Source organism: Panulirus ornatus, chromosome 4 (genome assembly GCF_036320965.1).
Source record: "Panulirus ornatus isolate Po-2019 chromosome 4, ASM3632096v1, whole genome shotgun sequence".
In the NCBI taxonomy this organism is placed as follows: domain Eukaryota; kingdom Metazoa; phylum Arthropoda; class Malacostraca; order Decapoda; family Palinuridae; genus Panulirus; species Panulirus ornatus.
Window position 1 is genome coordinate 61,960,720 of NC_092227.1, and position 144,179 is coordinate 62,104,898.

Here is a 144,179-nt window from a genome sequence, read left to right on the forward strand (position 1 = left end):
CGAGGTATGTTCCGTGAAAGCCCTAATCTGGACTCATTCCCTTTACAGGATGTGGTCCAAGAGTCCAGGTCAGAATCGGGTAGCCTGCCCGTCCATCTGATGTCGGCCCCCGGGCTGACATGGGTGGCGCCGCGTTTGTGTCGGTGGTAGGCGGGATCTGGTCGTGACCCCGATATCAACATGGTGGGTACCAGTTCCCGAAGGTGGGTTGGACATCTCGATGGGTTAAGTCTGCCACTCCCGTCCATCTGGCCGCTGTGGACGGTGTGTCCGCGGCATGAGATCGAACCACTTTTGTAAGCTTAATTATTGATGATCTCTTCCTACTTCTTACTGTGCTGTCCACATTCTGATCTGTTACCTTCCTCTTGTTGATGTACAAGTTTCCTGTTAAAAACTCATTTCACTAACTTTACATAGCCTAGAATCTCAGTATTTTGCCATCCCTCACCGTACTACTAATAATTGACAATTCTAAAAAAAAGAAAAAGGTAGCTGATGTAGCAGTGTTGGACCAGGGAGTAAACAGAATTGTGACCTTGCTTTGCATGTCGTGGTCACATGAGATATGAGAGTAACATCCCAAATTACAGTTCGAGGATGTTAGAGATGCTAACATTGAAATGGATGTTGGTAGACAAATCAAAGGTTCTTCAGTGGGCTGGCACTACTTTGTTCTTAGATAACATTCCTCGGAGTCACCTGCAGACAGCTAAACTGAGAGTAGTGGTGAGTAGATGGTGTGTGGAACTTGAACAACTTGATTCTACTCTCAAGTATAAGACTGGGCAGGAAAACAATAAGCAGATGAGCTCTCTGGGATCTGTTAGGTGGAGGAGGAGGATAGCGATGAAGAGTACATGGTCATGTGGGTAGAACAGGAGTGTAGAGTGTGATCTGACCATTGGGCTCTGGACACACAAGGAACTGCAAAAGAGACAGGTAGAGGCAAGTGAGATGGTGACTGTGGGGAGGCTTCTAGAAAGAGAGCTTGATGAGGATGAGGTGAGAAGGTGGTCAGAGGATGATGACTTCTGGAGGTTACACTGAGTGCGCCTACAATTATGGGTCAACGAGGGCATACTTTGGTATAGAAAGGGTGCAGGCGTGAATTTGGGGTGGAATTGGCTAGTGTTGCTATCGAGATAACAGGTTCTGTTGCTGCAGGCTTCCACAATCGGTTCAGTCATCAGAGATCATATATTAGGGCTTGTGCAGAGTAGAGGTTACTAGCCACACCACTGGACTGGGGTTCGGTTCTCATGGTGTAGCAGTAAATAGTCTACATCAAATACCATGTGTATATTACATTATTGAGATATATACACATTACTATAGTACCTTCTGAGTCAATTAAAATGTCCTCTTTCCTAGTCCAGTGTGAGAAGCAGCATTTCCATCTCGTAAGGATAAGTGAGGCATCATGAGATCCATGAATCATAGGATGGTTATGGAGATACTGCTTTAAGCTTATCATGGAGGGGGCTTAGGCTATATGGCTGCCACATATAGGGTTTGACTCTTCAAGTGTAGTGGTAAATAGTCTACATCAAATAGCATGTACATTACATTTTTGAGATATACACATTACTGTAATGCCTTGGGAGTTGATTAAAAAGCCTTCTTTCCATGTCCAGAGTGTGGGTGGCAATATTTTCATCTTGTAAGGATGTGTGAGGCATCATGAGATCCATGAATTATAGAATGGGTACAGAGGAGATATTGTTATAAGCCCATTGTGGAGTGGGGGTTTGGCTTCCTGGCTGCCACATAGCTGGACTAGGGTTAGACTCTTTGTGTGTACTAGTGAAATGTTTACATCATATGTGTTTGTGTTTACCCCTGGAGTCCTTTCTGTTCTTACGTATCTAAAATTCCATCTCCTCAAAGCTACACCATGAGTTCAAAGTAACCTTTGGTGAGGCTGTACCACAGGGATAAAAATCTCCGCAAAGAACTTTTCTCTCCATACGAATCCACATTTCCCTGCTAGTGGAAGTAGCATAACCCAGGGCAGCAGGAACCTTTAGAAAGGTCCTGGTAAACACCAGGACTTTCACAGAAATTGGGTCTGGGATAATCATAAATAAATGATTAGGTGTTACCAGACTCTTCCTGCTTGAAGTGACAATGTGAAAGAAAAGACACCTTTGGCGGGCTGTATCATTGAGACTACAGTCTTGTCAAAGAATTTTTCACTCCAAAGGAGTCAACATTTCCCTGCAACTGGAAGTAGCACAGCCTTGGGCTGCATTAGCCTTTAGAAAGGACCTGGGTCTTAGGGTAATTATAAAAAAAATTAATATATTTGCATATTATATAGAGGTGATTTATAGACTTGAAATTAAAAATATGAACAATTACAAGTGGTGGTACTTACAGAGACTGAATGATAGAGTCAGGATGAGAATTTGCAGATTTTACAACATAGAAGTATAAACAAGACATGAAATTTACATTTATATTCTGGCACATGCAGTCTTAATTATTACACTTAATTTCCCATGTATATATTTAATCAGGAATATAACCTTTTTTACTGTTTCATTCTTAATGGTTTCATTTTTCCTTCACTTTTGAAGATTTTGCCCAAGTGTTGTAACTTGCTGAAGGTGATGTCTGTTTTGTTACTGATGGTAAGGTGAGGAGTGACAGCTCAGGCCATTGCTTCAGGGGTCCCAAGCTGCATGAATAGATAAAACATTAAATAATGAAACTAATCCTTTCATAAATCAACCGGTGAGCAAGGGTTACGACAACACCCTGCTCTCTTTGGGAATAATAGGCAAATTCCAAAAATCAACCTTTGGATAATTCCACCATGTGTCCCAGATAAAAATAACTGAAGTTTAAAGATCAGATGGGGAAACTAAACCAAATACTGTCAGAGCTGTTATGGCGGTGCTTGCCAAAGAGATGAAATCGTTCCAAAGGATGTAAGATAGCAAAAACAAAAGATAAGGCAAAGGAGGAAGGGAACTGGTCTTCATAGAGACAAATTAAAGTTTCAAGAAATAATGGTGTATGGCCCATTAAAACAATAGATAATGGGAAAACTGACAGTTGGAAAATCTTACATAAAAGTTTTGGCAGTTTACAGTACTCTAAAGAGATTAAATTAATTAGAACAATTGATCAACAAGACTAATGAAAGCCCATCGAGAAAGGTACAGGAGGCAGCAAAACATCATACAGTATTTCTCAGTGATCGTAATGTTCTAATAATGGAGAATTTTGATTTTAGAAAGAAAATAGAAGGAACACTTAGATTTACTGGTATGTAAAAATGCAAATTCTTAGACTGTGTACAAGAAAATTACCTGTATCAGCATGTCATTGAGCACACTAGAGTCAGATGGGATGGTACATCCTCTATACTGGATCTTTTCTTTATGTATAACAAGATGGAAGTAGAAAATATTAGATATGAAATCCCACTTGGAAAAGTAATCATATAATGCATGAATTTGAGCATGTGGTTAAATGATGTTAAATAAAAGAAAATCAGAGAAAACTACAGCCAGAGATGAGATACAACTGTAGTAACTATAAAGAGCTAAGTAATTTCAGTAGAAACACATGTCAGGAAATGCAATTCTACTGCCAGAATATAAATCATTGATATGGAAGTTTTTTATAAATTGTATTAAGGGGTTACTGAATAAAAACTTAAAGTATTTTTTTTTTTTTTTCCTCTGAAAGAATATTTTGTATTATTGACAAACCTGAACTGATAAAATAATATTCAACTGTCAGTCCTGGATTGCCCTTCATGTATGGTTTAGTGAAAACCCATGAACAGGGTCATCGCCTGTGCCATGTAATTAGCTTGGTTGATGTACTTAGCTACAAAAATTTCAAATATCTAAGTAAATTGTTAGCTCTCTTAGCTGGTACCATTTCAAAATCTCATGTGAAAAAACACTGAGATCTTGTTAATCCATCTGAAAGACCACAGCAGTAATCCTTGTTCACTTATTAGTTTTGATGTTCTCTTTTCATGAAACCTCCAGTACATGATTTGTTGATTTACATTAAGGGGGAGCTGTATAAATTACATTTATAGAATACAGATGCTCCACAACTGTGCGACTTATGACCATCCTTACATATGATTGGAAAAAATGTAACTTTGAAAATTACACTTTGAAAATTACACTTGTTCGTATGTCTGTCAGTGCTAACGGCTGCACGCATACAATAGTGAATGTCAGACGATCCTGGCATTGTGCACATCAGCATCTTTGTCAGTACTCGCTCTCAGTTACCATTCAGTGAGCATGAATTTTCATTTTTTTTTTTTTTTTTTTTTTTTTTTTTTTTTTTTATACTTTGTCGCTGTCTCCCGCGTTTGCGAGGTAGCGCAAGGAAATAGACGAAAGAAATGGCCCAACCCCCCCCCCCCCCCATACACATGTACATACACACGTCCACACACGCAAATATACATACCTACACAGCTTTCCATGGTTTACCCCAGACGCTTCACATGCCTTGATTCAATCCACTGACAGCACGTCAAACCCTGTATACCACATCGCTCCAATTCACTCTATTCCTTGCCCTCCTTTCACCCTCCTGCATGTTCAGGCCCCGATCACACAAAATCTTTTTCACTCCATCTTTCCACCTCCAATTTGGTCTCCCTCTTCTCCTCGTTCCCTCCACCTCCGACACATATATCCTCTTGGTCAATCTTTCCTCACTCATTCTCTCCATGTGCCCAAACCATTTCAAAACACCCTCTTCTGCTCTCTCAACCACGCTCTTTTTATTTCCACACATCTCTCTTACCCTTACGTTACTTACTCGATCAAACCACCTCACACCACACATTGTCCTCAAACATCTCATTTCCAGCACATCCATCCTCCTGCGCACAACTCTATCCATAGCCCACGCCTCGCAACCATACAACATTGTTGGAACCACTATTCCTTCAAACATACCCATTTTTGCTTTCCGAGATAATGTTCTCGACTTCCACACATTTTTCAAGGCTCCCAAAATTTTCGCCCCCTCCCCCACCCTATGATCCACTTCCGCTTCCATGGTTCCATCCGCTGACAGATCCACTCCCAGATATCTAAAACACTTCACTTCCTCCAGTTTTTCTCCATTCAAACTCACCTCCCAATTGACTTGACCCTCAACCCTACTGTACCTAATAACCTTGCTCTTATTCACATTTACTCTTAACTTTCTTCTTCCACACACTTTACCAAACTCAGTCACCAGCTTCTGCAGTTTCTCACATGAATTTTCATGCTGGTTAATATAAAATGAGATAATCACGATAGAAATTGAGTAGGATAAAAGAATGCTGTACAGGTATACAAATTCTGTATGCCAAGCTGACATATGTCTGACTTATGTCCATTTTGAGATACGACCAGTTGGTTGGAACAGAACTTGGACATATGTTGGGAGCATTTGTAATGTATTATGGACAATGTCTTCAAAGTTAATGGAAATTTTACAAACAGATATTTGGATGTGTAATTGGTAATTCCCTCTCATGTTATTTCAAATTCATTTATGATATCCTTTGTAACTAGGTTTGTTTCCCAAATCTGTACCTTCAGTTTACCATGATGATACTTACCATGATGATATTATGTGTGTGGCCTCCCAGTGAAGATTGTAGAAAATTTTGAGAAACTTCACAACTTGGTTCCCTCTATAACTTTCAAAAGGGAAGAGTATGTCAGTAGTTCATTAGCTTTTTTTAGACACTTTGATGATTAGATAACTTGGGGGGGGGGGGGGGGGGGGGGGGGGGGGTTTCATGGCACCCTACTCAAGTTGATGCATTATTTCATCATTTCTTGAACCATCACGACTTTGTTAAGATTTCTACTTTTATGGGTATGTTTCTTAGGGCCTGAAGAATTTGCAGTCCTGAATTTTTAATGAAGAAATGATTGTATTTATGATATTCAAGAAGACTTGGTTATCCTGCGAAGGTATTGACAAATATGGACTAACGTGGTGTAGTGTTATTGTTCCTGACCATAATGCATTCATGGGCTCCCTAAGGTCAAGGACATAGGTTCAGATCCTAGTTGTGGCAGTCAGTAAACAATCAACCCAGCTGTTCATCCACCCCTAGGGGTTTTTGACAAAATATATGTATGCTTTGCATTCTATGGTGTACTCCAGATGCTTCACATGACATGGGGCCTGGTTGTGGGTGGGGAACTGTGGTTTCAGTGCATTACACATAACAGCATGAGAACAGATATGAGTGGATGTGGCCTTTCTTCTTCTGTTCCTGGTACTACTTCACAAACACAAGAAACTATATGATCAAATATGGGGAAAAAATATATATACATGGCATTAATGAGATGGCCTTGATTATGGCTTCATTTGCCTATGCCATCTCAGCTAACATGAGAAAAAAAAGACATCCAAAGAACAAGGAAGACCTACTATTGTAATGAGAAGGAAGACATTCAAAAACAAAATAATTTTTGTTCTACCCTATCCCAAGTAATTTTCATCTTTTAAAACTATTTTGAAGCAAATTGATTTCAGTGTAGTTTTCAAACAAGAAAACACCATACAGAATGTAATCTGTAATCTTAAGATTTATATTGGCCAAATGGGTAAATCATTAAAGATGATTCAGCAGCATAGATATTCTGTAAGGACTGCTTTGGTATCAAATACAATATTCAAACACATGCAAAGTTATTCATATCCTGTTAATCGGGGGAGTCAAAAATTGTTAACCTTTGTTTGAAACTTACAGAAAGGCTTATAATTATGTCCTTTATGACCAAAGTTAACAGTATCAGAAACATGAATGAAGGAATGTATGAATAAGATAATATTTTAATGAAATCTCTGATTAAATATAGGTAAATTAAGAAAGCATTAGGTGACCTGACATCTTTTGCTAAGTAATGGGATGGGTCACATTACTGTTCTGATCAACCTTTCCATTCTTGTAGATCACCTGTTCCTTGCTTCCTTCCTGATTTGTATATATTCTCTTGTTAATACTGACATTGTACCCTTGAAAATGGCTTGAAATGCAGTCAAAACCTTAGAGCTTCTGTGTTTATTTTTCTAACGAGTTTACTCACATTGACAAGCATAAGGAGCATAATTACCATTGGCCTGAAAAATTTTCCGTTTTTCTATGATTGTGTGTATGTTTTTTATATTATTTACAAAATTTGAAATTACAGAATGGAATTTTTATTACTGATCAGTATGAAGAGGCCCCCAAAGAAAATTGCATCAGTTATATTTCTGAACCTACCCACATTTACTTCTCTTATGGATGTGTTTCTCCATAGTTCTTCCATGAGCTCAAGATGATATTTTTTTCTTTTATACTTGTTCACCATTTCCTGTATTAGTAATGTAGTGCCAGGAACAGATGAATAACAGGCCTTATTTGTTCACATCCATTCTCTGGCTGTCATGTTTAATAGCAGTTATTTACACAATGGTTGTAGAAAGAGGTCTAAGCAGTGATCCATCCTATTTTATTCATAATTTTGGAGGATCTTCAGCTAATGAAGTTTACTTAATAGGTACAAGTAAGGAGAAGGAGTAAAGTATAATGGGTCTTCAAGTAGTACATGGATTAGATGTTCAGTAAGAGAATGCCAAATCTTATGAGGTTAAATGAGGATTGAGAGTAGAAGCTTCCCAGGTTCAAATCTAATGAAGGTGTGTTGCCAACTTGAGTTAATCAAGATCTTTTCCTTCTCTTATCTTTCTCCTTTTAACGAGACCAAGTTTGTAAGAGAATGAGTGGATAACACTGTGAAGTGAACAGGTGCAGTAAGTCACTGTGTGAAAAAGCAGTTTACGAAAAGGATATGAATGTTTTATTTCTAGTGTAACCAGAAGGCAACACCCTGGCACTTGGACATTTAAGTTGCCCTCAGGCTGTAGGTTGATTTACTCCAGTCATCTTCAATAACTGCTATTAGTAAAATTTTAGGGGATAATTTAAGACCTCTAGCATTGCCTAAACCAGAAATGAATAGTATGGGTTTAGTTACATGAATACACCAAAACCAGTTGTTCAAAACAGCATTAGTGAATAGAAAACATGAGATGAGAGGGGAAAAAAAGGCTAGCTATGAAAACATGAAAATACCACATACCAAATATTATTTAGGGATGCTATGGGAAATTGTGAAGGAGCAAGATCAGAGGATAACATAGCTAGAGTTAATATTTATTTATTTATTCATTATACTTTGTCGCTGTCTCCCGCATTAGCGAGGTAGCGCAAGGAAACACAAAAGAATGGCCCAACCCACCCACATGCACATGTATATACATACGCATCCACACAAGCACATATACATACCTACACATCTCAACGTATACATATACATACACACAGACATATACATATATACACATGTACATAATTCATACTGTCTGCCCTTATTCATTCCTGTCGCCACCCCGCCACACATGAAATAACAGCCCCCTCCCCTCGAATGTGCACGAGGTAGCACTAGGAAAAGACAGCAAAGGCCACCTTCATTCATACTCAGTCTCTAGTTGTCAATGCACCGAAACAACAGCTCCCTAGAGTTAATAAAACTGATTAAGCTTTTCAAGAACCATGAAGGTTGTCACAATATTAGAGAGGAATGAAAACAAATTTTAAAAGAGGGGTTCAAGGAGATACCAAATCAAAAGAAAGAAGATAAAGCCAATATAAATAAGGCAAAGTCTAATGTTTTTTTCTAGATCGAATAAAGGCTGTGCAATGAGAGGAAAATTTATTGACAATATTGGTCAAGAAATTGCAAAGATTATTACCAGGAGGCTTTGAAATATAGGAAAGGACAAAAACACACAAACAGGCCAATGAACGTAGAGGACATAGAAAATAACAAGAAAATTCGGAAGTAAGATGAAATAAGATGTCTTTATTGTCAAATTGCATACATGATACAACATGAAATTCATTATGGTAAGAAGCTCAATTCATGGTTAAAATGTATAAGAATTATAAAATATCACATAAAAGTACCTCATGAAATACCACATAGGGAATCATCTATTGCACTCAGAAGCTATATCACAGAGGAGTTATGGCATCTTTAGATGTTTAAACAGAAGAATGCTTTTTGGTACAAATGATTTTCTGAATCAATCAGTGTGCTGTATAGGCAGAGACAGTCTTCTTCCTAACCTTGAAAATACATAGTATTGGTGTAGAGGATGGGTTGCATCTTGCATGATCTTCACCTGCTTCATTTCACATTCCTGATACAGCATATCTAGTGTTTTAGGGTTTGCACCCAATTTCCTAGCTTTCTTAACAACTTTGTCAAGTTAATTTTTATCTTTACTTACTAGCTTGCCATACCAGGTGGTGATTGAAAAACATATAATTGATTCTATGATTGACTTATTAAAAAGATGAATTATTGTGTTTTCTATATGTAGACGTTTAAGATATGTACAAAGTGCAATCTTTGTTTACGTTTCTGATACACCATATCAATATTTGCACCGACTTTTAACTGGTCACCTATGATAAAGCCTAGATACTTGTACTAACTCACTCTTACTCTTTCCACATTTTCATCTTCAGTTGTAATTAAGTCTGGTACATGTTTTTTGTCGTAAAATCTATTATCATGTCCTTAGTTTTCTTTTCATTCAAGTGCAAATAATTTGTTTTACACCACTCAACAAAGCAACTAACTTGTGCCATATAATCATTACAATTATCATTTAAAAATTTTCTTATGATTACTGTATCATCAGCATATTTTAAAATAGTGCAGATGCTAAAAACACCTCTACAGTCAACAGTATACCAACTGAATAAAGTGGGTGACATGATGCATCTGTGGGGTGCACCTGTTTAAGATTCTTGCTTGTGTTATGTCTGTCTAAATGCTTGCTAATCTCATTCATAAAGGTCAAACTTACATCCTGCACACTCCTGTTTTTACAATATGCAAACCGCAGTGGATCTCTGAAGTCATCTTGCTATTACACAAATAGTTTCTCATTATGTCTTCAAGACATTTCGTATTTGATGTTAATAGGTCTAAAATCATTAAACACTTATGGAAATAAGATTTTGGCAATTGGCTTTATTTCTGACAATTTCCACATGTCAGAACACAGGCCTAGGGTGAAACAAACAGAGATACATCGGAAATTGAGTGAGGAGGTTGAAAAAGTAATAAGCATGGTTAGAGACAGAGCAGTGAAAGAAATATATGGGGTAGTTGATGGAAAATTTATAAAAGTAAAGAGAATACAGGACCAGTGCTTGCAGACCAAAAGAGCGATTACTGAGAAAGTTTTAGACACAGAGGTTGACACTACCACACTGAAGATCTAGCTGAAAAGTGGGTCGCACCAAAATTAGAAATATTAGTAAAGCAAGAGGTTGCTAGACTTAAATTAATGAATATTTTTGGAATGGAAGGTCATACAAGATAAGGAGGAAATGTGTATTAAAATATGTGCTGGAGGGTATGGGACTGCTAGGACTGCCAGAAGTGACTTCATTGACAAAGGAAAGAAGAATAAGTTATAACAAAGACTTTATGGGGTGACCACTTATGGTTACATTTGACTTGGAATCATCAACTCAGGAAGTATTTATAAAAGCAAAGAATCTTACAGGCATGGTGGAATTCAGTTGGATATTTATCAAGCATGACAAATCAAAGGAAGAGAGGAAGATAAGCAAAGACAAAATACTGGAGATGCCACACATGGCAAGAGGATGGAGCAGCTCTGCTAGACTGCAGAGAAGGCAGGAGCATTAGGAGATGGTGATGTCAGACTGAAAATAATGGATTCAGATGTTGATGGGTTAATAGTTAGTGGTAAAGAAATGGAATTTAAGCATTGTATATGGGACAGTGCACCTGATAAAACTGGAGTCATGGAAGATAAGCCTACCAAAGAGATAAACTCTCACCTTTTCTGTCCAGAGGGGTACATGACAGCAAGAAGGGAAAGAGAAGGTAAAGGGGGGAGAGGATTAGCCTTCTTAATAAAAGAAAATACGAAGTTGCAAGAAATAGTGGAGGACAATCCTTCAGACAATACATAATGGGAATAGTAACTATAGTGAAGAAGAACATAGTGTTGTTATTAGTATGTAATCCTCTACAGAACTGCAATGACCTGGAACAAAAACACAATGATAACAATGAGGGAACAACCATGATGGTAATGAAGCAGTGAAGCACTAACTTCTTAGAGATGGTAAACTACTGATAATGGGGGATTTCAATTATAAAAGCCTGACTGGTGGAAAATTTGGATTTTCATGGTGCTAGGGAGTCATGCTGACACAAGTTTTTAGAGTGTATACAGGAAAATTTCCTTTATCAGCATGTCACAGAGAATACTATGATGAGAGGATTTGATACACCATCATTACTAGACCTTATCCTCACCCATACAATGATGGATATTGAGAACATTATGTACATTACACCTATTGGAAGAAGTGATCATGTAATAATGCTCAAGTCTAATTATGTGGTGATAAGAGGCCTTTAAAAGTGTATAAGTAAGACAGGATATAAAAAGGAGATATAATTGTAGTAACTACACAAACCTCATTATTAACCATCTAAATAACATTTTTTTTTTTTTTTTTTTTTTATATACTTTGTCGCTGTCTCCCGCGTTTGCGAGGTAGCGCAAGGAAACAGACGAAAGAAATGGCCCAACCCCCCCCCCCATACACATGTACATACACACGTCCACACACGCAAATATACATACCTACACAGCTTTCCATGGTTTACCCCAGACGCTTCACATGCCCCGACTCAATCCACTGACAGCACGTCAACCCCTGTATACCACATCGCTCCAATTCACTCTATTCCTTGCCCTCCTTTCACCCTCCTGCATGTTCAGACCCCGATCACACAAAATCTTTTTCACTCCATCTTTCCACCTCCAATTTGGTCTCCCTCTTCTCCTCGTTCCCTCCACCTCCGACACATATATCCTCTTGGTCAATCTTTCCTCACTCATTCTCTCCATGTGCCCAAACCATTTCAAAACACCCTCTTCTGCTCTCTCAACCACGCTCTTTTTATTTCCACACATCTCTCTTACCCTTACGTTACTTACTCGATCAAACCACCTCACACCACACATTGTCCTCAAACATCTCATTTCCAGCACATCCATCCTCCTGCGCACATCTCTATCCATAGCCCACGCCTCGCAACCATACAACATTGTTGGAACCACTATTCCTTCAAACATACCCATTTTTGCTTTCCGAGATAATGTTCTCGACTTCCACACATTTTTCAAGGCTCCCAAAATTTTCGCCCCCTCCCCCACCCTATGATCCACTTCCGCTTCCATGGTTCCATCCGCTGACAGATCCACTCCCAGATATCTAAAACACTTTACTTCCTCCAGTTTTTCTCCATTCAAACTCACCTCCCAATTGACTTGACCCTCAACCCTACTGTACCTAATAACCTTGCTCTTATTCACATTTACTCTTAACTTTCTTCTTCCACACACTTTACCAAACTCAGTCACCAGCTTCTGCAGTTTCTCACATGAATCAGCCACCAGCGCTGTATCAACAGCGAACATTCTACTTTATCCATTACAAACTGAAAAACAGCTGGAGCTCCTAAAACTCATCCTGCAATCCTAGATGGGTATTTATAGTCAAAAGCTGTCTTTTGAACAACAGCTGGTTGGTATACCAGAGAAAGGTCTTGTTTGTAAACTTTTACCCTCCATTTAACTTGCTAAACAATTCATCAGTCTTATCATGGTAGGGTTCGAAATTTCTACATCTTCTCTGAATTAGCTTATGATCACAAATTTTGATATCATCATTAGCCTTCCTAACGTGTATAAGCACCCCAGCATTTACAAGTCTGTTTAACTCTTCTCTTGTGGAATCTCTGTAACAGCATAGGGTACAGGTTTAAGTCTGAAAAACCTAAGACGCTGATTTCCTCCTTAATTCTAACATCATTGTTAACACCTTTGACATTACCTAATTATCATTTGGCTTAACTTCCTTCTCAACTCAAGTTTAGCTTTAACACCTTTGACAGTGCCTAATTCTATTCTAAGTAACACTTCATACTGCTAAGAATTTCAATTATTTCCTAAAACAAAAAAAAAGTGAATATCTTTTCACCTGGTCTGCATTTCTGACAACCATTTACAACCAAAAAATGCAGGTTCATTACCTTCCACCACAAACAGAGGCAAGCCTTGCTTTTCCTGGCCATTTTGGCACACATTTACATAATATTTATCAACCACTCCTACTAGGCATGTGCTGGAGCCAGTTCAGTCTGGTTCACTCAAAACCTTTTGTTAAGCTCTGTTGATTTTTAAAAGATGTTTAGTAGTCAACAAAAAATGATGTTGAAATGGTGTAGAAAAAATACCATATTTTTCGTACCATTAAGAAGTAATTATATATTTTTTTTATGTAAGTAGGAGGGATGGCCAGAGAGCGTTATTGGATTACGTGTTGATTGATAGGCGCGCAAAAGAGAGACTTTTGGATTTAATGTGCTGAGAGGTGCAACTGGAGGGATGTCTGATCATTATCTTGTTGAGGCGAAGGTGAAGATTTGTAGAGGTTTTCAGAAAAGAAGAGAGAATGTTGGGGTGAAGAGAGTGGTGAGAGTAAGTGAACTTGGGAAGGAGACTTGTGTGAGGAAGTACCAGGAGAGACAGCACAGAATGGAAAAAGGTGAGAACAAAGGAGTTAAGGGGATTGGGGGAGGAATGGGATGTATTTAGGGAAGCAGTGATGGCTTGCGCAAGGGATGCTTGTGGCATGAGAAGCGTGGGAGGTGGGCAGATTAAAAAGGGTAGTGAGTGGTGGAATGAAGAAGAAAATTATTAGTGAAAGAGAAGAGAGAGGCATTTGGACGATTTTTGCAGGGAAGAAATGCAAATGACTGGGAGATGTATAAAAGAAAGAGGCAGGAGGTCAAGAGAAAGGTGCAAGAGGCGAAAAAGAGGGCAAATGAGAGTTGGGGTGAGAGAGTATCATTAGATTTTAGGGAGAATAAAAACATGTTTTGGAAGGAGGTAAATAAAGTGCGTAAGACAAGGGAACAAATGGGAACATCAGTGAAGGGGGCTAATGGGGAGGTGATTTCAAGTAGTGGTGATGTGAGGTGATGGAGTGAGTATTTTGAAGGTTTGTTGAATGTGTTTGATAATAGAGTGGCAGATATAGGGTGTTTTGGTTGAGGTGGTGTGCAAAGTGAGAGGTTTAGGGAGAATGATTTGGTAAACAGAGAAGAGGTAGTAAAAGCTTTGCAGAAGATGAAAGCCGGCAAGGCAGCAGGTTTGGATGGTATTGCAGTGGAATTTATTACAAAAGGGGATGACTGTATTGTTGACTGGTTGGTGAGGATATTTAGTGCGTGTGACTCGTGGTGGGGTGCCTGAGGACTGGTGGAATGCTTGCATAGTGCCATTGTACAAAAGCAAAGGGGATAAGAGTGAGTGTTCAAATTACAGAGGTATAAGTTTGTTGAGTATTCCTGGTAAATCATATGGGAGGGTATTGGTTGAGAGGGTGAAGGCATGCACATCATCAGATTGGGGAAGAGCAGTGTGGTTTCAGAAGCGGTTGAGGATGTGTGGATCAGGTATTTGCTTTGAAAAATGTATGTGAGAAATACTTAGAAAAGCAAATGGATTTGTATGTTGCATTTCTGGATCTGGAGAAGGCATATGATAGAGTTGATAGAGATGCTCTGTGGAAGGTATTAGGAATATGTAGTGTGGGAGGTAAGTTGTTAGAAGCAGTGAAAAGTTTTTATCGAGGATGTAAGGCATATGTACGTGTAGGAAGAGAGGAAAGTGATTGGTTCTCAGTGAATGTTGGTTTGTGGCAGGGGTGCATGGTGTCTCTGTGGTTGTTTAATTTGTTTATGGATGGGGTTGTTAGGGAGGTGAATACTAGAGTTTTGTAGAGAGGGGCAAGTATGCAGTCTGTTGTGGATGAGAGAGCTTGGGAAGTGAGTCAGTTGTTGTTTGCTGATGATACAGCGCTGGTGGCAGATTCGGGTAAGAAACTGCAGAAGTTGGTGACTGATTTTGATAAAGTGTGTGAAAGAAGAAAGCTGAGAGTAAATGTGAATAAGAGCAAGGTTATTAGGTACAGTAGGGTTGAGGGACAAGTCAATTGTGAGTTAAGTTTGAATGGAGAAAGGCTGGAGGAAGTGAAGTGTTTTAGATATCTGGGAGTGGATTCGGCAGCGGATGGAACCATTGAAGCGGAAGTGAATCGTAGGGTGGGGGAGAGGGCAAAATTTCTGGTAGCGTTGAAAAATGTGTGGAAGTCGAGAAAGTTATCTCAGAAAGCAAAAATGGGTATGTTTGAAGGAATAGTGGTTCAACAATGTTGTATGTTGCGAGGCATGGGCTATAAATAGAGTTGTGCAGAGGAGGATGGATGTGCTGGAAATGAGAAGTTTGAGGACAATATGTGGTGTGAGGTGGTTTGATTAAGTAATGAAAGGGTAAGAGAGATGTGTGGTAATAAAAAGAGTGTGGTTGAGAGAGCAGAAGAGGGTGTTTTGAAATGGTTTTGTCACATGGAAAGAGTGAGTGAGGAAAGATTGACAAAGAGGATATATGTGTCAGAGGTGGAGGGAACGAGGAGAAGTGGGAGATCAAATTGGAGATGGAAAGATGGAGTGAAAAAGATTTTGAGTGATCGTCAACCCCGGTATACCACATCGATCCAATTCACTCTATTCCTTGCCCTCCTTTCACCCTCCTGCATGTTCAGGCCCCGATCACACAAAATCTTTTTCACTCCATCTTTCCACCTCCAATTTGGTCTCCCACTTCTCCTCGTTCCCTCCACCTCCGACACATATATCCTCTTGGTCAATCTTTCCTCACTCATTCTCTCCATGTGCCCAAACCATTTCAAAACACCCTCTTCTGCTCTCTCAACCACGCTCTTTTTATTTCCACACATCTCTCTTACCCTTACATTACTTACTCGATGAAACCACCTCACACCACACAATGTCCTCAAACATCTCATTTCCAGTACATCCACCCTCCTGCGCACAACTCTATCCATAGCCCACGCCTTGCAACCATACAACATTGTTGGAACCACTATTCCTTCAAACATACCCATTTTTGCTTTCCGAGATAATGTTCTCGACTTCCACACATTCTTCAAGGCTCCCACGATTTTCGCCCCCTCCCCCACCCTATGATTCACTTCCGCTTCCATGGTTCCATCCGCTGCCAGATCCACTCCCAGATATCTAAAACACTTTACTTCCTCCAGTTTTTCTCCATTCAAACTTACCTCCCAATTGACTTGACCCTCAACCTTACTGTACCTAATAACCTTGCTCTTATTCACATTTACTCTTAACTTTCTTTTTTCACACACTTTACCAAACTCAGTCACCAGCTTCTGCAGTTTCTCACATGAATCAGCCACCAGCGCTGTATCATCAGCGAACAACAACTGACTCACTTCCCAAGCTCTCTCATCCCCAACAGACTTCATACTTGCCCCTCTTTCCAAAACTCTTGCATTCACCTCCCTAACAACCCCATCCATAAACAAATTAAACAACCATGGAGATATCACACACCCCTGCCGCAAACCTACATTCACTGAGAAGCAATCACTTTCCTCTCTTCCTACACGTACACATGCCTTACATCCTCGATAAAAACTTTTCACCGCTTCTAACAACTTGCCTCCCACACCATATATTCTTAATACCTTCCACAGAGCATCTCTATCAACTCTATCATATGTCTTTTCCAGATCCGAAAATGCTACATACAAATCCATTTGCTTTTCTAAGTATTTCTCACATACATTCTTCAAAGCAAACACCTGATCCACACATCCTCTACCACTTCTGAAACCACACTGCTCTTCCCCAATCTGATGCTCTGAACATGCCTTCACCCTCTCAATCAATACCCTCCCATATAATTTACCAGGAATACTCAACAAACTTATACCTCTGTAATTTGAGCACTCACTCTTATCCCCTCTGCCTTTGTACAATGGCACTATGCACGCATTCCGCCAATCCTCAGGCACCTCACCATGAGTCATACATACATTAAATAACCTTACCAACCAGTCAACAATACATTCACCCCCTTTTTTATAATAAATTCCACTGCAATACCATCCAAACCTGCTGCCTTGCCGGCTTTCTTCTTCCGTAAAGCTTTTACTACCTCTTCTCTGTTTACCAAATCATTTTCCCTAACCCTCTCACTTTGCACACCACCTCGACCAAAACACCCTATATCTGCCACTCTATCATCAAACACATTCAACAATTGAATTATGTACATGTGTATATATGTATATGTCTGTGTCTGTGTACATATATATGTATACCTTGAGATGTATAGGTATGTATATGTGTGTGTATGGATGTGTATGTATACAAATGTGTATGTGGGTGGGTTGGGCCATTCTTTTGTCTGTTTCCTTGCACTACCTCGCTAACACGGGATACAGTGACAAAGTATAATGAAAAAAAATGATATTTTATTATACTTTGTTGCTGTCTCCTATGTTAGCGAGGTAACATAGCGCTACCTCGCTAACATAGGAGACAGCAACAAAGTATAATAAAATATCATTTTATTTTTATTATACTTTGTCGCTGTCTCCTGTGTTAGCGAGGTAGCGCAAGGAAACAGACAAAAGAATGACCCAACCCACCCACATACATATGCATATACATACATGTCCACACATGCACATATACATACCTATACATTTCAACGTATACATATATGTACATACAGACATATACATATGTACACATGTATATAATTCATACTTGTTGCCTTTGTTCATTCCCGTTGCCCTCCCCCAGGCCGCATGCGCACGAGGTAGTGCTAGGAAAAGACAACAAAGGCTACTTTTGTTCACACTCAGTCTCTAGCTGTCATGTATAATGCACCAAAACCACAGCTCCCTTTCTACATCCAGGCCCAAAAAACTTTCCATGGTTTACCCCAGACGCTTCACATGTCCTGGTTCAATCCATTGACAGCACATCGACCCCGGTATACCACATCGTTCCAATTCACTCTATTCCTTGCACACCTTTCACCCTCATGTATGTTCAGGCCCCGATCACTCAAAATCCTTTTCACTTCTGCCTTTCACCTCCAATTTGATCTCCTACTTCTCCTCGGTCCCGCCATCTTTGACATATATATCCCCTTTGTCAATCTTTCCTCATTCATTCTCTCCATGTGACCAAACATTTCAAAATACCCTCTTCTGCTCTCTCAACCACACTCTCTTTATTACCAAACATCTCTCTTACCCTTTCATTACTTACTTGATCAAACCACCTCACACCACATATTGTCCTCAAAAATCTCATTTCCAACACTTCCACCCTCCTCCGAACAACCCTATCTATAGCACATGCCTTGCAACCTTATAGCATTGTTGGAACCACTATTCCTTCATACATACCCATTTTTGCCATCCGAGATAATGTTTTCACCTTCCACTTATTCTTCAACGCTCCCAGAACCTTCTCCCCCTCCCCCACCCTGTGACTCATGTCCACTTCCATGGTTCCATCTGCTGCCATATCCACTCCTAGATATCTAAAACACTTCACTTCCTCCAATTTTTCTCCACTCAAGCTTACCTCCCATTTGACATGTCCCTCAACCTTCCTGTACCTCATAACCTTGCTCTTATTCACATTTACCCCCAGCTTTCTTCTTTCACACACTTTACCAAAGTGTTTATTTTGTTCTACAATAACCATACAATTAGAAAGAACCATTGAAATATGGCTTTTATATTTCTTCCAAAGAGTTTTTACTGGAAACTTCTGCTGTACATACCAAAACAGTTTGCTTGTGAAGTCTGCTTCTTTCAATACCAGCATCTGCCATACTTGTGTGACTGTAACTGATCTATCAAACAAATCTTTGACTCATATCATTAGCAGCCAGTTGAAACTGGACAACTGCATGGATATCATTAGCAGCCAATTGAAACTGGACAACTGCATGGAGGTTATTAGCTGTTTCATATAAAACAAAAGAGAATCACCAGCATGCTTGAAATATGCTGGATTTTGAAATTTACAGCTGGCAAGTTGAGAAAATATTGCTATTGTCAGGTTGAAACACTAAAACTGTCTTCTGGGGCTCTGCCCATACCCTGCTGAGAGAGCTGCTGCTCATCTAAGACCCCCAAGCTTAATGGCTCTTGCTGTTGTTGTTCATATATATCATTTGCTAGAAAATACTGATATGACTGTTCCACATAATAATCCCTGTCTTTGTCTTCCATAAAACTGGCAACAGTCCAATATAGTGAAGCTGCCATCATAGGGAACCAGTGGTTGCCTGCCTGTCCCTTAATAATACTCCATGGATTACTATAGTTAAATAACTATCTCTTCCACGATCCCAGCCCTGTTGCCATTTGTTATGTCATTAGGGGTTATCTTGATAATAAAAGAGCAAGCAGAACCACAATCTTTTTGTGGTCAGGCAGTAAACAAAGCTACTGGAAGGGACTTAACACATAGGACTCACCAGTAACATATATAAAGGTACTGGTATGTTAAAACATAAGTATCTATTAAATGTTCATATCTAATAAGTTACTTGCTAAGTTTCTTGCTGATCTGTACAATTAATCTGTACAATTCTCATGAGGTGGAGCTCTGATGAGAGGTTCAGGAAAAGTATTGACTCCTAAGTTCCTCTTACACAGATTTCTGCAGTTGATTTCCTGCTAGATAATATTCACATTAAGGTTTGCTTTTGCTTTGTACAGTTTTCATTGCTTTGCATTTACTCATGTTGAATTTCATTAACACTATATCATATCAGTGATGAAGTTCATACAGTTTCCCTTTTAAGTTTGTGCAATCATCCTTTACTTTCCTCTTGATCTTAGCTGCGTCTGTAAACATATGCAAACATGGGTCTTGTCGTTCTAGCACATCATTTACTTAAACCCATTTTGAGAAACCTCACCTAATATGGCTCCTTTGATCCCTTCTGATAAGGTAATATTCTATTCATCTACAAAATTTTCCCCTGATTTCTTTCTGAAGACCCATATTTTTTCTCATCTTCTTGTCTGGAATAGTGTCAAATGAAAGCTTTATAGTGGTGAAGGAGCAGACTATCTAATAAATCTTCCCTTTTTTTTTCATCTAAAACAGACTTCATTCTTTCAGAGAAGTCTGAAAAATCTGTTGTGCATGACATCATTTCCCTAGCTCCATGTTGTCTCCTTAGTTTCTTCTTTGCTAGCAATTCTATGTCTGCTCCCTTATTGTTTTTTCTTGTATTTTACAGACCACATTCAATTGAGATTAGTCTTTAGTTCGGTGCAGTCTTCCATGACATTTACCCTTATCCTCTACCTTGCTTTCCATTTCTTTTGATGAATAGAGTAAACCAAGTAATGACACTGACAATGCTGACAATAAGTTTAAAATGTTTGGTGGTATATAAAGTTCAAGAGATGGGTCTCCACAGGTACAGACCTCCTTACCCATGCTATACAAACATGTAATTATGCAATGTAGTGCAGAGGTTTGCATTGTGACCCACCTTCCTAACATCCAGACTTTTAGTCTAGAACAGGTTGGATATTTTTCTTTCAGCCAACCTAGCTTTCATCTTCCCCCTTGGGGCTGTTTGATGAATAGATTCCTGATTTCAGTTAGGTTGTGAATCTAAGCTAGTACACATAACGTTTAAACACTGTACATATATATACATACAATAAAGAATTTATATATAACTCCCTGAAACAAAGAAATATCAATCATATACACCTCATCTGTGTGTGTATTTGAGTGACAGTATTGAAAAATACAAGGGGACTCACCTTGAAGGCAAAGGAGCGAACAACAATTATGAAGTAAATATTCAAGAGAATTCCAATGATGTCATCCACAACGTAAGAAATAGGTGAGCCGAGCACGAATAACACTATCACACTGATGGTGGCGAGGACTGTGAGGATGGTGACAATCCACACCCAAGCAAGCACCTGCCCACGACTCTCCTGCAAGGCACGCAACATTGTGTATTCTGTACAAGAAGTTATAGGGACGAATACCAACTTCAATGGTAACTAGAAAAGGATGATGATACTTTAAACTTTCCGGTAAACTTTTTTCTGTGCACTTTTGTACACAGCCTAGGAAAGAGGTTTCCAGTCTTTTTGAGCCACTACTTAAAACTCTTTCCTCCAGTATGTATACTATCTGAAACCTAAAGTCACATTATTTCATAGAAAATATTTTGAACTTAAATATTACATTTATAGTATCATAAATATGCATAAAATATACTCTCCAATTTTTGTAAGAATAAAAGCAATTCACAATCTTTTTCACTAAAGATTGGAACTTTTGTGTCCTAAACAATAATTATTCTGTTGCACACCTGTGTTACCAGTCTGCTTGATGTGAATAGGTTACATACTTGCTCCAGTAAATTATGTAAATTTAACAGTACCACTTGAGTCAGATTGCCTATCTCATCAAATTAAAGAGGGTATCCAACTGCTCAACCTAGCTAGATATCTAATTAACTAGCATACATATCCCTGGGAATAGGAGTGAAAGAATACTTCCCACATATTCCCTACGTGTCATAGAAGGGGTGGGAGCGGGGCACTGGCTGGAAAACCCCCTCCTTCTATTTAGATTTCTAAAAGGGGAAACAGAAGAAGGAGTCATGCGGGGAGTGCTCATCCTCCGTGAAGGCTCAGATTGCGGTGACTAAATGTGTGTGGATGTAACCAAGATGAGAAAAAAGGAGAGATAGGTAGTATGTTTGAGGAAAGGAACCTGGATGTTTTGGCTATGAGTGAAATGAAGCTTAAGAGTAAAGGGAAAGAGTGATTTAGGAATGTCTTGGGGGTAAAGTCAGGGGTTAGTGAGAGGACAAGAGCAAAGGAAGGAGAAGCACTCCTCCTGAAGCAGGAGTTGTGGGAATATGTGATGGAGTGTAAGAGAGTAAACTCTAGATTGATATGGGTAAAACTGAAAGTGGATGGAGAGAGATGGGAGATTATTGGTGACTATGCACCTGGTCATGAGAAGAAAGATCATGAGAGGCAAGTGCTTTGGGAGCAGCTGAGTGAGTGTGTTAGCAGCTTTGATGCACGAGACCGGTTATAGTGATGGGTGATTTGAATGCAAAGGTGAGTAATGTTGAGGGTATAATTGGTGTACATGGGGTGTTGATTGTTTTAAATGGAAATGGTGAAGAGCTTGTGGATTTGTGTGCTGAAAAAGGAATGATGATTGGGAATAATTGGTTTAAAAAGAGAGACACACAAGTATACGTATGTGAGTAGGAGAGATGGCCAGAGGGCGTTATTGGATTACATGTTAATTGATAGGCATGTAAAAGAGAGGCTTTTGGATGTTAACGTGCTGAGAGGGACAGCTGGAGGGATGTCTGATCATAATCTTGTGGAGGTGAAGGTGAAGATTTGTAGAGGTTTTCGGAAAAGAAGAGAGAATGTTGGGGAGAGAGTAAGTGAGCTTAGAAAGGAGACTTGTGTGAGGAAGTACCAGGAGAGATTGAGTGCAAAATGGCAAAAGGTGAGAGCAAATGACGTAAGGGAGTAGGGGAGGAATGGGATGTATTTAGGGAAGCAGTGATGGCTTGCGGAAAAGATACATGTGGCATGAGAAAGGTGAGAGGTGGGCAGATTAGAAAGGGTAGTGAAGGGTGGGATGAAGAATTATGATTATTAGTGAAAGATTTTTGCAGGAAGTAACACAAATGACTGGGAGATGCATAAAAGAAAGTGGCAGGAGGTCAAGAGAAAGGTGCGAGAGGTGAAAAAGAGGGCAAATGAGAGTCGGGGTGAGAGAGTATCATTAAATGTTAGGGAGAACAAAAAGATGTTTTGGAAGGAGGTAAATAAAATGCATAAGACAAGAGAACAAATGGGAACATCGGTGAAGGGGGCAAATGGGGAGCTAACAACAAGTAGTGATGAAGTGAGAATTAGATGGAGTGAATGTTTTGAAGGTTTGTTGAATGTGTTTGATGATAGAGTGGCACATAAAGGGTGTTTTGGTAGGGGTGGTATGCAAAGTGAGAGGGTCAGGGAGAATGGTTTGGTGAACTGAGAAGAGGTAGAGAAAGCTTTGCGGAAGATGAAAGCCGGCAAGGTGGTGGGTTTGGATGGTATTGCGGTGGAATTTATCAAAAAAAGGGATGACTTTGTTGTTGATTGGTTGCTAAGGATATTTAATTTATGTATGGATCATGGTGAAGTGCCTGAGGATTGGTGGAATGCAAACATAGTGCCATTGTACAAAGGCAAAGGGGGTAAAGTTAAGTGTTCAAATTACAGGGGCATAAGTTTGTTGAGTATTCCTGAAAAATTATATGGGAGGGTATTGATTGAGGGGGTAAAGGCATGTAAAGAACATCAAATTGGGGAAGAGCAGTGTGGTTTCAGAAGTGGATCAGGTGTTTGCTTTGAAGAATATATGTGAGAAATACTTAGAAAAACAGATGGATTTGTATGTAGCATTTATGGATCTGGAGAAGGCATATGATAGGGTAGATAAAGATGCTTTGTGGAAAGTTTTAAGAGTAGATGGTGTGGGAGGTAAGTTGCTTGATGCAGTTAAAAGTTTTTACCAAGGATGTAAGGTATGTGTATGAGTAGGAAGAGAGGAGAGTGATTGGTTCCCAGTGAATGTCGGTCTGCGGCAGGGGTGCATGATGTCTCCATGGTTGTTTGATTTGTTTATGGATGGGGTGGTTAGGGAGGTGAATGCAAGAGTTTTGGAGAGAGGAGAAGTTTGCAGTCTGTTGTGGATGAGAGGGCTTGGGAAGTGAGTCAGCTGTTGTTCACTGATGATGCAGCGCTGGTGGCTGATTCGCGCGAGAAACTGCAGTTGGTGACTGAGTTTGGTAAAGTATGTGCAAGAAGAAAGTTGAGAGTAAATGTGAATAAGAGCAAGATTATTAGGTTCAGTAGGGTTGAGGGACAAATAAATTGGGAGGTAAGTTTGAATGAAGAAAAACCAGGGGAAGTGAAGTGTTTTAGATATCTGGGAGTGGACTTAGCAGCGGATGGAACCATGGAAGTGGAAGTAAGTCATAGGGTGGGGGAGGGAACGAAGGTTCTGGGAGCATTGAAGAATATGTGGAAGGCAAGAACATTATCTCGGAGAGCAAAAAATGGGTATGTTTGAAGGAATAGTGGTTCCAACAATGTTATATGGTTGCAAGGCATGGGCTATAGATAGGGTTGTGTGGAGGAGGGTAGATGTGTTGGAAATGAAATTTTTCAGGACAGTATGTGGTGTGAGGTGGTTTGATCGAGTAAGTAATGAAAGGGTAAGAGAGATGTGTGGTAATAAAAAGAGTGTGGTTGAGAGAGCAGAAGAGGGTGTGTTGAAATGGTTTGGTCACATGGAGAGAATTAGTGAGGAAAGATTGACAAAGAGGATATGTGTCAGAGGTGGATGGAAGAAGGAGAAACGGGAGACCAGATTGGAGATGGAAGCATAGCTTGTTTAAATTATCAAAAAAATATCATGATAAAGCCAAAACTTTTATTATTATTTCTTAAAATTCATAATTGAAATGAATGAATAACTCCATTTGTAAAGTCTTTGGTCATTAAAGACTGGAAATCCCATTAAGTGTATAAAGTGTGCATATGTATATCAGGAGCCTTTGTCTTAGCTTTCATTTGATATTCTCATATGCAAGTACATATGTGTCAGGATAAAGAACAACTGGACACAATGATTTTGATACAGCACCTAAATTACTTCCATCTTTTTATTACGCCTTGAGCCATCGTAATGTTGATGTTACCACTGCCATGCTGACAACCACATCATTTTTATGTTAGCATTCTCTGAGTAATGATGTATTGTTTGCCACTTGTGTAATTGTAGATTTGTGCCCATATGTACCTGTCACAGATATGCCTCAATGTCCAGCAAGTACTGTTAATACAAATGAACATGCCAAGAGGGTAATGAAGACCTTTAACTTGAAGGAAAAGTTTAGAATATGGGATGAACTTAAGCATGGGTCTAGCACTCCAGTAGTTACTACTCTTTTGGGTTAATTATAGCAACATCAGCATCATCAGGCTGAAAAGCCAGTCTGTCTGCAAAGCCTTTTCTCATCCAACTATTTTGATGACAATAATGCATCTCAAGATGCAATGACAACAAAGCCCTAAAATATGCTAAAATCAGCCAAAAGTAGCCAAAATTTACCAGAATAGCACAGTGTATGCCATCTAAGCTTTGTTCAGATAAGGTGGTAGAACAATGTTTAATACATATACATAGAAAAAATTTAGCTAAAGAAAAACTGATTTCCTTTGCCTTAGTGCATGCATCTGAGCGATCTCCCAAGCACTGATAAATGTCTTAGATAGTGAAATGATAAAGCTAAAGAACTATTATCTTTTAAGAAATAAAAAAAAATCATGAGGGAACACATCACCTTGTTCCACATATCTTCTGAGAATTCTATGTAATTTCATGATCAGGCTCATTCTTATTATTACTATAATCATCTGTTGAAGCCTGTTCCCTTTGGGAACTCCCATCAATGGATGGCCATGGGAAAAGAATCTCTACTTATCCCTGTCCTTACGTGCCTCGCTCGCATGCACCATTCCATGCATTCTTCTGTTTCTTTCCCTCCAGTATTCCTCTACCCTATTTGTCCATGTCACATGTGGTCTTCCACACAACCAACCCCTTTAATTGTACTGTCATAAACTCTCCTTGTAAACTCCAAGTCTTGCATTCTTTCCACATACCCAAAGAGTATTACATTTCACCCATTCTTCCACTCCACAATTCATCCCCTTGGTGTTCCTTGCCATACCACATCTCTCATACACCCTTTCATTTCTTTCTTCATTCCATCTAGTCATGCCACATGCTCTTCTCAAATAGCTCATTTCCACAGCTTGGATTGTTGACCTCTGTACCTCATTCCATGTCCATGTTTTGGCTGCATAGGTCAAGGTTGGTAGGAATATGCTGTTCTTTCATCCACTCTTCTCTTCCATACTTACACTTCTACCCTTCAATATTCTATTAAGGAACCCAATGACTCTCGACCAAATACAAAATGCTGTATATAAATTTTTTCTTTGGCTATGAATCCTTTCTTTTTTACACCAGACATTTTCCTCCAACTCATTTGAACAAAACATAGGCTACTTGGATGGCATTGCACATTTTGGCTGATTTTGGTATATATTAAGGTTTTGTATCACACCCCAAACTTCCAACAACTGCAAAGTCTGGGTCAGGTGAGTCAGTTCAAGAATAGGGGGGCAGATATGGTAGCTTTCTAATATTTCCTGTATGTACTATGTTGCACATTATTCTCATTATTTAAAGGATGTTTAGGATATTATTTGGTCAGTATTGTTTATCATTTCCATTGTATATATATCCCTGGGGATAGGTGAGAAAGAATACTTCCCACGCATTCCTCAAGCATCGTAGAAGGTGACTAAAGGGGACGGGAGCTGGGGGCTAAAAACCCTCCCCTCCTTGTATTTTAACTTTCTAAAAGGGGAAACAGAAGAAGGAGTCACGCTGGGAAGTGCTCATCCTCCTCGAAGGCTCAGGTTGGGGTGTCTAAATGTGTGTGAATGTAACCAAGATGAGAACAAAGGAGAGATAGGTAGTATGTTTGAGGAAAGGAACCAGGATGTTTTGGCTTTGAGTGAAACGAAGCTCAAGGGTAAAAGGGAAGAGTGGTTTGGGAATATCTTGGGAGTAAAATCAGGTGTTAATGAGAGGACAAGAGCAAGGGAGGGAGTAGCACTACTGAAACAGGCTTGGTGGAAGTATGTGTTAGAGTGTAAGAAAGTAAACTCTAGATTGATATGGGTAAAACTGAAAGTGGATGGAGAGAGATGGGTGAATATTGGTGCATATGCACCTGGGCACGAGAAGAAAGATCATGAGAGGCAAGTGTTTTGGGAGCAGCTGAGTGAGTGTGTTAGTAGTTTTGATGCACGAGACAGGGTTATAGTGATGGGTGATTTGAATGCAAAGGTGAGTAATGTGGCAGTTGAGGGAGTAATTGGTACACACGGGGTGTTCAGTGTTGTAAATGGAAATGGTGAAGAGCTTGTAGCTTTATGTGCTGGAAAAGGACTGGTGATGGGGAATACCTGTTTTAAAAAGAGATATATACATAAGTATACGTATGTAAATAGGAGAGATGGCCAGAGAGCGTTATTGGATTACGTGTTAATTCATAGGTGCGCGAAATAGAGACTTTTGGATGTTGATGTGCTGAGAGGTGCAACTGGAGGGATGTCTGATCATTATCTTGTGGAGGTGAAGGTGAAGATTTGTAGAGGTTTTCAGAAAAGAAGAGGGAATGTTGGGGTGAAGAGAGTGGTGAGAGTAAGTGAGCTTGGGAAGGTGACTTGTGAGAGGAAGTACCAGGAGAGACTGAGTACAGAATGGAAAAAGGTGAGAACAAAGGACGTAAGGGGAGTGGGGGAGGAATGGGATGTATTTAGGGAAGCAGTGATGGCTTGCGCAAAAGATGCTTGTGGCATGAGAAGCGTGGGAGATGGGCAGATTAGACAGGGTAGTGAGTGGTGGGATGAAGAAGTAAGATCAATAGTGAAAGAGAAGAGAGAGGCATTTAGACAATTTTTGCAGGGAAATAATGCAAATGACAGAGTGATGTATAAAAGAAAGAGGCAGGAGGTCAAGAGAAAGGTGCAAGAGGCAAAATAGAGGGCAAATGAGAGTTGGGGTGAGAGAGTATCATTAAGTTTTAGGGAGGATAAAAAGATGTTTTGGAAGGAGGTAAATAAAGTGTGTAAGACAAGGGAACAAATGGGAACATCAATGAAGGGGGCTAATGGGGAGGTGATAACAAGTAATGGTGATGCGAGGTGATGGAGTGAGTATTTTGAAGGTTTGTTGAATGTGTTTGATAATAGAGTGGCAGGTATAGGGTGTTTTGGTTGAGGTGGTGTGCAAAGTGAGAGGGTTAGGAAAAATGATTAGGTAAACAGAGAAGAGGAAGTAAAAGCTTTGCAGAAGATGAAAGCCGGCAAGGCAGCGGGTTTGGATGGTATTGCAGTGGAATTTATTAAAAAAAGGGGGTGACTATTGTTGACTGGTTGGTAACGATATTCAATGTATGTATGACTCAAGGTGAGGTACCTGAGGACTGGCGGAATGCTTGCATAGTGCCATTGTGCAAAGGCAAAGGGGATAAGAGTGAGTGATCAAATTACAGAGGTATAAGTTTGTTGAGTATTCCTGGGAAATTATATGGGAGGGCATTGACTGAGAGGGTGAAGGCATGTACAGAGCATCAGATTGGGGAAGAGCAGTGTGGTTTCAGAAGTGGTAGAGGATGTGTGGATCAGGTGTTTGCTTTGAAAAATGTATGTGAGAAATACTTAGAAAAGCAAATGGATTTGTATGTAGCATTCATGGATCTTGAGAAGGCATATGACAGAATTGATAGAGATGCTCTGTGGAAGGTATTAAGAATATGTAGTATGGGAGGTAACTTGTTAGAAGCAATGAAAAGTTTTTATTGAGGATGTAAGGCATGTGTACGTGTAGGAAGAGATGAAAGTGATTGGTTCTCAGTAAATGTTGGTTTGTGGTAGGGGTGTGTGATGTCTCCATGGTTGTTTAATATGTTTATGGATGGGGTTGTTAGGGAGGTGAATGCAAGAGTTTTGGAAAGAGGAGCAAGTATGCAGTCTGTTGTGGATGAGAGAGCTTGGGAAGTGAGTCAGTTGTTGTTCGCTGATGATACAGAGCTGGTGGCTGATTCATGTGAGAAGCTACAGAAGTTAGTGACTGAGTCTGGTAAAGTGTGCGAAAGAAGAAAGCTGAGGGTAAATGTGTATAAGAGCATGGTTATTAGGTACAGTGGGGTTGAGGGACAAGTCAATTGGGAAGTAAGTTTGAATGGAGAAAGGCTGGAGGGAATAAGTGTTTCAGATACCTGGGAGTATATTTGGCAGCGGATGGGACCATGGAAGTGGAAGTGAATCGTAGGGTGGGGGAGGGGGCGAAAATTCTGGGAGCGTTGAAAAATGTGTGGAAGACGAGAACGTTATCTTGGAAAGCAAAAATGGGTATGTTTGAAGGAATAGTGGTTCCAACAATGTTATATGGTTGTGAGGCATGGGCTAGAGAGAGAGTTATGAGGTGGAGAGTGGATGTGCTGGAAATGAGATGTTTGAGGACAATATGTGGTGTGAGGTGGTTTGATCGAGTAAGTAATGAAAGGGTAAGAGAGATGCTTGGTAATAAAAAGAGTGTGGTTGAAAGAGCAGAAGAGGGTGTTTTGAAATAGTTTGGTCTCATGGAGAGAATGAGTGAGGATAGATTGACAAAGAGGATATATATGTCAGAGGTGGAGGGAATAAGGAGAAGTGGGAGACCAAATTGGAGGTGGAAAGATGGAGTGAAAAAGATTTTGAGTGATCGGGGCCTGAACATGCAGGAGGGTGAAAGGCGTGCAAGGAATAGAGTGAATTGGAACGATGTGGTATACCGGGGTCGACGTGCTGTCAATGGATTGAACCAGGGTATGTGAAGCATCTGGGGTAAACCATGGAGAGTTCTGTGGGGCCTGGATGTGGAAAGGGAGCTGTGGTTTCGGTGCCTTATTACATGAGAACTAGAGACTGAGTGTGAACGAATGTGGCCTTTGTTGTCTTTTTCTAGTGCTACCTCGCACACATGAAGGGGGAGGGGATTTTCATTTCATGTGTGGCGGGGTGGCGACGGGAATGAATAAGGGCAGACTATGAATTATGTACATGTGTATATATGTATATGTGTGTGTGTATATATGTATACGTTGAGATGTATAGGTATGTATATGTGCGTGTGTGGAAGTGTATGTATATACATGTGTATGTGGGTGGGTTGGGCCATTCTTTCATCTGTTTCCTTGCACTACCTCGCTAATGTGGGAGACAGCGACAAAGTATATGAAATAAATATGTACAATTTTGAAAATTACTTTGTGTAGTTTTGGCTTTTGGCCCCAAATGCCCTTTGATATGATAAAAATTATTATTTGTATATTTTATACATATCTTTGTAGGTTCTTAACTAACTCACACACTAAAGATTAGTTACATAAGAGTATATTATTTAAAAAACTACTGGAAAAGAAATATGGGCAGTGCCACTGTGTACAGTTTAGAACGTTTCCGGTTGACAATGCTAGATGTTATCTTATGGTTTAAGATATATTTTACTTCGTGAATGTGATGTGGTAAACTGTAAGTTTTGATATGTTTATTTTCTACACAATTCTTTTCAGTCTGTTCCTACCTAGTGCATGAACTAATGTTTATCTATTTGTCCAGAAAAGAAAAGAAAAACCTTACAATTGCTTATGTTCAGAACTTTTGTCTTTCATTCAATGAGTGATTTAGCAAAATATATACAGGAGTATGCAAAAAACAGCAGACCATTGGATCCCTTTGAGGTTGTTTTAGATAGTGGAAGGTATCAGAAATTCAAGGATTAACTGGAAGGCATACAGATAATTCAGAGACAAAAACCTGCAAATTGCCAGGGTAACTAAGAAGGCCTGAATGATGTTAGTCGCAGACTTGAAGAGAAATATTTATGAAGTCTCCCTTAAACATATCCTATAGTACTGCTTTCAACCACTCTAACTGGCAGATCATTCCATATGTTTACAATCCAGTTGAAGAGAAAGTACTTTGCTTCTCTCCTGGTAAAAATTTTGGCCACAAGTTTGTATCTTGTTGGATCAAGATTATGAAAGCCTTAGATAATTGTATCAGATTACCATTAACCTCTTTTCTAAGCTAAATAGATTCAAGTCATTTTGCTAGTACTCGCAGGATTCGTTTCTCAGTTCTAGAATCATTTTGGTAGCATGATACTGCACTCTCTCCAGTCTGTCTGCATCTCTTTTCAAGTAGGATGACCATAACTGAACACAATATTCATGATGGGGATGCACAAACGAATTGTACGTAAGGATGATTTCCTTAGACTTAAATTCAAAAACCTTACCTATGAATCTTGGAATCTCGTTCACTCTTTTCAATGCTTCTATGTACTTTTTTTTTTATTTTTCTACACAGTTCTTTAGTCAGGTCATTACTAATTCATGCACTAAAATATGGTATAGATTAAGAAAATTATGAAAATATTTACTCAAGGTACATTTGTAATTTAGTTTGGTGAGGCAAGTCAATGATCATATTTCAGTTGAAAAAAATTCATAATTTCTGTGGTAATTATATAGTAGATTGTATTTTAAGATTTTCTTTTTCATTCATGTCTCAACAGTAAGTTCTTACCTAATTTATGAATTAACAATTATCTACATATTCAGAAAGATTATAAAAAACTTACTTAGCCTATATACCAAATTCATAAAGAAATGAGGGTGTGACCTGTCCATTATTTTCTGCATGTATCATATATTACTTTCATTGCTTAGATAAGATTTTAAGTATTTTTTGGTGCATTATATCCATTACCTGCCAGATTTTTGAGGATTAATTTTCTTCCATGGTCTCTAACCTCTCATGGAAATGGATGTCATGATATTGAACAAAATGACCGAATGTGAACTTTCCTGCTACCTATCCAGTACTAAATCCTGACTTATTTGTATGACAGTGAATAGAGTATATATCTATGGAACTGTAATCTTATTTTCAGATAAAATTCATCCCAAATAGTTTAATGATGTTACAGGAGGTAATGTATATAAAGAAATATAGAATTAAAGTATGAACTCGAAAATTCTTGTGGCATGTATTATTGGATACAAATAATTGCATTATCACTGATGATATGATGAATGTCTCACACGAATGTACCGCATCCACATGTCAAAATGCCTGTTCAGCTGTATGAAATCCATTTTCATGACTTAAAACGTTGCATCAGCATGTGACCGTATTATTTATCACTGTTTAACTGATTCTCCCCTATCCCTGTATGTCATAGAAAGCAAATAAAAGGGGTGGGAGCAGAGGCTGGAAACCTTACTCTTTTTGTATTTCAGATTTTAAAGTTGGGAACAGAAGGTGCCAAACAAGGAGTGCTCGTCCTCCTTAAAGCCTCAGGCTGGGATGTTTGGATGTAACCATATTGAGAAGGGAGAGACAGGTATGTTTGAGGAAAGGAACCTGTATGTTCTAGCTCTGAGTGAAACAAAGCTCAAGTGTAAGGGGGAAGAATGGTTTGTGAATGCCTTATGGGTAAATTCTGATGTAAGAGTCAGGGCAAGAGCTAAGAAAGGGGCAGCACTTTTGCTGAAGGAATTGTGGGAATTTGTAAAAGACAGTAAGGAAATTATGTCCAGACTGATGTGGGTAAAAATGGAAGTGGATTATGAGAGGAAGGTGATTATTAGTGCTTATGCACCTGGCCGTGAGAAGGAGCAGGGACAGCTCACTTAGTGTGTCAGCAGTTTTGATGTAAGGGATTAATGATCGGTGATAGGAATGCAAAAGTGGGTAATGTGGCAGCTGAGGGTATAATTAAAGGTTTTACAGTATTCAGTGATGTAAATGGAAATGGTGAACTGCTTGTGGAGTCCGATAATTGGGAATACTGTCCCTTGTTTAAAAAGAGGGACATACATAAGAATATGTGGAGTAGGAAAGATTGTAAGTGGGCATTATTGGTTTGCATACTACCTGATAGGCATGCTAGAGAGAAATTCATGGATATGAATGTGCTTGGAAGGGCATCTGTTGGCAAACCTGGTTATTACTTGATGGAGGCAAGGGTGAAGATTTGTAGAAGCTTTTGTTGGCAAAAGTAAGGAAGCTTCAGAAAGATGCTTGTATCGAGAGATGCCAGGAGAGTGTAAAATGGCTGAAGGTAAGATGAGTTGAAGTAAGGGGAGTGGGTGAACAATGTGAAGTGTTTAGGAAAGCAGTGTTGTTACATGTGTGGCATGCAGAAAGTGAGAGGTGGGCAAGTGAGAAAGAGTAGTGAGTGGTGGGATGATGAAGCCTAGTTGCTAGTGAAAGGGAGGTGTATGAGTGTTCCTTACAGGGAAGGAGTGAGAGTGATAGGAGACATACAAGAGAAAGCAGCAGGAGTGAAGAAGGAAATGCAGGAGCTGATAAAGAAGCATATGAGAGTTGGGGTGAATGAATATCAATAAACTCAGGGAGAATTGGAAAATGTTTTGGAAAGAGATTACTTTTGTGAGAACAAGAAATCAAATGGGAACATCAGTGAAGGGTGTAAGAGGATGTTGGAAGAGATTTGATAAAGTTGGAGAAGGGATTGCTCCCTGGAGGAAAGGCATTTTACGAGTTTCAGTGTTGCAGAGGTGAAGGCATTGTGAGTGACTCTGGCATGGCAGCTAGCTCTGAAATTCAATTTGCCAACTCCTTTTTGTCATTGTTATGGAGGGTGGTGTCAAGTATTGTTTGTGTGAGGATGTGTTGGGGGACAGTGTCAAATACTCTGATGATGTCTCTTGCCACCAGTACTGTATGGGAGGGGTGTTTGTGGTTGGTTGACTCTATCTAGGATATGTTGTGTGAGGTTTGTGTGTACAGTAGTAGGGTGGTAGAGTGTTTATTAATCAGTCTATAACTACCTGAGGATCAATTTCAATGAAAGAGTCTTACTGTTACCCAGGACCTCTTTTTCAGTCATTCAGCAAGTTTGGTTGAAATATTGTAAATAAAAAGTCTGTTATTTTTTGGTATCTACGGCAGCAGAGCCATATATGGTACAGCCAAAACTGCAGCATAAAAATAGGAAAGTATAAGAACCTGTGTACTGCGGTGTTGACTTGAGTTTATTGTAAAATGTTGAAAAGTCATTGCCATTGAACTTATGCTTAGGTTCAGTTTTTTTTTACCGTACTCATGATTCTTGTAATGATGGTTAGTTTTATTTGCATTCTTGGCATATGAAAACCATAATTTCTGATCATGACTTATAAAGTATGCTACAGAAACATGCCTTAAAAATTCACTGGAGAAAAAAAAAGAGGTAACTCAAGGTGAGATAACACCAGCCAGGACCATAGCTTACCTTCCTGACACCATTGATGAGGATGGAGCTGATGATGAGACGAAGACATCCTATCACGAGCTCAGGCCACACAACAATAGCACCTGAAATACCATTTCATACAATACACTAAAGCCAAAATTTGATTACGTCAGTTGGATAACTACTTTGGGACTACATTCTACACATTATTAAGATTCATATTTATGTAAAAGTTGGAGCACCTATCCGTTAATAGTGTCTTGGAATAAGATTATTATTCAATATGTGCATCAATAAAATACACATTATAAACTAATAAGTCAAAGAGTATATCATTATGGTTATTATCATTATTATCATTATTATTACTATTATTGCTTTTATCATCATTCTTTCTTTCATACTTATTTGCTGTTTCCCACGTGGGTGAGGTAGCATCAAGAACAGATATAAAAATGGCCTCATTTGCTCACATCCTTTCTTTTTATAATAATTTTTATTATTATTATTGTTTTCAAACATATTTGCTGTTTCCTGTGTTAGCAAGATAACATTAAGAACAGAGGACTGAGACTTACAGGGGATATCCTCACTTGGCCCCCTTCTCTGTTGTCTTTTCTGGAATATTAAAATGGGAGGGGAGGATTTCCAGTCCCCTGCTCCCTCCCCTTTTAGTTGCCTTATATGACACACAGGGAAAAATGTGGGAAGTATTTATTATTATTATTGTTGTCTGCAATTATTATCATTATTATGATTATTATTTTTTTTTTTTTTTTTTTTTTTTTTTTTTTTGCTTTGTCGCTGTCTCCCATGTTTGCGAGGTAGCACAAGGAAACAGATGAAAGAAATGGCCCAACCCACCCCCATACACATGTATATACATACGTCCACACACGCAAATATACATACCTACACAGCTTTCCATGGTTTACCCCAGACGCTTCACATGCCCTGATTCAATCCACTGACAGCACGTCAACCCCGGTATACCACATCGATCCAATTCACTCTATTCCTTGCCCTCCTTTCACCCCCCTGCATGCTCAGGCCCCGATCACACAAAATCTTTTTCACTCCATCTTTCCGCCTCCAATTTGGTCTCCCACTTCTCCTCGTTCCCTCACCTCTGACACATATATCCTCTTGGTCAATCTTTCCTCACTCATTCTCTCCATATGCCCAAACCATTTCAAAACACCCTCTTCTGCTCTCTCAACCACGCTCTTTTTATTTCCACGCATCTCACTTACCCGTACATTACTTACTCGATCAAACCACTTCACACGACACACTGTCCTCAGACATCTCATTTCCAGCACATCCACCCTCCTGCACACAACTCTATCCATAGCCCACGCCTCGCAACCATACAACATTGTTGGAACCACTATTCCTTCAAACATACCCATTTTTGCTTTCCGAGATAATGTTCTCGACTTCCACACATTCTTCAAGGCTCCCAGGATTTTCGCCCCCTCCCCCACCCTATGATTCACTTCCGCTTCCATGGTTCCATCCGCTGCCAGATCCACTCCCAGATATCTAAAACACTTTACTTCCTCCACTTTTTCTCCATTCAAACTTACCTCCCAATTGACTTGACCCTCAACCCTACTGTACCTAATAACCTTGCTCTTATTCACATTTACTCTTAACTTTCTTCTTTCACACACTTTACCAAACTCAGTCACCAGCTTCTGCAGTTTCTCACATGAATCAGCCACCAGCGCTGTATCATCAGCGAACAACAACTGACTCACTTCCCAAGCTCTCTCATTCACAACAGACTTCATACTTGCCCCTCTTTCCAAAACTCTTGCATTCACCTCCCTAACAACCCCATCCATAAACAAATTAAACAACCATGGAGACATCACACACCCCTGCCGCAGACCTACATTCACTGAGAACCAATCACTTTCCTCTCTTCCTACACGTACACGTGCCTTACATCCTCGATAAAAACTTTTCACTGCTTCTAACAACTTGCCTCCCACACCATATATTCTTAATACCTTCCACAGAGCATCTCTATCAACTCTATCATATGCCTTCTCCAGATCCATATATGCTACATACAAATCCATTTGCTTTTCTAAGTATTTCTCACATACATTCTTCAAAGCAAACACCTGATCCACACATCCTCAACCACTTCTGAAACCACACTGCTCTTCCCCAATCTGATGCTCTGTACATGCCTTCACCCTCTCAATCAATACCCTCCCATATAATTTACCAGGAATACTCAACAAACTTATACCTCTGTAATTTGAGCACTCACTCTTATCCCCTTTGCCTTTGTACAGTGGCACTATGCACGCATTCCGCCAATCCTCAGGCACCTCACCATGAGTCATACATACATTAAATAACCTTCCCAACCAGTCAACAATACAGTCACCCCCTTTTTTAATAAATTCCACTGCAATACCATCCAAACCTGCTGCCTTGCTGGCTTTCATCTTCCACAAAGCTTTTACTACCTCTTCTCTGTTTACCAAATCATTTCCCCTAGCCCTCTCACTTTGCACACCACCTCGACCAAAACACCCTATATCTGCCACTCTATCAAACACATTCAACAAACCTTCAAAATACTCACTCCATCTCCTTCTCACATCACCATTACTTGTTATCACCTCCCCATTTGCGCCCTTCACTAAAGTTCCCATTTGCTCCCTTGTCTTACGCACTTTATTTACCTCCTTCCAGAACATCTTTTTATTCTCCCTAAAATTTAATGATGCTCTCTCACCCCAACTCTCATTTGCCCTCTTTTTCACCTCTTGCACCTTTCTCTTGACCTCCTGTCTCTTTCTTTTATACATCTCCCACTCAATTGCATTTTTTTTTTATTATTATTATTATTATTATTATTATTATTATTATTATTATTATTATTATTGTTGTTGTTGTTGTTGTTGTTGTTGTCAACATTTATTATTATTATCATTATCATGCAGGGGGAGGGGGTTGTCACATCATGTGTGGCGGGGTGGCGATGAGAATGAATAAGGGCAGACAGTATGAATTAGGTACACGTGTTTGTATGTATATGTCTGTGTGTGTATATATATGTATACGTTTAGATGTATAGGTATGTATATGTGCATGTGTGGACTGTGTATGTATATACATGTGTATGTGGGTGGGTTGGGCCATTATTTCATCTGTTTCCTTGCACTACCTCGCTAATGTGGGAGACAGCGACAAAGTCTAGTAAATGAAATAAATATGTACAGTTTTCAAAATTACTCTGTGTAGTTTTGGCTTTTGGCCCCAAGTGCCTTCTCATATGGTAGAAATTATTATTTATATATTTTATACATATCTTTGTAGGTTCTTAACTAACTCACACACTAAAGATTAGTTACATAAGAGTATATTATCAAAAAAACTACTGGAAAAGAAATATGGGCAATGCCACAGTGTACAGTTTAGATCATTTCCGGTTGACGATGCTAGATGTTATGGTTTAAGATATATTTTACTTCGTGAATGTGATGTGGTAAACTGTAAGTTTTGATATGTTTATTTTCTACACAATTCTCTTCAGTTTGTTCCTACTTAGTGCATGAACTAATGTTTATCTGCATGTCCAGAAAAGAAAAGAAAAACCTTACAATTGCTTATGTTCAAAACTTTTGTCTTTCATTCAATGAGTGATTTAGCAAAATATATACAGGAGTATGCAAGTAACAGCAGACCATTGGATCCCTTTGAGGTTGTTTTAGATAGTGGAAGATATCAGAAATTCAAGGATTAACTGGAAGGCATACAGATAATTCAGAGACAAAAACCTGCAAATTGCCAGGGTAACTAAGAAGGCCTGAATAATGTTAGTCACAGACTTGAAGAGAAATATCTATGAAGTCTGCCCTTAGACATATCCTATAGTACTGCTTTCAACCATTCTAACTGGCAGATCATTCCATATGTTTACAAACCAGTTGAAGAAAAAGTACTTTGCTTCTCTCCTGGTAAAAATTTTGGCCACAAGTTTGTATCTTGTTGGATCAAGATTATGAAAGCCTTTGATAATTGTATCAGATTACCTTTAACTTCTTTTCTAAGCTAAATAGATTCAAGTCATTTTGCTAGTACTCACAGGATTCGTTTCTCAGTTTTAGAATCATTTTGGTAGCATGGTACTGCACTCTCTCCAGTCTGTCTGCATCTCTTTTCAAGTAGGATGACCATAACTGAACACAATATTCATGATGGGGATGCACCAACAAATTGTACGTATGGATGATTTCCTTAGACTTGAATTCGAAAACCTTACCTATGAATCCTGGAATCTTGTGCATCCTTTTCAATGCTTCTATGTACTTTTTTTTTTATTTTTCTACACAGTTCTTTAGTCAGGTCATTACTAATTCATGCACTAAAATATGGTATAGATTAAGAAAATTATGAAAATACTTACTCAAGGTACATTTGTAATTTAGTTTGGCGAGGCAAGTCAATGATCATATTTCAGTTGAAAAAAATTCATAATTTCTGTGGTGATTATATGGTAGATTGTATTTTAAGATTTTCTTTTTCACTCATGTCTCAACAGTAAGTTCTTACCTAATTTATGAATTAACCATTATCTACATATTCAGAAAGATTATAAAAAACTTACTTAGCCTATATACCAAATTCATGAAGAAATGAGGGTGTGACCTGTCCATTATTTTCTTTATGTATTATATATTACTTTCATTGCTTAGATAAGATTTTAAGTATTTTTTGGTGTATTATATCCATTACCTGCCAGATTTTTGAGGATTAATTTTCTTCCATGGTCTCTAACCTCTCATGGAAATGGATGTCATGATATTGAACAAAATGACCGAATGTGAACTTTCCTGCTACCTATCCAGTACTAAATCCTGACTTATTTGTATGACAGTGGCGATGAGAATGAACAAGGGCAGACAGTATGAATTATGTACATGTGTTTGTATGTATATGTCTGTGTGTGTATATATATGTATACGTTGAGATGTATGGGTATGTATATGTGCATGTGTGGATGTGTATGTATATACATGTGTATGTGGGTGGGTTGGGCCATTCTTTCATCTGTTTCCTTGCACTACCTCACTAACACAGGAGGCTGCGACAAAGTATGATAGATAAATAAATAAATATTATCAATATTATTATTATTATTTATTATTATCCCTGGGAATAGGGGAGAAAGAATACTTCCCACACGTGTGGAGTGCTCATCCTCCTCGAAGGCTCAGATTGGGGTGTCTAAATGTGTGTGGATGTAACCAAGTTGAGAAAAAAGGAGAGATATGTAAGGCACGTGTACATGTAGGAAGAGAGGAAAGTGACTGGTTCTCAGTGAATGTAGGTTTGCGGCAGGGGTGTGTGATGTCTCCATGGTTGTTTAATTTGTTTATGGATGGGGTTGTTAGGGAGGTAAATGCAAGAGTTTTGGAAAGAGGGGCAAGTATGAAGTCTGTTGGGGATGAGAGAGCTTGGGAAGTGAGTCAGTTGTTGTTCGCTGATGATACAGCGCTGGTGGCTGATTCATGTGAGAAACTGCAGAAGCTGGTGACTGAGTTTGGTAAAGTGTGTGGAAGAAGAAAGTTAAGAGTAAATGTGAATAAGAGCAAGGTTATTAGGTACAGTAGGGTTGAGGGTCAAGTCAATTGGGAGGTGAGTTTGAATGGAGAAAAACTGGAGGAAGTGAAGTGTTTTAGATATCTGGGAGTGGATCTGGCAGCGGATGGAACCATGGAAGCGGAAGTGGATCATAGGGTGGGGGAGGGGGCGAAAATTCTGGGGGCCTTGAAGAATGTGTGGAAGTCGAGAACATTATCTCGGAAAGCAAAAATGGGTATGTTTGAAGGAATAGTGGTTCCAACAATGTTGTATGGTTGCGAGGCGTGGGCTATGGATAGAGTTGTGCGCAGGAGGATGGATGTGCTGGAAATGAGATGTTTGAGGACAATGTGTGGTGTGAGGTGGTTTGATCGAGTAAGTAACGTAAGGGTAAGAGAGATGTGTGGAAATAAAAAGAGCGTGGTTGAGAGAGCAGAAGAGGGTGTTTTGAAGTGGTTTGGGCACATGGAGAGAATGAGTGAGGAAAGATTGACCAAGAGGATATATGTGTCGGAGGTGGAGGGAACGAGGAGAAGAGGGAGACCAAATTGGAGGTTGAAAGATGGAGTGAAAAAGATTTTGTGTGATCGGGGCCTGAACATGCAGGAGGGTGAAAGGAGGGCAAGGAATAGAGTGAGTTGGAGCGATGTGGCATACCGGGGTTGACGTGCTGTCAGTGGATTGAATCAAGGCATGTGAAGCGTCTGGGGTAAACCATGGAAAGCTGTGTAGGTATGTATATTTGCGTGTGTGGACGTATGTATATACATGTGTATGGGGGGGGGTTGGGCCATTTCTTTCATCTGTTTCCTTGCGCTACCTCGCAAACGCGGGAGACAGCGACGAAGTATAATAAATAAATAAATAGGTAGTATGGTTGAGGAAAGGAACCTGGATGTTTTGGCTCTGAGTGAAATGAAGCTCAAGGGTAAAAGGGAAGAGTGGTTTGGGAATGTCTTGGGAGTAAAGTCAGGGGTTAGTGAGAAGACAAGAGCACGGGAAGGAGTAGCACTACTTCTGGAACAGGAGTTGTGGGATTATGTGATAGAGTGTAAGAAAGTAAACTCTAGATTGATATGGGTAAAACTGAAAGTGGATGGAGAGATTTGGGTGATTATTGGTGCATATGCACCTGGGCATGAGAAGAAAGATCATGAGAGGCAAGTGTTTTGGGAGCAGCTAAGTGAGAGTGTTAGTAGTTTTGATGCACGAGACCGGGTTATAGTGATGGAAGATTTGAATGCAAAGGTGAGTAATGTGGCAGTTGAGGGAATAATTGGTGTACATGGGGTGTACAGTGTTGTACATGGAAATGGTGAAGAGCTTGTAGATTTATGTGCTGAGAAAGGACTAGTGATTGGGAATACCTGGTTTAAAAAGAGAGATATACATAAGTATAAGTATGTAAGTAGGAGAGATGGCCAGAGAGCATTATTGGATTACATGTTAATTGATAGGCGTGCAAAAGAGAGACTTTTGGATGTTAATGTGCTGAGAGATGCAGCTGGAGGGATGTCTGATCATTATCTTGTGGAGGTGAAGGTGAAGATTTGCAGAGGTTTTCTGAAAAGAAGAGAGAATGTTGGGGTGAAGAGAGTGGTGAGAGTAAATGAGCTGGGGAAAGAGACTTGTGTGAAGAAGTACCAGGAGAGACTGAGTACAGAATGGAAAAAGGTGAGAACAAAGGACGTAAGGGGAGTGGGGGATGTATTTAGGGAAGCAGTGATGGCTTGTGCAAAAGATGCTTGTGGCATGAGAAGTGTGGGAGGTGGGCAGATTAGAAAGGGTAGTGAGTGGTGGGATGAAGATTATTAATGAAAGGGAAGAGAGAAGCATTTGGACGATTTTTGCAGGAAAATAATGCAAATGACTGGGAGATGTATAAAAGAAAGAGGCAGGAGGTCAAGAGAAAGGTGCAAGAGGCAAAAAAAGAGGGCAAATGAGAGTTGGGATGAGAGTTTATCATTAAATTTCAGGGAGAATAAAAAGATGTTTTGGAAGGAGGTAAATAAAGTGCGTAAGACAGGGGAACAAATGGGAACATCAGTGAAGGGGGCTAATGGGGAGGTGATAACAAGTAGTGGTGATGTGAAAAGGTGATGGAGTGAGTATTTTGAAGGTTTGTTGAATGTGTTTGATAATAGAGGGGCAGATATAGGGTGTTTTGGTTGAGGTGGTGTGCAAAGTGAGAGGGTTAGGGAGAATGATTTGGTAAACAGAGAAGAGGTAGTAAAAGCTTTGTGGAAGATGAAAGCCAGCAAGGCAGCAGGTTTGGATGGTATTGCAGTGGAATTTATTAAAAAAGGGGGTGACTGTATTGTTGACTGGTTGGTAATGTTATTTAATGTATGTATAGCTCATGGTGAGGTGCCTGAGGATTGGCGGAATGCTTGCATAGTGCCATTGTACAAAGGCAAAGGGGATAAGAGTGAGTGCTCAAATTACAGAAGTATAGGTTTGTTGAGTATTCCTGGGAAATCATATAGAAAGGTATTGATTGAGAAGGTGAAGGCATGTACAGAGCATCAGACTTGTGAAGAGCAGTGTGGTTTCAGAGGTAGTAGAGGATGTGTGGATCAGGTATTTGCTTTGAAAAATGTATGTGAGAAATACTTAGAAAAGCAAATGGATTTGTATGTAGCATTTATGGATCTTGAGAAGGCATATGATAGAGTTGATAGAGATGCTCTGTGGAAGGTATTAAGAATATATGGTGTGGGAGGTAAGTTGTTAGAAGCAGTGAAAAGTTTTTATCGAGGATGTAAGGCATGTGTACGTGTAGGAAGAGAGGAGAGTGATTGGTTCTCAGTGACTGTTTTTTGCGGCAGGGCTGCATGATGTCTCCATGGTTGTTTAATTTGTTTATGGATGGGGTTGTTAGGTAGGTGAATGCAAGAGTTTTGTAGAGAGGGGCAAGTATGCAGTCTGTTGTGGATGCGAGAGCTTGGGAAGTGAGTCAGTTGTTGTTCGTTGATGATACAATGCTGGTGGCTGATTTGAGTGAGAAACTGCAGAAGTTGGTGACCGAGTTTGGTAAAGTGTGTGAAAGAAGAAAGCTGAGAGTAAATGTGAATAAGAGCAAGGTTATTAGGTACAGTAGGGTTGAGGGACAAGTCAACTGGGAGGTAAGTTTGAATGGAGAAAGTCTGGAGGAAGTGAAGTCTTTTAGATATCTGGGAGTTGATTTAGCAGCGGATGGAACCATGGAAGCGGAAGTGAATCATGGGTTGGGGAGGGGGCGAAAGTTCTGGTAGCGTTGAAAAATGTGTGGAAGTCGAGAACGTTATCTTGGAAAGCAAAAATGGGTATGTTTGAAGGAATAGGGGTTCTAACAATGTTATATGGTTGCGAGGCATGGGCTATAGATAGAGTTGTGAGGAGGGTGGATGTGCTGGAAATGAGATGTTTGAGGACAATATGTGGTGTGAGGTGGTTTGATCGAGTAAGTAATGAAAGGGTAAGAGAGATGTGTGGTAGTAAAAATAGTGTGGTTGAGAGAGCAGAAGAGAGTGTTTTGAAATAGTTTGGTCTCATGGAGAGAATGAGTGAGGAAAGATTGACCAAGAGGATATATGTGTCAGAGGTGGAGGGAATGAGGAGAAGTGGGAGACCAAATTGGAGGTGGAAAGATGGACTAAAAAAGATTTTGAATGATCAGGGCCTGAACATGCAGGAGGGTGAAAGGCGTGTAAGGAATAGAGTGAACTGGAATGATGTGGTATACTGAGGTCAACGTGCTGTCAATGGATTGAACCATGGCATGTGAAGGGTCTGGGGTAAACCATGGAAAGTTTTGTGGGGCCTGGATGTGGAAAGGGAGCTGTGGTTTCGGTGCATTATACATGACAGCTAGAGACTGAGTGTGAACGAATGTGGCCTTTGTTGTCTTTTCCTAGCGCTACCTCGCACACATGCGGGAGGAAGGGGTTTCCATTTCATGTGTGGCGGGGTGGCGACGGGAATGAATAAGGGCAGACAGTATGATTTATGTACATGAGTGTATATGTCTGTGTGTGTATTTATATATGTATACGTTGAGATGTATAGGTATGTGTATGTACGTGTGTGGACGTGTATGTATATACATGTGTATGTGGGTGGGGTGGGCCGTTCTTTCGCCTGTTTCCTTGTGCTACCTCGCTAACGCGGGAGACAGTGACAAAGTATAATAAAAAAATTTATTATTTATTTATTATACTTTGTCGCTGTCTCCCGCGTTTGCGAGGTAGCGCAAGGAAACAGACGAAAGAAATGGCCCAACCCCCCCCATACACATGTATATACATACGTCCACACACACAAATATACATACCTACACAGCCTTCCACGGTTTACCCCAGACGCTTCACATGCCCTGCTTCAATCCACTGACAGCACGTCAACCCCGGTATACCACATCGCTCCAACTCACTCTATTCCTTGCCCTCCTTTCACCCTCCTGCATGTTCAGGCCCCGATCACACAAAATCTTTTTCACTCCATCTTTCCACCTCCAATTTGGTCTCCCTCTTCTCCTTGTTCCCCCCACCTCCGACACATATATCCTCTTGGTCAATCTTCCTCACTCATTCTCTCCATGTGCCCAAACCCCTTCAAACACCCTCTTCTGCTCTCTCAACCACGCTCTTTTATTTCCACACATCTCTCTTACCCTTACGTTACTCACTCGATCAAACCACCTCACACCACACATTGTCCTCAAACATCTCATTTCCAGCACATCTTTTTTAAAAATTTTTTTTTTTTTTTTTTTTTTTAAAAAAAAATTTTTTTATATTTTTTTTAAAAAAAAAAAAAATTTTTTTTTAAAAAATTTTTTTTTTTTAAAAAAAGGGGTTTTTTTTTAAAATTTTAAAAAAAAATTTTTTTTTTTTTAAAATTTAATTTTTTTAATTTAAAAAAAATTTTTTTTTAAATTTTTTTTTTTTAATTTTTTAAAAATTTTTATTTTTTATTTTTTTAAAAAAAAAAATTTTTAAAATTTTTTAATTTTTTTTTTTAAAAATTTTTTTAAAAAATTTTTTTTTTTTTTTTTTAAAAAATTTTTTTTTAAAAAATTTTTTTTTTTTTTTTAAAATTGTTTTTTTAATTTTAAAAACCCAAGGGAAAAGTTTTGTGGGGCCTGGATGGGAAAGGGAGCTGTGGTTTGGGTTGCATTATACATGACAGCTAGAGCTGAGTGGGGAACGAAATGTGGCCTTTTTTTGTTTTTTCCCTAGCGCAAACCTCGCACACATGCGGGGGGAAAGGGGGTTTTCCCTTTCATGTGGGGCGGGGGGGGCGAGGGAATGAATAAGGGCAGACGTATGTTTATGTACATGAGGGGTATATGTCTGTGGGTGGTTTTTTTAATATTGTATACGTTGAGATGTTTTAGGAATGTTTTTTTGTACGGGGGGACGTGTATGTATATAAAAGTGAAAGGGGGTGGGGGGGGGCCGTTTTTTCCCGCCTTTTTCCCTTGGCTACCTCGCTAACGGGGGAGACAGTGACAAAGTATAATAAAAAACCCTCATATCCTCTTGGTCAATCTTTCCTCACTCATTCTCTCCATGTGCCCAAACCACTTCAAAACACCCTCTTCTGCTCTCTCAACCACGCTCTTTTTATTTCCACACATCTCTCTTACCCTTACGTTACTCACTCGATCAAACCACCTCACACCACACATTGTCCTCAAACATCTCATTTCCAGCACATCCATCCTCCTGCGCACAACTCTATCCATAGCCCACGCCTCGCAACCATACAACATTGTTGGAACCACTATTCCTTCAAACATACCCATTTTTGCTTTCCGAGATAATGTTCTCGACTTCCACACATTCTTCAAGGCCCCCAGGATTTTCGCCCCCTCCCCCACCCTATGATCCACTTCCGCTTCCATGGTTCCATCCGCTGCCAGATCCACTCCCAGATATCTAAAACACTTCACTTCCTCCAGTTTTTCTCCATTCAAACTCACCTCCCAATTGACTTGACCCTCAACCCTACTGTACCTAATAACCTTGCTCTTATTCACATTTACTCTTAACTTTCTTCTTCCACACACTTTATCAAACTCAGTCACCAGCTTCTGCAGTTTCTCACATGAATCAGCCACCAGCGCTGTATCATCAGCGAACAACAACTGACTCACTTCCCAAGCTCTTTCATCCCCAACAGACTTCATACTTGCCCCTCTTTCCAAAACTCTTGCATTTACCTCCCTAACAACCCCATCCATAAACAAATTAAACAACCATGGAGACATCACACACCCCTGCCGCAAACCTACATTCACTGAGAACCAATCACTTTCCTCTCTTCCTACACGTACACATGCCTTACATCCTCGATAAAAACTTTTCACTGCTTCTAACAACTTTCCTCCCACACCATATATTCTTAATACCTTCCACAGAGCATCTCTATCAACTCTATCATATGCCTTCTCCAGATCCATAAATGCTACATACAAATCCATTTGCTTTTCTAAGTATTTCTCACATACATTCTTCAAAGCAAACACCTGATCCACACATCCTCTACCACTTCTGAAACCACACTGCTCTTCCCCAATCTGATGCTCTGTACATCCCTTCACCCTCTCAATCAATACCCTCCCATATACTTTACCAGGAATACTCAACAAACTTATACCTCTGTAATTTGAGCACTCACTCTTATCCCCTTTGCCTTTGTACAATGGCACTATGCACGCATTCCGCCAATCCTCAGGCACCTCACCATGAGTCATACATACATTAAATAACCTTACCAACCAGTCAACAATACAGTCACCCCCTTTTTTAATAAATTCCACTGCAATACCATCCAAACCTGCTGCCTTGCTGGCTTTCATCTTCCGCAAAGCTTTCACTACCTCTTCTCTGTTTACCAAATCATTTTCCCTAACCCTCTCACTTTGCACACCACCTCGACCAAAACACCCTATATCTGCCACTCTATCATCAAAAAAATTTATAAAATATTTTTTTTTTTTTTTTTTGTCGCTGTCTCCCGCGTTTGCGAGGTAGCGCAAGGAAACAGACGAAAGAAATGGCCCAACCCACCCCCATACACATGTATACACATACGTCCACACACGCAAATATACATACCTACACAGCTTTCCATGGTTTACCCCAGACGCTTCACATGCCCTGATTCAATCCACTGACAGCACGTCAACCCCGGTATACCACATCACTCCAATTCACTCTATTCCTTGCCCTCCTTTCACCCTCCTGCATGTTCAGGCCCCGATCACACAAAATCTTTTTCACTCCATCTTTCCACCTCCAATTTATAAAATATATGATTATTAATTTTTATTATACTAGAGCAATTGAGTAGCACTTCTTAGTGTTTTCTTTATTGTAAGCATGAACAGTCTTGGCATATGCTGAAAAGGTGTTTGGCGTGATGGGTGATGTCCTAAGCATAAGAAGAAGACTGTGACTTGAGTTTGTCTGTCTGGGAAGTTTGGTTTCTGATTCGTGTATGTCTGGTGGGTTGGAGTTTAAGAAAGAGTTGGGAGGTCGGTTGTTTAGTGCTTGAAAGGTTATTTCACTGTGTTTTCTCAGTATTGTATATGTTTTGGGGTAAGTGGAGGTTACCTAAGTGTGAGGCAGGGGCAAACATTGTATTTCTTCATGGGGGTTGGTGGTTGCTGATTGAGTTGCCCAGAATTGAGTGCCAAGCATGTTGAGGTGATACTGTATTGGAACAATCTTTGTATCACTGTGAAGGTGTTTAGTGTTTGTAGTTGCCAGGCAGCCAGTGATAGTTTTGAGTGCACTATTTTGTGCAGTTTGCAGATTTGTGATATTTGTTTTTGAGAGTGTGGAAGACCAGGAGGTGAGGCACAGTTCTAAATGGAGTGGATGAATTATTTGTATCAGAAGTTGAAGGAATTTTTTTTATTCTTGTCCAAATCTGATGCAAGTCAGTGTTCTGGGGGACTTCAGTTTGTGTTTTGTTTTTGTGTCGATGTTACTGGTGTGTAGCATGTCGTGTGTATCGTATATGCTGCCTAAAATGGTTGGTACTTTGCTCAGTGTGAGAGACAAATTCAAGGTGACTGGAGGATGTGAACTGGACTTATGTTTGTCTGGGGTTAAAAGAGTGATTGAAGACTTCTTTGGAGTTGTAGACATTTTGTTATAGGCAAGCCATTGTTCCAAATGTGTAATGTAGTGCTGCCTGTTTTGATGTTACCACTGTGGTGTTAGGTAGGGTATTATTATGTGCTGCGAGGTCATCTGCATTCGAAAGAACCATTATATTGATTTTACCTGATATAACGGGAGGTTATGTAGGAACTCATTGCAGAGAATTGGAGAAAGAACTGCTCTTTGGGGTATGTTGTAGAGGTGAAGCCATTATGAGTGACAGGATTGGTGATCGGCCATGAAGTTGGCCAGCATACCTTTTGTCATTGTTGTGGAGGATGGTGTCAGGTATTTTTGTGTGAGGATATGTCAGGGAACAGAGTCAATTGCTTCGTTGATGTCTTTTTTAACTAGTACAGTGAAGGAAGGGAGTTATGGTTGAATCCATCTAGATATGATGTGTTTGGGTCTGAAGTTGTGTGGATGAGTGTTTTTTTTTTCTTTTTCTGTTGATCATTTTTTCACAGATTTTGGATACTGAGGACAGAAGTGATAAAGGACGGTTGGAGGATGGAGTGTTGGGATCATTTGGAAGGTTTTAGGATTGGTATTATGTTGGCAAGTTTTCATATGTTAGGGATTTTGGTGTGTAGACAGGAGTGGTTGATGCTATCTAAGTGCTTGGATTGTAAAAGGGCCTTTGTGTTTAATGTGAAAGTTCAATATGCTGTTGGGGCCTGTAGCAAGAGAGTTCTTATGGTTGTATTTGAATTTTTGGTATTACTGGATGTGAAGGATGGGTGGTCAGTTGTTTCAGAGTGGATGTTGCTTAGGTCTTCATGAGTTTCCTCTTTCGGGTTGTCATTGGTTTGACTGATTTCTTTGTAGTCTCTCAAGTATGTTTGCATCTTCCCTCGGTAGAATGGATTTCAGTGGGTCAATAGCACTCCATAAGTTGGGGCTGGACTTGTGCAGTATGAGTAGATTTTATTTAATGTGCTCTAGAGTTGGTTGCTCAGGGTCTTGTAAGTCACTGTGTTGAGGAAGGAGTGCATTTTCAGTTTGTCTTTCATTGATTAGGAGAGTGATGGCATTGTTCTTCAGAGTTTGAATTTCATATCTGTTGATGGTGAGTGGTAGTATCAGAGCTGGTTTCTTTATGAGGTGTGTAATTTGTGGGGGAAATTGGGTTATATTTATCTCTTTTCCCTTGTTATATGTGCTTTTTGTTGGCTTTGTTGGAAATGCTTGATTTAGGGATGAGAAATCATCTAAAGTTTTGTAGCTTTCTTTCTATGTACTTTGTGAAGGCTGGGTAGTCTGCTTTCCTGTAGTTTGTGTAAGTTTATTGGTGGTTATATTGGTTGGGTGGTTAAATGGAGTGTTATCATGATAGGCAAGTGGTCAGAGGATTGTTCATGTGGGGTGCTCCTATTGGTCCTTGTTTGTAGAGCTGGTGAGCAGAGGTTGGCTGCTGGAGGTGGTGGTTTGAGGAGTCTGGTTGGCTGGTTGCATAGGTCAAGAAATTGTGAAATCATAGTTAGTTTATGGGTACTTCACCTTTGGGATAATGGGTGTGTGTTAAGTGGAATGGTGGGCATTGATATCTCCACTGAGATTTCACTGCATGCTGGTGAAGTTCTGCAATTGAGGAGTGTATTTGGAATGGGTATTTGGGAAGGAAAGCATATATGTTGATTATATCATAGTTTTTTTTTTTTTTTTTTTTTTTTATACTTTGTCGCTGTCTCCCGCGTTTGCGAGGTAGCGCAAGGAAACAGACGAAAGAAATGGCCCAACCCCCCCCCATACACATGTACATACACACGTCCACACACGCAAATATACATACCTACACAGCTTTCCTTGGTTTACCCCGGACGCTTCACATGCCCCGACTCAATCCACTGACAGCACGTCAACCCCTGTATACCACATCGCTCCAATTCACTCTATTCCTTGCCCTCCTTTCACCCTCCTGCATGTTCAGGCCCCGATCACACAAAATCCTTTTCACTCCATCTTTCCACCTCCAATTTGGTCTCCCTCTTCTCCTCGTTCCCTCCACCTCCGACACATATATCCTCTTGGTCAATCTTTCCTCACTCATTCTCTCCATGTGCCCAAACCATTTCAAAACACCCTCTTCTGCTCTCTCAACCACGCTCTTTTTATTTCCACACATCTCTCTTACCCTTACGTTACTTACTCGATCAAACCACCTCACACCACACATTGTCCTCAAACATCTCATTTCCAGCACATCCATCCTCCTGCGCACAACTCTATCCATAGCCCACGCCTCGCAACCATACAACATTGTTGGAACTACTATTCCTTCAAACATACCCATTTTTGCTTTCCGGGATAATGTTCTCGACTTCCACACATTTTTCAAGGCTCCCAAAATTTTTGCCCCCTCCCCCACCCTATGATCCACTTCCGCTTCCATGGTTCCATCCGCTGCCAGATCCACTCCCAGATATCTAAAACACTTCACTTCCTCCAGTTTTTCTCCATTCAAACTCACCTCCCAATTGACTTGACCCTCAACCCTACTGTACCTAGTTGTTACTGTGAATTTGATTTTTATGGATTGCTTTCTTAGTTCTCATTGTCTGTGAGCTGTATTGTGGTGTCACTGGTATTTAGTAGGATAAAAGAATGCTGTACTAGTATTCGAATTCTACATGCCATACCGACATGTATCCGACTTACATCCATTTCAAGATCTGACACATTTTTCATACAGGAGTAAACGATGTGCAAATTTTCAAATCCCAACACAGGCACATGGGCTTGTATACCCTGTTACCGCCTGTTACTCTGGCATGGCATCTTATCTCATTTCTTCAGTTTGTTGTTGACTCATGATTTGCAAGTTCACTGACATGTTCAGTACATTGGAGTGTCTACTGAATGTAACAAAATGTCACCAACACAATCACTGCCGTGCTTGGACTTACCAGAAGCAATGGCGATGCTACCCAGGACGATCTGGATCAGTGACAGGATCTGTGGGAAGCAGGACATATTTTATAGACATAATCATCATATCTCTTGTGTCATTACATGTATGGTTAAACTCATTCACCATCAACATGCTCGTCATACCTCATTTTATCATGCGTATGCAAAAACTCATCATCCCCGCTTATACTTGTGTCATTTTATGTCAGGTAAAACTCACTGTCCATCATCATACATGATATATATTAAATGTATGCTAAAACACTCTTAACACTCTTAATACATCTCGTTCATCATATGTATGCTAGAACTGTCCATTATCGAAATTATCGTACATACAGTGTTATCATATGGAAGCTAAAATTCACTATCCATCGTACCTCGTGTAAGACATTGCGCTATTTTATTCTATATTTTTTATTATACTTTGTTGCTGTCTTCCGCATTAGCGAGGTAGCACAAGGAAAAAGACGAAAGAATGGCCCAACCCACCCACATACACATGTAAATACATACACACCCACGCACACACATATACATATCTATACATTTCAGTGTATACATACATGTACATACACAGACAAATACATATATACACACGTACATATTCATACTTGCTGCCCTCAGCCATTCCCGTCGCCATCCCGCCATGCATGAAGTGGCACTCCCCGCACGCGCGCAAGGTAGCTCTAGGAAAAGACAACAAAGGCCACATTCGTTCACTCTCAGTCTCTAGCTGTCATGTGTAATGCATTAAAACCACATCTCCCTCTCCACCTTGAAGCCCCACAAAACTTTCCATGGTTTACCCCAGACACTGCACATGCCCTGGTTCAATCCCTTGACAGCACGTCGACCCTGGTATACCACATCGTTCCAGTTCACTCTATTCCTTGCACGCCTTTCACCCTCCTGCATGTTCAGGCCCCGATCGTTCAAAATCTTTTTCACTCTATCCTTCCACCTCCAGTTTGGTCTCCCACTTCTCGTTCCCTCCACCTCTGACACATGTATCCTCTTTGTCAATCTTTCCTAACTCATTCTCTCCATGTGACCAAACCACTTCAATACACCCTCTTCTGCTCTCTAAACCACACTCTTTTTATCACCACACATCTCTCTTACCCTTTCATTACTTACTTGATCAAACCAACTCACATCACATATTGTCCTCAAACATCTCATTTCCAACACATCCACCCTCTCTGCACAATCATATCTATAGTCCACGCTTCGGAACCATATGACATTGTTGGAACCACAATTCCTTCAAACATCCATTTTTGCTTTCCGAGATAATGTTTTCGCCTTCCACACATTCTTCAACACTCCCAGAACCTTTCGCCCCCTCCCCCACCCTGTGACTCACTTCTGCTTCCATGGTTCCACCTGCTGTTAAATCCACTCCCAGATGTGTAAAACACTTCACTCCCTCCAGTTTTTCTCCATTCAAACTTACCTCCCAGTTTACTTATCCCTCAACCCTACTGTACCTAATACCTTAGCTCTTATTCACATTTACTCTCAGCTTTCTTCTTTCACACACTTTACCAAACTCAAGTCACCAGCTTCTGCAGTTTCTTACCTGAATCATCCACCAGCGCTGTATCATCAGCGAACAAAAACTGACTCACTTCCCAAGCCCTCTCTCCACAACAGATTGCATACTTGCCCCTCTCTCCAAAACTCTTGCATTCACCTCCCTAACAACCCCATCCATAAATACAAATTAAACAACCATGGAGACATCATTCACCCCTGCCACACACCGACATTCGCTGGTAACCAATCACTTTCCTCTCTTCCTACTCTGTATATGCCTTACATTCTCGATAAAAACTTTTTACTGTTTCTAGCAACTTGCCTCACCCACCATATACCCTTAATACCTTCCACAGAGCATCTCTATCAACTCTATCATATGCCTTCTCCAGATCCATAAATGCTACATACAAATCCCTTTGTTTTTCTATTTCTCGGTTACATTATTCCAAGCAAACTCCTGATCCACACATCCTCAACCACTACTGAAACCACACTGCTCTTCCCCAATCTGATGCTCTGTACATGCCTTCACCCTCTCAGTCAATACCCTCCCATATAATCTCCAAGGAATGCTCAATGTATGGTTATCAGATCCAAGTTATATACAGTATATAGGTTAAGAGATCTACCTAACTATCTATCCATCCATCTGTAATTTTAGACTTGATTGCTGTTTCCTGCATAAGCAAGGTAGCACCAGGAAACAGATGAAGAAACACACACACATGGACACACACGACAGGAGGGTGAAAGGCGTGCAAGGAATAGAGTGAATTGGAGCGATTTGGTATACCGGGATCGATGTGCTGTCAGTGGATTGAAGCAGGGCATGTGAAGCGTCTGGGGTAAACCATGGAAAGGTCTGTGGGGCCTGGATGTGGAAAGGGAGCTGTGGTTTCAGTGCATTACACATGACACCTAGAGAATGAGTGTGAACGAATGTGGCCTTTTTGTCTTTTCCTGGCGCTACCCCGCTGGGAGGGGGTGGGAATGCTATTTCGTGTGTGGCGTGGTGGTGGCGAGAATGGATGAAGGCAGCAAGTATGAATATGTACATGTGTATATATGTATATATCTGTGTATGTATATGTATGTATACGCTGAAATATATGTGTGTATATGTGCGGGTATGGGCGTTTATATATATATATATATATATATATATATATATATATATATATATATATATATATATATATATATATATATATATGTATATATATGTGTGTGTGTGTGTATATATGTGTGTGTGTGTGTGTGAGTGGTTGGGCCATTCTTCGTCTGTTTCCTTACGCTACCTCACTAACGCGGGAAACAGTGATTAAGGATAATGGATGAAGGCAGCAAGTATGAATATGTACATGTGTATATATGTTTATCTCTGTTTGTGTATAAGTTGAAATGTATAGTTATGTGTATGTGGGCGTTTATGTATTTACGTGTGTATATGGGTGGGTTGGGCCATTCTTTCGTCTGTTTCCTTGCACTACCTCACTAAAGCGTAGACAGCGATTAAGTATAATAGATGAAATAGATAAATACACACACACACACTCACACACACACACACACACACACACACACACACACACACACACACACACACACACACACACAGAGGTAGCGCAAGGAAACAGACGAAAGAATGGCCCAACCCACCCACATACACATGTATATACATAAACGCCCACACACGCACAGACATACCTATACATTTCAACATATACATATATATACATACACAGACATATGCATATATACACATATACATACATATTCATGCTGCCTTCATCCATTCTCGTCGCCACCCCGCCACACGTGAAATGGCACCCCGTCCCCCTTGCGTGCGCGCGAGGTAGCGCTAGGATAAGAAAATAAAGGCCACATTCGTTCACAGTCAGTCATAAAAAGCGACTAAAAGGGAAGGGAGCGGGGGTCTGGAAATCCTCCCCTCCCGTTTTTCTAATTTTCAAAAAAAAGGAACAGAGAAGGGGGCCAGGTAAGGATATTCCCTCTAAGGCTCAGTCCTAAGTTCTTAACGCTACCCCGCTAACGCGGGAAATGGCGAATATGTATGAAAAAGAATGGATAACCTTGCTTTTATTCACATTTCCTTTCACCTTCCTCCTTTCACATACTCTTCCAAACTCAGTCATCAACTTCTGCGGTTTCTCACATGAATCAGCAACCAGTGCTGTATCATCGGTTAAAACAACTGACTTACTTCCCAGGCCCTCTCATTCCCAACAAACAGCATACTCGCTCCTCGCTCTAAGACTTGCATTTACCTCCCTCATCACCTCATCCATAAACAAATTAAACAACCATGGGAACATCACTCACCCTTGCCGCAGATGGACCTTCAGTGGGAACCATTTACTCGCCTTTCTTCGTACTCGTACACACGCTTTACGCCCTTGATAAAAACTTCTCTACTTCTTGCAGCTTATGTCCCACACAATAGTATTTATTCTTAAGACTTTATACAAAGCATCTCTACCTTATCATATGCCTTCTCCAGAACCATAAATGCCACATACAAATCCATCTGTTTTGCTAAGTGTTTCTCACATGCATTCTTCAAAGCAAACACCTGATCCACACATCCTCTACCACTTCTGAAACCACACTGCTCTTTCCCAATCTGATGCTCTGTATGTGCCTCCACCCTATCAGTCAATATCCTACCATACAACTTACCAGGTATACTCAGCAAACTTGTACCTCTGTAGTTTGAACTTTTACCTTTATCCACTTTGCCTTTATACTGTGGCACTATACATACATTCCACAAAGTACTCAGGCATTTCACCATGATCCACACATACACTGAATACTCTTTCCAACCAATTAAAAACATAGTCACCCTCATTCTTAATAAATTCAACCTCAGTACCATCCACTCCACCCCCACCTTGTCGCATATCATCTTCCGCAAGACTTTCACCACCTCTTCTTTTTTCACCATGACTCTCACTTCGCATACCGCCCTAACCAAAACACTCTACATCTGCCACTCAGTCATCAAACATATTGAACAATCCTTCAGAATATTCACTCCATCGCTACCTGTTATTACTTTCCCTTTTGCCCCCCTTCACCAATGTCCCCATTATCTACCTCCTTCCAAAACATCTTTATATTCTCCCAAAAGTTTAATGATACTCTCTCACCCAAACTTTCATTTGCCAACTTTTTCAACCATTGGACCCTCCTCTTAACCTCCTTCTGCTTTCTCTTATACATCTCCCAATCATTTGTACTCATACCTTAAAGTACTGTCCAATCACCTCTCTTTCTTTAACTGCAACTTTACTCCTTCATCTCAACACTCACTACCATTTCTTATCTGCCCACTTCCCACTTTTTGCATGCCACATGCATCTCTTGCACATGCCATCACTGCTTCCCTAAATACCTCACCAACTCCCCTCACTTCATTTGCTCTCCCCTTTTGCCATCCTACACTCAGTCTCTCCTGATATTTCTTCACGCAAGTCTCCGTTCCAAGCTCACTCACTCTGCACCACTCTTATTCCCGACATTTTCTCCTTTTTTTTGAAGACCTACAAATCTTCACCCTCGCCTCCACAAGATAGTGATCAGACATCACACCAGCTGCCCCTCTCAGCACATCTACATCCAGAAGTGTGTCTTTTACACGCCTGTCAATTAATACGTAATCTTGTAATGTCCATTGACTATCTCTCCTACTCATCCTACTCACATATACGTGTGTACATCTCTCTTTTTAAACCATGTAACCCCAATCACCAGTCTGTTGTCAGCACACAACTCCACAAGTTCTTCACCATCTCCATTCATAACACTGAATGCCAGCTGCGCACTAATTATACCCTCATCTGCCACTTTACATGCCTTCGCATTTAAATCAACCATCTCTAATACCCCGGTCTCTTGCACTAAAACCCTGACACTCACTCAGCTGCTGCCAAAACACTTGCCTCTCTTGATCTTCCTTCTCATGGCCAAGTGCATAAGCACCAATAATCACCCATTTCCCGCCATCCTCTTTCAGTTTTACCCACATCAATCAATAATTTACTTCCTTACAGTCTATCACAAACTGCCTCATGTGCTTCAGGAGTAGTGCTACTCCTTAGCTCCAATTCTCGCACAAACCCCTTACTTTACTCCTAAGACATTTCTAAACCATTCTTCCCCTTTCACCCTTGAGCTTCGTTTCACTCAGAGCCAGAACATTTACATTTTATTTTCCTCAAACGTACTTCCTATTTCTCTTCTCTCAACTTGGTTACATCCACATACAAGACACTCCTAGTCTGAGCCTTTGAAACCCCCTACACTCGCCTGCGTAGAATGTCAGTCGCACTCACACACACAAGTCATGGTGACAGTGATGGTGGACACTACCAGAAGCATCATCACTGCACCCTCAATAAACCTCTATTTCACTCTACCTCCAAAAAAAACCATCATCAGTTATTCCTCGACAAACGCGTATCTTCATTGAGAAGAACTACAGTTTCATTTCATCCTCAACACCACTGTCCTTTGACCTGATTCTTACAGTTCATGTCAAAGGCTGTCTCTCCCTCACCCCCACTCTCTCGTCTTCATGACACCCTCAACTTCGCTACATTACAAGAACACCATCATCACGAAACCTTTGATAACTCTGGCCAACAGGTATCTGTGAACATTCCCTTCTACATTGGAACATACTGAACATCATCACTGCAAAAGAACACGTTGAACACGTTTGTACTCACCAGGTTGAAAATGGCGATGGCCAAAGTACCGCTGCGCAGGGAGCAACCGCAGCAACAGCTGTTGACCACACACTTGTGTTCCGTCATCTGTAACACACACATTCAATTTGCTTATTACTCTTCGACCTTCTCATATCCTCAAAAGAAAAAAAAGAGAAGCCTCCTACAAAGACCTTCTTCGGGTCCTACAATGAGGCTCCAGAGTTCCCTAGCTTTTCTGCTTCATTTCCCACTTCACTCCGTGTCTTTATCCCTTGTGACGAACAGAAATGGCCACCATTTTTTCCGTGGATCCATCCTGGTGTGCGAGACTAGTGTTGAGCGAGCAGTTCCTCCGAGGGTCACACCCCAGGAAGGTTCTCGCAGTGTTGAGCGAGCAGTTCCTCCGAGGGTCACACCCCAGGAAGGCTCTCGCAGTGTTGAGCGAGCAGTTCCTCCGAGGGTCACACCCCAGGAAGGCTCTCGCAGTGTTGAGCGAGCAGTTCCTCCGAGGGTCACACCCCAGGAAGGTTCTCGCAGTCGGGGATGGGTGTGGCAGCACACTTCAGATTGGCCGGGCGGGGCAGAGATAAGGACGATCACAACCCCCATTACAGGGTACCAGAAAGGCCAATAGTCTTTTTGAGCGAATGCAGTACGCCTGTCTTCAAAGGGCATCAGGATAAATTGGAGGATGAAGCAGTTAATAATTTTCATCAAAAGGCATTTTTGAGCTGCTTTATCCCCCCTTCCGACTTACAGAAAAGGAAAAAGTCGTCTGGGAATACTGAGGCCTACTAAGTTCGAAGACGGTAGGCTCAGAAATGAAGTGTGGTGCAAAAGCTTTTTTTTTTTTCTTTTTTTTTTTTTTAGTGAGGGGAGAAAATAGAAACTGAAAAAAAAAAGGGCTCTCTCCACAGAGAGAGACTTACGAAATAATTATTGGTCCTGGAATAATTTTAGATGAAATGTTACTAGTATGTATGTTTGATGGTATAATAGTCCCTTTGGTGTGAGGGGTGGTCCTTTGACAGTGATAGAAAGGATAAGGTGACTATATTGGAAATGAAATGTTTGAAAACAATATACGGTTTTCTCCTCAGCTAAGTTAGGCTGTTGAAGGTCTGCATAAAATGTGAACGTCTTTGTAATCCTTGTAAGCCAGGAGAGGCACAGACTCGAACCTTAGTATCTTATAATTTTCATTACATTTCCAATATTGTACACCTCTACCTTCTTAGTCTCCCCCACCCCCCCACAACAACAACAGCCATCGTCTTACCCTCACCACGGCTCTTCTCTCCCCACACCTCCATCCCTGCATGGCCCTCCCTCCCAAGACCATAAACTCGAGTGCGGCCCTCTTCTACCCCTCCTTGCAGTACCTTCTCTTCCCTTGTGCTCTCCCTCCACTTACTGCATACCCTCCCCCTCACCCCAGCCCTTGCATGGCCTTCCCCTCCCTAAACCCACATTTAGTGGTGGCCTGTCTGACCGCAGTGGCCTATGCCGGACATCAGCCATACAAAGAAAGGATTGTTTACCGGGAAGCACTGGTCCCTCAGAAGTGTTCGGATCGTGTATTTTAGTCTTCCTCTACATTTTTACCAAGTTAAAAGAAAATGTATGATGACCTTTGCGAGTTAATAATCTTGGTCAATAGCCACGCCGTTGTTCCATGTTTTTACTAGTGTTAGGCTGTCAAAGATATGTAGATGTTGCTTTCAGAATACCTGGTTCTTATTTTTTTTTTTTTCGTGAGAGAAAACGACCAGATTCATTGTTGCCAGGGTATAGCATGGTTCCCAAGGCATTTGTCTCTGTAACTGTTGGCTTGGGAGACGTACAGCGTAACCTTCAAGGCCCCGTTTATTGCTCAAATGATGGAGTAGCATTGTTAAGTGGCTTCCCCCCCCCCCCCCCAGCATACACGCTCATTTACCAACAAACTTGATGTCTTCCATCCTCCCTAGATGCATACTTGTTTTTTTACTGTTTCATCATGTCTGCATTCCTCTTCTCTTTGACTTTATTCATCTCTGAAAAGACTGATGCAGCTGTCTCATAACATGATGTATATGAGACGTAATGACAACTTCTAATCCGTTTCATTTAAGACGGGCACAGAGTGATATGAAAATTCGTGGTGTTGCTATCCTGATGGCTTTCATTATGTTTTGGTAAATCAGCTGAATAACCAGTTCACTTATTCTATTTCCGCATCTCCACAAAAATGCGGGTAACAATGCTGGGCGTCCTGTTACCATACACTGTCCAGTTTTATCAGCGCAAACACCACCTGACCGTAATGCATTCACGGGCCGCCTAGGGTCGAGCGCATAGGTTCGAATCCTGTTTACGGTAGTCGATCCACACTGCACCCAGCTGTTCATCCACCTTTAACAGTTGGTTGATAAAATGTGTACAAGGACTCAGGATAGTATATATATATATATATATATATATATATATATATATATATATATATATATATATATATATATATATATATTCCCATGAGTCCACGGGGAAAATGAAACACGAAAAGTTCCCAAGTGCACTTTCGTGTAATAATCACACCATCAGGGGAGACACAAGAGCGAAATATAACAGTCAGTTGATATACATCGAAGAGACGAAGCTAGGACGCCCTTTGGTGAACATGAATCACATGTTTTGGACAATCGCATGTTTACCAAATGGCGTCCTAGCTTCGTCTCTTCGATGTATATCAACTGACTGTTATATTTCTCTCTTGTGTCTCCCCTGATGATGTGATTATTACACGAAAGTGCACTTGGGAACTTTTCGTGTTTCATTTTCCCCGTGGACTCATAGGAATATCTTGATCATGCGCAAAAATGTATCGCTAAAAGAATGACCTTAAGTAGGGCCTCAGTTGCCCGTAACGTCTCTGCTAAGAAAAAAAAAAAAAAAAAGACATTCTCCATATGTTATCCAAGGCGTCCCCTTTGACATGGGAACCAACGCAACTACTCAAGTTGGCAGACTTTTTTTTTTCATCATGCTAAGTCTGCCATGCAGAAGGAGGCCATAAAACGAGTGACTTAACCCGCCTGCTAAGGCATAGAATGACTAGCCATTGAGTTACACCCCACTTTCTAATATTAAAGTCTAGCATAGTTCTTCCAGTATAGTAGAGAAGAGGTTGTAAAGACCTGGCAGACTTGAGTAACTACATGCAAATGTTGACGTAGCCAGTATATGAAGTAAGACATATTTAGGTATGATAGCTTCGTACTCTCAGTGCCCGACCTCATTCCTGTCACAAATTCATTATTTTTTTTTTTTTTTTTTTTTTTTTTTTTGCATAACCCTGGAGAATGTATCGAGCACTCCTCTCCTCTTCCTGTCGGCGGTGGCGCATAAGAGATACGGGGTGCGCAAAAGCCTCAGGAAATGGAACATGATGATTGAGTTATATAATAAGTTATATGACGTGTGAGCTCGTAAAGTGGAAGGCATTTCGAGTATCCGGGGCTAAACATCATTATGAATGTAAATAGACATAATTGGTCAACGTGGTTGGAAATGTCTCTGAATTCACTCACTTTATAACAGTCGAGCACATAGTGTTATAGGGTGTGAGTTGGTCATTCTGCTGGCAGAATTATCCACACGCCCTACTCGTCATATCCATTTTGAAAAAAGAAAAAAAAACGGAAAATAGATTTAACGTATATCTGAGGTTTGGTATCTCAAGTGACTGCCTGGTATCTAACGTATGTTTCAGGTACGGTATCTCAGATGACTGCCTGGTATCTGAGGTATATCTGCGCTACGGTATCTCAGATGACTGCCTGGTATCTGAGGTATATCTGCGCTACGGTATCTCAGATGACTGCCTGGTATCTGAGGTATATCTGCGCTACGGTGTCTCAGATGACTGCCTGGTATCAAGTATATCTGCGCTACGGTATCTCAGATGACTGCCTTGGTATCTATGGTATATCTGCGCTACGGTATCTCAGATGACTGCCTGGTATCTGAGGTATATCTGCGCTACGGTATCTCAGATGACTGCCTGGTATATCTGCGCTACGGTGTCTCATAACGAATGATTGAGGATGACTGAGCTGGACAGTGCACTAACTTTCAGGAGGCCTGTCTGACTAACTTATCAGCATCACCTGGAAAGTACAACTGACTGATCAAAATATTTTTTTCTTTTTTTCTTTTATTACGGCCACATACACTATGCTTGATGGCAAAATAATGTATACGGTAATTTACCCGGGTGGACTACGGGCCGTCCGCTCCCACAGGGCTAAGACAAGCCACAAGGTCCGCCAGGATGACTAGCATTATGTAAATATTGGGTTCGGGCTTGACAACGCCGACATTCTTTCGTTTCAGTGTCTTAATGAAAAAATTACAGTTCAGCTGTTAAGAATGTACTGGGCCGTACAGCCAACAGTAATGATGGTATACCCGAACTCCCTGCGTATGTCACATGCCAGTTGTATGATTCTGAAGCCGATAATTACGAAGGAATCTATATCAAAAATTGCCTGACTGTAATACACAAACTTTGATTATCTAATTCGTACAAACTTTTATTGGTTCAGGGTTAACCATAGTATTCATACGAATAAAACAGTAACCATGGCATCCTCTGCTAACACAAAATGGAAAAACAAAAATATATATCATAAGAGCACCGTAAATGATATAAATGTCGTGACACATGCATGCAGAGAATTAGTAGAGACGTGTATTAGAAAAGAATAGTCTTTGGAGTTAAGATGGGTATTATTGCATTGAGTGGGCATTTAAGTATGAACAGTTGAATGCAATACAGTCCCCATGGAATTCAATTAATAATGATAATAATAATGATAGTAATAATAATAATATTGATGATAGTAATAATAATAATAATAAGAATAATATTGATAATAGAAATTTTAATAATATCCAGTGCACAAGAAGCAGAAGTGAACTGGAAAACAGTGGTCATATACTTGAGAGTGGAGGAACAAGTCTTCATTAAAAAAAAAAAATCAATAAATAAAGCTTAGAGCTGTTGTTTCGACCGAGGGAAGGGCTATCTATATATCTATAGTGCGAGTATATAGGGGTCAGAGAATCATCTTGGACAAACGGGAGATTCATATCGACAACTTGACGGAGTTACATCCTACCCCGACACTGTTTCCCATCCTCGTGTTCCTTTTCATGACGCAGGAATGCTGCCCAAGGTTTCGGCAGCAGGAGAGTAGCCTCACTTACTAACACAGCCTCTGTAGCGTGACAAATTAGCTCCTGTGTATTCTATCCCTATTTTTTTTTTGTTAGCGTTCAGCTCCTCCGCCGTAGCCAAACCAAGTCTGCTAGGGAAAAATGCCTGGTCTTGCTTCTGCCTCCCCCATTTTTCAGAATGTGGTAAGGGAGGATTTCCATCTCTCCTGCCCGCTCCCTATTTTGATATACGGCTATAAGAAGTAACGTAAAGAACTTAAGAGTTAAATCTAGTTGAACGCCCAGTTTACACACCATTTGCAGCGCGGAACATTTTTAAATGCTTACGAAATCAAAACTAATTATCAGCAAAAGGAAGTTACATATATTAACTGTCTTCAGCTATTAACGCTACTGTTAATAACTTAAGTGTTAAAATACATCGTGTAAGCTCACTATTTGGTCATCGTTGACTTATGTAAATAATATAGAGTGGATTGAGTCTCTCAAAAGCATTTATTCTTTGGTTTTCTCAGGCCAAAGTACTTGGCACTAACATTACAAACCACAAGGGATGAATCCACAGAAATGTTCTGTTTTGAATGCTTGTCATTTCCAGTGAAATGTATATTTTCTTCGTCATTTTCAGGCGAACTAGAGACTCCGCCATTAATCGAGACGTTCATTTTCCCTGCAGGAGTAGATGAATACAGGGGAAACATATTTCTTTACGAAAGGAGACTTTCCAGGGGAAACATGCAGCTTGTCAGGAAACAGTTAGACGTCTTAAGATGAGAGTTCAGTGGATCATGAAGTACTGGAGATGGCAGTAGGAATCACCATGGCCGTCCATTATCCTAAGCGTGAACAACTGGTAGAATTCACAATCGGGCGGGACTTTTGAACATTTGCTACGGATATCAACACACCGTCTGTCATAAGGCATGAGACACTTCACAAAAGCCTTGTTCGGAGAATAATCTAGAAAAATGAAATGTTCAAACGTTAACCTACAAAATACTGAGCCTACAAGGCTGAAAGGGGAGGGTTTGGTAAAAGCATGTCTGAAAGTATTGCGGAAGAACCAAGATTTGTGTATTTGGTTGCCATGTACGTGCATGGAGATAAATGATAACTACCATGATATAAAGCTCTTTAAGGAATGACAGTTCACATTGTAGTTTCTTGGGACAAATATGGCTTTACGTTCTTGAGCATTGAAGATATGCAACACATATTCTTCTTTTGATAAATGAATCCTATAATCTTCAAGAACATTCAAATTCTTATCTATGAGGATATTCAAAATGGTGTACATTTCGTAGAAATACAACGATCATTCTAACTGATCTATTCATAATTATATGTATCATTATTATACACAGACCCCCAAAGAAAATGATTTTCCAAAGGACTTTTGTGTATATAACGTTGCTCCCGAGTTGGCAGGAGGTGGCGGACGGCTGCGTCTGTGCTGCTCCTCTAAACTTGTGCTCCCTAGATGGCAGCAGGAGTCGGAGGAGCAAGATGCGTATGAACCCTGAGACGCCCTAGCTGGCAACCTGTGACCCACATTTGGGTGGATGAACTCGCAGAGAAGTGAGCGTCTACACACGATTATGGGGGTTAATGACTGTGCCTTAATCATGTCAGTCCAGCTGTAAACTTTAAATGAAATTTATCCCTTTACCAAATGCCATAGCACGTTTGAAACACCGACTAATCCCTTGATGCTGATGGAGAGGTTTACAAGACGACTGTTAAGAAAGCAGACCGCTGTTCTTTGAAAAGATTACTTCAAACTGGTTACGGTGTTTGCCTGTAAGCTGGTTGCCTCCAACCCTATTTAGAGGTGGACTAAGGACACCTTGGTGCACTGTGTAGGTGAACGCATGTGAATGACATAACCAATAACTTGCTAACGCATGTGAATGACATAACCAATAACTTGCTAACGCATGTGAATGACATAACCAATAACTTGCTAACGCATGTGAATGTTGTAACCAATAACTTGCTAACGCATGTGAATGACATAACCAATAACTTGCTAACGCATGTGAATGTTGTAACCAATAACTTGCTAACGCATGTGAATGATATAACCAATAACTTGCTAACGCATGTGAATGTCGTAACCAATAACTTGCTAACGCATGTGAATGTTGTAACCAATAACTTGCTAACGCATGTGAATGTCGTAACCAATAACTTGCTAACGCATGTGAATGTCGTAACCAATAACTTGCTAACGCATGTGAATGACATAACCAATAACTTGCTAACGCATGTGAATGTCATAACCAATAACTTGCTATTAATAATATACCACTTCACTTAATCGATTATGGCCTGGGCAAGACATTACACACATTCGACGTACCTGTGTATGTGTACTCTTACAAGTGTATGTGGATGGTCAGCAAGTTAATGCGATGGGACGAGGTCCCCATGTATTTATCACATATAGGTACATACAGCTTTCATGAAAGTGCCACTTTAACTATATATATATATATATATATATATATATATATATATATATATATATATATATATATATTTTTTTTTTTTTTTTTTTTTTTAAACTATTCGCCATTTCCCGCGTTAGCGAGGTAGCGTTAAGAACAGAGGACTGGGCCTTTGAGGGAACATCCTAACCTGGCCCCCTCTGTTCCTTCTTTTGGAAAAAAAAAAAAAAGAGAGGGGAGGATTTCCAGCCACCCGCTCCCTCCCCTTTTAGTCGCCTTCTACGACACGCAGGGAATACGTGGGAAGTATTCTTTCTCCCCTAACCCCAGGGATAATATATATATATATATATATATATATATATATATATATATATATATATATATATATATAGATTTATGTGCTGAAAAAGGACTGATGATTGGGAATACCTGGTTTAAAAAGCGAGATATACATAAGTATACTTATGTAAGTAGGAGAGATGGCCAGAGAGCGTTATTGGATTACGTGTTAATTGACAGGCGTGCGAAAGAGAGACTTTTGGATGTTAATGTGCTGAGAGGTGCAACTGGAGGGATGTCTGATCATTATCTTGTGGAGGCTAAGGTGAAGATTAGTATGGGTTTTCAGAAAAGAGGAGTGAATGTTGGGGTGAAGAAGGCGGTGAGAGTAAGTGAGCTTGGGAAGGAGACCTGTGTGGGGAAGTACCAGGAGAGACTGTGTACAGAATGGAAAAAGGTGAGAACAATGGAAGTAAGGGGAGTCGGGGAGGAATGGGATGTATTTAGGGAATCAGTGATGGATTGCGCAAAAGATGCTTGTGGCATGAGAAGAGTGGGAGGTGGGCTGTTTAGAAAGGGTAGTGTGTGGTGGGATGAAGAAGTAAGAGTATTAGTGAAAGAGAAGAGAGAGGCATTTGGACGATTTTTGCAGGGAAAAAATGCAATTGAGTGGGAGAAGTATAAAAGAAAGAGACAGGAGGTCAAGAGAAAGGTGCAAGAGGTGAAAAAAAGGGCAAATGAGAGTTGGGGTGAGAGACTATCAGTAAATTTTAGGGAGAATAAAAAGATGTTCTGGAAGGAGGTAAATAGGGTGCGTAAGACAAGGGAGCAAATGGGAACTTCAGTGAAGGGCGTAAATGGGGAGGTGATAACAAGTAGCGGTGATGTGAGAAGGAGATGGAATGAGTATTTTGAAGGTTTGTTGAATGTGTCTGATGACAGAGTGGCAGATATAGGGTGTTTTGGTCGAGGTGGTGTGCAAAGTGAGAGAGTTAGGGAAAATGATTTGGTAAACAGAGAAGAGGTAGTAAAAGCTTTGCGGAAGATGAAAGCCGGCAAGGCAGCAGGTTTGGATGGTATTGCAGTGGAATTTATTAAGAAAGGGGGTGACTGTATTGTTGACTGGTTGGTAAGGTTATTTAATGTATGTATGACTCATGGTGAGGTGCCTGAGGATTGGCGGAATGCGTGCATAGTGCCATTGTACAAAGGCAAAGGGGATAAGAGTGAGTGCTCAAATTACAGAGGTATAAGTTTGTTGAGTATTCCTGGTAAATTATATGGGAGGGTATTGATTGAGAGGGTGAAGGCATGTACAGAGCATCAGATTGGGGAAGAGCAGTGCGGTTTCAGAAGTGGTAGAGGATGTGTGGATCAGGTGTTTGCTTTGAAGAATGTATGTGAGAAATACTTAGAAAAGCAAATGGATTTGTATGTAGCATTTATGGATCTGGAGAAGGCATATGATAGAGTTGATAGAGATGCTCTGTGGAAGGTATTAAGAATATATGGTGTGGGAGGCAAGTTGTTAGAAGCAGTGAAAAGTTTTTATCGAGGATGTAAGGCATGTGTACGTGTAGGAAGAGAGGAAAGTGATTGGTTCTCAGTGAATGTAGGTTTGCGGCAGGGGTGTGTGATGTCTCCATGGTTGTTTAATTTGTTTATGGATGGGGTTGTAAAGGAGGTAAATGCAAGAGTCCTGGAAAGAGGGGCAAGTATGAAGTCTGTTGGGGATGAGAGAGCTTGGGAAGTGAGTCAATTGTTGTTCGCTGATGATACAGCGCTGGTGGCTGATTCATGTGAGAAACTGCAGAAGCTGGTGACTGAGTTTGGTAAAGTGTGTGGAAGAAGAAAGTTGAGAGTAAATGTGAATAAGAGCAAGGTTATTAGGTACAGTAGGGGTGAGGGTCAAGTCAATTGGGAGGTGAGTTTGAATGGAGAAAAACTGGAGGAAGTGAAGTGTTTTAGATATCTGGGAGTGGATCTGTCAGCGGATGGAACCATGGAAGCGGAAGTGGATCATAGGGTGGGGGAGGGGGCGAAAATTTTGGGAGCCTTGAAAAATGTGTGGAAGTCGAGAACATTATCTCGGAAAGCAAAAATGGGTATGTTTGAGGGAATAGTGGTTCCAACAATGCTGTATGGTTGCGAGGCGTGGGCTATGGATAGAGATGTGCGCAGGAGGATGGATGTGCTGGAAATGAGATGTTTGAGGACAATGTGTGGTGTGAGGTGGTTTGAGCGAGTAAGTAACGTAAGGGTAAGAGAGATGTGTGGAAATAAAAAGAGCGTGGTTGAGAGAGCAGAAGAGGGTGTTTTGAAATGGTTTGGGCACATGGAGAGAATGAGTGAGGAGAGATTGACCAAGAGGATATATGTGTCGGAGGTGGAGGGAACGAGGAGAAGAGGGAGACCAAATTGGAGGTGGAAAGATGGAGTGAAAAAGATTTTGTGTGATCGGGGCCTGAACATGCAGGAGGGTGAAAGGAGGGCAAGAAATAGAGTGAATTGGAGTCATGTGGTATACAGGGGTTGACGTGCTGTCAGTGGATTGAAGCAAGGCATGTGAAGCGTCTGGGGTAAACCATGGAAAGCTGTGTAGGTATGTATATTTGCGTGTGTGGACGTGTGTATGTACATGTGTATGGGGGGGGGGGGGTTGGGCCATTTCTTTCGTCTGTTTCCTTGCGCTACCTCGCAAACGCGGGAGACAGCGACAAAGTATAAAAAAAAAAAAAAAAAAAAAAAAAAAAAAAATATATATATATATATATATATATATGTATATATATATATATATATATATATATTATGGCAGTCTATACTCTACGCTCAGAATCTCAGGACAAACCATATGTACGTTATACCCACCAGCCTTGCCATACAAAAAGTGACCCGCTTCTTCTGGTATGAGTGGTCCTGTAATGCTGAGACGGGCTGTTACAGACACCACACACACAAATCTTAATTATTGTTAACGAGTCCTTTAGCCATAGGAGTTGACATGACTTGTCCGCACCATAGTGTTGGCTCGGTAGTATATGTGAGAAGGTCTTCTAACGACTGTGAACGAGTTTGTTCTGGTACACGCATCGTTATACGACTTACACAAGCTTCTTAACAGGTCTGAGTATTGTACAGGGTTGAGTACCAGTTTAAAAGGATTTGGTGTCACTTGCAAGTGAATTGACGGTAGCAGAGTTCAAGATTGTCCTTCCTCAAGAAGATATGTTCCATTGTTGTGAGCAGCAGTAAGGTGCATTGCCGGATCCTGCGCATAAACAATGTTCTCATTCAGAACGAATATAAGCCGGGGATGCGATGGCTGAAACGCGTTCGTTGTCGACCTGCGGTACTTGGCGAGGCGAAACGTGTGTGTGTGTGTGTGTGTGTGTGTGTGTGTGCGGTGGGCAATCGTGGAGGTTGTGCGGCGGGGCAGACCGCCCTTGTTCTCTCTCTCTCTCTCTCTCTCTCTCTCTCTCTCTCTCTCTCTCTCTCTCTCTCTCTCTCTCTCTCTCTCTCTCTCTCTCTCTCTCTCTTTATAAGGTGATTATAGGGGGAAGACGAGAACGTCGTCCCTCCTCCCCTTACTCTCTGTAACTGGTGAAACAGGGTGGGGAAGGAGGGTGTTGGGCAGGGGAGAATATAACGGAGCAACGGAAGATCAAGTGCTAGAATAGATAGATAATATGATATGGCCTTCAGTGCTCTGCGAGCGTAATTTGTTTATATATTGTAGCAGACTCTGTGTGTGTGTGTGTGTGTGTGATTACTACTTGTGATGACTTTGTGTTATATGGAGAGAGTTTTACACTTGTGTAACCCCATCTCTTAACGTAGTGTATTATGTGTAAAGTTTCACCCGACCGAGTCTGTGATCTGGTGTGTTACGGATTCGTCACTGCTCTGCGTCAGGAAGTTTTCCTTCTGTGGACTTTGGTTCACTTCCCTGTTTTCTTCCCTGTGTTTGTGAATTCGCACGTCATGCCTTGGTCCTCACCATCAGTTTTGTTATTACTGATTGTGCGATAATTGTAGGAAGTGATAGCGTCAGAGATTGGTTTGGTATTAAGCTGAATATAACTGAGAGAGCTGACTGGGGTGGGTTGAAGTGGTTTGGAGATATGGGGGGGATGAGTGGAAAGAGATTACCCGAAAAGGATAAATGTACGAGAAGTGGAGGGAAGAAGGAGGAAGGGGAGACTGAGGAGATGAAGTGAAAGATGTTCTTAGTTTTCGGGAGGCTTGGACATGCAGGAGGGTTAGAGGCGTTCATGGGATAGAACGATTTGGAGGGACGTGGTATATATGGAACAACGTGCTGTCAGTGGGCTGAACTGAAGGAGTTGGTCTATTCTTGGCGCTGCCTCACTACACTTGGCCCCCTTCTCTGTTCCTTCTTTTGGATAAGTAAAAACTGGAGGGGAGGATTTCCAGTCCCACGCTCCCATCCCTTTCAGTCGCCTTTTACGACACGCAGGGAATGCGTGGGAAATATTATTTCTCCTTTATCCCCGGGGTCACACACACACACACATACACACACACACACACACACACACACACACACACACACACACACATGATAACCAGGAGGAACTTACCGTGTCTCAATTGCCGCGTGGTTATCATCATATATGTATATTTTTTTTTTCTTTTTCTTTTCCATACTATTCACTATTTCCCGCGTTAGCGAGGTAGCATTAAGAACAGAGGACTGAGCCTTTGAGGGAATATCCTCACTTGTCCCCCTTCTCTGTTCCTTCTTTTGGAAAATTAAAAACGAGAGGGGAGGATTTTCAGCCCCCCTCCCACCCCTGTCCCCTTTTAGTCGCCCTCTACGACACGCAGGGAATACGTGGGAAGTATTCTTTCTCCCCTATCCCCAGGGATAATATATATATATTTATCTATTTATTTTGCTTTGTCGCTGTCTCCCGCGTTTGCGAGGTAGCGCAAGGAAACAGACGAAAGAAATGGCCCAACCCACCCCCATACACAATGTATATACATACACGTCCACACACGCAAATATACATACCTATACATCTCAATGTACACATATATATACACACACAGACACATACATATATACCCATGCACACAATTCACACTGTCTGCCTTTATTCATTCCCATCGCCACCTCGCCACACATGGAATACCATCCCCCTCCCCCCTCATGTGTGCGAGGTAGCACTAGGAAAAGACAAAAAAAGGCCCCATTCGTTCACACTCAGTCTCTAGCTGTCATGCAATAATGCCCGAAACCACAGCTCCCTTTCCACATCCAGGCCCCACACAACTTTCCATGGTTTACCCCAGACGCTTCACATGCCCTGATTCAATCCACTGACAGCACGTCAACCCCGGTATACCACATCGATCCAATTCACTCTATTCCTTGCCTTCCTTTCACCCTCCTGCATGTTCAGGCCCCGATCACACAAAATCTTTTTCACTCCATCTTTCCACCTCCAATTTGGTCTCCCACTTCTCGTTCCCTCCACCTCCGACACATATATCCTCTTGGTCAATCTTTCCTCACTCATTCTCTCCATGTGCCCAAACCATTTCAAAACACCCTCTTCTGCTCTCTCAACCACGCTCTTTTTATTTCCACACATCTCTCTTACCCTTACATTACTTACTCGATCAAACCACCTCACACCACACATTGTCCTCAAACATCTCATTTCCAACACATCCACCCTCCTCCGCACAACCCCCCCCCCCTCTCTCTCTCTCTCTCTCTCTCTCTCTCTCTCTCTCTCTCTCTCTCTCTGTATATATATATATATATATATATATATATATATATATATATATATATATATATATATATATATATATATATTGTTTTATTTATAGGAATAGTGATTCCGACAATGTTATATGGTTGCGAGGCATGGGCTATTATACATAGGGTTGTGCGGGTGAGAAACTGCAGAAGTTGGTGACTGAGTTTGCTAAAGTGTGTGAAAGAAGAATGTTGAGAGTAAATGTAAATAAGAGCATGGTTATTAGGTTCAGTAGGGTTGAGAAGTTCAGTAGGGTTGAGGGACAAGTTAATTGGGCGGTAAGTTTGAATGGAAAAAACTGGAGGAAGAGAAGTGTTTTAGATATCTGGAAGTGGACTTAGCAGCGGATGAAACCAAGGAAGAGGAAGTGAGTCACTGGGTGGGGGAGGGGGCGCAGGTTCTGGGAGCGTTAAAGAATAAGTGGAAGGCGAGAACGTTATCTTGGAGAGCAAAAATGGAAATTCTTGAAGGAATAGTGGCTCCAACAATGTTGTATGGTTGCGAGGCGTGGGCTATATAGATAGGGTTGTGCGGAGGAGGGTGGATGTGTGGGAAATGAAATGTTTGAGGACAATATGAGGTGTGAGGTGGTTTGATCGAGTAAGTAATAAAAGGGTAAGAGAGATGTGTGGTAATAAAAGAGCGTGGTTGAGAGAGTAGAGAGGGTGTGTTGAAATGGTTCGGACACACACATGGAGAGAATGAGTGAGGAAAGATTGACAAAGAGAATATGTCAGAGGTGGAGGGAAGAAGGAGAAGCGGGAGACCAAATTGGAGGTAGAATGATGGAGTGAAAGAGATTTTGAGCGATCGGGGCCTGAACATAGAGGAGGGTGAAAGGCGTGGAAGGAATAGAGTGAATTGAAACGATGTGGTTTACTGGGGCCGACGTGCTGTCAAAGGATTGAACCAGGGCATGTGAAGCATCTGAGGTAAACCATGGAAAGGTCTGCGGGGCCTGGATGTGGAAAGGGAGCTGTGGTTTCGGTGCATTACACAAGAACGAGTGTGGTCATTTTTGTCTGTTCCTGGCGCTGCCTTACTGGTGAGAGAGAGAGAGAGAGAGAGAGAGAGAGAGAGAGAGAGAGAGAGAGAGAGAGAGAGAGAGAGAGAGAATGCTATTTCGTGTGTGGCGGGGTGGCGACGAAAATGGATGAAGGCAGCAAGTATGATATGTATATGTGTATGTGTATATATGTGTGTATGTATATGTATGTATACATGAAATGCATATGTATGTATATGTGCATGTGTGGGCGTTTATATGTATATGTATGTGGGTGGGTTGGGCCATTCTTCGTCTGTTTCCTTGCGCTACTTCGTGAACGCGGGAGACGGCGGTTAAGCATAATAATTAAATGATATATATATATATATATATATATATATATATATATATATATATATATATATATATATATATATATATATATATATCAAGATTTATGCCGAGCGGCAGGAGTTACGCATTGCATGTTTTGAAGTGTGTTTAGGTTTACTCACTAAATTTATCTGACACTTGTGAATCAATGTTTTTATTATTATCAGCAGGTGTGTTAGGATGCATGCCATGTTATTACACACAGCTGTTATTAGAACTAGATGTTAAGGTAAGAATATTCGCGGACTTTCCTTAGCCAACGGGAAAGTGAGTGGTCACATGTGTGTTTGGCAGTTCATAGTCCTAGTTGGGTCAGGTCATTCAAGTTGTCATTAAGGGTTTTACTTAAACCATGGCGTATGGGCCCCCATGGTAATCTTACTTTGATCATCAGCTATCCTCTCTCTCTCTCTCTCTCTCTCTCTCTCTCTCTCTCTCTCTCTCTCTCTCTCTCTCTCTAATATATATATATATATATATATATATATATATATATATATATATATATATATATGTATATATATATATACATCCTTGTTGGCTCGAGTTCGTTGTCACTGGTAAGAGGTTGAACATAAGCACCCATTCATGTTTCAGGAAGAATACTTTCACTTTATATTGCTCCCTACGGCAACACCATAAAAGGATACTGGTGGAGGGGCCAAATTACTCCAGACAACCAGGCAGCGTCGGGCCAGCCCTCAAACCCCGCGCGATATAAAGAAAGGGACCATTGAATGACAACAGTTGGCCAACCGATTGTGGCAACGTACCCGCCACGCCCAGCTAGCCCGGCCATCCAACCTGCTGTTCATCCTGAATTTTATCATTGACTTTGGAGCATACACGCGTTTTTGAACAAGTACCATCGTGAACACACACACACACACACACACACACACACCCGCCTAAGCCAGTATGTGTACAAATAAGTATGATTGCGTGCCTGCGTATAATTTTCGCTCTGTTGAGCGTAAAGCCTCCTAGTGCGTAAAACCTAACGTGTACCAGTAGTTGCTAAGTCCCAAGGGCAGCAGCTCACACCCACAGTCATGACACAAAAGGCAGCCATTTCACTTCTTTAGCGTAGCAACACAGCACTGGATCTCTTTCGAAATCTCAAGATGATGCTTTCGTTGCTTCACAAAGTTCACCCTTGAAGTCTTTAACCACATATTCAGATTCGGAATTCATGTTATACCAAGGAAGCTGTGTTGAGATGCCAAGGGCAACACATCTTACATTTTCATGGGTGGGAAGACAATTTCTTGAAGAGAACTCAAGCTTCGTTGTTTTTAAGACTTCTTTTTCCCCAGCAGCGACTTCAGTTTGTGTGAGGCCTGTGTGCACACTTCTACTTTCCACTTAACGATATACTGTTCCACTCATTACGATATCTGTTGACTAGAGTCCTCCTTCAACTCATGTAAGCGGTATCATCAAGTAGGGATCCATAAGTACTGTATTCTTGTATATTCCATTGTAACAGTGAGCAAGATCACACATATGATACTTTAGTAAATGTATATATAGAATTCATTCAGGTTATCTTATTTTCGTTAATAGTTATTTAATATGTCATTTATTGCTATTACTGACGAGTTAGTGATTATTTCATTGTTCCCTTGAAATTTATATTACTAACAACAAATGTCATAGGATTTAAAGGCTATCAAGAGCTAAAGGTCATCCAAATAAAGGTTTCAAACATACATCAACAACATTTGTGATGTGAAGACTGGTGGTATTTGGATTTCAGACCTCACAGCTTTCAGGGTGACTAAAGCATTATGAACGTGAAGTTATAAACATACTCCGGAAATTCTCAGATATGAGCACCTTCAGGTGTTTAAGGTGAAAGTCATATATGATCTCACTGTGTACATGGTCCTTCACGTGTGTGAGTGTGTGAATGTACTCAGCGATTCTTGGAAGCTCACATACTTTACACAATAGACACTAAGTACATTATGTACATCAGTGTAAATACGTTAAATGTATGAATACATTATGGTGCTTGGCATTGCTCAATTTCCACCGGGCCTCAACCTAGCAAGGGTTATTGTTTGGGCGGATTCCTTCCCCGCCACAAAGCCCTGGCCCTACCTTAATCTCATATGGTGGTCGTTGCGTTGTCAAACTTGGTATCCTGTTCGCTTGTTCGAAACGCTGAACATTCAGTAAGATCCCACTCATAGTTACAAACTGTTCGTACAAACCAAAATGAGCAAATTGTGGAATATGCCTTTTAACTGTACACACCGTAGAACCGCTCAGCAGGGAGATATATATCTTTAGAATGTGCTGGACACATGATATGGTGGTACGATATAGTGATGGGCGAGGAGGGAGGATTCGAACTCAGTCAAACGCTCGGCAGGTGAAAACGACCAACCTCAGCTTGACGGGGCTTGATATTTCATAATGTTAGTATTGTCCGTCAATGGCCATACGTATTTTGTAAACCCGGAGTCTGCTTGATATTACCTAAGAAATTCAGATATCTGAGTTTAACTCCTTTTCCATTTACAGGAATGGCTCAGAAATGCTCATCCTTTTAAGCATCTAATAGGTGAGAAAACAATGATACTGCATATTTGGCATTGTTTATCATTTCTTCATCTTGTTACTTTCGTATGATTACGTTAAATGTCACACACACACACACACACACACACACACACACACAGCACACACAACGTGTTTCTTGATACACAAAGACGTAACTGTTCTCACCGTTTCCAACGAGCGTAATATTTGTTGGTGGCGGGTAATAAGAGTTGGTGTGTCAATTCTTGTATCATAGTAACTCAGTATATAATACCCATTCATACTGGCACATCCCCAGTCATTGATTGGCCTTGATCGCGTGCACTGTCATGAGCCAAACAGTAAAATACTGTATCGTAACTTTTGACTGTGCCAATGCAGAGTCTTCACTCATCGTAGTATAAAGCCCGTATCGTTGTTTACGAAGCACATGGTATGTGAATGATTTCCTTATAGTGATTCTTGCCTGTCGTTAACTCAAAGAGGCCGTTGACTGGAATCCCAGCAGGCAAGATGCGCATTCGAATTGAAGATCTGAAGTGGTTAGTATCAGTGGCTGCAGTTGAAGACAAATAAATGAATTTCATTTCACTCCGATGTACGGAAAAATATGAACTAAGTTATAGATTGTAAACCTATAAGAAATCACTGTCAGCTGTATCCAGAAGTCTTAAGTCCTACTGCTGTCTCTGTATCTTAGAGAGGGAAAGTTCCAGCACTATATTTGATCTTCCAAGTTTCCCTTACTTCACAGAACGTTAACAGTTTAACATCATAGTAGCATAATCTGTTTAACTTCATGTGGAATTAGTCGTTCTGAAGATGTTCCTCTGGTTTGTTAAAGATAGAAAAAATATGTATTATTAACCACACTAGAGTGAATACATTGTCTGTAGTATGAAGTACGAGTCTAATGTGTGAGCTTTGAACAAACCTTGAAACTGGCGATAGCTTGGCGGTTTGTTGACAGGAACCCAACGGAGTTTTGCCCTTACTCCACGGCGTCACGAGGAAGACTGGCCACACTGGGTTCCCTTCACCACACGTACGGCACGGTGAGCCGCACTAGGGCGACACACCCTCCTCATACAGCGTCAGCATATCAGTCTTGGTGTAGGTGAAATAAAGGGTCTCTCATTACGTAAGAAAAAGATTTATATTTTCATACATGTAAGCACGAGAAATGTCAGTTTATTTACGTTATGTTTCTTCCGCGGGACACAAGGGAAGCTGTTTTATTGCTGCTAGTTTTCACCATTGCTCCTGACCGCACTGCCCTCCGGTCGAGTCAGTCATGGTAACACAGGTTGAAGCTTGGGTTAATTTTAGCACAACTGTTCGACGTAGGTTCAGAGGGGTGGGGAGAGAGGGTAGAGCAACTGACGGGAAAAAAAAGATATCAATTGAGAATCTAAATGGTTAGATTTACATGGAAACACAGAAATGGTGGCCTGGGTCCATTTTCTCTGCAGGGTATACTTTGGAAGACCTGAATATATTGCATTACCTCATTACGTGCTCTGTTCATCACACAGTTCAGTATGATGCTATTTTTCACGTAGAGTGAGTGTGTTTTTGTTTTGTTGGGTTTAACGGCCAGCGACCTATACGTAAGGCCATTAAACCTGCAACCCTGTTTGATTTTTGACTGTAAAGTCTGTACATAATAATCATATCAATACTTATATAAGTCATACCTAGTCCTATAGGGGATTAAAAAAAGAGAGAGAGATTGGAAGGAAAGTTGGTAAGTGGATATTGTGCCAACGTGGCAACAAACATCACCCAGTCGGCACAACATCCACTGTGGTGCAGCTGCCAGAAGGACTTCGAAAAAGATAGGATAGATTATAATCCTTCACCATAAAACATGAAACACTTGTATAAATTATGACATAATGGCTTCGGCAACTCGTCAGCTGGACACCATAACGGAGCCAGCTCCAAGCCGAACCACCCCTGACCCTGGTCAGCAGCGTAATGAGCAAATTGCTTCACCCACCACACAACCAGCTCAGAGCGAAAGCACAGAGTCGAACCAACGAACCACCTTATACCATCTTGATTATTTCCGTTTCCTTGAGAGAGATAAACAACTTGTTAATTATGTTGTTATCGTCACCAAATAGATTGTAGATGGTGAGTTTTTTTTCTTTTTCTTTTTTAATAATTTATCAGCCTCTTCTCCTGTTTCCATGGTGTTTCGTACATTGTATGAGGAGGTGGTATGTTGTCGAACTAGTTCGGCAGGTTTCACATCTTGCAGGGAAGTTTCTGTTCATATACGGTTGTATAGGTGGGTGCTGTAGGTGCAGTGGAGGCGTAGACGGGCCAGCACAACTTCCTCTCTTCTGTTCTTCCTGTACGAGGTCGGTCGTCCAGTCCGCTACTTGGGGTTTGAATTTCCTGGGTATTGTCAGGCTGGTCCACTGACTTTGCCACGGAAGTAGGATTGAATTCTTTCCCAAGGAAAGGCAGGACCCCAGCTGCAGAGGGATCGGTCTGCCTGTACATTGCCGTACATGTTGCAGTGATCCACCAAGCACCGAAATCAAGATGATATCTTTATTACGTGAGTTTAGTTTATCAATGATGTTTCCCAGAATTTCATTTGACTCCGTATAACCAGAGTTTATAGCTTTAAAGAGCTGACAACGAAACGGTAAATATTACTGGTTTGATATGAATTGAATTAAGTATATAAAGTGTGGTCTTATCAGCAGCATACAATTCCGCACACAAAACAGTTGTATGGTTCGGTAGCCTGTACCGAAGAGAACCTTCGTTCGACCACACACTTGCACCCACACACTCACCTGTCTTGGAGCCATCTGTGTAGAAGTGGGCATATGATAAATGATCCATGATGACGTAACGGAATCGCTGGTGTACCTCACTTTCCGGGGCGTCGTTCCTTTTCGTCGCCATACTGGAAACAGAATATCATAATATTGAATAATCTTGGGCTCAGAACGCTCCCTTGTGGCACCCCGTTTTCTTGGACAAATATGTCAGAGATTACGTTAGATGCAGCAATCTTGACAGCAAAGGTTCTGTCGTGTAAAAAAAAAATTTGACAATAATAGGTAAAGAACCTCTTAAACCAACAGCATAAAGTTTGCTGAAGATTCCGTCTCGCCATGTCATGTCAAAGGCTTTTTCCAAATCTAAAAAACTGCAAAGCTGTTCATAAAAGTGTCTGAAACGTTATGTTCTAAATTTATCAAATGATCCATTGTGCTTCCGTGTTTACGGAATGCACACTGTTGATCATTTGATAAAGTTCTGCGATTCTAATGAAAAATAAGCCTTTTATTAATCATCCTTTCCATGACCTTGCAAATGCAGCTCGTCAATGCAATAGGTCGAAACGAATTGATGTTCGTAAGGCGTCCAGAACCTTTTGCGATGGGGATGACGTGCGCAAAGTGCCATGAGTTTGGAAACGTTCGAGACGTCCAAATCTCATTGTACAGTGGTAACAGCTCGGTCAGGTTGGCCTGACTTAGATGGTGAATCATCTCGTAGGTTTTCCCGCTGGGTCCTGGGCTGGAACCTTTACAGGATTTCAGGGCAAGAAGCAATTCTTTAAGGGTAAAGGTATTATTATATGGTATATTTTCATCTTCTGTGGCAAAGTCAGTCACTCTCTGCTCGGCCTGACGTTTTTGGTGTAAAAACTGTCGATCGTAATAGGGGAAACAATGTTTATCAACTCCATACTCCCTCATAACGTCATACAGAGTCCTTGCAGTACGCAGAGAAATGGCGCCAAAATACAGTTTTGCCATACCCCGAGGTCAAGGAACCCTGGGAGAGAGTTGCTGTGGACGTACGTACCGTCAGGATTTGTCTCAGACTCGTCAGGGAAACAGGTACTGGCTAGTCATGCTAGATTCATTGATTCCATACCATGAATCGAGTTCCACTGCCACACACAACTGCTAAAACTGTCTTTCAGGCGTTTAAGGAAAGCATCTTGGATCGCCTCCGTGCGCCAAGAGTTCTGATTACCAGATAAACTCTTGGAAGGATTATGTGTGGTTACACATTGCCGCTCATCATCCAGCGTGAAATGGGTTAGCGGAGCGAGGTTGAATCGTAAGGTGTTGCGACACGCTGAAGAGTATAACTATTGAATTCCAGACTACTTCACTGGGATGAATGTGTCTGTGATGTGTGTACACAACGTGCCATTCATGCTTCGCCTCACTCCGCTGTAGCTGATATCCCGTGCTGTGCGTTGTGTCGATGTGACGAAATATCCGCAAGACCTGCTGATGTCTCGACCACAGACACTGTTATGATGCTGATGATTATGAAGCATGCAAGCCCTCCTGTACCCAACGTGCACATCAGCGGATTCTAAAGACATAGAGGCGAGGCGACACGACAGTTCGCACTAGCTATGGACAGGCTAGCTAGACGTGGATCAGAGAAGGGTAACTAGTTGGGTGAGGAACTTTGGCGGTACAGGAGAGAATTATGAGACAGTCATCACACTTCACAGGAACCATGTGTGGTAGTGCAGCACATACGAGGACCTCATGGATGGGGTACGACGGGCGTGGGTCACTGTCGCTCTCGGGCCGCCCACTGGTCAACGCGTCGATCTGAACTCTCTCTCTCTCTCTCTCTCTCTCTCTCTCTCTCTCTCTCTCTCTCTCTCTCTCTCTCTCTCTCTCTCTCTCACCACCCACTAGCTTCATACTTGGAGTACCCCTGATTGGACTTACCACATTCACACAAGAGTAGTCTTCATCTGATGAACTTGATTGTGAGATATACGTATATAAACCTATACCAGTGAACTTGTGACCTGGTAACTCAGCAGATGTGGTCGCCAGAGTGTAAACAACGGGCCACGGCCCCTAACCATTGGAGTTGTGACAGACCCAGCTGACCACAGGAGTTGTGACCCACCAGCTGACCACAGGAGTTGTGACCCACCAGCTGACCACAGGAGTTGTGACCCACCAGCTGACCACAGGAGTTGTGACCCACCAGCTGACCACAGGAGTTGTGACCCACCAAGCTGACCACAGGAGTTGTGACAGACCCAGCTGACCACAGGAGTTGTGACCCACCAGCTGACCACAGGAGTTGTGACCCACCAGCTGACCACAGGAGTTGTGACCCACCAGCTGACCACAGGAGTTGTGACCCACCAAGCTGACCACAGGAGTTGTGACAGACCCAGCTGACCACAGGAGTTGTGACCCACCAGCTGACCACAGGAGTTGTGACCCACCAAGCTGACCACAGGAGTTGTGACCCACCCAGCTGACCACAGGAGTTGTGACCCACCAAGCTGACCACAGGAGTTGTGACCCACCAAGCTGACCACAGGAGTTGTGACCCACCCAGCTGACCACAGGAGTTGTGACCCACCAGCTGACCACAGGAGTTGTGACCCACCAGCTGACCACAGGAGTTGTGACCCACCCAGCTGACCACAGGAGTTGTGACCCACCCAGCTGACCACAGGAGTTGTGACCCACCAAGCTGACCACAGGAGTTGTGACCCACCAGCTGACCACAGGAGTTGTGACCCACCAAGCTGACCACAGGAGTTGTGACCCACCAAGCTGACCACAGGAGTTGTGACCCACCCAGCTGACCACAGGAGTTGTGACCCACCAGCTGACCACAGGAGTTGTGACCCACCCAGCTGACCACAGGAGTTGTGATCCACACAGCTTCCTACGTATTCCATGCGTGTCGCAGAAGGAACAAGGGGGCCAAGTGAGGATGTTCCCTCTGAGGCTCAGTCATCTGTTCTTAATGCTACCTCGCTAGCGCAGGAAATGGCGAATGTATATATATATATATATATATATATATATATATATATATATATATATATATATATATATATAATGTGTGTGTGTGTGTGTGTGATTACTCTTTGTGTGTTAAGGGGAGAGAGTTTTCCAGTCGTGTTGCTTCGTCCCTTAATCCTGTATATACGCACAGTACACACCACGTCTTCACTCCTGTGCACGTACGCACACACCAGCCTAAGCCTGGCTGAGTGTGTTTATCTGATTACTATTTTGTGCTACAGGGAGAGCTTCCCCCCGTCTCCCTTTTGTGTAAACTGTGATGTGTATACACCACGTCTCACCATTATATGTAGACACGTGTGTATATACACACACACACACACGTACACACACACACACACACACACCCCAACGTACGCGTGGTAGCCCATTCATGGCCCAGACACAACTGTTGATTCCTTCCTGCAGGCCAGATAATCGACCTACTTTCTCAAAGCTTCGCCATCTTTCGTCGGTGGCAGACTCAAGGAGTGTGTGACAGAATACTAAGATCTGCCTGCATCCGAGAAGACCAACAAGACCTCTTTAGATGACTGGCCTGTGTGAGGGGCTAGCAGCAACCTCTCCCCGTGAAGTGGGCTTCGGGCCTGCAACTCCTGCTGGGGTCATCGACCCCCAGCTTACTTGTCTTCGTCGCCAGTATCGGGCGAGGCTCTGGCTGGTGGCTGACGCACTGCCCAACGCCCCGCGCCGACGCCCCAGCACACATGAATACCATCCTGATCTGGCATTACTGTACAGCCAGGGCCTGGGATTACTGTACAGCCAGGGCCTGGGATTACTGTACAGCCAGGGCCTGAGATTACTGTACAGCCAGGGCCTGGGATTACTGTACAGCCAGGGCCTGGGATTACTGTACAGCCAGGGCCTGGGATTACTGTACAGCCAGGGGCTGGGACACCTATGCAGACCCATGCTGGACCAGGTCACTGCTACCATAAGGAGAGGCCCAGCAACAGCTTGTGAGGACCTACCACCACCTGCAGCCCCAGTCTTCCCCTGGCAACGATCCTGACCCCACCACCTCTTCGCATTGCCGCCCCTCGTCCTATCTACTCTGACTACCTGTGTGTCCATGGTAAAGATGGCTGACCACTTTCGCCGATATTCTCTGAGTTGGAAAGAGTTGCGTTAAACGGTAAGCAGGACACAGTAAAATCATAACATATATATATATATATATATATATATATATATATATATATATATATATATATATATATATATATATATATTTTTTTTTTTTTTTTTTTTTCCGCTGTCTCCCGCGTTTGCGAGGTAGCGCAAGGAAACAGACGAAAGAAATGGCCCAACCCACCCCCATACACATGTATATACATACGTCCACACACGCAAAATATACATACCTACACAGCTTTCCATGGTTTACCCCAGACGCTTCACATGCCCTGATTCACTGTAGGGCCATATATATGTATCAAGAAGTTTTGCTACTGCGAACCGTCTAGCGGGAAGAGAACCATAGCTGCCCCAGGCCTGATACGGAAGAAGGGTGTTGCTGGCCGGAGGAACGGCCAATGCCTGGAGGAGGGGCAGACGAAAGTTGTTATGGGATTACACAGGACCTTCCACCTCGGTGGGTGATTATTTGGAGAGGACCCCCAGAAGATTAAGGTGATGCCGCAGACAAGGTAACAGAAGAGTGCCAAATTTTGAGACGTAGAATACCTCTTTGTGCTGAAATAGTTGATGTAAGAATCTTCTTCATTGATAACATGGACACATTGACCTCCTGACTTGCTGAGTCAAGTAAGGACGAGAGGGCAGCCAGCTTTCTATATCAGCCCCTCAGCACAGCAGTCCCCACGAGGATATGTGTTGCGTCTCACAATATACTCACAGAGCAGCTGGAGGAACTTAACGAGATGTGTTTTAAATCTCGTTCTGAAGAGTTTTGAGCTGTGTCTTCTGAGAGCAAAGTTGATATGAAAGATGAAGAAAGGATGGTAAGGGAAGTAAGTAGTTCAATCTTGGGAAAAGAAATCATGTTTTAGGGCCATTGTTCATTATTTTCCCCGGCGACAAACAGAGTTAGATCAAGAGAACAAGGAAAAAAGATTATAAGATGCTAATGAAAGACCGTGATTCATTTTGACAGATGAGCTGACCAGCTGGCACTGGGTGGCAACAAGGTTCTTCACATGTTGGCAACACATCTGAAAGACGCAGTCTGGAACTGCAGCAGATGTTGCCTCGTGTTGTCTCTTTTATATTCCTCTCTCTCTCTCTCTCTCTCTCTCTCTCTCTCTCTCTCTCTCTCTCTCTCTCTCTCTCTCTCTCTCTCTCTCTCTCTCTCTAGCCTAGTGGTGGCACACCCTCGTCGTAGTCGTTCGTACGCAGGCAAATGATCATCCTGGGACGCGACGGGTCATGAGGAATGCACACACACACACACACACACACACACACACACACACACACACACACACACACACACACACACACACACACGAAGTTAAGTAAGAAACAAGCCAGACAAAAATGCGGAGAACATTTTGTAGATTATTAGCTTTGTTGAGGAGTGGAACGAGAGAGAGAGAGAGAGAGAGAGAGAGAGAGAGAGAGAGAGAGAGAGAGAGAGAGAGAGAGAGAAGTAACACAAGTGTTACGGGCAAAGAAATTTTTACACCCGTGTTGCCCAATCTCTAAATCTTGTTTATACGCACCATGCCGTTACACCTACGCATGTACACACACACACACACACACACACACACACACACACTAAGACCACGTCATGCACCGATTTACCGACCAGGCCTGAGGAAGTGCCACGCCCAGGATTCGAACCCATGCGAGTCCGACCCTGGGCGTGTCATCATCACCTACGCACGATCACTTATTCATCTTACTCGAGATGAACACACCTTCGCTCGTGGGGACTTCCCTCCTCCCCCTCCCAACAACTGATTACGATCCTGTTTCATTAACGTTCAACTCTCTCTCTCTCTCTCTCTCTCTCTCTCTCTCTCTCTCTCTCTCTCTCTCTCTCTCTCTCTCTCTCTCCATGTCAGCTTTTTGTTAATCACCGAGCAGCGTCGTTGTGGTAATCCCACGCTATCTTGGACATTTCATCCTCTCTTCAGTCTACCCAAAACCTTACGAACGTATATTTTGTCAAGATTCTTTCCTGTATTTTAGCCTTTCGTCTGTATGTTACCTAAGACGGCACAGACAGCTCAGACCCTAATTAAGGCCATTACATTAATATATATATATATATATATATATATATATATATATATATATATATATATATATATATATATATATATATATATAGTATATATATATTTTACCCTGAGCCAGGTACCCATTTTATCAACCAACCCCTAGGGGAGTGGATGAACAGCTTGGTTGACTGTGGACCGACTGCCGCAACCAGTATTCGAACCTATGCGCTCGACCCTGGACGGCCCGTGGATGCGTCACGGTCAGATGTGCTCGATGGCCTCATCACAGCTGGTGCCCAGTGAAATGTTGACGTTATTGTGGTTGTATATCTCATCATCAGATGTCCCAAGTTGCTCAACATAGCTTCTTCCACTCGAGTCTTCTGTGGTATTGTTATATTCAAGTTTTATTTTTTTTTTTCATCATTATCATTTGATATTCCGTCCAGCTTTGTTTGGCTTTAACGAGGCAGAAAGTAGCATCAGCGATCCTGACACATTTTTATGCATTTCTTTCACTTATACATTGCATGAAAATATATACAATTTCTTTTTTCTTGGGTAGATTAGGTTTTATATCATTAATGGAAACTAGATGTGAAACCTGATTTCTTTCTGTATTGATGATGGCACGCGATGGGATATTTTGTCAAAACTCGCATTTTGCGGATGACACCAACCTGGGAAATTAAGTTACTGCAGCATTAGAATTTTAACAGCAATAAGCTGCAGGCCATTTCTTTTTTCATATCTACATATGTAAACTGCTTTGTCCATACCGTCAAACTGACTTGTCCACAGCTGTGAACTGACTTGTCTATAGCTGTAAAAGCAGACGTCCACAGCTGTAAACTGACTTGTCCACAGTTGCAAATGACTTGTCCACAACTGTAAACTGACTTGTCCACAGCTGTAAAAGCAGACGTCCACAGCTGTAAACTGACTTGTCCACAGCTGTTAAAGCAGACGTCCACAGTTGTAAACTGACTTGTCCACAGCTGCAAATGACTTGTCCACAGCTGTAAACTGACTTGTCCACAGCTGTTAACTGACTTGTCCACAGCTGTTAAAGCAGACGTCCACAGCTGTAAACTGACTTGTCCACAGCTGCAAATGACTTGTCCACAGCTGTAAACTGACTTGTCCACAGCTGTAAAAACAGACGTCCACAGCTGTAGACTGACTTGTCCACAGCTGTAAATGACTTGTCCACAGCTGTAAACTGACTTGTCCACAGCTGTAAAAACAAACGTCCACAGCTGCAAGTGACTCAGACCGTTGTCAGACTAGGCTACCATTTGGCAAATAAACTTTAATTTGGGTTATTGCAGAGCGCCACTCACTGACGTCAGAAACAATCGTATGAAGTACGTGGCGCTACTACCTAACGTGAGAGGAAAAAAAAGCTTTGCGTACAATAATCTCTGATGACCAAAGAAGCCGTTACAATATTCGCTGATAACCTCGAGCGGATGCAATAATTTCCGTGACTTAAATCGGATGCAATAATCGCGGATGACTCAATACTGACCCAAGACTAGACACTGTGTAGTACGTAGAAACAATAAAAAAAAGAGATGAAGAAAAAGCGTAGGGTGACCTGAAAGTAGGGTGACCTAAAGGGTGGTAAGCAGCATGTAGACACAATGTAAAGGGAAGAAGAAGGCGAAGAACAGAAAGATGATGATGTAAGATAAACAGTTTTATAGATCGAAATTTGTTTGAAAAGGTAATCTTCCCAAAGATTCAGTCTTTATTGTGTTCGTCTTTGGACACTGCAAGAAAATGGGCGAATGATTATAGACAGAATACATCAGAGAACTACGATGATGATATTCGGTCTTCGAAACAAGGCCTGAGAGCCGTCTCTGGACAATCCTCAGATCAGCGTAAAACAACAACAAAGAAAATGGTGATGAGTTGACTTCATCCAGATAGTCATTATCATTAATGGTTTCGGCGGTCATGATCAGAGCAGGCGTTTGAAACTATAGAGTCAGTGTGGTGTCACCCCGTGATCAGAAACCACTGATCTTTGATGGGGTTTGTTTTGGACTGCGTGGGATATCGGTTGACTTTATTGACTGTGATGTGCATTCACAGTCTACATGCGTAGCTTCAAATCCTGATGACGTTCACAGTCAAACCATTCATTCTTCCCCTGGAGTTTTGTTGATAAATCGAGCATTTCACTAATGCTACGGAATATCCTCATTTGGCCACTTTCTCTGTTCCTTCTTTTGGAAAATCAAAAATGAGAGGGGAGGATTTCCAGGCCCCCGCTCCCTTCCCTTTTAGTCGCCTTCTACGACTCGCAGGGAATACGTGGGAAGTATTCTTTCTCCCCTATCCCCAGGGATAGATATATATATATATATATATATATATATATATATATATATATATATATATATATATATATTTTTTTTTTTTTTTTTTTTTTTTTTGTCGCTGTCTCCCGCGTTTGCGAGGTAGCGCAAGGAAACAGACGAAAGAAATGGCCCAACCCACCCCCATACACATGTATATACATACGTCCACACACGCAAATATACATACCTACATAGCTTTCCTTGGTTTACCCCAGACGCTTCACATGCCTTGATTCAATCCACTGACAGCACGTCAACCCCGGTATACCACATCGCTCCAATTCACTCTATTCCTTGCCCTCCTTTCACCCTCCTGCATGTTCAGGCCCCGATCACACAAAATCTTTTTCACTCCATCTTTCCACCTCCAATTTGGTCTCCCTCTTCTCCTCGTTCCCTCCACCTCCGACACATATATTCTCTTGGTCAATCTTTCCTCACTCATTCTCTCCATGTGCCCGAACCATTTCAAAACACCCTCTTCTGCTCTCTCAACCACGCTCTTTTTATTTCCACACATCTCTCTTACCCTTACGTTACTTACACGGTCAAACCACCTCACACCACATATTGTCCTCAAACATCTCATTTCCAGCACATCCATCCTCCTGCGCACAACTCTATCCATAGCCCACGCCTCGCAACCATACAACATTGTTGGAACCACTATTCCTTCAAACATACCCATTTTTGCTTTCCGAGATAATGTTCTCGACTTCCACACATTCTTCAAGGCCCCCAGAATTTTCGCCCCCTCCCCCACCCTATAATCCACTTCCCTGGGGAGAAAGAATACTTCCCATGTATTCCCTGCATGTCGTAGAAGGCGACTAAAAGGGAAGAGAGCGGGGGGGGGGGGGGCTGGAAATCCTCCCCTCTCATTTTTAATTTTCCAAAAGAAGGAACACAGAAAGTGGTCAAATGAGGATATTCCGTCGAAGGCTCAGTCCTCTGTTCTTAACGCTACCTCGCTAACGCGGGAAATGGCGAATAGTATAAAATATATATATATATATATATATATATATATATATATATATATATATATATATATATATATATATATATATATATATATATATTGAATGACTTACCAAGAGTAGTGGTTGACATAACAACAAATAAGTTTAATAGGCCTGATGTTATTTGCGCTTCCGTGTGGTCATAGAGATGACCCGTCAGTACACCACTAGCAGACACCATTTTCAACACATCCCAAGACCCTTCACGTCCATAAAAACGACACCGAGACACCAAGCAGTTACCGCTCAGTTGCTCGGCAATCCATTCTTAACGGACGCACGCACGCACATCGCAACACTTTTTTGACCTGTGGTCCCGATCGGTGGACATGGCCAGCTTCCTGAGTGCTGCAGGAGTATTATAAGGATAGAAGGGACCCCTGGGGCAGGAAGGTTAGTTAAGGTGATAAGACACATTTCTCCTATCAGTAATTACTTATTTTCGCACTACGCTGTGTATTTACGTTTTCTACCACAAACGCTTTCGAAAGGACCCAGTGTTTAGTCTTTGTCTTCGTAACTTGTTTCTGGCTTAACTATCAGTTATCAGTCGATAGCCATTAGATCTAACAACAGACCTGATAAAGTAAACGAACACATTACCTGTTGAGAATGCTTGTGGTTATCATGTTTAACACCTGAAGATCTTAGAAAAGATTCTTCGTTGATGGCCTTAATTGATATTGATTTCATAGACAGTTGGTAGACCTATTGCTCGACTAACCGGTCGTAAATTTATCAAAACACAAATCTTTACAGGTTAACATATCCTTCGCAAGGTGGACAGCCTACATACTATCTTAAGATATTCTCCCATATTTTCGTTTCTAATCTGTTAAGTTCTTCCGTTCATCCCTTTTTCCTTTCCATGCAGTTTGTATGTTTGTAACCAATATATATTCTAACCAACCGCTACGATTTTTCTTGATCTCAGGCGTAAGAAAAAAAAAAAATGATAAGATAGTGATAAACTGTTGTATGGTACAAGAATTCCCGCGAACACCCCTCAACCTAGATGTGTGTATGGCTTGGCTTAAGTAGGACGTAAACTTTGCGCGCAAACCAAGACATAAGCAAAGCGTTGGGGAAGAAGGATCAGACTCTCTTTTGTTGTTGTTGTAGAAAATAAGGAAAAACGATTTACTGGTCCACCTTCACCCACTGTGAACCGCTTAGTAAGTGTCCTTATATTTGTCCAACTCTGAGCTAATGCTATAAATCATCATTAACTCCAAATTAGCCCTTGTCACGCAGTGCTCTGCGGTGAGGGTGCACCACAAGTTGCTGCTGCTTTCGTTATTTTACCCGCAAGAATTTGCCTGCTTCGTGCCTGCGCCACACACCAGACCTTGGACTGGGTCGAAGCCTAGCCCAAATAGCGTCTTCATCGCAACATACCGCTGGGATTTATACCTCCAGAGAGATGCTAAATTACCCAGCAACTGTAGTACTGAATATCATGATCGCTTCTGGCCAAAAAAAGAAACATCAGCTTGGAAAACGTCGAAACTGATCATACATACCAGGCAGTGTATACATACGGCTAGGATACGTGGGAGGTTACAGCGGCTATATCTGACAAGTTACAGATAATCATGTACCTGAGCATTCCAAGTTCTGCTCTGAATCTGTTGGACACACACACACACACACACACACACACACACACACACACACACACACACACGAGTATTATATAATTGCTTAAAGCCTGTGACATAGGCCTCAGGCTATGAGGTATATATAGAGCTTTGTGTTCACATTACTAACGCTAGTAATCTTCCTATCTAACTATATCAGAAGTCTGCTTTGCCGTGCATCATACAGTTGGTTGCTGTGTATTGTACTGGATATATTCTAAACTTGTATATTTCGTACCAGTGCCGAGACATTGCGTATATTGTGAGCTTGAAAATCGACTTATTTTAATCCTGTTTGTATCGCTGTTAACATCAATGTATTCTGTAACATTATCAGTCGTGTAGCTGAATATACTCTGTTACTTTGTAAGAATGCATCTTGTGTTTGAAAGGTATAGACCATGGCACTTTACTGCATCACACCACTGTGAGTCCTGGCCAGTTTGCCATCTTATAGATTGTGTATATCTTTTCGGTGGCTGCGTAGGACGGGGGTTGAAGACTTATCAGAAGGGGGTAAATGGCCTGTAGAGGCAGTTCACATGATATGCTCCAAGTGGTCCTCGTGTGGAGTATTGGTGTGCTAAATGTAACATCTAGTTAGGCTGGCTGTTGTGAGTGGTGAGGTGGCAGTGTGGTGGGCCGGTTGCGTAAAGTTAATGATGGCGACGAGATGCAGTTGGTTTACGAGTCTTACCCCTCTGGGATCTTGGGTGTGTAGATGAGCCAGGCAGGATGGTCGACTTTGAAATCACGCAAATTTTATACTTTGCGTGTGGTTATCACACTGCTGTAGAGCACCGGCGCTTTTTGGTAGACCTTGACTCATTTTCAGTTTATCTCACCAGCTTACATTGCATTGTTTTACTCTCTTTCGTTTTAACCATCTGACCAGCAACTCTTCAATATAGAACATCTACGTAAGTCAGAGGTTGTTGCTGCCGGAAATGGAGGCGCACATCCCCAGCTCAGCCACTCTTATTCTCAGGTCATTAACAATAAGGAACTTGGTTTTTCGGGTCAGGAAATCTTCGACTATCATCAAACTTTCATCTCCATCCGAGTCACTGCAAGTATGTTGTTCGTGTGGCTAATTCCTCCCTCCCTCACACACACACACACACACACACACACACACACACACGCAAAAAAAAAAAAGATCGTTCACTCTCCATTAATAAGCCTTTTTGGTCTTTGATCAAAATTGCTATCAGCAGTATCTCGTTCTAAATTTTCTTTGTTTTTTTCCGTTTCTTCTACACTATAGTTGGCTATCCTAATGACAAAGTCATTCCGTTCTGTTCTTAACTAACTCTACCTTGGGTGACTCCAATAGACGTACACGTTACTAATCCATTGCCGCTCCCTGTAATCACATCGCAGTCTTCTCTTTGAATCCAGTCACTGTATTTGCGCAAGATAGCGGTATGATCTATTTCATAGAAGGATGACGGTTCTATCTATCGTTCTATAGAACCCACTGCTTACATTTCCACAGCCTTTGCATCTCCTCCCACTTCCCATTTCCCTAAGCATCTTGAATCTCACCTCTCCCATGTCATCAGTATGGTTTCCACCGAGCGAGAGGAAGCAGTTAGTTGTATGCTTCTGTTGTCTGGTCATCCTTTCTCAAGAGGATTTGAAGCTTCTTCATTCTTTAATGTGGTCCCTGTTCCTTCTGTAATGTGGTCCCTGTTCATTCTCTAATGTGCTCCCTGTTCATAATCTGATGGGGTCCCTGTTCACTCTAATGTGCTCCCTGTTCTTTGTCTAATGTGGCCCCTGTTCACAATCTGATGTAGTCCCTGTCACTCTAATGTGGTCTCTGTTCATAATCTGATGTGGTCCCTGTTCTTTCTAGAATGTGGTCCCTGTTCATTCTCTAATGTGGTCCCTGTTCTCTTGCTGAGCCGTGAAGACAAATACGCCCTGTACTGACAGCATGGTCTCCGTGAAGCCTCTCCTCCTGCTCCCAGCTTCCTTGTCTATACAGTGCACGTGTTCACCTGCTATAACGTCCGCAGCCCACGGAGATAACGCGGCGGTGGCTGGCGGTGCGGTGGGGAGGGATGAGCGGCGCTCATCTTGCCCCGCCATTAAAGTTACGTAATGGTTATGCCGGACGCGATTTTCAGCACTTGAGACTTGCGAATAAGCGAACCACAGAATTATGCCAGTCGACTTTCTCAGAGAGATATAGTGTTATAATGAAAATGAAATAGATGTGTTAAAGGTAAGACTTCTGTGTTATATGCCTAAGTTGGGCTGGAGCATCCGAACAGGTGTGCTGCGCGCAGCGTCCCTGGTGCGCTGTGAAACTCTCCTTATTAGAGAAACAAAACGGACATTCCGCTGCTTGAACAAACATCTCCAATATTTGTTTTATGAAAACGTATTTTGTAAATCACTTGAATACGTATGTGACCATAGAGGCGCTATATTTGCTTTTACTATATTTATGGGGTGTGTAGAAAGATATTGGATTTCCTGTCTTAAAATAGGATAATGGGTAATAACAGTAGAATTTGATTCCGTGGGCTGCGAGGATCAAGCAGACCCGACAATGTCTCGTAAAAGAAGCAGAACGGTTGTGAAACACGGCCGGCGTACCTTCGACATTTGATATTTTTGATTTGTGCTATTTCCTGCCAGCCGAAGGTGGCTTAGTCCCTTGGTTGTGTCGTGGTGTTCCTCACGACTAACTGACGTGAGTGAGTCTTCGCTGTTGAATATTGTTTTTTTTAGAACACCTCTGTGCAAGAGTCGAGTTCTGGGTACATAAAAACCGACCGGTACTATTTCTTCAAAGTTCAGTGCATCTTTACTATGAAGGTTGACTATTTTTTGGTGTAACGCAGTGTGGTCTGGGGATATTTGATCAATGAGGGTTGGTTTGTGGGGTTGTATGTCCTCACAGTTATGCTAATTATGAGTGTGACGCTGATGTTTCAGTGTAAGTAGTGTCGATCCAGTGTGTGTGTGTGTGTGTGTGTGTGTGTGTGTGTGTGTGTGTGTGTCAAGAGGCATGAATACATACAATCAGATAAATTGGAGGATCGTCGAAATGATAGATCAGTGCTTGAGAGGACGTGGTCATATTACTTGAGGTAGAAAGGAAAATCCAATTAGGTAATGTGAATTTCAAGAGTTGTATATTGCGTTTGGCAGACACAGACTATGTGTTTTGGATGTTCCTGGCATTTCTGGCAAGAGAGAAGTTATGATTTCAGTGCCAACAGTCATGATATATATCAGCATTCTGGTATCTAGAAATTATCGCTTAACTGTAGAAATACTTTATTTTTTTCTTAATTGGCCAGAAATCTTCCTCCGTGCAATATAAAATGTTAAGAGCAATGTTGAACGAGTCTTGCCCACCTACTTTAAGTTTAGACTCCAGTGGTGAGGGAATGTCGTGGGCCAATCCAGAATTCCATACCCTCTTTCCCAAGAGAGCCCGCTCAATTTTCATTTCACAACAGGTTATAAAAACTGTTCTTAGTGATAAGAGAGAATTCGACATTTAACTACAGCTTTTTATTTGATGATACAAGTCCAGGTTAAGCTTGGAAAAGTTTGTGGGCAATAGTCGTGCCTTGCCTTATAAGGCCCTACTCGAGTGGACTTGACTGCTCGCTTGTACTGGCGTAAGGCAGCGTATGAACGATGCATCTTGACTTGGTTATGTAAGGCACACCCCCTTGAGACGCCCAGGCCATGCTTTAAAGTTAATGGGAATGACAGATAACGATAGATACGATGGTATAGAAAGGGGTTGTGCAGTGGGATGAACAGACGACCGATGTGTGTGTGACATAGTTGTTATGCCGGGGGAAAGAAGTTTTTAAGCTGAATACATCTGTACGGATGTGGAGGACAGTGAAGCAGGATAGTATCACTAGTTAGGGTTGCATAGACTGACGAAATGTGGGCGAGCACATTTTTCCTGTCGTGTAACATGACCTGTGGTATGGGGATGTCACAATGTCTTTTAGTTAATCCGATCATTGTATACAATCAGTTATTTCTACAAGATATCGTGTCATACTTTAATAAAATAGCTTGTGTTTACTTGGTTACCATTTCTTGTGCCCAGACTGGTTTGTTGAAAAGCTATATTTTCGTTTCTTTTGGAGCATGTTTTGAGGGGAATAGCAAGTTCCCCTCCTCCTCATATTTCGATTAACCTATGCTAGTGAGTTTATTGCAAAAAAAAAAAAAAAAATCAGCAGAACTTGTGTGTAGTAGTTAAAACATGCGGTACTCTTTTGCGGTCCTGATATAACCCCAAAGGAAGGTTGCCATTTGGTGGACAAGAGTCTTGGAAGAGACGGCAAAGGAAGCAGTGTGAGCGGACGGTTGGGGTGTATGGCAGCGAGGAGTGGCCTTGGAGGGGGTGGTGTCGTCACGTTAACATCACTTCCAGTTGCCAGTGTCATCACTTTAGTACATCACTATCTCTGGTCCTCTGAGCTCACATGCGTTCCAGTACAAACAGATTTTACGAAGATAAATTCGTATTTATCGTCAGCGGCGCACTATATTATCAGCGTAAGAATACGACGGACGTAGGTCTGGCAGCGCAGGGCGAGTGGAGGACACGCAGGTTTTTTTTTTTCTTTTTTTTTTTTTTTTAGCTCCTATGCGTGGCCTGTATGGCTAGATTAGTAGCGTTCGTTGGGACGAGGCGCCTTGTGGTATGTACGCCAGGATTGGCCAGTCCTAGCCGACCCTCTTCCCCCCCTCCCACCCACACACACACACACACACACACACACACACACACACACAGATAAGTTACTGGGAAAGGCTAGAGGCCGTTGATACGCCAACCTTGGAATGAAGAAGGGTGTAAGTTTATAGGGGTGAGAGGACGTAGACAGGCATCAGTTCTTCGAAAGAACAACCATAGGACATAACATGAACTTAGGCACGAGACATCTTAAAAATACGTCATGGCAAATGCAGACGTCATGTGTTATGATAGGAGAAAATGGTCGTAGGAGATGGGAACCGCCCGCCCCCACGAATGTGAAACTCCCTCCCCACGCAGTACACACATGTGTGATTTACATACACACACACACACACACACACACACACATACACACAAGCCCTGCCCAAAGGCAAATTTCGGCATAAGTTAAAGAAAGTTCGTATGACCTGAAGATCCACTCACCCATCCACACCACGTTTTCGTAAGCTAATGGAGCAGGATACGGAGAACACTGCCGAGCTGTGTAACAATGAAACGATCAGCCTTCGTAACTAGCGATATAAACCATAAAACGAAGACTGCTGTATATTCTCTTGTCTAACGCCCTGGTAATGGAGACCTCAGTTGGAATACGCCGTTCACCATTTCTCGTCAACAGACCCGACCAGAGTTGGAGACCAGATAAAACAACTTGAGAAGAGCAACCGACCTATATAACTCGTTCACCTGACAGCCTCAGCGATAGAAGACTCTCTTGAGACCTAAGATCATTCCCTCTCCAACAGTGTAGACGCTGAGTGGACTTAATACAAGGTTTCCAAATACTGCATGAGTTCCACAACGTAACATGACGAACGTTATATAACCTTCACATTAGAGAAAGGTTTAGTGCCCGGAGATGGCGGTAGGGGGGGATTAATGCAAGGAGATGTAATAACAGCGTGGGTAAAAAAAAAGATATTTTCAGCGGTAGAATGGCACAACACTGGGAGGAGCATCTTCACAACGTACATACATAGACTCACTACCTCCATATCTCTACGAGGATTGGCGCACAGTTCAGTGCTATTCATCGTTAAGTATTTCTGCTTGGAAGATGAGATAATTCAGCTTTTTTTTTTTTCTAAAGTCCTACGACCCAATGCAGCCGTTTTGTGAAAATGGATAATTTTCCCAGAGAAATTCCTCGTCTGTTTAATGTTCCTTGATAGCCTCTCTCTCTCTCTCTCTCTCTCTCTCTCTCTCTCTCTCTCTCTCTCTCTCTCTCTCTCTCTCTCTCTCTCTCTCTCCCAGCTGTAATGGTAGTTTCTCCCACAATTGAGAAGAAGGAAGTAGAGAACCTCATCTTCGATCATCCTGCTTCCTTCCTGTTGTGTGTTCCTTCACATGAACTCGCACGTCCTCTGTAGTACGAATATAAAGACCAGATCGTTGTATGTATTGTGTATACATATCCTAATAAAGATATTACGGAATGTTACAAGGATGTTACCAAGCAAAGATACAAGTCATTGGGATGTGTGCGGTTTAAGCGGGTAGATTCACTGTCGGTCACACTCATGAGTATGAAAGTATGTATTTTTCTGTGTGTTAAATGTAGGTTGCAGGACAGTTCTGTTTACATCAGCGCTCATGAGGGTGTAATGTACTTTACGAGCAGGGTTGGTACCTCTGTGTGTGTGTGTGTGTGTGTGTGTGTGTGTGTGTGAGTGTGTGGGTGGAGAGTGTGTAGTTATTTATTCATATGATACAGGGAGGGAGGAGGGGAGGGTTTCACATTCTTGAGTTCCCTATCTCCTCTTCATCTGTTTCTTCTGTCACACAGTTTTTCAAGCTTTTCCCAACTCTTGTCACCCACACTTCTATCACTTAGCCTAGCTTGTCCCGCTCATCCGTTTTATCCAGATAATCGAGTATTTCTATTGACTCTTCGCTGCCGACCTCGCCAAACTGTTCAGAAACCTGAGGGTTGTGATCAAGCGGCGTAAGGAACATTTGTGGAAGGATGACGTAGAGAAATGAAGACATGTCTTGTTTAAGAAAACAGCACTTAAGAAATTCGAAGAGACCAGTTACCATCTGGATAGAGCAGATTATATATTTCAGCGAAGAGAAACAAAGAGACATACGACAAAGTAAACGTCAGTATGAAGCGTTTATTGCTGAAAGTAAAAAAAAAAAAAACTGAAGGAGTTTTATGGATCTGTCAGAAGCAAGAGAGTCATTGATTAGCCCGTTAATATCTGGAAATGGAAAGACATGGCAAAGATTATAGATTAATTTTTTTTCGATTTTTATTTACAAATGAAGATCCACAGCTCATGATCCGAATACAGTTCCAATGCTTAGAGAAGAAAACATATTGTGACATTGAAGATAGGGGTTGTAGATATGCCACCAGGACTAGATGGAATGAAAATAGATAAAACAGAAGGCCCAGGTAACTTTTATCCGAGGACAGTGAAAGAGGTGACAAATGAGGTAGTTAAACCCTTTGCTACGGGGAGAGTTCCAGAGGAATGGAAGCTTGCTAGTGTATTACCCTTGTAACTTCCCGGATATTGTCGTCCCACAACAGACGTTAAGCTGATCAGCTGAACGTCTGAAGTTGGTAAACTTACGGAAACCATCATTCGGGATAAGACTGTAAACCACATAAGAGGACCATCATGCAACAAATGAGACTCGACATGATTTTTTTGGCGAACTCGTTCATGTTTGACAAATGTGCTTGATTTCTAGAATGATGTAATCATCATTGATGAACGTGATACAGTCGATGTCGTCTATCTAGACTTTCAGAAATTACCAACGAAAGTTAAGTCACAAGGTATAAATGCGCTTGTACTTCGTTGGTTGGGAAATTGGTTGCTGGCCGTCAACAAAGAGTTGAGATTTGTGATCATGCCTCAGACTGGTTGAACGTAGCAAGTGGAGTACCTGAAGGATCAGTTTTGGGTCCGGTTCTCTTTCTGTCTCTCATGTATATTAATGATGCTGATAATAAGCTTGCAGGTAAAATATCGAAATTCGTAGATGATACTAAGTCGGGAAATATATCTACAACGGAAACTGAACGTCTGCAGTTTCAAACAAACATAGACAAACACATGTGGCAAATTGATTTTATCGATACATGCAAAGTCTTACTTGTAGGTAGTGAAAATGGAAAGACAAACTACAGCATTAATTCTCTTGAACTGCAAACGGTAAATGAGGAAAAAGACGTGGGTGTAATTATCTCTGGTGAAGCCAGGTATGCAGTGCGTGGAAGCAGTTAAAAAGGCTGACTAGATTCCTGGATTTATAGGAAGGCTGTCGAACTTAAGTCCTGGAACATAGTCCTTACTCTTTACGCGTCACTCCTGCGTCCCCATCTTGAACACTGTGTTCAGTTTTGGTCTGATTTCACTCGTAGTAATGGTTGTAAACTCGTGTGGACCAACTTTTTGTAGGATTGTTAACACATGGAATGATTTGCCAGTTAGAGTGGTGACACTCGTTCTTTTGCTCTCATACACTGTACAGATGCTGGCTGGCTAGGGTGTCGCCTTCGTCTTTACCACAACACATCGCTGTGGGCCTCTTTGTATTTTGACATTCTCTAATCAGCCACACCTTCTTTCTTAACTCTCCCCTCGTATCTGAGGCTAAGTGTACCCATGGTTCCTCATCTTCTGTGTAATCGTCACAGAATTTTCCACCACGTTGCTCTGGTCCTTGTCTGCTGAACTCTGTTTCCTAATTCGTTTTCCTACAGAAATGGTTCCGGTCTGTTGAAGTGTCCACGATCGTATCTCTCTGAGTTTAATTTCGATTCCTCCTATTTACATCGGCGTTTACCACATAAACGTGAGCATTACATGATCATGTTTTTTTTTCCGGTTGGTGTATTATATGCCATTGTATGTGAACATGTGTAGAAATTATGATCTGATGCTGGGTGTGGCGAGAGGCAAGCTGGTGAGGGAAATTTTCCTGTGTACGTTCGAAGCACATATGGTTTCTATGACTCCCTTCCTTCACGGGACTTCAAGGGACATACGTCGTCTGCTTAGTGACCGAAATTTGCATTCTTGATACTTTAGTGTCTCCTACAAGTGCGAGTTTCACTGCACCGGGCACCGTCCTGGGGCTTCTTCTTTCTTCTTCATCACTGTATATTTCTCATGGTTCAGTGAAATTCTTTAGAGGATTTTATATATCATGAAGAACAGTGCACTTCTTTCCTACAGTTTCCTCCCGGTGTTACATGTTGCTTGAGTGTGTCATCATCAGACGTTCCCCCCGGATCGTAAGGTTATCATTGCTTGAGTAACTTTTGTCTCCACAACTCGCATCAGTATCAGATGCATCTTAACCCTGAACTTCAGGTCTTTACCGTTCAGTAGTCGTGCATCTTCACTTGTGCCGTGCGTTACCCTCCGTCCGACGCTTCTGTAACTTAGCTGAGTCTTCTCTGCGGTAATGTAGGCGCCCTGTCGCCACTAGGGTCTGACTAAGACCCTTTGTGACCCCCCCCCCCCCCCTGTAATCCTTCTGTGCTTCCGTTCACAGGATGAGCATTGGGTGCCACGATATATTTGCCGGGGTTGTACCGGCACAAGTCAATCATATCGTCCCTCTGCCTCGTTTAGTGTCTCTTTTTATATATTTCCTCTTTGTATCCGTGTGTCTGTGTCTCGCCCTGATCTCTCATTCCCCCTAATGATGATGATGATGGTGATGACCCTGTTGAGTTCCTCGTCTCCCGGTGGCTTAGTCCTCTCATGTACGTACTACCTCGTGGCTGCTACGTAACCTCAGATCAAACGTAGCCATTACTTTGTCTTTCCCTCCTCGCGTCTCGACTGCGTATATCCACCACCAGTTCTCGTTCATCGCAATGACTGCGTCTGGCATGTGTAGGGTCTGGAGTAGTCTCTTAGCATTCATTCCTTCACCACCCTTTGCTCTCTGTGTGTGTGTGTGTGTGTGTGTGTGTGTGTGTGTGTGTGTGCATGTGTGTGTGTTAACCCTGTCGGCCTTGGCCTTGACGGCACAAAGCACCGACTCCTGCGGGTAGAACCACGGCAAAATTACCCTTACAGCGTTGATAACATAGGGGATGGATGGGGAGGGTGAGCGTCTATGTGCGAGGCCACAGGTGTATGTGGATGTGGGTGGGTGGGTGGGAGGAGCGAGGGGAAGAGGGTGTGGGAGGGGGGTAGGCACTCGCCAGTAGTATACGTCCAGAGTCCAGTCTCATCTTGTCCATCCCCCCTCCTCCTCCTCCTCCTCCTCCTCCTCCTCCTCCTCCCTCCTCCTCACTGCATAACAAAACGTCCCAACAAGCAGCCAGGTGTGTGGCGTAAGGTGATACCATCATACTCACCTGAAACATGCCGTCCAAATGATACTCTTTTTTTTTCTCTCTCTCTCTCTCTCTCTCTCTCTCTTTTACGTAATGGTTACTTGAACAAGCTTATAGACACGAGCAGATCTCGCCAGGGGCAAATGCTCAGTACATGATTTCGTTCAAGGACCTTCAGTAGTGATTATAACAATCTGTCGAGCTTTGGGAGATAGCGGAAGCTGACTGAGATCATGTGTATCACTTGATGACACCTTAAAGGCGCCCTGTTCTTCATGCTTCTGGTCTGGATTTTATCTTTTATTTTATTTCCAGGTGAGCCTCACAGTTGGATACACTTTTTTCTTATTCATTTTTATCCTCAGGTTAGCTTCAAGGTATTTTTTTTTTCCTCCAGGTGAGCCACAAAGTCGGACCTTTTTCTTTTTTTTTTATCCCAGGTGAGCCTCAAGGTTAGAAACTCATGTTGTTGACAGTCATTATAGAGATGGGTCGAGGTGCTTCCTGAGGATGTCAGCTTTCTTTCAGTAGTGCGGCTGGTGTTAAAACATAGCTCAGAAACACGTAATTTTGACCGTCAATTATCTCGCAAACGTAAAGCATTATAGATCTGAAGACAATTTTGCTTTTGCCATCACGTCCAGAGTCAGTCTCACTTCCATATGAACTACTATCCTGGGAGTCCCTTGAACTTGACTGCTTATCTTTCTCCCTTTCTTTCTCTCTTTTTTTTTTTATCTCTTCCAACGGCTGGCCGGGGGAGATACCACTGTCCACGTATCAAGAGGGATAATGACGTCGGCGCAGTGAGCCAGCACCACAGTGACTGTCAAGTTGCCTCGCCCAGGCTCCTCCTTTCTTCTTTCCTCCTCACCCACGCTGGCGGTGGTGGTAGGCCTCAGTCCACAGGTACACATACTCCCTCTATCTCATTGTGACGCTCAGCAACACGTAAACTCACGACTCTTTCCTCTCGACTCTTTTAACTTTTTCTTGACGTGCTAACTCTGGTTTGCCAAAAGCCTGGCAGGTACTTGCTCGTAGTTCTTATCTCAGGCAGCGGATATGGAGGGGAGTTGAGTGGGTATTTTTTGTATTTCACGTAAGGATAAACATGTCGAAAAAGAAGGCATCTCTACGTAGCCCTGACCGCCCTGAACCGTTGGTGTGTGACATACCCTCCACACACACTCCACTAGCCTGCCTGATACGCCGTGGGCAGTCAGTTCTGCAGGCCGACTGCCTCACCGTCCACCTGCAGCGATCCACTCTCTCATACCTCCTGCGGAACCAAGTGTCTTACAGGATATCATGTTGGAGATACACCCAGAGTGGGAGCCTGGAGACTGTCTGGGGAATATTTAGTGAAGTCTTTGGGGGGTTTTCTAACCCCCCCCCCCCAAAGCTTGGTTCTGGGCGCAGCCTGTTGGGTTGGGTCGTTGGTCGACCAAACTGTTGGATGCCGCAGCTCACGGGCCCACGCAGCCACCACAGTCTGGCTGGTTTGGTACAGTTTGTAAATATTTGTCCAGGGCACTCTTAAAATTCTCCACCGTGCATTCCACGGTGTTTCCTATGATTACAGGTAAGGTGCTTGTAGAGTCTCGGGCCCCTGTGAGATTCCTTTCACACTCCACCTTCATCCTTTCCTGCGACTTTCCTCTCTCCTCTGCCGACGTAAGAAGAAAAAAAAGAAAAATCCACACTTCACCCACACTGTGTTTACGGTTGTAAACGTCCTTTCTTTTTCTTCCTTTCTTTTTTTAGAAGAGTAACAGTGGTCGATTCACAGGGAACCTATTGCCGGGTCAGCTGACTGACCGCGACAGACGCTAGAGTACTGAGAAGTGGTCAAACCTTAGTAAGATCAGGTTCACATTGTACCTGGTTCAGTAAACGACAGAAGATTACGGGGACGTGTGACGCTGCTCGAGTGCATCCTCGCGCGTAACGAGAGTGAAAGTCGTATTGCCCGCCCGGTCTGCGAGGTGTTCATCCCATGTCGTATAACGCCTCAGAGTACGTCATCAGTACAACGGGTAACCTCAGGTAGTTTTCTCTGCTATATTTTCATAGTTTACTCCCTCGCTCTCTCCTGATTGCAAAAAAAGAAAAAAAAAGTAATGGTGGCAGCTAAACTTGATGAATAAAAGCTGGATATTCTTCTTCTGCTACGTGTACCACCTCGATTGCATAATTTCAGTCGTGTTTAATGGCATTGTCACAGAAACATGCAAACAGCTGTTTGGGTAAAGCAAAATAGGTGTTGTACACGCAGAAAAGAAATTTCTATATTCTTTAGACCACAGAATAACACAAGAGAGGAAAGCCAGCCATTGTGGCCCTCTCCCTTTGAAATGCTGACCTCTCTGTATGACCTTACAGCATAAATTTCAGGTTAGCAGAGTCCGCCCTTGTGTCTTCCGTGGCGTAAAAAAGAAAAAAAAAATGAATTAAAGAAAACGATAATGCGCGTTTATTCTTGCTATTTTACACCTCAACGAAAATATTTTCTACTTGAACGAAAATATTTCATACCTTAACGGAAATAACAATAAACATAGGAATTCAAACAACAATAACACCACTGTTTCCTTTCGAGGCTGTTTGTGACAGTGGAAGCAGTTAAGAACTTTGGAACAGCGGAAGGTAGTAAGAGCTTTGTGACAGTGGAAGCAGTTAAGAACTTTGGAACAGCGGAAGGTATTAAGAGCTTTGTGACAGTGGAAGGTATTAAGAGCTTTGTGACAGTGGAAGGTATTAAGAGCTTTGTGACAGTGGAAGATATTAAGAGCTTTGTGACAATGGAAGGTATTTAGAGGGAAGGTATTAAGAGCTTTGTGACAGTGGAAGGTATTAAGAGTTTTGTGACAGTGGAAGGTATTAAGAGCTTTGTGACAATGGAAGGTATTAAGAGCTTTGTGACAGTGGAAGGTATTAAGAGCTTTGTGACAATGGAAGGTATTTAGAGGGAAGGTATTAAGAGCTTTGTGACAGTGGAAGGTATTAAGAGCTTTGTGACAATGGAAAGTATTTAGAGGGAAGGTATTGAGAGCTTTGTGACTGGAAGGGATTAAGAGCTTTGTGACAATGGAAGGTATTTAGAGGGAAGGTATTAAGAGCTTTGTGACAGTGGAAGGTATTAAGAGCTTTGTGACAATGGAAGGTGTTAAGAGCTTTGTGACAGTGGAAGGTATTAAGAGTTCGCACAGATTTGGGAGGCTAAGAGCAGGCATTGGAAGACGTACATATTTGTAAGCTTTGCATGATAAGACCCGCCCTGGAGAACTGAGTTTGTTTCATTGGGTTTCTTTACCAATTTATACTGTCCGGCGAGGGAACTTCACAATCTTGTGGACCCTATCTTGTGAACATTTCCCCTGTGTCATAGAACATTTATATGGGCTGTATAATGTTCACATTTACTGTGTTGTCGTTCTGTTTATTCCCTTCATTATTGTTATACTAGAAAAGTACTTTTATCTATATATCTTTTCCACCTAGTTTGTAATTTATTTTTCCGTTCTATCGCCTCTGGCTGTACTGGCTGTGTGTGTATGTGTGTGTGTGTGTGTGTGTGTGTAGCTGGATTGGGCCATTTTGTCGTCTGGTTCCTTGCGCTACCTCGCTAACGCGGAAGACAGGGACTATATATATATATATATATATATATATATATATATATATATATATATATATATATATATATATATATCATCAGCGAACAACAACTGACTCACTTCCCAAGCTCTCTCATCCCCAACAGACTTCATACTTGCCCCTCTTTCCAAAACTCTTGCATTCACCTCCCTAACAACCCCATCCATAAACAAATTAAACAACCATGGAGACACCACACACCCCTGCCGCAAACCTACATTCACTGAGAACCAATCACTTTCCTCTCTTCCTACACGTACACATGCCTTACATCCTCGATAAAAACTTTTCACTGCTTCTAACAACTTGCCTCCCACACCATATATTCTTAATACCTTCCACAGAGCATCTCTATCAACTCTATCATATGCCTTCTCCAGATCCATAAATGCTACATACAAATCCATTTGCTTTTCTAAGTATTTCTCACATACATTCTTCAAAGCAAACACCTGATCCACACATCCTCTACCACTTCTGAAACCATCGCTGGTGGCTGATTCATGTGAGAAACTGCAGAAGCTGGTGACTGAGTTTGGTAAAGTGTGTGAAAGAAGAAAGTTAAGAGTAAATGTGAATAAGAGCAAGGTTATTAGGTACAGTAGGGTTGAGGGTCAAGGCAATTGGGAGGTGAGTTTGAATGGAGAAAAACTGGAGGAAGTGAAGTGTTTTAGATATCTGGGAGTGGATCTGGCAGCGGATGGAACCATGGAAGCGGAAGTGGATCATAGGGTGGGGGAGGGGGCGAAAATTCTGGGAGCCTTGAAGAATGTGTGGAAGTCGAGAACATTGTCTCGGAAAGCAAAAATGGGTATGTTTGAAGGAATAGTGGTTCCAACAATGTTGTATGGTTGCGAGGCGTGGGCTATGGATAGAGTTGTTCGCAGGAGGATGGATGTGCTGGAAATGAGATGTTTGAGGACAATGTGTGGTGTGAGGTGGTTTGATCGAGTAAGTAACGTAAGGGTAAGAGAGATGTGTGGAAATAAAAAGAGCGTGGTTGAGAGAGCAGAAGAGGGTGTTTTGAAATGGTTTGGGCACATGGAGAGAATGAGTGAGGAAAGATTGACCAAGAGGATATATGTGTCGGAGGTGGAGGGAACGAGGAGAAGAGGGAGACCAAATTGGAGGTGGAAAGATGGAGTGAAAAAGATTTTGTGTGATCGGGGCCTGAACATGCAGGAGGGTGAAAGGAGGGCAAGGAATAGAGTGAATTGGAGCGATGTGGTATACCGGGGTTGACGTGCTGTCAGTGGATTGAATCAAGGCATGTGAAGCGTCTGGGGTAAACCATGGAAAGCTGTGTAGGTATGTATATTTGCGTGTGTGGACGTATGTATATACATGTGTATGGGGGTGGGTTGGGCCATTTCTTTCGTCTGTTTCCTTGCGCTACCTCGCAAACGCGGGAGACAGCGACAAAGCAAAATAAAAATATATATATATATATATATATATATATATATATATATATATATATATATATATATATATATATATATATATATATGAACAGCTGCGTTGACTGTGAACCGACTGCCGCAACCAGGATTCTAGCCTATGCGCTCGACCCTGGGCGGCCTGTGATGCCAGCAGACCATTTGTTTGTTTATAAGACTCGCGGCAGGCTGGGGACGTTGTCGACTCCCGGGGCTTTCACACACACACACAGATTCCTGCAGCTTGTTAGATGACATTCAAGATGAGGTCTTCTCTCATTGTGACCCATCCTCACAACTTTGTTTATCTTCGGGTTGAATTTCATTAACGATGCATGACGACCAGTTTTATAGTCCGTCTGGGAGGTCTTGTGTATGTTGATGGAGTCCCGCTTCGTCTTGCACTTCACCTCATGACCTTTCCATCATCGGCAGACATATTTAGTGGGTGTGTTTGTGACTTCCCATCGAAAACGGTATCGTGAAATACACATGAACACAAAACGAGAACTAAACCGCCCCCTATGCCTCCTGATGTTTAACGTCACCCCTCATATACGTTTCCTGTTGGAGCAATTACTTCTGATGACAATCAGGATCGGAACCGGATGCGTGCGTTCATATGATCCTCCACTGACCACATCCAATCGTGTGTCTGTTGCCCGACTTGATAATGTCTATATACGACTTCATGAACGCCGTTGATACTCACTGGGGAGCAGACGCGTCCACGTTAGTTGGTCGAGAAGAGGCGCTTCACGAGCTCGCCCAGATAATGAAGCACTTTGTGAGACATTTCGACCATGGTCCTCATGCATAAAAAAGGTCTCACGAGATTTATAGGTTGGTGGATGTAGCTTACGTTGACGGCCTGAATGATGACCCTAGCAGTTGATAGGCCTAATGCCCAACCAACCAACCAAGCAACCAACCAACCGATCGTCAGAAATTTGCATACAACTTGTGTCATGATACCGACTATTATTTTTTTTTTTTGCCATTAATCTGCGATATTTGTTGGCATAAAACAGCTGATACCCATAATGGAGGTAGAATTGTTTGATGAAGCAAATTGATATTGCTAGGTAGGAAGGGAACATTGTGCGTTCTGATAAACAAGTGGCGGTGATTTAACAAGGTGTTGAAAAGGATGATTCGGTCTTTTATTAGTCTATAATAAGGGTAACCACTGAAACATTAAGGGAGTCATGATTATACACATTTAGTTTTCGTGTCGAAGGACGTGAGAAGGACTAGGACGATTGTAAGTTGAAAATAGTAAATCATCATTTGCATTTACAGTTCCGTCCCCCCCTTGGATGCGCCCCTGCCTTGTAGTGTTATCGTTTGTGGTTTGTCGTACACAGGAAGGTAGTAAGGGTCTCCGACCCAGAAGCCCCCCCCCCCCCCACACACACACACACACACACACACACACATACACTACTTCAGAAGGTTTGATTCTTGAGGAGGATTGTTTGATGGCTGAATGTCTGTGGTGTTGGAGGGACGGATTGGTGTGAGGCTACCAGCCCACGTTGCATGTTTGAGTGATTAGCATACCACTTGTGTTGGTGATTGGTTGGCTGTTGTGTGTGTGTGTGTGTGCGCGCGCGTATCTCGTAGCCTCTGGCCCAGAATGCAGGGCTGATAGGGTGGCTGTATGGTTGAGTGTGGTTGACACTGTGTAGGCAGTTATATGCCTGGGTGGGTGTTCTAACAGGTTGTATAGGGGTTGGTTGGATGGCATGCAGGCTGTGCGGGTTGGCTGGTTAGTTGACTCGGTGCGTTGTGACTAGGCTTCGGGCGGGAAGAGTGGGAGCGCGTTCTAACTGGCTGGTCTAGTGGCTTGCCCTTAGAATGGCTGAGCGGAGGCATTAAGATAGCCGACGACCCCGCTAACTCATAAAGTACCCAGCAAGTTGGTAGACTCTGTTGCTGTCTAGTTAGCTAGCCAGGAGAGTGAGTCTACTGCTAACTGGTTACCTGAGAATCGTGGCTATAATTACTTAACTGAATTTGTTTCGCCGCGCTTGACTGGCTAGATGATAAATTTGTTACGTAACTGACTAGTTGACTAACATGCTGGGTAACTGATGGGTCAACTGACTGATGCAGAGTTGTATTGGTAAATGAATGAGTTGGAGCAAAAAGCGGTGCGTACAAACTTCCCTTCTCACCCTACGGAATGTAATGTGGTCGGAGGGTCTCACCCTCTAGAGCGGGCTGGGCAACGCTACCTTCACGTCTTTTATTTTCGCGTCATCAATCGCGATGTGTTAGTTCCTCCAAAATTCGCTCCCGGTTGTACGCGATTCATATATATATGATAATGATCGTAGTGTAAAAGCAACCACCAGCTTCAAACAACGTTCTTTGAGGATAGCAAACATTCCGCGATGCCAGACCTTCTTCCATTTCGGTGATGTCACTAGCGACTCAAGTAGCGACCCTGAGGAGGGGAAGAAAAGTGGTCAGAAACTCACAACACCACCACTAGCAGGGCGTCAACCGGGCGTCTTTGGCACACCGCCTATCTATCCCCTCTCCCTCTCAGGCCAGCAGAATGCTACCTGACTTGCCACATTGCGCCAACGGCTCTTGACCTTATTTCTTTGAAAACTAGTGTCTTGTGAAAGGAAAACCATCGTATCCATGTGGGGAAAAATAAATTGAGCATAAAGTAAGATATATTTATTCATAGACGAACTTCAGGTATTATGTATACACTAAACCTTGCCTGGCTCAAAGCTGGAGGGCTCAGGTTTACGGCTGCCGTAAACTCGTTCATTCTGAGAGTAGATTACCAAGTCCAAACTCTGATGTCTTGGGGCGCTAGAGAGAAGAAACTAGCTATCTGCATAGTCAATAGAGGGTAACATAATGCATCAGAAGGGCTGCAAAATCCTGTGCCCACACACTGATATTTAGAAGATCAAGAGGGCGTGTTAACATATGAAGCCCTGACTTGCCTGTACAGGTTCTTGAACATACTGGAGGAGCAGAAGTTATATCTGGTTAAGGCTGTGATTCTACTCCATACTGACCTCCCCAACACACCTCGCTTCCAAGTCACACATGCTGAAACTACAGAGCTTAAAAGGTAAGGCTAAGGTATTCGAAACAAGCGAAGAATAAAACCTGCTTATGTAATACATAAAAATTCATCAACTAAAGATAGAGCCAAGTTGGTGCGCACTTGAGGGAAGCAGCACAGAATTCATGGCAGAGTACGAACAGTGCTTGCTTGTGCTTATCTCCAACAACCACACACACACACACACACACACACACACACACACATTGTTTTTGGGATAATTGAATAGAAGAATTACGTATTCGGCCAACCATCTACACACTTCAGGTTAAACTTACTTTATACGTACATACGCGCTGACTATTTTCTGTTCCTCAGCTGCTAACTTTTGTTGCACACCCTTGCTTTCCCCACCACCTAGAAAAAAAAAAAAAAAGGCAAGCCACGGCGAGAGCCAGAGGTTAGGGAATGGAGGGTTTGGCTTGGGGGGCGGGGCAGTTGGTGACGACATCCGGGTGGTAGTGGGTACTGCGCTGGCGGGCGTACGATATCACGTTATTTATCAGTAAATATCATAGCTTCGAAAATTTTCCATTGCAATAATTTCATCGACTGTCTTTTTTAGGAGGAGCTGATGCTATTTCTTTGTCTGTCTATAAAGGGGTGATTCAACAAACCACTAAAAACCAGGAATTTTGTTTTCATTGGTGTGTCTGTCGAACGCTGAGAACCAGTGAGAACAAAGATGGCCGTAGAAAATTTTTGTGGTGGTTGAGACCTACACGATACTTCTCGTGATGAAAATGGAGCTAAGCCATCAAACTCCAAATGCACAAGGAATGCCGTTCATCAGCACACACAGTAAGCTGGAAACCTGATGCTTCAACCAGCGCTCCAAAAGAATTTGACTTGATCGCTACATCTCCGAAAGAGTAAGACTGTAGAGAGAATATAACTTAACGAAATAACACCCACAGGCCTCCTGCAAGCTGCTACAACACCGAGAGTAGAAATCCAGAAGTATGTCCAAGTACTTTCAGGTTTGATCACTGCAGACATAGATAGTGTAGCAGATTTCATGAACTGACAGAAATTGATATCTGTATCTTCCTCCTTTCTTCTTCTTTTCCATTTTGCCAGAGATGCCCACGATTTAGGCGATTTTTGCTTGTGTATCGTAGGTCACCATGTGGGTAGCAAAAAAAAAGTTACTCTGGCAGTGTTGCCACTGATGGCCAGTGAAGTTCGTCATAGAAAACGAATCATTTACGCCTTAACTCTTGTATTTTTCTACCGTATTAGATTCTTGGTTTACAGTCAGCTAATTGGGCGAAATTCTCCACTCATGATTGTACAATAATCACACCTTTGACGTTACTCCCGTCAGTGATAGATGAGTAACTCTGATATTCCGTTATTATTATGAAAGATGAATACAGTTTGTAGCATTTATATATATAATGCGAGTTTCAACCTGCAGTACCTCCTGTTCCCACAGTTTGAAGCCCATTCATAGTGAGAAAGGCATGAAATAATGGCAGTTTGTATGAAAGGAGTAGATTCGTCTTTTAAAATCCATCAGCGAACAGGAGACGCCTAAGGCGTTTCAGTCATTTACCAATGTATGGGCACGACGCGCACTCGGATTCATTGGAGCTCTATTTGGTTTGTGAATATATATATATATATATATATATATATATATATATATATATATATATATATATATATATATATATACGTGTGTGTGTGTGTGTGTGTTGCCTTTGCGTCACCACATGTCTTCTGCGCAGAAAGCAGCATTTTCCATTTCTATTCCCCTCAGCACCACCTTAAGGGCAATGTGTTATATTACAAGTTAGCTGATGTGAGGAAAAGAAGGGAACTAAGGTGTCCATGTCCTACAGTAGGCACCACAGTCCCAAGCCTGTAATGAAATAAAAAAAAGAAAAAAATATCACAGGCTTCATAACCTTACCCCATATTGTGTCCCCCGCAAGAGACGTCGAAAATCAAGGCAGACATAAACTTTTGCCTTCGAATATTTAGGGGGGGGGGGGGGGAATCGGTAATCCTCATTGACTCATGATAATCCCATGCCCCAGCCCAGGAAACAAGTTCCAAGTCCCTTAGGACGTTCATATCATTTCGTTACTCCAGTTGTATAGATGACCCAAATCGTTATGAATAAAGGTTATACTTTAAAAAGACATATCAGTTTATTACTAGTATACCCCACACTTACCTTCTCTCCTCATAACCTTTCGAACTGTCGGGTAATTTGATTTACGAAGGTATGACGTATGATTTCAAGTGGGAAAAACCTACACTTTGTATAACTGATATTGAAAATGGAAGCTAGAGGGCGGTAGGAGCAGGACGGGAATCCCAGCGCTATCGATAATAGGTCTTTCCTGTTTTTGAACCGTATCTACAGCGCACCCATTCATTGTTTGCAATGTCAGCCATTTGGTAAACATGTGATTGTCTTGGACAATCGCATGTTTACCAAATGGCGTCCTAGCTACGTGTCTTCGTTGTATATCAACTGACTTGTATATCTTTCTTTTGTGTCTCCCCTGATGATGTGATTATTACACGAAAGTGCACTTGGGAATTTATCGTGTTTCATTTTCCCCGTGGACTTTTAGGAATATACTTGATCACGCGCAAAATTGTGGTCCTTTCCAATATATATATATATATATATATATATATATATATATATATATATATATATATATATTTTTTTTTTTTTTTTTTTTATACTTTGTCGCTGTCTCCCGCGTTTGCGAGGTAGCGCAAGGAAACAGACGAAAGAAATGGCCCAACCCCCCCCCCCCCCATACACATGTACATACGTCCACACACGCAAATATACATACCTACACAGCTTTCCATGGTTTACCCCAGACGCTTCACATGCCTTGATTCAATCCACTGACAGCACGTCAACCCCTGTATACCACATCGCTCCAATTCACTCTATTCCTTGCCCTCCTTTCACCCTCCTGCATGTTCAGGCCCCGATCACACAAAATCTTTTTCACTCCATCTTTCCACCTCCAATTTGGTCTCCCTCTTCTCCTCGTTCCCTCCACCTCCGACACATATATCCTCTTGGTCAATCTTTCCTCACTCATTCTCTCCATGTGCCCAAACCATTTCAAAACACCCTCTTCTGCTCTCTCAACCACGCTCTTTTTATTTCCACACATCTCTCTTACCCTTACGTTACTCACTCGCTCAAACCACCTCACACCACACATTGTCCTCAAACATCTCATTTCCAGCACATCCATCCTCCTGCGCACATCTCTATCCATAGCCCACGCCTCGCAACCATACAACATTGTTGGAACCACTATTCCTTCAAACATACCCATTTTTGCTTTCCGAGATAATGTTCTCGACTCACACATTTTTCAAGGCTCCCAAAATTTTCGCCCCCTCCCCCACCCTATGATCCACTTCCGCTTCCATGGTTCCATCCGCTGACAGATCCACTCCCAGATATCTAAAACACTTCACTTCCTCCAGTTTTTCTCCATTCAAACTCACCTCCCAATTGACTTGACCCTCACCCCTACTGTACCTAATAACCTTGCTCTTATTCACATTTACTCTTAACTTTCTTCTTCCACACACTTTACCAAACTCAGTCACCAGCTTCTGCAGTTTCTCACATGAATCAGCCACCAGCGCTGTATCATCAGCGAACAACAACTGACTCACTTCCCAAGCTCTCTCATCCCCAACAGACTTCATACTTGCCCCTCTTTCCAGGACTCTTGCATTTACCTCCCTAACAACCCCATCCATAAACAAATTAAACAACCATGGAGACATCACACACCCCTGCCGCAAACCTACATTCACTGAGAACCAATCACTTTCCTCTCTTCCTACACGTACACATGCCTTACATCCTCGATAAAAACTTTTCACTGCTTCTAACAACTTGCCTCCCACACCATATATTCTTAATACCTTCCACAGAGCATCTCTATCAACTCTATCATATGCCTTCTCCAGATCCATAAATGCTACATACAAATCCATTTGCTTTTCTAAGTATTTCTCACATACATTCTTCAAAGCAAACACCTGATCCACACATCCTCTACCACTTCTGAAACCGCACTGCTCTTCCCCAATCTGATGCTCTGTACATGCCTTCACCCTCTCAATCAATACCCTCCCATATAATTTACCAGGAATACTCAACAAACTTATACCTCTGTAATTTGAGCACTCACTCTTATCCCCTTTGCCTTTGTACAATGGCACTATGCACGCATTCCGCCAATCCTCAGGCACCTCACCATGAGTCATACATACATTAAATAACCTTACCAACCAGTCAACAATACAGTCACCCCCCTGCGTTTGTGTGAATAAATTGTACATTTCCTTTTCCATAGCCAGAGGTTGAACCATTATGTGACATTCATTTTTTTCATTCATTTCAAGCTAAAAGTTTGTTTTCTAAATTGTTTCTTACATTTGTCATATGTATATATATGTGTGTGTGTATGTGCGTATGTGTGTGTATGTGTGTGTGTGTGTATATGTATATATATATATATATATGTATATTATCCCTGGGGATAAATTGTACATTTCCTTTTCCATAGCCAGAGGTTGAACCATTATGTGACATTCTTTTTTTTCATTCATTTCAATCTAAAAGTTTGTTTTCTAAATTGTTTCTTACATTTTTCATATGTATATATATGTATGTGTGTGTGTGTGTGTATGTGCGTATGTGTGTGTATGTGTGTGTGTGTGTATATGTATATATATATGTATATTATCCCTGGGGATAGGGGTGAAAGAATACTTCCCACGTATTCCTCGCGTGTCGTAGAAAGCGACTAGAGGGGACGGGAGCGGGGGGCCGGAAATCCTCCCCTCCTTGTATTAACTTTCTAAAATGGGAAACAGATATATATATATATATATATATATATATATATATATACTGTCGCTGCCTCCCGCATCAGCGAGGCAGCGCAAGGAAACAGTCGAAAGAATGGCCCAACCCACCCACATACACAAGTATGCACACACACATCCACACACGCACAGATACATACCTACACATTATTAGGTACAGTAGGGTTGAGGGTCAAGTCAATTGGGAGGTGAGTTTGAATGGAGAAAAACTGGAGGAAGTGAAGTGTTTTAGATATCTGGGAGTGGATCTGGCAGCGGATGGAACCATGGAAGCGGAAGTCGATCATAGGGTAGGGGAGGGGGCGAAAATTCTGGGGGCCTTGAAGAATGTGTGGAAGTCGAGAACATTATCTCGGAAAGCAAAAATGGGTATGTTTGAAGGAATAGTGGTTCCAACAATGTTGTATGGTTGCGAGGCGTGGGCTATGGATAGAGTTGTGCGCAGGAGGATGGATGTGCTGGAAATGAGATGTTTGAGGACAATGTGTGGTGTGAGGTGGTTTGATCGAGTGAGTAACGTAAGGGTAAGAGAGATGTGTGGAAATAAAAAGAGCGTGGTTGAGAGAGCAGAAGAGGGTGTTTTGAAGTGGTTTGGGCACATGGAGAGAATGAGTGAGGAAAGATTGACCAAGAGGATATATGTGTCGGAGGTGGAGGGAACGAGGAGAAGAGGGAGACCAAATTGGAGGTGGAAAGATGGAGTGAAAAAGATTTTGTGTGATCGGGGCCTGAACATGCAGGAGGGTGAAAGGAGGGCAAGGAATAGAGTGAATTGGAGCGATGTGGTATACCGGGGTTGACGTGCTGTCAGTGGATTGAATCAAGGCATGTGAAGCGTCTGGGGTAAACCATGGAAAGCTGTGTAGGTATGTATATTTGCGTGTGTGGACGTATGTATATACATGTGTATGGGGGGGGGTTGGGCCATTTCTTTCGTCTGTTTCCTTGCGCTACCTCGCAAACGCGGGAGACAGCGACAAAGTATAATAAAAAAAAAAAATATATATATATATATATATATATATATATATATATATATATATATATATATATATTATATAATACAGCACAAATAAGACGAACAGATATTGATTTAGGTATTTTACCACATCGTCTTAGGAGATGACCTGCTGTGTGATGGTTCCTGTTCTGCGTTCAGTGTCGTCAAACTTTGTTGATGTTGAAGAATTGCCAGGTCCAACCCTAGCCGGGACCTCTGCTAGACAGCAACTCGTACCCTGAGTATGGCCGCCTTATTTTTAGCTCTACATATCATGACCTTTTTTTTTTTTATTGTTCATACTACCTCTTCCTTCCTTAATGAATTACCGTACTGTTGAAGCGCTCACTAACATTAGCAAGGTACAGCTTCTCAACTTCGACCATCAGCGGAAAGATAGCAGACAGCTCGCTGCTTAACATCATGATAGTATTCGTTCTCGCGCTTATAATGTCTCTGATAACGACGAGACAGTAGTCAGGATCATATAATAGAATAACTGCTTTGGTTAACTTTGAGGGAAAACATATAGCCAAAGAACGTGATCGCCGCAGCTATAGAAGTTAGATGTCTATATGTTCAGCTTTACATTACAAAATCTTCAAGTGTCCAACGAGCTGTGACAAGCAAGGCCCGAAGAATGTAACAGTATCGTAATTCGAATCAGTGTGCAAAAATTCGTTCTCTGAAGCAAAGGAGTCAAGTCACTGGAGAGATGGCTGCCTCGGACCGAGTACTTTATGAATACAGTCGTGACGTAGTACCGTCAGTATTACCAACGTAGGGGAGAAAGCTTCCAAACCTTTCACAGAAAACGCCACACTCTTCTCCATAACTATTGTATTTCTGCCTTCTTCACATAAGGCATCGACAGTCATGCCTTAAAGTCCGCCTACGCTCCCGCTTGAAACTATACCCGACGAGTTAGTGTGATCAGTGCAGTGTATTACCGTAAGGCTCCAAGCTGTATTATGTGAAATACGATTGGTATTCATTTAGTTAACCACAGTGACGATTTGTGGTGAATTAAGGAATATATTTGTAGACATGTGTACTCAGCAGAGATTATAAAATGCTATAATTGCTACAAGAACTTCCTTAAGCATATTTGCTCAAAGAAATATACAATTTATTGATATTCTAGATGATTTCATGTAACCTCGAATCTGAGAATGATAGACTTTTAACATTTCTAAGTGCCCAAGCTGGATGTATGCGTAGCATTTGCTTGTTTGTGCATTCGGATTGCATATAGACAAACATGGCATCCCTTCACACGCATTTCCTCACCTGCATAGCTTTTGGCTAGCTATTGAAGGTTGTTTTGTTATAGTAATTTGACTCATCCAAAATGAGCGAGAGCTTTCACTAGCATTTACTAGTCTGCTAGTGCCATGGAAATAGCATGTCATGATGTTATACTGGATGTGATATTAGAGTGAATGAAGTCCTCTTGATAAATTGATTTTATTTCTGGGATGATGATTAATCTATTTAAATAACGCACATAACAACGTACTGTATTGTCATTACTTATTTGTCGTGTACGAAGAGGGAGTTTTACACTCTTGGGGGCCACATCTCTTGAACATTCTCTGCTATCTTACAACTTCTTTTATCTGTGTATGCGGTCTGGTGTTAGCCATGATCCTCTGTCCTCAGTCATTCACTTCCTTTCATCCACCGTGTTTATACGCTTCATTTCATGTTATGTCCTCGAGTGTCTCTGTCCCTACATCTCTCAAGGAACTGTACACATCATTGATCCATTTTGAAAATTTAAGAGGGTATGATTAGGTCACCCCTCGCTCGTCTCTCTTCATTGGTGAGCAGATTCAAAGGCTCAAGCCTTTTACTATAAGTCTGCTCCCTCATTTAAGGTATTATCTTTGGTTCAGCCCATTGACAGCGTGTTGTCCCCCATATGCCACATTGCTTATGTCCAGTATATCTAATTCACACTTTTTGCCTCCCTGAATACAAGGCTCTCATACCCCAAAGACTCCTTCACACCACCCTTATCAGAAACAAAACACATATGGTGTTGTTTACGGTCTCCGTATCTGTTCCATGTGTATGTATGTATGTATGAGCGTCTTTGAGTTGATCTTTAGAGTTGTGTGACTGTCATCGACTTAAGAATAAAAACCTGCACAGAAAATTTGTGTGTAGTAGTATTGAACTAAATTCAAAAACTCTGTCCATTTTGTTCTGATATCGTCCAGGCTTGTATTATAGAAAATAGTAAACACACCTAGTCAGACAGACACCCTAGTTTCTTCAGCATTGCACAAGATCTGTGTTTCGTCTGCTATAGCGACTTTGATTCCCGCATTGAAGCATCACTTGAAGTGTTGTAGATGATGTATTAATAGTTATCGCTGGATATTTACAAAGCAACTTGTGTGAAATTGGATGATTTTAGCGATACCGATTATACACTGAATGGCACGAGATGTTTTGTTTTCCTGTGCATAACCATATGAAAGAAAACGGAGGAAACTAAATGTAATGGGATACTGTGTTATGGTATATCAAGCCTGGAACCTTGGTGACGATCTCGTAAAGTAGTTTAACGATGATTTCTTGAATGTAGTCTAGTCCTTGAGGCATGGCCATGTTGAAAGTTAGGAGATTTAACCAAGGTAGTGGCTGAAAGCACGACCATTTGTCCTCATACTGATGTGCAGGAATTCCCTCAGGTTCAGTGTTTATTTTCTTCTTTTTTTTATGTTGAACTTACAAATATAATTATTTCCTTCAGGCTCAGTGTTTATTTTCTTTTTTTTATGTTGAACTTACAAACATAATTATTTCCTTCAGGCTCAGTGTTTATTTTCTTTTTTTCTATGTTGAACTTACAAACATAATCATTTGGGATGTAGGACTCCATACACACCTAAGAAACCCCTCTGCATGCCTCTTAAGTTCTTGCTGTTTCTCTGTTATGGACAGTAAATGGCTGTCACAATGATTTCACAGGTCAGGCATTTTTTTTTCCAGTTCGCACACTAGTAATGCATCTGGATCGTTCTCCATTGATCATACCCAGGGTGTTGTCGTCCTGGAATGAGTGGCGGTAGCCTGTTTCAACCGTAAGAGACACGTTGACATGTTGAAGCTCTCACAACCGTATCAGAATAAAGAAGTTGAGAGATGTGAATGAAGTCTTCAAGCCAGTAATTTGTATTATTATTAGAAAAAAAGAATCCTTTTCTTTAAAGGGGGACTTGTCAAGTATTGTCATTACATTTTTCTAATTAAAAAGGACTCTGAATAAGGAGGTTAGTTTTATGATCAGTCACGTATGAGAGCTTGTGGTTGAATTGAAATACGTAGGCGTGGCCATAGCTTTTCGTTAACTGTTGTGAAGAAACAGTAGTGTTGGTTCATGGTGCTAAGGTCTCACGTATTATGATGTTCCGTCACAGACAGCTACTTCGTGTCCACTAGGTCCTGAGGGCCGTGTGTTGCGAGATAACAGATGCATTATTGTATTGCGAGATAACAGATGCATTATTGTGTTACAAGGTAACGGATGGATTATTGTATTGCGAGATAACAGATGCATTATTGTATTGCGAGATAACAGATGCATTATTGTGTTACAAGGTAACGGATGGATTATTGTATTGCGAGATAACAGATGCATTATTGTATTGCGATATAACAGATGCATTATTGTATTACAAGGTAACGGATGGATTATTGTATTGCGAGATAACAGATGCATTATTGTATTACAAGGTAACGGATGGATTATTGTATTGCGAGATAACAGATGCATTATTGTATTGCGATATAACAGATGCATTATTGTATTACAAGGTAACGGATGGATTATTGTATTGCGAGATAATAGATGCATTATTGTATTGCGATATAACATGCATTATTGTATTACAAGGTAACGGATGGATTATTGTATTGCGAGATAACAGATGCATTATTGTATTGCGATATAACAGATGCATTATTGTATTACAAGGTAACGGATGGATTATTGTATTGCGAGATAACAGATGCATTATTGTATTACAAGGTAACGGATGGATTATTGTATTGCGAGATAACAGATGCATTATTGTATTGCGAGATAACAGATGCATTATTGTATTGCGAGGTAACGGATGGATTATTGTATTGCGAGATAACAGATGCATTATTGTATTGCGAGATAACAGATGCATAATTGTATTACAAGGTAACGGATGGATTATTGTATTGCGAGATAACAGATGCATTATTGTATTACAAGGTAACGGATGGATTATTGTATTGCGAGATAACAGATGCATTATTGTATTGCGAGATAACAGATGCATTATTGTATTGCGAGGTAACGGATGGATTATTGTATTACGAGATAACAGATGCATTATTGTATTGCGAGATAACAGATGCATTATTGTATCACAAGGTAACGGATGGATTATTGTATTGCGAGATAACAGATGCATTATTGTATTGCGAGATAACAGATGCATTATTGTATTACAAGGTAACGGATGGATTATTGTATTGCGAGATAACAGATGCATTATTGTATTGCGAGATAACAGATGCATTATTGTATTGCGAGATAACAGATGCATTATTGTATTACAAGGTAACGGATGGATTATTGTATGGCGAGATAACAGATGCATTATTGTATTGCGAGATAACAGATGCATTATTGTATTGCGAGATAACAGATGCATTATTGTATTGCGAGGTAACGGATGGATTATTGTATTGCGAGATAACAGATGCATTATTGTATTGCGAGATAACAGATGCATTATTGTATTGCGAGATAACAGATGCATTATTGTATTGCGAGGTAACGGATGGATTATTGTATTGCGAGATAACAGATGCATTATTGTATTGCGAGATAACAGATGCATTATTGTATCACAAGGTAACGGATGGATTATTGTATTGCGAGATAACAGATGCATTATTGTATTGCGAGATAACAGATGCATTATTGTATTACAAGGTAACGGATGGATTATTGTATTGCGAGATAACAGATGCATTATTGTATTGCGAGATAACAGATGCATTATTGTATTGCGAGATAACAGATGCATTATTGTATTACAAGGTAACGGATGGATTATTGTATTGCGAGATAACAGATGCATTATTGTATGGCGAGATAACAGATGCATTATTGTATTGCGAGATAACAGATGCATTATTGTATTGCGAGATAACAGATGCATTATTGTATTACAAGGTAACGGATGGATTATTGTATTGCGAGATAACAGATGCATTATTGTATGGCGAGATAACAGATGCATTATTGTATTGCGAGATAACAGATGCATTATCATGGGGAAGGACTTAGTAAATTAGTTCTGAGTGGTCAGGCGAAGAAGAAGGTGAGCTCTGGTACCATGCACTGTCATGCCACTCTGTTCACAGCCGAGATGAGATTCGTCTCGGTGGTTGGGTTATGTATTTTCGAAGATGCTGTCTTGGTAGCAGCGTTGAGGTCTAGTCGTTATAATGTAGTTCCATCTTCCATTTAGGAGGACAGCAGTTCCATGTGTGTCCTTGAACATCTGTATCACATTTTTGTGTCATAATATCTCCAGCTGAACACAGAAATTAATCTTATGTAGAGTCAAAAATTAACCTTATGTAGAGTCATGTGTCAGGAAACGCCAAGGTTGAGGTGAGAATAAATCTATATTATGAGAGAAATTTATTAAAATGTTTATAAACATGGCTTAAAATCTTGCATATTTCAACAGACACATTAACAACAACATTGACATGAAAGGAAGATTGTGAGAAGTGTTTCTTGTGTCTCCTCAGAGGCTGTTGATCAATGACATATACCCAGACTAACTCATGTACTCAGTAATACTACGAAAAAAGAAAATGAGATGGCAGTAATAATAGAAATTTGAAGTCATATATAAAAAAAAAAAAGGAATGGGTTTACTTAGGTCCATTCTCTCTAGTTAGTTCCGTCTCTCTAGTTTGTTCCGTCTCTCTGGTTTCTTCCCAACGGATCTAACTCTAACAGCGATGTTCATTGTGTGAGATTTGCATAGCGTCGTCGAAGCGCGTGATGATAATAGACCAGGATAACAAATGTTTGATTATTTTCGATTCTTTTTACATCCATGATATCATATGACAAAAATCTGATTCAAAGAGAAGCTACTCTTGAACACACACACAACTTTCGCTGAAGCTTTGGAATATATATATATATATATATATATATATATATATATATATATATATATATATATATATATATATATTATATATATATATATATATATATTAGGCACGATGAACAGGAAGGCGATCAGTTAACAGAACAAAGAAGCCAGTTACGTGGAGGCTGGGAAGCCCAGTATTATTGCATGACGTTATGAACACGTACGTCATCAGTGTGTTTGAGAAGAACGAGAAGCGTAGTGGAAATAAAAGACAAGTAAGCTATACTGGTAGCAGAGGAAACTTTGATATATATATATATATATATATATATATATATATATATATATATATATATATATATATATATATATATATATATCGTTATCTCTGAGCCCATTCCTATAGGCGCCAGATGTACTCGAATAGACATTCCACCACAACTGGACTGTGCTCAGCCAAATGTGTACAGTCGTCTTCCTAGTGTGAGGGAGGATCTTTCACACAGTATAACTGTTGTAATTTACAAAAGAAAAATAAAAGAGATCAGTAGTTATATAAGGAGTCACAGGCCAGGCCAGGTGGCTGGAGACCAAGACATGAATATGTTTCACGAGTCCTTAAGTGGATGACCGAGTTTTAAGTTGAAATGATTTGGTAGATACGTGTTGGAGGGTTGCAGGGAGCTGGGGGTTTGCTGGAGGGTTCTAGGGTGTCGGGGAAATGGAAATGAAAAGTAAGGGGCGAGACATCCTGAAGGGGAGGAGCTTGGTCAGTCAGGGTTTTTTGTTGACTGTTTTTAGAACAGTCAGTCAGTCAGAGACCCGCTCATCACTCACAGTCTTAAGACATTTTCTCTTACAGTCAAAAACAAAGATTTATGTCTCGGTCAATGTACGGTAGTACGCCGTTAAAGCCAGTCAGAATTTTGGATCATTTTCAGACGGTGTTACCCAGTTATAGCATCTACGTCACCTACACACACACACACACACACACACACACACACACACACACACACACACACACACACGCACGCACACACCTGGGAACTGTAGAGTTTATAAATATCTTTGTTGAGGGGAAAACATTTTCTTTTTTTTTTTTTCATTTTTCAGTCTAAGCCATGACCACTTTCAGCTTTCAGATCCTCAGTCGATCTTCACTCGTTGCTACAGGATCTTACTGTAGTCAGTGATCGCTTCCAGCTGACAGTCCTATGTCAGTGCTCGCTTCCAGCTGACAGTCCTAAGCTTGACTCCAGTCATTATCATGTAAGCCCCCCCCCCTCTGTCAGTCACGATCTTAAAAGTCTGACCTGTCCTCCGTTAGCATCTGTCCATAAGTCAGGTGTGTCACAGTGGTAAGTCACGGTTAGTTAGAACTTTCATATGTTCGGTTGTAAGTCACGGATAGTTAGAACTTTCATATGTTCGTGATTGTAGTCATAAACTTCAGTCGTACAGTTATAAGTCTCACGGGTCATGACTGTCCTACTACTCATAAGCCTCAGTTACAGTCATAAGACTCAGATTCATAACTGGTGATTGCAGTCATAAGCTTCAGTCATATAGTTATAAGTCTTAGTGAGTCTTAAGTCCATCAGTCTTCATCAGAAGTCTTATTCGTATTCATATGTCGTTTATATAAGTCTCAGTTAGTCCAAACTCTCATACCAGCAGTCATGAGGCACAGTTATAAGTCTCAGTCACAGTCATAAGGCTCATTCAGCCACGACATCCACAGTTCTAGTCAAAAATCTCACTCAGTTATGTGTCGCAGTCATAAGTCTCAGTTAGTCTCATTACGCCATAGCTAAAGCCATAAGGCTCATTTATCAGTCAGTCATAAGCCACATTTCGGGTCATAACTACCACAGTTATTGTAAAAAGAATCTTATCCAGTTGTATTTATCACTGTCGTAAACAGTCATAACTGCATTCATAAGGTACAGTTATAAGTTGCAGTTAGCCATAAGTCTCAGTCACAGTCATAGCTTAGTCATAGCTCCAGTCAGAAGTTTCATTCGGATTTATTTGTCACTGTCATAAGTTTCATTAACTGTCGTTACTTCCATGGCAGTGTTCATAAGACTCAGTTACGTCTCAGTTAGCCATAAGTCTCAGCCACAGTCGTAAGCCTCAGAGTCATGGCTATCATAGCTCTAATCAGAAGTCTTATTCATAGTTACGTGTCACTGTCGTAAGTCTCGTTACAGTCATAACTTCCACTGTTGTAGTTATAAGGCACAGTTATAAGTTAGCCAAGTCTCGGTCACAGTGAAAAGTATTCTTTAGTTATAAGTCATTGTCATAAATCTCAGGTCATAACGACAACGGTTCTGATCAAAAGTTTCATTTACAGTCATAAGCCTCCAAAGTCATGAATCTACAGTAGTAGTCATAAGTTTAGTCAGTTGAAAAAACACAGTTTAATAGTCATAAGTTTCAGTCAGAGTTATAACTTTCGTATTTATAGTCATAAGTCCCGTTTATAGTCATAAGTTTCAGAGTTATAACTTTCGTATTTATAGTCATAAGTTTTAGTTTCAGTAATAACTGACACATTTTTTTTTGTCATAAGTCTCTTGTCACAGTCATATGCTGCAGTCATAAGTCTCGGTTACAGTCATAAGTTTCAGTAACAGTCATAACTGCCACAGTCATGGTCATAAGTCTCTGTCACAGTCATATGCTGCAGTTATAAGTCTCGGTTACAGTCATAAGTTTCAGTTACAGTCATAACTGCCACAGTTATGGTCATAAGTCTCTGTCACAGTCATATGCTGCAGTTGTAAGTCTCGATTACAGTCATAAGTTTCAGTTACAGTCATAACTGCCACAGTCATGGTCATAAGTCTCTGTCACAGTCATATGCTGCAGTTATAAGTCTCGGTTACAGTCATAAGTTTCAGTTACAGTCATAATTACCATAGTTATAGTCATAAGTCTGTGTCACAGTCATATGTTATAGTCATAAGTCTCAGGAAGACTTATAATGACCCCGTATGTAGTCGCAAACCGAATTTAAAAGCCTCATTTTGAGTCATAACTACAACGTTTCTACTCATAAGTCTCTCACAAGTCATATCTCTCAGTCTTGACTTTCATAGTCGTGTCCATAAGCCATAGTTATAGTCATAGTTAACAGTAAGTGTCAGTCACATTCGTGATCCCCAGTCAGCATAGTTACCAGTGTCAGTCACATTCGTGATCCCCAGTCAGCATAGTTACCAGTGTCAGTCACATTCGTGATCCTCAGTCAGCATAGTTACCAGTGTCAGTCACATTCGTAATCCTCAGTCAGCATAGTTACCAGTGTCAGTCACATTCGTAATCCTCAGTCAGCATAGTTAACAGTGTCAGTCACATTCGTAATCCTCAGTCATCATCATAACTAACTCAGTTCTCGCCATAAGTCATGCGTCGCAGACGTAACTCTGCGAGTCATAACTTTATAGTCGCAGTTGTCATAAGTCTTGGTCGCAGTGATGTGTCTGTCAATCGAAAGTTATAGTTAACTGCTCCATCTATTTTCTGTCGACCTGACCACTGAAGGTGAGGAGGCCAGAGGAAGAGTGTAAGACGAGAGGAGGAAGAGAATCACACTGACTCCGCTGCTCGATGAAAGAAGGAGGTACCATGACGGCTCACCCTCGTGTTGCAGGCCTCCATACAGAAACTAAGGGATGCAGCAGCTTGTCGCGTGTCGCACGCCGAGGCTGTAGTATCTGGGACACAAACAGATGGCTCACGAGAGCGGTGGCCGAAATGATAATACACGTAGAATAGATTCAGGGAGGCAGATGGAGAGTGAATAGGGTTCAAGAGAGGTGACAGCAGTTGACCTGATGAGGCAGATGGTCTTTGATTCCTTTTCCGGCTGTGGGAGAGGCGGAGACAGAGCCGACCAAGGTACGTGAGCAGTATTGCATGTGGGGGTTGAATGCGATTCTTGTGTATAGGGAATAACTTGCTCGCAAGAGAAGTAATTACGACACCTGTCCACCTCTACAAGTTATGGGAAACAGATTTTATGATGTTCATTATCTGAGCGTCTCTTTTTTCTTCCTCTTCTTTCATCTAAGTTTGGGTTTTTAGAAAGAAATGAAATAGGAACATCAGTGATGGAACCTGTATCAGACGCTGGGTTCTTTTGACACCTCCTCCTCCACCTGGAGCTGGGAGAGTATCCGGAAGACCTTGAGTGAGGAATCTCCAGGAGTCGCCATAGACTCAGTGGGATGATGATGTGGTGGTGGGGGAGGGAGGACTTGATGGTGAATCATCCACACTAGAACTGCAGGGCAGTCCGACGCCAGAGATTGTGACGCTGTCAGTTGGATGGTTAGCAACCTCCACAGCCGAGGGTCAGGAGAGGTAGGATTCCACAGGTTATTGGAGATGCTTTTGATTGGAGGACCGGAAAGATTTACCAGTTGAAGACGAAGTCAGATCAACACACCTCACGATGGTGACCGTGCCTCCACGAACCACAGTTTTACGATGATTTTGAGAAGAAATGATATGACAGGCATGAACGTGTGATCAAACCAAGATCCGGGAACTTAGTAGAGGAGAACTAAGACTCGATCCCGTCCATAATGATCTCCACTTTACAAAAGCATCTAACCTGGCACAGCAGTACATGTCCTGAGGAAAGTTAGTAGAGAATATGCCCAAGGGAGACCCTAAATGATCGAGTACCCTTCATCTCACATACATGAGCAACGGGGTTTACACCGGTCAAATCCCATCAGGCTCACAAAACCAGCAGATAGTCTTTTGCAATAAATGAATAATATATATATATATATATATATATATATATATATATATATATATATATATATATATATATATATATATATATATATATAATGAGAGGATTGAGGCAAAAATGAGCTGGAGTGTGTGAGAAGAATTGGTCATGAGCACCAGGAACTTCTGCTGGGTAAATTACTTGTTGCACTTTGTTGTTAAAGAGGGAGACGGTATGGGCTTCAGCTCCACTAGGACCATCCTTAGTTGCCCCGAACCAGTCATTGTGCTGTACATTTAAATCGCCTGCAAAGAGGAGTTCATTGCGTGGATATAAAGAGAGTGACGCCCCGTGGCAGGTCAATTGATCACAGAGTTGAAAATAGGTGTGCATGGAGGAGTTAAGAAGGGGAAACTATACCAAACATAAAAAAAACATAAATACGAAGTCTAAAGATATCTTGGGCCTTGTGGCTTCAATCTTAGGAGAGACTTAGCCATCTTTAAGATGACAATAGATGGTTTTGTACTACAGTAAGCACAAACACTGCCCTATGAGCGGTCATAAGCCATATTTATAAGTCTCACTTGGTCAAAAACTACTGCAGGGGTCGGGTCGTCACGTGTCACAGTCGTAGTGGTTACAAGCCTCGGTCATAAATGCCAGTTGTGGTCGTGAAGACCTCAGATGACGTCACTAGTCTTAGACACAGTCGTAAGGTCTTAGTCACAATCGTAAGGCTGATTACTAATTAGACTCCTAATTACCAAACAGTTCGCCTTAATACATAATCATGGTCATATGTGAGTGTTATACTTCTCGACCAGGTTGTTAACTGCCTCACCTGTTAACTACCTCACCTGCAGCCATTCGTCTCTGTTAAAGCCATAGGGTTACAGATATTATAAGTCTCGGTGAGAATCATAAGGCTCATGGTTACAGTTACAGGCCATAGTTATAAGTCTCCGTTCGTCATAACAACCTTATGATGTGTAGTCATTAGTCTTAGTTGGTCATAAGTCTCAGAATCATGAATACCTCACCTGTGTTTCCCAGTCATAAGTCTCAGCGTCGTGGCTATCATAGCTCTGGTCAAGAAATGCAATCACAGCCATTTCGTCTCACTCAGAGCCGCAGCTACCTCAAATGTAGTCATAAGTCTTATTTAAAGCCTTATCTACCTTAGATATTAGTCATAAGTCTCATTTATAGTCGTAGCTACCTTAGATATTAGTCATAAGTCTCATTCATAGTCGTAGCTACCTTAGTTATTAGTCATAAGTCTCATTTAAAGTCATAACTACCTCATATGTTAGTCATAAGTCTCATTTAGTCATATCTACATCAGTTATTAGTCATAAGTCTCGTTAAGAGTCATATCTACCTTATATATTAGTCATAAGTCTCATTTAAAGCCATATCTACCTTAGCTATTGGTCTTAAGTCTTATTTACAGTCATATCTACCTTAGATATTAGTCATGAATTTTATTTAGTCATATCTACCTTAGATATTAGTCATAAGTCTCATTTAAAGCCATATCTACCTTAGCTATTGGTCTTAAGTCTTATTAACAGTCATATCTACCTTAGATATTAGTCATGAATTTTATTTAGTCATATCTACCTTAGATATTAGTCATAAGTCTCATTTACAGTAACATGTATACTTCAGCTGTAGGTATGCGTCTCGACCATATTAACAGTCATCAGTCTCTGCCACAGTCATAAGCCTCGGCAAGTCATGTCATCCTATAACTTATGTCACAGTCGTTTCTGTTAGTGGTAATTCCATACATCTTTCCTGTATAATAGTTTTTGTTGTATAGTCATAAGGTTCTTTTGGTAATATCTTAAAAAAATCTTTCAGTCATATAACTCTCCCAGTCACAGTGATCAGTGTGTGTCATTTATATAAGTCTCATGTTCAGAAGAGTTTTTGTCAGGAACACAGGATCATCTCTCGGGTTATAAGTCTCGCTGGGGTTATAGGTCTCGCTGGGGTTATAGGTCTCGCAGAGTCACAACACAAGTTTCTGGCAGCCATACTTATATGTCACATAAGTAACAAGAGGCTTCAGCAAGTCCCCCACACTGCTACTTATGTGTGCACTTTTCTTTCACCAAGCCTCCTTAGTTCTCGATTTCATTCCTTCATTCACTAGACTTATTCCTAAAGGTGCTTCGGGGATCGGTTTCCCCAAGTTGAGTGATAGTTGGAAGCATTTTTTCTTTTTTTCTCTCGCTCTCAGTTCCAGTGATGTGTCTGACTGTATCACACTTTGAATGTCTCTCTCGTTTGGTCGTAAGTATTTTAATCACAGACTTAAATTTCGCGGTAGAAGTTCTTCGGCACACATTTCCAGGTTCCTCTTCCAAGATCGTGCTCATAAGTCTCTCAACCGGTCATGAGTATTTTTTTTTCTCCATTCCACTAATAATACATTTCTCATTGTCGCGGTCGTAAGTCCTTATTGATCACGGTCAAGTTTTCTTTGTCGCTGGAACTCTTTGTTTGGTACTCAAGTATGAGGCTCAAGTATGATGCTCAAGTGTCCTCGAGAGTTTTTCAGACACAGTTGATTTTCTTCGTTACGGTGAAAAGGATTTTGTTGTCTCTGTGGTCCCTGTGGAAAGTCTTTCATTCAGAATCGTGAATATCCTTGTTACAGTCACAAGTCTTTCGTCCAAACAGTCACTCGTCTCCCTGAGTTGCAGTCGCAGTTGACATCACGTCCCGCTCCCCCCATATACCACATCACTCCAGTTCTTACTATCCAACGCACGCTTCTCACCCTCCTAATTGTGTAGCGAGTCTGTCTTCGTCTGTGTTATCAACCCTTCACTGTGAGAGACGCTGGCGAAATACATGCGTCAGTAAGCCATAGACGCCTGTCGGAAAATTCTCCGTCAGTCAAGTTGTGTGTCAGGAGTCCCCCAAGAACCACTGTCACATTTACACATACAGAGGTCCACAGTCGTCGTCCCAGCCACAAGTCCCAGTCAGGTATGACTGTGCTTCTGATCACAACCTCAGTTGACAGTCACTTTTTTTAAGGGTCGCAGTTGGCTTTACCTCTCGTAGTCAGACTTGCCGCAAGTCACAGTCTAAGTCATCCTCAGTCAGTCAGCCTCTCAGTCAGTTTTAAGACTTCAGTCAGAGTCAGTCATCGTGGTAAGACTTCAGTCAGAGTGAGTCATCGTAGTAAGACTTCATTCAGAGTCAGTCATCATAGTAAGACTTCAGTCAGAGTCAGTCATCGTAGTAAGACTTTAGTCAGAGCCAGTCATCGTAGTAAGACTTCAGTCAGAGTGAGTCATCGTAGTAAGACTTCAGTCATCGTCAGTCATCGTAGTAAGACTTCAGTCAGAGTCAGTCATCGTAGTAAGACTCCAGTCAGAGTCAGTCATCGTAGTAAGACTTCAGTCAGAGTCAGTCATCGTAGTAAGACTTCAGTCAGAGTCAGTCATCGTAGTAAGACTTCAGTCAGAGTCAGTCATCGTAGTAAGACTTCAGTCAGTCATCGTAGTATCATCAACCAGTGTAGAGTCGCATGGTGGCCTTACCCTGAGTCATTATCAGTCTAGGTTTCGACCAGTCTCAGACCATCTCATAGCCTTCGCTATAGTCAACTTTAGTCATACTTCCAACCGTCAGAGCCTTCGTCAGCACCTCCACCAGACACAGTCTTATACACAGTTTGGAACCATTCGAAAAGGTGGACGCAGACTCAAGCAGTCGTTCATCTGTCCGAGCTCAGGTCAAGAGCCTCATCTTGAGTCAGTTGTCGTCACTATCTGAGCCATTCCTAGATTTGGTTAGAATCTGTCAGTCAGTCAGTCAGTCACAGTGTAAAATTCAGTTTTAGATCTGTAAATTCTGACATCAGTCACAGCATTAGTTATTCTAACGTCCCATTAGAAGGTGGTCCAGTTAAACTGAGTCATTGTAAGCATGTTAGGACGTCCTCCACTGTCTTGGGAAGACCCCCATCAGAGCTTCGTCCGCCTCAGCCTTAGTCATTCGGTCATGGTAGGGTCTCACACACGGTCAGCCCTGTTACGTCTTCATCTAAGGTCTCATCAGGGCCTCAACTAGAGCCAGACTCAGTCATTCTGAGACCGTGTCAAAGCCTCATTCAAAAGTCGTATGGAGTCATTGTAAGACATTTTTTATTTTTTTTCAGAGCTTCGTCCATAGTTAACCTAACGCCGTCTTATTTCATGACCTCGTCGGAGCTGCATCAAGAATTGACTCTTAGTCAGTTTGATGTACGGTCCCAGTCAGAGCTTCATCCACAGTGGTCTGTCAGTCACCGTCAGTCATTGGCAGTCATTCTAAGACCCAGTCAGAGCCCCATCAAAAGTCATCCTTCCTCAGTTCCAGTCCTGAGACCACGCCAGAGCCTCAGCTAACGTCGGCCGTTGTACGTCTCTTCCCAAGACCGCCATCAGAGCCTCGGCCAGCGTGAGGCTCAGTGTGTCTGAATCATTCCAAGACCCAGTCACAGCCCTGCTCACGTCAGCCTTCGTCTCGGGACATTCTAACACTCCATGGGTGCCATTTCCGGCGTAGAGTCAAGTCTAGTGATTCCCCGTGTTTCTGAGACCTCTTCAGAGTCTCGTCCAGGGTCAGGGTCAGTCAGTCTTTATCATTTTACGACCCTCTTACAGCCTCACCCAAAGCTAGGTCGTGTGATTAGTCTGTCGGTCTTAGATCCTGTCGGAGCCCCACCCACAGTCAACCTCAGGCAGTTCATATCATCTTGAGAACCCTTCAGAGCCTCGTCTGCAGCCTCTTTCGGTCATTCCAAGACCTAACCAAAGCCTCGTCAAGAGACTATGGCTCATCAAAGCTCCAGATTCTAAGACTTAGTCAGACTCAGCCAGAGTGAAACAGACATTGTCACGCTGAAAGTCGTCCTTCGTCTGTCAGACTCTCAAGTCCGGTAAGATGATTATGGAAAGTCATTCTTCATATGTCTCATTTATTTAAAGCACTGTCAGAGTCTCATCCAGTCAACCTTTGTGAGTCTTACTGTTCGAACGCCTCGCCAGAGCCTCCTCCAAGCTACATTCTGTTCAGTCTCTGTCTGTAAAGTCTCGTTAGAGAGACTCGTCCGAGATAAGTCTCAAGCTGGTATAAAAAGCCTCTGTTAAAGTCTCATCCTGAGTAAACTTTAAGTGGTCCGTCAGTCATCGTTTGTGTCTGTCTGTCTTATCCAGAGTCTAGTCTGTCTCTCTAAAGCCACGTCCAGGTGTCCTCCAGGATCCCTTCTAGTTATTCTCAGTTCTTCTAAGACTCTATCGCATCCTCATCCACAGTTCATAGTAGGTCAGTCTGTCGTTTTAAGAACCCGTCATAGGCCTCATTATGAGTCAAATCTAGTCAGCCTCATTTTAAGAGCATCTCAGAACGTCACAGAGAGTCAGGACCAGTCAGATCAAAACCTTGTCTGGGGGTCAAGTCTTAACCAATCACACACTGTAAGAACGTGTCAAAGCCACACCTAGGAGAAAGCCTTGTGACCTCATTAGTCTTCCATCCTGGGTCATCCTCAGTCAGTGTTGGTCATGTCATGACCGTGTCAGAGACTAATAAAGAGTCACGTTAGTACAGTCTACGACTGTATCAGAACCTTTCGAGGGCAGACCTTCGTCTGTGTTTGTCAGTTACCCAGAGACTACATCAGGGTGAGTCCACACTCGCTACCAGTCAGTCATCAGACGTCCCACTTGTAGCCTCATCTAGACTTAAACTTAAGTCGGTCTCCTGCCATTCTAAGGTCCCATCAGCCTCGTCTAGAGTCAACCTTTAAGTTCAAAAGCCAGTCTTAAGTCTTCCAGATTCTCAGAGTGAGTTAAGTCTTGTTTTCAGCCAGTCAAGGAACCCCGCCTCAGCCTTGGTTAGGTATAGTTACACTCAGAACAAACTCAGTAGCTTCACCAGCCACTACGTCATACCTGGGATTCACAAAAGATTCCTGAAGTTCTGCAGAACACTCAGAGTTCTTGTTCAGGTTTACGTCAAAACTCGCATTCCTCTTCACGTATCAGATGCCCATACCTCTTGGCGGTAGACGCCTCATGTTTCCGTACCTGTCATTTGGTCCAAAATTCAGTACAGTCAAATGTAAAGATTCAGTGGAAAACGTCAGTGTATAACCGAGGTGGGTGTGGGTCGACGGGTTTAGTATTGTGTACGTGTTATCTGGGAGATCATAAAGGTGTCATGTTCATTGTGATGATACAAAGTCTCGGCGTTACGTCATGTGAACATTTTATTAACAGTCAACAATACATGGCCAGAAATGCACCTTGTGTGTGTGGTTGGTCGTTTGAGTCGTGTGTCATCCTCCGTCGTGGTCAGAAAGAGACACTCGCGTCGCAAGAGCGAGTGAGCAGTTTCTCTACGTCGCTCGTGATCACTCATCATCACCAGGACTATACGAGCGGCAGTCTTCCCTCAACTGTTCCTTGTATCGTTATTACACTGTATTTCCCTCTCGCATCAGGCTCCACCGCCCAATATGGGAGGCTTGACAGACGTCTGGAAGCCCGAGTGATTCCCTAGTGAGCATCGTCCACCCACGAAGTATATCAGGCATGGCAAATGTCGTGTAATGTTTGGGTTCTACACTGATGACTGTCATCTGCCATCTTCTTGATTTACATACGTCCAAGATTTCGAATTTTCCAACAGTTTACGATAAAAGAAAAAAAAAATAAGAATTAATCTGGCGTCTTTTGTGAATAGCACAGATACACTTCGTAAAGGTGAACTCAGGGAGTGTTTACTGCATGCTGCTAAGAGCCTTCTGTACTTCGGTGAAGACCTCGTCGGGAGAGCCCAGAGCGGCGATGGTGTTGCACTTGTTCTTGTAGTATTCGATGACGGGTTCGGAGTGCTTGTGGAAAGTGGCCAACCGCTTCTTGATGGTCTCCTCGTTGTCGTCGACGCGACCCGAGGTCTTAGCGCGGTTCAGCAGGCGCTCGACCATCACTTGGTCCGGCACCTCGAAGTACAACACCTTGCTGCACGGCAGAATCTGAGGGCAACAAAGACTCGTCACTCATTTTCCCCGATGAAATATGATATATGTACATACACAGTACGAGAAGATAGACTCATTAGAAAGATGAACACTACACATAGTAAGCTAAACCATGAACAAAGAATAGCAACAAATATAAATGAATTGCAGAGATAAAGACATTAGTAAATGGGGAGGTGATAACAAGTAGCGGTGATGTGAGAAGGAGATGGAATGAGTATTTTGAAGGTTTGTTGAATGTGTCTGATGACAGAGTGGCAGATATAGGGTGTTTTGGTCGAGGTGGTGTGCAAAGTGAGAGGGTTAGGGAAAATGATTTGGTAAACAGAGAAGAGGTAGTAAAAGCTTTGCGGAAGATGAAAGCCGGCAAGGCAGCAGGTTTGGATGGTATTGCAGTGGAATTTATTAAAAAGGGGGGTGACTGTATTGTTGACTGGTTGGTAAGGTTATTTAATGTATGTATGACTCATGGTGAGGTGCCTGAGGATTGGCGGAATGCGTACATAGTGCCATTGTACAAAGGCAAAGGGGATAAGAGTGAGTGCTCAAATTACAGAGGTATAAGTTTGTTGAGTATTCCTGGTAAATTATATGGGAGGGTATTGATTGAGAGGGTGAAGGCATGTACAGAGCATCAGATTGGGGAAGAGCAGTGCGGTTTCAGAAGTGGTAGAGGATGTGTGGATCAGGTGTTTGCTTTGAAGAATGTATGTGAGAAATACTTAGAAAAGCAAATGGATTTGTATGTAGCATTTATGGATCTGGAGAAGGCATATGATAGAGTTGATAGAGATGCTCTGTGGAAGGTATTAAGAATATATGGTGTGGGAGGCAAGTTGTTAGAAGCAGTGAAAAGTTTTTATCGAGGATGTAAGGCATGTGTACGTGTAGGAAGAGAGGAAAGTGATTGGTTCTCAGTGAATGTAGGTTTGCGGCAGGGGTGTGTGATGTCTCCATGGTTGTTTAATTTGTTTATGGATGGGGTTGTTAGGGAGGTAAATGCAAGAGTCCTGGAAAGAGGGGCAAGTATGAAGTCTGTTGGGGATGAGAGAGCTTGGGAAGTGAGTCAGTTGTTGTTCGCTGATGATACAGCGCTGGTGGCTGATTCATGTGAGAAACTGCAGAAGCTGGTGACTGAGTTTGGTAAAGTGTGTGGAAGAAGAAAGTTAAGAGTAAATGTGAATAAGAGCAAGGTTATTAGGTACAGTAGGGGTGAGGGTCAAGTCAATTGGGAGGTGAGTTTGAATGGAGAAAAACTGGAGGAAGTGAAGTGTTTTAGATATCTGGGAGTGGATCTGTCAGCGGATGGAACCATGGAAGCGGAAGTGGATCATAGGGTGGGGGAGGGGGCGAAAATTTTGGGAGCCTTGAAAAATGTGTGGAAGTCGAGAACATTATCTCGGAAAGCAAAAATGGGTATGTTTGAAGGAATAGTGGTTCCAACAATGTTGTATGGTTGCGAGGCGTGGGCTATGGATAGAGATGTGCGCAGGAGGATGGATGTGCTGGAAATGAGATGTTTGAGGACAATGTGTGGTGTGAGGTGGTTTGATCGAGTAAGTAACGTAAGGGTAAGAGAGATGTGTGGAAATAAAAAGAGCGTGGTTGAGAGAGCAGAAGAGGGTGTTTTGAAATGGTTTGGGCACATGGAGAGAATGAGTGAGGAAAGATTGACCAAGAGGATATATGTGTCGGAGGTGGAGGGAACGAGGAGAAGAGGGAGACCAAATTGGAGGTGGAAAGATGGAGTGAAAAAGATTTTGTGTGATCGGGGCCTGAACATGCAGGAGGGTGAAAGGAGGGCAAGGAATAGAGCGAATTGGAGCGATGTGGTATACAGGGGTTGACGTGCTGTCAGTGGATTGAATCAAGGCATGTGAAGCGTCTGGGGTAAACCATGGAAGGCTGTGTAGGTATGTATATTTGCGTGTGTGGACGTATGTACATGTGTATGGGGGGGGGGGGGTTGGGCCATTTCTTTCGTCTGTTTCCTTGCGCTACCTCGCAAACGCGGGAGACAGCGACAAAGTATGAAAAAAAAAAAAAAAATATATATATATATATATATATATATATATATATATATATATATATATATATATATATATATATATATATATATACCATAAAAGCTGTAGCGAGTGAAAGGTGAATAGAGTGAGAAAAAAATGTGATGATTGTATAACAGTAAACCCACATTAGGGTCACAATTATCCACACAGAAGAATTCGTAGAATAAGGGCGACCCTGACGTTATACCATGTCACCGCTGAAGTCACGGGTATCTGGCTTGAAGAGCAAGATACATTTTTGCCACGTAAAACTTAAGTTAGTCTCCAGAATCCAGCTGTCTAATGGACAGACTGCCTGACCTTAGAGTCATTACGTCTCACAGTGGCCTCAAGAGAAAGCAATCACCGGAGGTTTTCAGGTGATGGAGACGGTAATTCCCCTACTACGCAGAAACAAAGACACAAAGACCGACCCGGAAATCCACTGGGGTGTCTCCCTGGCCTCTCCTTCCTCCTCCCGCCCCTCGACACATTCAGGTCCGTGAGGGTATGTGACCTGGAGCACAAGATCGATGGAGTGTCGTGGAGTGCGTGTGAAGCACCGGCTGAGGAACCTCGATGGTGACGAAGCAGCAGAGAGACTATGATTAAATGTAGTGGTTTTGCTCCATGACGGTGGAGAAGGAAAGAGTCGACAGAAGGAATATATCACCTGAGCCACCATGAATCTCGCGTATAGTGTAGGGCATAAACGACGGCGGTGACGGGGACACTAGAAGGCTAATGTGCAGAAGCGGGGAGTCGGTGATGGCTTAACAAAAGTGCTGAGCGGAATTGCATTTTCTTGTCAACTTCTTTTTCTTCACCAGACAGCCCAGTCGTGGGCCAATCAGGCCTCCTGTTGTCTGTCTTTCTCATGTAAACCCATGCAACAAATCTTAAACTGTGTTGTTGTCAGGAAAGTACCAGAGAGCTGACTGAGTAACCTCGCTCCTGCTGCTGTGAGGAGTACCAGAAGTCACTGCAGAATGTTATGAAGGATGGAGACATGTGCACGTGAGAGGAGAGAGAGAGACATCATAATGTGTACAGGTACAACTGATTGAGCACTGTTTGATAGCCTGCGAAGAACACTGCCACATGGGTCAGGAAATATATGGGAGGTGATTGTGGTGTGAACTGCGGTGAAGTCAAGAAATACATTGCGAGTGAGAGTTCTCTGTAAATATAAGGAGGCTGAGTGCAGCAATTATTGTCAGAACAACATCAGGAGAGGAGTTCTGGCGTTCTGTAAAGGCCTTTATGACACTCAGGGATCAAACATTTGCCACCGACGGGGACGACTTACTCACCCGAGGGCAAAGACGACGGTAGTGCACAGAGAGCAACATGGCGCACAGCCTGAGGAGGTATGACTGATAGGCCACCGAGCGAAGACAAAGAGATCGTAGACCTGAGGGCGTGTGGAAGCCAAACACGGACATGTGCGGCTCTTAAAGTTAGCTAAGGATGCTAGAATGATCAGAGTATAGGCTGAGTGAGGGAAGGATGCAATGTTACATACGCTTTGTTCGAACTGCACGCCCTGGGCCTGCTCACGCGGGTAGCCGTCGATGAGGAAGCCCTTGGAAGTCGACACCTGCTTCAGCATCGCCTCCGCCAGGAGGTCCAGCACCACCTCCTGTTGAAACCAGAGGACAACGTCAACAAGGAAAGATGTCAAACAGTCATGGGTCAAAAACATGGTGATGATGTTGACAATACTGAAATGATAACTAAGAAAGCAAGTGAGAGAGGAAGCTTTGATCTTATGTACCAAAGAACAGGTTAAGTATCACATAATGTCCTCCGACAGCAGGGTTCGAACGATCAACCACTTGCTTGGAAGGTGAGTGCGCGAACAATTAGGTTATGGTTAGTATACCCAGCTCCCACACAAATGGTAAAGGTTCGAATCCTGCTATCGGTGGGCATTGTGCGTTCTGTGAAAGTGCACACCCGTTGCACTGTATTCGTGAAAACTTTTTTTTCTGAATTCAGGATAACAGATTTTCTTTCCGTCAATAAATCTCCCTTCACTTTTTGTTGTAAAAACAATAAACACGAAGGATGAACTTTGATCTTCATCCTCAAGACTTGCCATGTCTATAATACGCCTGATGGACGATGGAGACGAGTCGAATTTGGTAAAACGATAGGTGGAGAGAGGAGAGGGAGGACTGTAGGTAAGTGTAATGTTAGGTCGGTCAAACGTAAGATGATGGGTCGCACGACAAGTGGAGTGGGTGGTGGAGCCTCGTGTGCAGGTGGGTGGTGAAGGTTCGTGTGCAGGTGTCGGTGTGGCGTGGTGAAATGGGTGGTGAAGATTTAGTGTGCAGGTGGGTGGTGAAACCTTATGTGCAGGTGGTTGATGGGGCGTCGAGTGCAGGTGGGTGGTGAAACCTTATGTGCAGGTGGTTGATGGGGCGTCGAGTGCAGGTGGGTGGTGAAGGCTAGTGTGCAGGTGGGTGGTGGAACCTTATGTGCAGGTGGTTGATGGGGCGTCAAGTGCAGGTGGGTGGTGGAACCTTAAGTGCAGGTGGATGATGGGGCGTCAAGTGCAGGTGGGCGGTGAAGGCTAGTGTGTAGGTGGGTGGTGGAACCTTATGTGCAGGTGGTTGATGGTGCATTGAGTGCAAGTGGGTGGTGAAGGCTAGTGTGCAGGGTCGGTGTAGTGTGGTGAGGTGAGGTGAGGTGAGTGGTAGTAGGTGGATGAGCCCCCTGGTGGAGGGAGGCTGCTGGAGGTACTAACCAGAGGGACGAGGTCTCCCTTCTCCATGATGGCGTTCAGGGCCTTGCCTCGCTCGGACCCCGACCCCACCTCCTCCCTCAGCAGGTCACCGGAGGAGAGGTGGGTGTAGCCGTACTTCTTGACGATCCTCTCGCACTGCGTCCCCTTCCCGCAGCCGGGGCCACCTGTCGCACCACGAGACACGTCTTAGTCACACGCACCACAGCAGCAACTCAGGATCAGTCGTCAGTGATAATGAATTTATCCTGACATGATTTCACTTTCATGCAGTAAGGGCTTTGTTCCTCTTACATAATCTCCCAACCAATACCTACCTGTCTACCTCTACCCAACGCATGTGCATGTGACGTCCACCTGAAAGGGAAGACTTCAGGCTTCTGTGGCAGGGGGGGGACTGACAGTAGCCACGGCGCTGCACTGGTCATAGACACCGTAAGATCCACCTCCATTGTATGGTGTTGCCACTGTCTACGTTGCCCAGGTCGTGGTCTTCATCCCTAAGTGGTGCGGGGACATCCCAGGGGTACTCTGGCCATATACATCAACCCCAGGTGGTGCGGGGACATCCCGGGGTACTCTGGCCATATACATCATCCCCAGGTGGTGCGGGGACATCCCAGGGGTACTCGGGCCATATACGTTGTCCCCGGGGGTACTGGGTGGTTGGTAGGTTGACTTAGCACCACCTAACCAGGGTATGCTTCGTCCATGCTCCTCTGAGTGTTGAGGCGGAGTGACCTGCTTGTTCTCAGCATTCCTCATGCGAGATCTCTACCACGTGTGGTGCTGAGGCCATCCATGCCACGCTCCCACCCACCTCGCTTAATCGTCAGCCAGTAACCTGTACCGAAACATCAACATCACTTACCTTTTTTTTTTTTTTTGTCTCTCCATACTTGTGGTTTCCTATAGCCTCATCCTTTCACTCCATCTGTGTTCTGCTCCTGTCTTCATCCTTCCCCTCAACCCTCCTCCTCCTCCTCCTCATCTCCGATCTCCTTGCTATTTCTCCTCTTCCATTTAGTCCTTCATCATCACAGTCATCTCCAGCATTTCTCACACCGCCTCCCCTCCAACGTCACCTTCCTCATCTCCACTCATCCTCCAGGCCAGAACCTGCTCTTCCCCTCCTCAGTGTTGCCATTCCATCTCGATGTCCACTTCCACTGTGGACGCTGGTCATCCGTGCCTCCAGCTCCCCCGGTTTAGTTCCTCCTCTCTTCACCCCTTCCTTCCCTCCTCCTGTATCACTTATCCTACCTCCATCTTTAATGTTGGGTAGGGAGGAGCCTTGTCCTTTGCCATCTATGGTACTGGGTGGGAAGGAGCCTCCTGCTTCAAAACCTTGTCTCCATCTACATAACTCACGTACCCGCCCTACATGTACCCCTCTGTGGTGGACTTACCCAAGACGAATATAACGGGCAGCTTGGCATCCCGCAGAGGGTTCAGGTCCAGCTTCTTCCTGTCTACGGCGGCCTGTGGAGGGAGAACACTGCCTTTAGTACAGCTTCCTCACTGGGTGTAGTGAGTGAGTCGAGTATCATTATAGAACATTGTGACAATCACACTGGTGTCAAAAATCAGATTGCTCTCTTAAAAACGTCAATATAATGAACATGATACAATTATTTGGTTCCTGGTATATATATATATATATATATATATATATATATATATATATATATATATATATATATATATATGCAAAATCATGAGATGGGGGAAATCATTTGCTCTGTAGAGGGAGGCAGATCCTTGTCAGGTGAGATGATCATGACCAGTGTAGGGTGACAGTTACTGCGGGTTGGGCAGGGAGCTTCCACAGGCAACGGTAAGGTAACCCTGGGTGACCACTGGTCAAAAAAAAAGTCTCTCACTCTCGTGTGTGTGTGTGTGTGTGAGGGCCTCCTCATCTGATGCATTGCTCTCTCTCTCTCTCTCTCTCTCTCTCTCTCTCTCTCTCTCTCTCTCTCTGTCTCTCTCTGTCTCTCTCTCTCTCTCTCTGGGACTTTCCCCTCCCGGGACACACTGCTCCCCCGTCCTCTGATGGTTAGCGTCCCCAGCTCGCACACAAGGTGGTCGGGGGTTCGGATCCTGGTGTCGGAGGGCATTAGGTGTTCCGTGAAAGTGCGCGATTATTGCTTCATTACCATCGGGTTGGATAGATTTTATCAGGGATTCTTACTACTTGCGCGATAAGTAATACAAAATCAAACCCGATATATCACAATACATACAAAATGTTGTCTGAATTATGTAACACGATTGACGGTCTGACCCACCGCTGCTGCAAGGCAGACGTCCGAACTGACAGTCACTTTTTCGGGGTGGGACATTGGAAGCTCCAGTCACGGACGAAAGTCCACATCAAGGTCAGGCCTTCATTGAAACACAGAGAGGTTCACCAGAGGGGAGAGAGAGAGAGAGAGAGAGAGAGAGAGAGAGAGAGAGAGAGAGAGATAGAGAAGTATGTACCAGTTTTGGAAAAAGTGAAAAAACCTTTCCTTTCCAATGTGCCAGGTCATAATTATTGGGAAAGACATGAGAAGAGAGAGAGTTCCAGAGCTTCTAGATGTAGGGAAAGAAGCAGTTATCAAAACGGCCCACCCTTGAGTTGCCGATGGCCACACAGTAATCATGTGAGGCAACAGCTTCCCGAGTATTGCGTGGTCTAGCTGTGCCCAAGCAGTCAGCTCTCGGGAGCAAAACCCAAAGTAATATCCATAGAAGAGGGAAAGTGAACCAGTAATATTGCGGCGTAGGGCAAGAGGATCAAGTTTGGGAGTTAGCCTGGGACAGTTTATGTATGCGATCGCTTTCGACTTAACTTGGTCAAGTAAGGATACAGAGCTAGAACCACCCCAGATGTGAGAGCAGTACTCCACACAAGGACGGATCAAGCCTTTGTATAAACGGAACAACTGTTCGCAAGAATAGAAATTTCGACATCTGAACAGGACCCACAATTTCTTCGAGGTATACTTAACTATTTCTGCTTATCTGATTTTTTTTTTTTTTTTTTTCAAAGTAGTCTGAAGACCACATAAGAAATAGGTATTTGAATAATCTTTATTTTGTCTCCACGGAAAAATACTTCCGTGCACACTAAATATAGTTTGTCAAAATTAACTAGCCCTCAACTTAATAATAAATTTTTAGGGTGACAATATTCCACCACTGAACTCACCAAGTATCTTTACGCAAATCTTATGATAGAATCATCAGTTACTAGGTAAAATATCTCAGATTTCCATTATAGAAAAAAAAAAAGTAGTTTTATTTAAGTCTCCCCAGAAATGAGCGGTTCCTGGGAGAACGTGGCTGACTCCCTGGGGGAGGAGGGACTACGGTAATAGATTGTGTCGAGGCGGCGCGCCGTGTTGGGACCCGTGCCAGCCGGCTTGCCAGGTCGACCCAAGGTCGCCCTCCTTACACCTCCCTGTGACCTTCAGCCTGGCCCTCTGGTATCACCCGGGCCGCACGGAGGGTGGTGCCGGCACACACACACACACACACACACAGACCGGGGTTATACCCGCATGGGTTCGAGTTCTCGGATTAGCAATTGGACTACACCCAACCCAGGTGTTCGTTCTCCCCGCGGGGCTGGTCAGTATATGGGAAACTAGCTTAGGCTGGTGTGTGTGTGTGTGTCCAAACATACATGCACAGTAGTAAAGACACGGTACACATATACAAGGTTAAGAGACGGGGCAACACGAGTTGCTGTAACACACACACACAAACACACACACACACACACACACACACACACACACACACGTATATACTGTGGGATGAAGTGGATTAATGTACAAATCTTTCGTGGAAGTAAGAGCCATTATGCTACCCCCTCCCTCCACCCCCACCACTACGCGCGACCTTCATAACAGACGAAAATACAGACGAGCTCGGCTGCCGCCATGTGCTCGGTCGAGGCCGGTACTTTCCATCCGGGGACTCCAGTGTGTCTCAGGTTGCCCTGCTGGCCAGGTCTCTCTCTCTCTCTCTCTCTCTCTCTCTCTCTCTCTCTCTCTCTCTCTCTCTCTCTCTTCTCATTCTCTCTCTCTCTCTCTCTCTCTCTCTCTCTCTCTCTCTCTCTCTCTCTCTCTCTCTCTCTCTCTCTCTCTCTCTCTTCTCATTCTCTCTCTCTCTCTCTCTCTCTCTCTCTCTCTCTCTCTCTCTCTCTCTCTCTCTCTCTCTCTCTCTCTCTCTCTCTCTCGTAGCTGGGTTGGTGAGGGGCTGGCCTCCCTGCCGGCGACGGGAGGTGCCTCTCACAGAACATTGGTAGCGCCTTGGTGGGCTTTCGTTAGATATCTTGTACACACACAAAAATAAAAATGACCTAAGAAGTGTACCTGTACAGTCTGAGTTCCGTTCTGCATACCTACTCGACACCAGTGTGATCTATCGTTACGACTACTTATGACACGAATGTGACCAAGGCAATCACACAGATGTGATTATGACAAGACGCACAGCTGGCCTTTGACACTGTGAGCCCTGCTGTTAGAGGAACGTGCTGGATATGGACAAGAATTTTGTCCATTGGTTCCCATCTTATACCACACTGATCGCAGACAGGCAGTTGTATGTATTCTTAAAATTGTGTTGGATGTGGTGTACCGTAAGGTTCCATACTCAGACCACATCTGTTTCTTTCAAATGTTGATGGTGTGTCTGCAGGCGTCAGCTGTAGGTTTCTGTGATATGAGGATGATCCTAGTGTCCGGCAAAGATTCTTAGCAAATTGAAGTGGCCTTGGGTGCTGAGCTGGCTGGCTGGCGTGGTCTGTGCCTGGTTGGAGGGTAATAAGCTCTCACTCCACCCTGAGAAAACGTGATCAGTGTTACTTGTACCTAAAATCAGACGAACATACATGGGAACGTTGGACATTTGAGGCTGTCTCCCGGTCCGTGCATCAGACGAGGTAGCTCCTGTTTACCCCTGTTTGTTGAATTACTTCAGATGTCTCTAATTTGAATCCATTGTCACGAGTTCAAGTTAGGAGTGATCACTTTATTTCTCTACTTGTTTATATGACTTAAGCCCATTCACCATTTTATTTTATGTCAGCTAAGACGGCACGGGCAACTGAGACCTTAGCCAAGGTTAATCTATTACCGCTGTGGTGGATGAACGGGTGGGTTGACTGTGGACCGATTGCCACACCCAGGATTCGAACCTATGCGCTCGACCCTGGGCGGCCCACGGATGCGTCACGGTCAAGAACGGTGATCGTTATACCACCCATTATTATCGTTTCACTCTGCATCTGTCAATACCTGTACATGGGAGGGAGGCTTGTGAAGTCTGGGATTAATTTTTTACATCCTTCTCTGCACACTGTCAAGGAGAACTCGTACCCACTCTATACTCTGGTGACCCAAACTTGCAACAACAGGATGTAAATGCGGTTTGACTCATGCCGGGTATGGTTGTAATACAACCTTTACATTCTCGCTACTAACGTCCCCTGCTATGAAGCCAAGTACCGTATTACCACTATCATGTACATCAGTACATTGTCCTCTTGGCTATACTTATCTAATGAGCATCCCTGTGCCCCGCTCTACTAGTTCTACGCAGTTAAGATGATAATTTCCATTAGCATTAGCCAGAATCTGAATATACCATTTATCTACAATGAACTGTTTATAACCCATTTTCATTCGACATCCTCCACACATCTCGAGACTGCTGCAGCCTAGTCTACTGGCGTCCGTCAGTCGAATTGAAGACGAACCCATTTCTAGTGTCATCAGCAGATTTACTTGCCGTTACGGACAACTTTGTTAAGATAACTGATTTATATTACGAGTAACAGACGCCTTAAGCCCCCTCCCCTCCTGGACCGAGCCCAAAGACACTTTGCTGTTTATTGTAGCCAAACCATATCTTACCCTGTTGATACTCTCTCTCTCTCTCTCTCTCTCTCTCTCTCTCTCTCTCTCTCTCTCTCTCTCTCTCTCTCTCTCTCTCTCTCTCTCTCTCTCTCCATCTGCTTCCTGTCCGTTCGCCAGTTCAGTACCTTACTACGCTGTTGGTATGAGTTCCATTGTTTGTGATTCAGAAACTGATAGGAAAAGAGCAGTTCTAGTGAGACGTGAACATATTCATTGTGTCCGCTCCGTATCTACAATGATTAAGGTGAGGTAAGGATTGAGTTCTCTGCGATCGATTGACGTAACTTTCTCGAATAGATTTTTTTTAGCAAGTAGGACGATCATTTACGGCCAGACATTTAGTCTCGGCTCAACGTTAGTATAATCGTCTATAATAGTTCTGGCACAACGCTCCCACGTTATCGCTTTATTGAATGAATTTATGACGGGGTGAGTTAAGCTACGACGCACATTTCCTTTAAGACTCTGGCAAGTATATCATCCAGTCCAGACCACTTATTTTGGCTCTAATGCGCGTATTTGCTTACCAGCCACGTCGCTAATAACTGATTTAACATCATTTACTGTCTCATAACTATATTGGTCACTTGTGGTATCTTTACTGAGGCTTCCCTTGTAAAAAGAAAAAAAAAAGTGTAAAGTTTCAATAAGAAATGTTTACTTTCACAAATGCCTAAATCAGGCTTGATTGGTTTAGTCTCCCCTGCAGCTCTGATCTCATAATCCCCATCTTTTTTTTTTTCGTTTTCTTTGTCTTTCGCGTTAATTTAAGGTTAAATTCTCAATTCTCTTCTTCTTTTATTCTTCTTCTTCTTCTTCTTCTTCTTCTTCTTCTTCTTCGTCTTCTTCTTCTAGGGTTACGGTTCTTGTGATTAAATCGAAGTTTTCCTGTCTGGTATATTACGGTCCTTAGCTTCGTGGGAAATATTCTTGAACTTGTTACAACAATTATCTTCCATGGTTGAGGTCGTCCTCAGTCACCCTCGTCAAGGAAGGTTGTGCGTCTCCCCATAGCTTGGGGGGATAGGGGCCTGCACACCCCCCCTCCTCTCCTCTCCCATGCTAATGAGGTGTAAACAACCCGGGGTTTTAGTTGTGTTCACACGGTCGCTGCCTCTCCAGCCATTACCGTCGGGTCATCAGCACCTGCCTCTCTCAACTCTGTGCTTCCCCGAGGCCAGCGCCTTGAACCTTCCCAAACCGTAGCTCCAAAATGGTAATTTTCACTGCCGATTTTTATCCACGCCGTCTTAAAGTCAATTCCTCTCTCTCTCTCTCTCTCTCTCTCTCTCTCTCTCTCTCTCTCTCTCTCTCTCTCTCTCTCTCTCTCTCTCTCTCTCTCTCTCTCTCGTGATCACTAGAAGTTCATGGCTCAAGTAAACCCATTCATACAAGCATTCACAGGAGAAAGGATGTGTCGTACACAGTCTAGCTAACGACTTCAGAATCCTCGACACTGCAAACACAGTGATTTTGATGTGTATTCTGAAGGATATGAGGATATGGAAGGACGAACCCAAGTTAGATTATTTACTGACGTAGCTTCCACTGGCAGTGATTCGTTAAGCCTTCCTCAAGCCTTGGTTCTATCATCCAACGTTCCAGGGAAACTGTTGTGACTCGAAATCCAGGGGTAAAATTAGGTCATTTGTGCTCATAACTTATGCTTATAATCCGACCTTGATGAATCGTTTTAAATCTGTCGCAGGTTTGAACGAGTCTGTTTATTTGTAGTTATCATACACCATTCTTAGGCATGTTTATCATTTATATTGTACGTTATCGTTAGGTTCTCAAGGACATTGATAATTTGCATTCAGAGTCGAAAGCCTGAGTGTTTAGCCTTAGTGTTCAACGTGGTATGTGTCCACTTGAGAACATCTCGCTGCAGCTGCAGTCACTTGGCTCACGAAGACGAGTCAGAAGAGGCATACCATGGCGGGAGTATTTCACTTTCATTAAAACGAATACAAAAGAATATTGACATAAAGCATCAGTCCTCTTTTTCATCGTTGTAAATATATGCACGAGAGAGTTATTCACACTTATTATAAATAGCTGCCAACGTATAAGTAGCTGCCAACTCATGCTTTTATGACTGTTTGATAAGCAGCAGTCGTTGTTCACGGCTGTTGCATCTGAACTCCGGCTTAGTCCTCCTAACTACATCTGGAAATTATAACACTTTGAAGAATGTTTCTGACCTAACCTGACGTTGTGGTAAGACCAGACACGAACTGTGTATTATTATGGTATGTTTCCACAACATTCCAAGGGACTCTGTATAAGAATTAACAGACCTGTTGGAAGAAGTGGCAAATAAGCTAACTTGATTATTGTGTTTATTGACTTGATAATGGCCGGGGCTAACGTGCCATATTTAGGTATAAACCAATTTACTCACGCTTCTATATTAGCTTCGTAATTCTAGCCAATTTCAAGTTTAGTGATTAGCAGTGATATACTGAATGACCGAGGTCTTTCACACGAAACCAGTGATGAGCAGAAAACGACTCGAGTAATACTTGTGTCAG

At 42.1% G+C, this 144,179-nt stretch overlaps 2 protein-coding genes across 2 annotated transcripts in view; both read right to left on the reverse strand.

Moving 5' to 3' along the window:
* Positions 1-2,299: 2,299 nt before the first annotated feature.
* Positions 2,300-75,796, reverse strand: LOC139766594 (uncharacterized). The gene is made up of 6 exons (XM_071695452.1): positions 75,640-75,796; positions 57,043-57,129; positions 50,740-50,788; positions 34,104-34,186; positions 20,894-21,073; positions 2,300-2,683 (listed from the first exon to the last, which is right to left on the reverse strand). Exons 2-6 carry the CDS (start codon positions 57,127-57,129, stop codon positions 2,657-2,659), a joined length of 426 nt encoding a protein of 141 aa, XP_071551553.1. The 5' UTR covers positions 75,640-75,796; the 3' UTR covers positions 2,300-2,656.
* A 54,345-nt stretch (positions 75,797-130,141) lies between these two features.
* Positions 130,142-144,179, reverse strand: part of Ak1 (Adenylate kinase 1) — a 52,255-nt gene continuing 38,217 nt past the window's right edge. Inside the window, exons 2-5 of the mRNA XM_071695463.1 lie at positions 137,143-137,215; positions 135,737-135,900; positions 134,510-134,626; positions 130,142-130,927 (exon numbers count right to left, since the gene is read on the reverse strand). Of these exons, the coding sequence (XP_071551564.1) occupies positions 130,673-130,927; positions 134,510-134,626; positions 135,737-135,900; positions 137,143-137,215 (609 nt within the window). The 3' untranslated portion in view covers positions 130,142-130,672. The remainder of the gene's footprint in view (positions 130,928-134,509; positions 134,627-135,736; positions 135,901-137,142; positions 137,216-144,179) is intronic.

Coding starts and splice junctions, on each gene's coding strand:
- LOC139766594 (XM_071695452.1), bottom strand. CDS start 57,129: ATGACGGAACACAAGTGTGTGGTCAACAGCTGTTGCTGCGGTTGCTCC. Junction 21,074..34,103: donor TCATCAATGGTGTCAGGAAG/GTAAGCTATGGT, acceptor CGTGCCTTGCAG/GAGAGTCGTGGGCAGGTGCT. Junction 2,684..20,893: donor TTCGCTCCTTTGCCTTCAAG/GTGAGTCCCCTT, acceptor CTATTCATGCAG/CTTGGGACCCCTGAAGCAAT.